The 120,181-nt window shown below is 36.5% G+C and overlaps 10 protein-coding genes across 10 annotated transcripts; 2 read left to right on the top strand and 8 right to left on the bottom strand.

Annotated features, from left to right (window-relative positions):
• The first annotated feature begins 1,594 nt into the window (after positions 1-1,594).
• Positions 1,595-41,424, top strand: gnai2b (guanine nucleotide binding protein (G protein), alpha inhibiting activity polypeptide 2b). Its single transcript, XM_026266013.1, has 9 exons — positions 1,595-2,302; positions 28,248-28,290; positions 32,816-32,957; positions 33,106-33,266; positions 37,231-37,359; positions 38,074-38,203; positions 39,145-39,298; positions 39,503-39,718; positions 40,692-41,424. Exons 1-8 carry the CDS (start codon positions 2,185-2,187, stop codon positions 39,691-39,693), a joined length of 1,068 nt encoding a protein of 355 aa, XP_026121798.1. The 5' UTR covers positions 1,595-2,184; the 3' UTR covers positions 39,694-39,718; positions 40,692-41,424.
• Positions 41,425-41,959: 535 nt separating this feature from the next.
• Positions 41,960-45,351, top strand: inka1b (inka box actin regulator 1b). The gene is made up of 3 exons (XM_026266003.1): positions 41,960-42,109; positions 42,202-42,257; positions 44,379-45,351. The coding sequence occupies exons 2-3, from the start codon at positions 42,255-42,257 to the stop codon at positions 45,249-45,251; spliced, it is 876 nt and encodes a 291-aa protein (XP_026121788.1). The 5' UTR covers positions 41,960-42,109; positions 42,202-42,254; the 3' UTR covers positions 45,252-45,351.
• Positions 45,352-46,711: 1,360 nt separating this feature from the next.
• Positions 46,712-81,062, bottom strand: uba7 (ubiquitin-like modifier activating enzyme 7). Its single transcript, XM_026266001.1, has 25 exons — positions 80,803-81,062; positions 80,365-80,411; positions 79,370-79,538; positions 79,032-79,166; positions 78,832-78,938; positions 78,652-78,742; positions 77,927-78,059; positions 77,709-77,806; positions 77,391-77,552; positions 76,934-77,098; positions 76,726-76,833; positions 76,522-76,602; positions 75,521-75,676; positions 75,137-75,302; positions 74,826-75,022; positions 74,358-74,422; positions 73,632-73,827; positions 71,612-71,686; positions 70,719-70,917; positions 70,525-70,616; positions 67,333-67,425; positions 66,818-67,009; positions 49,149-49,250; positions 48,430-48,521; positions 46,712-47,121 (listed from the first exon to the last, which is right to left on the bottom strand). The coding sequence occupies exons 2-25, from the start codon at positions 80,406-80,408 to the stop codon at positions 46,989-46,991; spliced, it is 3,051 nt and encodes a 1,016-aa protein (XP_026121786.1). The 5' UTR covers positions 80,409-80,411; positions 80,803-81,062; the 3' UTR covers positions 46,712-46,988.
• Positions 81,063-82,405: 1,343 nt separating this feature from the next.
• On the bottom strand, positions 82,406-83,329 carry LOC113103758 (odorant receptor 131-2-like). The gene has a single exon (XM_026266002.1). It carries the CDS (start codon positions 83,327-83,329, stop codon positions 82,406-82,408), a length of 924 nt encoding a protein of 307 aa, XP_026121787.1.
• A 6,716-nt stretch (positions 83,330-90,045) lies between these two features.
• Positions 90,046-90,969, bottom strand: LOC113088829 (odorant receptor 131-2-like). The gene has a single exon (XM_026255845.1). The coding sequence runs from the start codon at positions 90,967-90,969 to the stop codon at positions 90,046-90,048; it is 924 nt and encodes a 307-aa protein (XP_026111630.1).
• Positions 90,970-92,497: 1,528 nt separating this feature from the next.
• LOC113088813 (odorant receptor 131-2-like) lies at positions 92,498-93,442 on the bottom strand. Its single transcript, XM_026255844.1, has one exon. It carries the CDS (start codon positions 93,440-93,442, stop codon positions 92,498-92,500), a length of 945 nt encoding a protein of 314 aa, XP_026111629.1.
• Positions 93,443-98,612: 5,170 nt separating this feature from the next.
• On the bottom strand, positions 98,613-99,575 carry LOC113089021 (odorant receptor 131-2-like). The gene has a single exon (XM_026255922.1). The coding sequence runs from the start codon at positions 99,564-99,566 to the stop codon at positions 98,613-98,615; it is 954 nt and encodes a 317-aa protein (XP_026111707.1). The 5' UTR covers positions 99,567-99,575.
• Positions 99,576-104,660: 5,085 nt separating this feature from the next.
• LOC113089013 (odorant receptor 131-2-like) lies at positions 104,661-108,378 on the bottom strand. The gene is made up of 3 exons (XM_026255917.1): positions 108,291-108,378; positions 107,202-107,301; positions 104,661-105,600 (listed from the first exon to the last, which is right to left on the bottom strand). Exons 1-3 carry the CDS (start codon positions 108,376-108,378, stop codon positions 104,661-104,663), a joined length of 1,128 nt encoding a protein of 375 aa, XP_026111702.1.
• Positions 108,379-111,275: 2,897 nt separating this feature from the next.
• On the bottom strand, positions 111,276-112,220 carry LOC113088798 (odorant receptor 131-2-like). Its single transcript, XM_026255843.1, has one exon. The coding sequence runs from the start codon at positions 112,209-112,211 to the stop codon at positions 111,276-111,278; it is 936 nt and encodes a 311-aa protein (XP_026111628.1). The 5' UTR covers positions 112,212-112,220.
• Positions 112,221-115,631: 3,411 nt separating this feature from the next.
• Positions 115,632-116,773, bottom strand: or90a1 (odorant receptor, family 90, subfamily A, member 1). Its single transcript, XM_026255908.1, has one exon. It carries the CDS (start codon positions 116,580-116,582, stop codon positions 115,632-115,634), a length of 951 nt encoding a protein of 316 aa, XP_026111693.1. The 5' UTR covers positions 116,583-116,773.
• Between the last annotated feature and the right edge of the window lie 3,408 nt (positions 116,774-120,181).

Raw genomic sequence — 120,181 nt, 5'->3', positions numbered from 1 at the left:
TTATTTTTTAATATCATTTTAATCAAGCTATTGCCTTGCTGGGGATATTTTGCTTCAACCAAAGTAGCATTGGATTGAACATAAAATCAGGGGCACTGAATACTGATCATTTTATAATGTGATTCATATGGTATGTAATGCAAAAAAATATTATGACTGAAATTCTGTAGAGGATATTTGTCTAAATGCTGCCCAGTTTATATACCTTTTCTTCAAACAAGTCTTTCTAACATTTGTTATATTTTATCATACGGATCATTAGATTTTTTCCTTTTTTTTAATAAGGAATACACAGATCGGTTAGTTTTTCTAAGCATTATTTACACACACATCTAGGCCTTTTTAATTGATACAGTTGGGTTCATGTGATAGATTGTTTAGTGCATTCATATATGTTGTATATAAATGTGAACCACTTTCATTTGTGATGCATATTTAGCTTGTATAGTGTAAATAGCAGAACCACTTTGACAATAAAAAGCTGTTTTTAAACCTGTATGTGAGTTTTGCATTTGCTGTGCTGCCTATCTTATGACTTTTGAGTCAATAAATTTACTTGACTAGTTAAGGCTTCTAAGATTGTAAAATACTGTGATTAGGTTTTCTAACACTTGAGGGCGATGCTTGTAGATCCAAGTGGTAAATGTCAGATATAATAAGATATTCTAAACTGTCATTTAAGTGAATTTTACATTTTTTACTGTTTTTATTTATCTACATATGTGTGCTAAATGCTGACTATTTGAATAGGTTTCTGCGGTTTCTTTAAAGCTTAAAGACAAGTTCAAGTCCAAACGTGCTGTAGGTCTAAATTTTGACGTGCAATTCGCGAACCAGTGGTTCTTTTGAATCGGTTCTTTTTGATTGTTTCAATCGAATTGATTCGCACAGCGCATGCTCGTCACTCAAAGGCTATCCATGTGGTCACATCTTAAAGACATTTATTTAACTCATTATATAACATTATTGGATTACAAAACATTACATATTAGATTACATGCCACGTCCTTACATCCTTAGAGATGTAGTGACTGCTTTTTTCTTGCAAGTTTTTTTCTCTTTTCTTTATTTCTTTCTTAAAACACTGAAAAATAAACATGGATTAAAGATAAAAAAGATTAATATATATTTACAATTTCAATGAAATAAAACTTGTAGCATGTACATGTAGCACAAGCGTGCTAAATATAGTATGCAGATAGCTTTATTTGTAATTACTTGTTTATGAAAAGTATATATTTTTTAAATAACCCATGGAGGAAAAAGTATTAGGCTACTAGATAGATTTATTTATGTTTCTGTAAACCAACAGAAACATTATTAAAAGCTTTATTAAAATATTTTTGTGCCTTTTGTGAATGTTTCTTCGTATTATTTAAACTCTACATTGTGAATAACAATTATATTGTTATATTAGATCTCTATTAAACTTGAGTTACGCTTTCAAAGAACCAGTGAATCATTTTGAACTAGTTCATTGAGCCGTCTGAGCAAACCGATTCGCTAAAATGAATCGAACATCCCGTACGTACTGTAGTTGTTCAGAAACAGTAGAAAACTACTGCATTTCCCACAATTCACTCGCAGTGGGTGGGTGCCGATGCACGCTTTGGCTTTTTCACATTCTTACGCTCTGTTTATTCCTCTCAGAAGAAAGCAGCGAGAGCGGAGCGCCGAGCCGAACGTTCTGATTTCGAATTGTTAAATAAATTTGAATCGCCCTGCACCAGGATAGATATGCGTTTTAATTTGAAATAAAATAACTGAGAATTTTCTCACCAGTTGGATACAATTTCGCGTGCAGAAACAGACTGATCCGATTGAGCGCAAGCGAATTATTTTGATTTCAGGAACTGTGAGTGGTAGATGAAAGCGCCGACGTCGCGGCTGCTCTTTGATCTGAAAGGAGGTGAAAAAGGAAGGAAGAAAGATTGATTGATTGATTGATTTGGTGGAAACGAAACAACTTTTTTAATCGCGTCTACACATATTCGAGCCCTCCTGATTGATGGAGAATCACAGGCCGGGGATTCTCGGAATCAAAGCTTTCAAATTGTGACACTTTGCGCTTTTATAGCACATCTATCAATCAACGCGTCGCCTTTTTAATTAACAGTTCCTGCGTGGAACGGACCGAGGAGATTTGACTTATTCTTTGAAGTTTGACGCGCGCACGCTTCGATCATGGGCTGCACGGTGAGCGCAGAAGACAAGGCGGCCGCCGAGAGATCAAAGATGATCGACAAAAACCTCCGGGAGGATGGAGAGAAGGCTGCGAGGGAGGTGAAGCTGCTCCTTCTCGGTAAGTCACGGCACGTCGTGTGTCTGTGTGTGTGATTTTCAGCAGGTCTGTGTGTTCAGAAGGCTCCCGCGAAACATTTCGTTTTGCAGTGTTATTTGTCACACGCTTCATAAAAACAACACGCCAGCAGGCTACTTTGTTAATTTTTTGGAGGAGGTACATGTATTTAGTATGATCTGATCTGATGTGCGGTTCGGTTCGATTATTATGGACTAACGGGATGGATGCAAACACAGCAGCATCCGCCTGTCTTTCATTTGAGATTTCAGTTTAAATTCACAATATTACTTAGCTACAAAGAATCAAACAGGAAGAAAATACCATGTTTTTGGAAAAGTTGCATGAAAATAACATAGTATACGATGAAGCGGTTTTGCATACTATATAAATACTAAGGTGTTACCGTGTTTTCTAGACAAGGAATGATGGAGAGGAGACAGAATGTTTTTATATGATCCTTGAGAAGGGAAGTAGCCTAAATTCAGCCGTGGGGTTCTTCGAAGCATATTGGAGTACCATCCATGATAGAACCATGGAGTTCTGGACGTAAACTAAGTACCATGATGGCATAGTGATGATTTCAGACTGAATACTATACATTCATGTTACTCCAACCAAGTTAATTATGGTACTTTTTTAAAAGTACCATGATGTCATCATCTGATATGGTCATGTATGAGAAAAACAGCCCTTCAGTGCCTTAATGCTCTGTCAACACTATTGAATGTGACATTTAAATATAAATAATAGTTTGCATAGTGCATAAGTAATGGAGATGCTATAGTGTGTGATCTAGTTAAATTATCACCAATAATGTTGCTTTTATACAGTTTTTTTTCTTCATGTAGTTTTATTTAGCGTATTTAGGTCAATTTCAGATGTCTTCAAATGTAACTAACTGCAATAATACATTATGTAAGTCTACTATACTTCCATTAGCCATACTCACCTCTGTGTTGGGAAAAAAACATACTTACCAGTGATTAATTATGTGGTTTCCATGGATACTGCATTGTCCCTCATGCTGATGTGTTTAGGCCTGGTCATAAATAATCTCTGCTCTCTCGTTCTATTGCGATCCAGTTAACAGGGAATGTCTCAGAACTTTGGCTAACATTCTGGCAAGGTTATGAATAAACATTCTTCCAGTAACATTAATAGAATGTTAATTTAAAGTTATGTGGTATTTAATAGCGTTCTTAAACATTAGCACAAAAACATTATTAATAGATAGTTTTTTTTTTCATTTTTCGTTTTTTTTTTGTCAAAGATGGTTAAGAGAACATTCAAATGTAACATCCCTATAATGTTTGCAAAATAATAAAGTCAAACATTCCCTTTAATATTGTCTTTAACATTCACATAACCAAGAAAATTTTTAGTAATGGAACCTTAGTAAAACATTCTTAGAACATATTTTGTTATTTGGGTATTTTTTTTAACAAAAACTTGGAATTTTATGGAGCAAAGAGGCATTCAGGAATGTGCATGCATGCTGTTTGATTTTTAGCAAGACAACCAGGTTAGAAATAAACAAAAGTCTGCAGGTAGTGCTGTTCTGGAGAAACCCTGCTGTGAGAATCAGATGAGTACGGCACTAAACTAAAGACTTCACCATTCAATCATTCTTCATTAATGCTGAGTGCTCCCGGTGTAACCAATCCATTTTTATTTTGTCAGGTCCATTGGTGGTAAATGAAAGCATGTGAAATGCTCAATTTGGAAAAATATTACGGAGAAGGGGAGGAAACTGCACAGTTCCTGTAGTTACCGTATGCATATACACACCTGTTTAATGGATCTTAAGTCACTAATTATTTTAATGCCCAAATCAGCAAGCGCAGGAGATATGCACAATATTTATTTTGGGAGAATACTGTGCAAAATTATGGAAGTGTAAATAATTGATAATACATATTTTAACATAATTTACAGAAATTGTTTACTCTTTATTGACCAGGCTATTTTTAGACTTTTTTTTTAGTATACACCAAGGGTTATCACATTTTCCAAGTATTGTCTGATTCTTTAGCCTAGCAGATATATTAGTATGTCTGTAGTATTTTCAAATGTCAAAACACTGTTATGCACAGCGTGCCTGTTGACTATATGATATAATAAAAGTAGTTGCCTTAGTAAACTGTGAGCATGTCAAAACCACAAAAGAGAGAGAGGATATGATGAGCTGCCTGGTTTAATCCTAGTGCACACAATTTGTCACAAATCAGGCGTTTTGCTTGAGTTTGGTAGTATCAGACTTGGTCATAAACCAGATTATGAGACCGTCAATCTCTTAAAATTAGTGGAGTTGCTAAAACTATGGCCTAATTCTGGATGGAGCCGCCTCACACTTTAGTGCAGCTTCATACAGTCGTAAGCTAGAGCGGTTGTGTCCTCTATGTCATATCCTGTTAGTGGCACAGCATGTGTGCTCTGATGCTGACAGCATGGGGACAGGTATGACAGCGGTGCTCTCCACAATACGCTTTACCCAATGGAGAGAGCAAGCAAGAGTGAGAAAACAGGGGAAATGTGCCAGGGGAATAAGGGAGACAGGCCTCAGATGTAATCAAGAAATTGGATGAACTTAGCTTGACACTGATTCCCTCTAGGCACATACCATGTTCAACTTTAAAAATATTTACATGTAAATAATAGCATTCCAGAAAGCACATATACTACATTATTCACATCGCAGGTTTATAGTGTTAAATCAGAAATGAGACAAGCATCACCAAGCACTCAAGTCCTGACTGGTTCGGTGTAAATACGGGTTTCCACACACCACAGTGTTTACAGAGCTCCCACTAATGACTCCGAAAATGATAGATGACCACAGCATTAATCTCATGCCGTGTAAACACTGTGCAATTACTCCATATTCTGCCTTGTTCAGCATTTTCACAGTATTGCTAAATGTTCATAAATGATGAGTTTGAAGTATCCTGATTGTGAAAGTAATGCTGGCTGGATGCCGTGGTTACTTTCCATTGTTTACTGGTTCAAATCATGCACCTGACAGCGAGTTATTTTAAATTTCCCTTATTTATGCCTACTAGAAGATTGTCAAAGGAATAGTTCACCCAAGAAGAAAATCTGCTGAAAATATGGACCCTCAGGCCTTCAAAGATGTAAAGAAGAATTTGTTTCTTTATCAGGGGAAATTGAGAAATTTAGCATTCCATCACTTGCTCACCAGTGGATCCTTTGCAGTGAATGGGTGCCGTCGGAATGAGAGTCCAAACAGCTGATAGAAACATCACAATAATCCACAAGTAATCAACACCACTTCAGTCCATCAGTTAGTGTCTTGAGAAGTGAAAATCTGCTGATCCGTCATTAACATCTTTAACTTCAAACCATTGCTTCTGGCTGATACATGAGTCCTCTGTCTTTTAATATTGTTTTCACAAGTAAAAAATATGAATCAGGAGATAAATATGCACAGATGAAGTGTCATGCATTATGAACTCCTATATTTGCCAGAAGTGATTGTTTTAATGTTAAAACGTCTTCATGATTGATTTGTTTCCTAAACACTTTTCACTTCACAAGATGTTAATTAATGGACTGGAGTGATGAGGATTACTTGCTACATTTCACCTAATCAGTTCTGATGAAAAAAAAAAAAAACTAACTCCTCTACATCTTTGATGGCCTGAGGGTGAGTAGATCTTCAGCATGTTGTCTTTTTTGGTTGAACCATGCCTTTAAATGGTCACATTTCATATTAGTATCAATGCAACTGCAGCACAAGCAGTGTAAACATGGAGCAAAGCAATTATCTAAATTGTATGGTGATTCACTTCTGACACTTCTGATTTTAGCCTTTATTACTTCAATGTCAATTTAATAAAATTCATATAATGAGACCACGTGCACTCAAAATGAGATGCCAGCCTCAAAAGAAACTGATTATAAACTGAGCATATATTTAAGTAAAAAACATTTTCTCACTGCTATGCAAGGGCTACATCAAATATTCTCATAGCATTTCCAGAATTAAGCATTTTGTAGGCAATTTGTTGTCTACAAACTGAGACTAACACTTACAAAATGTTGTCTAGGTAGAAATCTTGCTGAGATTCATGACAGAAACCTAGCATTCAGACGGTTTTAATGATCATTTGTTTGTAACAGCCTCTTTCACTCTGGAGTTACTCAGTATGCGTCATGTTTGAAATCTCTCGTGTCAGAATTACTGGCCTTGCCACCTCCTCATGTCTCTGATGAGCAACTCACCAGTATGACACACGTCTGCTGGTCATGGATACTCTAGGCTCTTATTAGTTGGGTTTAAGTTAAGAAGTTGGCAGGGCGTTTGGATGCCAAGAATATCCTTGAGTCAACTTTTGTTTTTACCCTCAAGAATATGCCCACAACATGGATTGGCATGTGTTGAATCCCCAAACAACTGAGGAGTCAAGGTCATGCCAAAGAGCAGGAAGTATTTCGTGGTCTTGTTTGTTTGTTAAACCAAGCTTTCACTCAACACGACATCTTAGGTGAACTGGGTTGGTGAATCTCAAGGAAATTCCAGAAGACAAAAGCTTTGGGGACAAGAATAATGAGTGGTTCCTTTAAGCTCAGTTTTTGAAAGGAGAATGACCGGCGGCGGCAGTCACATCACATAACTAATGGAATTGTGCCACAGAATGGGGGCAAGTGACTATCAGGAGGGTTTGTGCTGGAAGCTACAGTTATAGACACTCATTTTGAGAGGTTATTTTGGTTTCTTTTACCCGAGACCTTTTTTTTTGAATCTGCAAGTGCATATCCCTTGTAAATCCCAGAGGGAAAGAAATTTGCAATGATTCAGCTGCACATCATTTAACAGCAGACTAGGGCTTGGTGGTAGAACTAGAATTATATCTCTATATCTTTCTCCAAATTATCTCTTAATGCCTGTTAGGTTGAAATAATGGGACCTCCCATTGGGGAAGTAATTAAAATTAAGAAATGTATTTATTCATTTTTACACTACGATTGTTTTATTTTTTTAATTAGTACTTTTATTCAGCAAACCAAGATTCTTGACTTGATTTTTAGTTGTTTGACCCTAGGTATGCATTCACCTTGAGAACTTCATCTTTGTCTCCCAATTCAATGACTTCAGTTTTCTCCTTGTTCAACTGAAAAAAATGTTCTGGCACATCCAACTGTTAATTTCATCAATGCATTGGCAGAGGGAGTCAATGAGGCTGTGGTGTGTGGTCATTTGGAGATTATGTAAATCTATGAGTGTCATCTGCATAGCTGTGAATTTGGTTCTCTTTCTCATTATTTGACTTGAGCATACATTTTATTTCAAAACATAAAAAATTCAACCCCGAACCATTGTCTTTTCCAATTCTTATATTTCTCAATTACAGTTTTTAATTTCAGTTCAAGTCATTTAAGTTTCGGTATGTTGGTTTTTCTTTTTTTTTTTTTTTTCCAAACTGACCCTATTATGGGTAATGAAAGGTTCATATTTTGGATTTGGGAGTGCCCAACAACATGTTGACACGCATGCCAGGTCAAAAACACTTTAATCGTCTTCTAATTTTCATTCATTTTTACCTTACATGCTCAACCTCTCTCAAACCATTCGCTCAATGATTCATTTTTCCAAACCCCTCCTTTACGTTACAATCTGCGCTGATTGGTCCATTTAATTTCTGCATGTCTAATGCCTGAATACAGGGGAAACTGAATTTTTGCCACTCCAAAAGTGGCACCTAGTGGCAAAGAATGAATTTACATTTTCCTTCAGATCAATGTGAAAAGACCAACAAGGGGGCGGGCAATATGCTAATGTTTCATGTTGATGTCAACATGAAAAGGCTTGGGATTTGTTTTAAAAAATGACTTGTTTCAATGATTCAGAATCGACTCTTTCTTTTGAGACAATGACTTCATACACGTTGCGCTTTCAGATTAAAAACTTTGCAGGATGTTTTCATTCATTAGAGCTGTGTTACACACTACATGAAAGGTAATTGTCAAAAATTCATAATGGGTGCAATTTAATTTGACCAAATAGCTATTGTTGTTGATTCAATTAAAATGTAAAGTATAGTTGCTGTGTTCTGATATGTAGTTGTTTTATTGTAAAGGGTCTCGTAATTGCACACAAAAAGCCTCACAGAACACCGACAGGTGAGGACTTTGGGATAAAATCTGGTGTATCAGTTGTTAAAAACCTAGAAGGCAAGTGGCTTCTGTGATTTATCAGTTGCACTGTTTACATGTTGAATGTTGAGTCATTGTGATGTGTCTGTGTAACTTTGGCTCATGGTGTGGAGAGAGAAGAGGTCAGAGCAGGATACTTCCTGTCGGGGGGGAGCTCCAGTCCCAGACAGTGGTAAAACGCAGAACCTTCTACTTTTACCTTCACATAGAGTGCAAAAACAACTTGCCAAGGTGACACCTCTCACAGAACAGGTGACAGCTTCCCGCACAGTCACTGTCACACACTTACATTTTCAAAATACACACCCCCACATAAACACACACACACACACTTCAGAACCAGACTGCATCCTCCGAAAACCTCCACTGGCGTCTAGGTTTCCTATTTCAGCTTGTCTCAAAGGTCTTACATCAACCTTGCCCAATTTGAAAGTGTCTTTCACAGAATGATGTCAGATCTTCAGGTCTCAGTGTGCAATATGCCAAAAGTTGGTGTTCTTTTGAAGCTTGAAGAAATCTAGTGTTTTGTGGTTATGCTGTGCTGTTTATTTGCCCCATGTTTTTTGAAAAAGTAGTTTCTACGACTTGTGTGCTAGATTTCAAGTCTTTGGGAGCCATATGATAGCTTTGTGTGAGATTTTATTCACTGAATATGTCGTGAGTGGTCACAAGACCAACTAGAACCAGTTACAATTGGCATGAATGACGTCAAACCCGTTACATGAACAGAGACGAAAAAAATTGAAGGAAAAACTGATGAATTGTGCAATGTAGGTAGATTTTGTTTTCATGTTGTCTTTGAGGTCTGCTGAGATCCTCCACACTAGATGTTTTCTCTGTTTAGTTGTTTACAGCCACAATAGCTGTTCCTGTATTGTCGCGTGTATAATTTGGGATGTTGTGCATTTATTGATCTCAGCCTGTTGGGGCTAAAATGCTTTCAGCCATTTACCAGCGACCTACTGCGCTGTTTCTGTCATTATAGACAGTAATGCATCAGCTGGTCTGCCAGTTTACCTCACACTCATTCTCAGTCCATTTTCATTCCCCCAAAGCTCAGAAAATAGACTGAACCTCCTGTGGCCTGTTAAAATCTGTGTGCCTTCAAAAGAAGACAAAACGGTGAAAGCAACATTTATATATTGTAAATATACACTACCATTCAAGTTTGAGTGATTTGAAAGAAGTCTCTTATGCTCCTCAAGGCTGCATGTCTACAGTAAAAACAGTAATATTATAAAAGTATTTCACTTATAGATAATTGTTTTCTAGTGTAATATGTTAAAATGTTATTTATTCCTGTGATGCAAAGCTGAATTTTCAGCATCATTAGTCCCTAGATCCTTCAGAAATCATTCTAATATGCTGATTTGCTGCACAAGAAGTATTTCTTCTTATTTTCAATGCTGAGAACAGTTGTGCTGCTTCATATATTTCCAGGATTTTTTGATTCGAAAGTTAAAAAGATAGAGCAGCATTTATTTGAAATTGAAATCTTTTGTTATTTGATTATTTCTTACACGCTTCATCTCTAAATGTATTAACTGACCACTGAAAAAGAGTCAGCCATGAAACCTGTCTTGTCTAAAACACACTGGGTTAGTACTCCTGTATTAAAGTCTCATGCAACGTTCTGTCTGTAGCTTTGTTTTTTGTTTTTATACATATTTATTCTCTGTTGTGCAGTATCTGCTTTTTTTTTTAGATTTACTTCCACATTGGTCTATGAAAGGTTTCGTATGGTTATGATGGTGGTTTTCCAGTCACGTGCTTGCGCTTCTAAAATCCCCACCACTACCTGGTCAGTCCTTCGTTTAAATATTGTTCTTAGTTTTGTTTCATAGCTGTTGTTATAACAAGTCTCACAGTGCTCATTTGTCCAGTATATCTAGACCATGATTGGTTTACAGTTGGAGCTTTGGGGGATCCATTGTTGTTTTCTTGTATAAATTCTTCAGTTGATAAATTTTCTGCATGAGCCAAAATTATTAAATTCCTTAATAATCACGCTTTTGTTCTTGTGTACTTCCTGGGTCCAGTTTTGAGTGTTGGTGTATCTCCATTTGTTGACTTCTCTTCTTGCCAGATGGAATGTCGAGGGATGCTTGGGAACTGTGAATCCCGTCGGACACAATGGTGTCGGCCCTCCGGTGGAGTCTTTGAACGCAGCTCTGTAGGAGTGCTCTTTGTGAAGCTCTTCTCTTTCTGAAGCACTGCTTACAGATGTAAATTGGGCTTAGGCTCTGATTAGTCCACTTGACGGGTGGCAGTGGAGATCACAGACACCGGCGACGCTGTGGACGACGACACTTTAGACACCAGTGCTCGAAATTGGTATAATTTATTACGGTAGTGAATGCTGTCATTATGGACACCCTTCACAACATCTCGAGAGCCTTCTTTTCTCGGAGAGGACATTATTGAAGTGCAATAAGTATAATTATGTGAATAACAGTGGATTAAATTTAAAACTAAAACTAACTTTAAAATTAAATTACTTGAGTATAATCTGGAGGCACATATATGCATATATACAGTATTTTAAAACACAATGTATTCCTTTGACACACACCTGATTTTTGAGTCACTGATCCTTCAGAAATCATTCTAATATACTGATTTGGTGGTGTTATTGTTGGTGTTCAATCATTAAAGATAGTATTATGATCACTGTTGGATTTGAAATGGTATTTGCTGCTTAATGTTTTGTGAAAAAATTTGTCAAAAAGACCAAAAGCTCTAGTTTCTGACGGTTTCCGTTTTTTTTTTTCGGACAGAATACCTACCATCTAATCCCATGTTTAATCAACACTCGCATTTATTGCACTTACTAGCAATATTACAGTTGCATGTATTCTGTAGTGTGTAAACAGATGTCTGGTCAAACTGCAATCTAAAACTCCCACCACGTGGCTACTGGTATGTGTTTATGATTTATGATAAGACTTTGATTGCATTGCACATTCTGAGTACATCTGGGTTCATCCCAGTCAGTTTCCCCGGGACATTCTGTGCTGTACATTTCCCAGGCTCATCACGCAATTGGCGTCTTTTGTTTCATGTCAAGTTCTAATTTCATTCTTTATCTCGAAAAACAAGCCACTTACAATGACATCAGGTGATGAGGAGAGAAAAAAGCTAATTATTAACAAGGAAGGAGGCATTAGGGTAATAGAGGCTCATATTTGAAATGGTATTGATTTTTAGACCAGCATATCAAACTTTAAGTTTCTTTGTCTTGGAACAGTAAGAAAAGCCATAATATAATAACCAACTAGCAGTTCATGATTTGATGTAATGTAACCTCATGTCTTGGAAAGCACAAGTTATGTTGCCTTTATTAGCGTATTGGAGTGATTTGCCAGTAGCTAGCAAGTTGAAGAAAGGATTATGTTGTTTTCCGCTTGGCGCGAGTGGAAAAGTTCACGCCAGAATGTGTGTGATTGTGCTGCTCCATTCAACCAGCTGAGCCTTGTGCTGGACTGAACTCCATAGATGAAATTACTGCTTGCAAATGCTTGCAAACGCGTATCTGCAGCTCTTCTGGGTTGTCTAAAGAAGATTTAGTAATTCAATTAAACAGAGCTGTGTGCAACCATTTATATAAGGCTGAGATTTGGACGTCCTTCTATTTCCATCAGTTATCAGGACAAATCAGCAAATCTGCTTGGATTCGTTTGCTCTGGTCAGTCCTGGTTGACCCAGTTGATCCAAGACTGGTTTCATTCGACTGGTTTCACTTCTCAAATCTTATTGCTTTGTATTTAACTCGCTGTAAATGGCTGATTTTAACTTTTGAAAGCACTGTTTAGAAATATCAGATCAGATAAAATGACTATCAATAACCAAAGACTAGCCTTGTTTTAATAAAATTACATGCAAAATTATTTATTTCGAATGTAGCATGTAATTTGTACAATCAAAACCATGAAATATCAAATGCATGTTGTGCATATATACACTGTGGAAGTTGTGAAGATTATAGGAGTGCATTTTGCAAGATAATACCATTGCAGACTTTTCACTTCTCAATATTGTGTATAATTCATTGTTTCAAAATGTATACAAATTTTCTAAGTAAATTTTTTTTTTACACCAATTTTAAATTTTCAGTATATGCACCATTAAAGAATTCTATATAATTCTTTATTATTAACCATAATGTCTGTATAATAACAATGCTGATTCGGTCATGCTCAACGGATCAGTAGAACTGCAGTGCTTCTCAGTCTCTAAAAACTGCTTGTCTGAAGAACAGCCGCTGCTTGTTTTGTGACGTCAGAATTTAATCTATGCAAGTGTCTTATTTTAAGAGATGTTAGACACTCGGATTCTACATATACTACATTTGTAAATATATTAAACCTATAAAATATTTCCTCCATAGAGCAGCCTGTTTTAAATAACAAAATACGTTGTCAGTATTCTAAACCCTTGAATAGTGGCCTTTACAGAATAAACAGTTTGGTATTGGTAGCACAATTATGACCAAAATCATTGCAGTTCATCTTAGATTTACTTATTTTTATGTTTTACGCATTACTTTTATGCTCCCTTAATCCTCAGTAAATGTTACAGAAATTATGCACAAGCATGCATGTCTGTGATTGGTCAAATTGCTTAACCACTGCAGATCCACATGTAAATAGAAAATCTGAACTGTAGTAGACCTAAATAGAACTGCAGTTGACATTTTTCACTGCTATTTAATTGTGGCAGCTGTAAATGTCTTTTTGTCATGTTTCTGTATGTTGGACAGAAGTCAGAAGAATTGTAGTGTGTTTTTCCTCAACATGAGTTCAGCCAAGGCCATACATCAGTGTACATCTTCAAATCCAGCCATAAACATACTACACAATGTCACCACACAGTTCCTCATGTTCTGTCCTTGTACGAGGGTTTATGTGTTTGTGCATCAGAATAGATGTGTTCAAATGTTATGGATGAGCATTGGTGTTTCCAAAGGGCTTGAGCAATAATTGTGTTTTGTATGATTGTAAAGATTTTTAAAGACAGATACTGATATTTAGATAATAGAATTGCTGATAATGAGAATATTTAATTAAAGGATGAGAAAAGTGTAATCAATTAATAGTTAATACACACCGTATTTATTTTACATTTATTAAAATCAGGAACGTCAATTAAGTATTTTAATAGATTTTTAGAAATAGGCTACTTTCATTAAGCGAGGATACATGACATTGATCAATAGTGAAAGTAAAGACATTTAAATTGTTAAAAACATTCTATTTCATATAAATTAAGTAATGAAAAGTGTTTTAAATATTAATAATAATTAAGAAACCTTTCTTGAGCAGCAAATCAGCATATTAGAATGATTTCTGAAGGATCATGTGCAGAGGTGGGTAGAGTACCCAAAAACTTTACTAAAGTAAAAGTAATTCTAGAAATATTTACTCAAGTAAAAGTACTAGTCTTGAATAGTTACTTGACTAAGAGTAAAAGAATAAACTGAATATTCGCGTTTGGAATAAACTGAGGCATTTATAATAACATCTATTGCATAAAGATAAAGTAACATGAGGGGCGTCGCCCACAGTAACGAAGTAAAAGTACAGATTTTCCCCCCAAAATTTACTCAAGTAAGAGTATAAAGTACCCATCTTTAAATATACTCCGAAAAGTATTAGTTACCCCAATAAATTACTCAAGTAAATGTAACGAAGTAAATGTAACTCGTTACTACCCACCTCTGATCATTTGACACTGAAGACTGGAGTAATGATGCTGTATATTTATATAATTACATATACATTATACAATGACGTCTGTCTGTCTCCATGCAGTTCAGTTGTACATGGTATGTTTCTGTTCTCTTTCAAGGAATCTTGCTATTTCATGTTATAGCACGTCTCTCTACAGGTATTCACACATTCTTCTGCCCAGACCACCATTCTTTCACACCTTGAATTTTCACCTTGGTTTTTATTATTTTATATATATTTTTTCAATACCACTGTGCTGTACTGAAATCCCCATGGCTGCAGACATGCTGCTTTTTTTTGGTCAGAGGAGATGATGTAAGGTGGTTTAATGGAAGAATAACAAAATGAAAAGCAGCTGAATCCGGTGTTTATGGAGGCAGCTGTTCAGCACATGTGGCAAGTAGCTGCTTCATAAAGACAGAAACGCTCTTTAATCTGAGAGAGAGAGAGAGAGAGATGGGCAGACGACCGAGGGTGAGTGTCTATGGGTTCCCTGCCTAAGGGAAAATTCAGAGCCATACTGTGTTTCCTCCTTCCACTTCCACCTCCCGATCCGTTCTACGTGGCATTCCATGCTGCCGGAGTAGAACTGCCTTCCCAGTTTTCCACTAGGGCTGGGAATGGTAAGGAATTACTGATTTCTTAGTTATAGTTCACCAAAAACATGACAGTTCTGTGATTTACTCACGCTCATATAGTTCCAAACCTGTTTGAGAATGTTGGTAACCGAAGTATAACCATTGACTTCCATATAATTTAAGTAAATGATGTCAAAATTAATTGTTTTTGGGTTAACTATCCCTTTAAAGAGAAAAGTAATGATTATTTTTCACTGTATGCAATAGTTAATCTGTCATCATTTAGTCATTCTAAATCTGTATGACTTTTTTTCTTCTTCACATATTTTCTTCACAATATTTCTCACAATATTATGGTAGTTCTATATCTTTGAATTTTGTCTTATCATCATTTTTTCTGGCATTCAGTCATTTTATCACATCACATTCAACTCATAATACTGACATAATGTCTGTGCAGGAAACACTATTCTCAGTTCCCTGATGCCTCACTGTGAAATCGAATCAGGCTTTGTCTCGAGTTATGGCTCTAATGGGCTTGATGAGAACTTGAAAGGAGTGTATTAGTTTTACACTTTTATTTTTAGTCTTCCTGCAATCCTCTGTCAGTTTGTGCAAAGATTTAAAGACACTCCTCCCTTCAACCTCGAGCTCTTGTGCATCTGTTTTGTGGTACCCCACGGACCCAGAACAGCCGGAAGCAGTGCTCTCGCGATACTGAGATCATCCATCTGGCCCTTAATGAATGGGACTTGTCTTGATATGATTAAGGAAATAGCTGAATTTGTTTAGCCAGTGCTTGTCACTGTGATCCGTTTAGTTTAATTCAGTATGATGATCATGCTGAAATTGGAGGCATCATATATTGCTGAATGCTACATTTTTCATTGCATGTTTAGATGCACATGCATTGCCAAGTGATGGAAACACAACTTCTTTTTCTGCTCAACTGCAGAGCAACAACAAATGCTTGTGGTGGAAATATTTCATGTGGTGAATTAGGAGACAGATAGAAAATAGCAGAAACAGTAGAAGGAAAAGGAGAAAAGAAAGACACCAGCACTAGTCTGCAGTGCAGTGCAATGTGAAATATTTTTCTTCTTAGTGCTGCAGTTTAAACTGCAATACTGTGGTTTAAACTGATCATACTTCAGAAGTGGAGGCAGTGAGTCATTATTTACATTCGCTGATTGAACAGGGAGTGATCGACGGTTCCGTTTTCATAATGAAATGTGTAGATCACACACACACACACATGCTTATACCTTGCAGGGGAACCTTGTCACCAGCTTCCTGTTGGCAAAAACAGGAAGATCAGTGTGGTTTCATAAAGAACATGCAGATTATATTAGACCACGCTCTTTCCATTGTGGTTTATAACAGCATTGTAGCATGTTCGGTTCTATAGTGGATTTAAAACCTCAAACATGTTATCATGTGTTTTGCATTTCTAATATTACTCTCTGCTTTTTTACCCCTCTTTCAAGTCACTTTAGATCAGTGTTGCTCTTTTTGCTATCTGTAAACTTTGGATTCACAGTGTACTATTTTTATATGTGGTAAAACGTCCTACTTTCTGCTTTAATACTTGTTTTTTCATTTTGTAGTGAATGGGTGCCATCAGAATGAGAGCCCAAACAGCTGCTTAAAACATAACAATAATCCACAAAACTACAGCCCATAAACTAACATCCTAAGTGAAAAGGTGCGTGTTTGTAGTCAACAAATCCATCTTTAAGACGTTTAAACTTTAAACTGCCACTTCTGGCCAACATACGAGTCCATAATAACGCTTCCTCAATTCTGACGGCACCCATTGACTGTATTGGATCCACTGGTGAACAAAAAAGAGAGACTTCTTTGATGGCCTGAATTTTCAGCAAATTTATATTTTGGGCAAACAATATGTATTTTATTACTGGCCAAAATTTTTTGTTCATTTCAAGTATCAGCTGTTTTTATCTTTTAGTTGATATGATTTCATAAATTTAGATTTCAATTCTAATCTCATTCGAATGGCTTGTTTACACGAATGCATTCATAATAATCAGTTATATTGATTAAATAGTGGTATTTAGAAAATATTGATTTGAAAAGCGATGGTGTTTTAGCAAATCTGTTCTAAATATGGAATGGCATTCAAAGCTCTTTTTTTTATCTTTGATGTGATGTGAAACAGGAGAAGTGTTGAAAAAGGGGTTGATTTATTTGTTGGAAATTGGTTTGCTGATGTGATGTCAGCAGAAAAGGAGCATTGTTTCAGAATTGAAGCAACTTATTACATTTTGATAAAAGATTATAAAGGCAAACATTTCATTGTGCACAATTTGACTAGGCGTGTGCATTGAGAAAGTCACAGTGAACAAGTGAACGGTGTCATTCATGGTGACATTCAATGTTCATTCAAACACATTCACAATTCAGATTTTATATAACATTGGTGTGTGTCACAGATTTGATGGCTGGGGTGGATTTTGGGGGTAAGCCGTGCTCAGAGGAACATGCTAGATCAGAGATGCTGTGTTTTTAGCCTGATCCCTCGGGGAGATGTGATAGTGTGCTGCTGTTTTTAGCCCGTCTGCAAGAGCAGACAAGAAAAGGACATTTTCAGAAACACCACATCAATAGTCATTCCAAGCGTGGTATGCACATGCAGCCACATCTCCCATAGATGCTTTGAAATGGCTCTTTGACCATATACAGAACTAAAACATCAGTCTTTTGACTGAAATGATTTATTGCTTGCTTTTGTTACTGTAGTCAATCATTTAAAAAGATATGCAAATCAAAGAATTTAGTTGTGTATGAAGCATGCTTAAGAGGTTTTTAAATTAATACCAGAGGCTTGTTTTTTGCATTTTTAATGTTGCCATCTACCTTTTAAGTCATGGCAGATAAATGTAAATATATATCTATTAATACCAGTAGAATGCAACATAAACAGTGCATTTTGTCATACTTTTGATTTGACACATTAACTATGCTTTAACATATTAGTAGTTATGAAGTAAGCTAGTTGTAGTAGAGTATTTATATAACACTGCTTAATAAAGTTGACCAGAAATGGCATTTGTATATTATTTTACTTCACATTACAACTGTAAAAAAGGGGCTGGAATGCAGTTTCCAATTCAGGGAAAATATGGCAAAATGTATTTGTATTGTAATGTTTCTTTTACTTGGTTATTTAAAAATCGAATATTTAAATGTGGAGGCTGACATGTTAGTGTTTTGCATTTCCAGTGGTATTGTCTGCTCTTTGTGATCTAAATGTACATTTTTATTTATGTCGATAAAAGACTACAGAAACAGATACTTGCCATACTAAATACGAAACATTTTCAAACAGTTAATATTTACTTTCCACATTACTTCTGCTTTAACCTATCAATAGAAAACCAATTGTTTTATGTCCAACATTAAAGTCAACTGGAAATGGCATTTGTGTCCTATTTTATATTCATGCATAACATTGAATGTATATCCCATTATGCATGTCAAATGGAATGCAGTACACTCTCCGGTTGAATTGATTTGTTTTCCAGTTCATGCAGTCAACCGGAAACAAAATGTGCATCATATTACGATTGTCAAAAAGGATGCGGATTCGGTTTCTGGCTGAATGAAAAGTATGGAAAAATGTACAGTTTTAAATGGTCTTTAATTGGCATAAATACTCATTTCTACACAATTATGCGAAGCAAAGTTTTTAAATGTATATTTTTAACTTACTGTAGCATGTTTTCTGGTTCTTAAGGTCATCCAGAAATGACATGTACATCACATTTCAATTGTAAAATAGGGTGCAAAAACATTTGTACATTTTTAATATTATATACTTAAGAAGTCATTATTAGCTATTTTTTCCTTTTGTAATATTAACAATAACCAGCGTTTAATTGTTGATTTTTGTTAAGATTTTCACAAATCTATATAAAAAAAAGCAGTGTTTATGCCACTATTTGAGATGGTTAACATTAAACTGTAACTGGTTTGTTCTAGTCAACTTCTGGGAAGTTTGTTGAAGAATTTCGACCAACATTTGTCTTTGGAATATCGTGTGCTGATGATGAATTGGTCACAATACAGGCTGTAAATGAATGACTGTAATTGCAATGGTTCTGTTGAAGTTATAGTTCTCATTACATGTGCGAGCTGATCTTCTGTGAACAATCATTTCCATTAGGATTAAGCTTTGCCCTTGGTTATCCTGTTTATTAACTCCAATCTGTCTCTTGTTTAGTTGTATAATTACATTAAGATTTTTTTTTGTTGCAACCTTAGCATGTTCTTTATCGGCTCAATTCGTTTGTCTAAACAAACAGGAGCTTGATCTGTTGAGCCTGACAGCTGAATAAATGAAGGAAATCAAGTGTGATTTACACCGCATGGCTATCTAAATGCATCTCTGCACGATTCAAACTCGAACGAGCCGTTTGTGGATTGTGGAAGTGGGAGTTGCACCACTGCAGTGCAGCATGCAGAACTGGCTTTCTGACCCACTTTTTCCCTGTCTTTCATTTGTTCCACTTCAGGATTCATTCCACACGCTGTACCCGGTGGCACAATTCGAGAGACTGTTTGAACAATAATAGACTGTCGGCCCTTTTACGCAGATAGAAAAGAGGATGTGTAGAAATGAGGGGTTTTGTGTTGGAAAATGGATGCTGGATGTGATCGCTGACAGTCAGGTTTCATCGGTGTGCTTGAGGCTTGAACATGGATGGGTTTAGCCACTGAGCAGAGCAGTAGCAGGAAGTATTACAAACTGACTTGAATATTTGATTAGTGCTGTCCTGAATCTGATTTGCTTGGGATTATTGCTTGAATGGGATGGGATTTTCAATAGCTGATGGCTTATATACTAGCAATAGAAATAATACAATTTAATGTCAAATAAATGTAAGCATTTATATAACAAAACAATTCATGCATACTGTAAGCAGATAATATCAGGGCATGATAATTCAAACAGTTACTTTTTTGTCTTTACAAGGTTATATTAAGCTTATTTAGTTAATAATTTTACTGTATATGATGTCTAGACCTAGTCCAGCATGACCACAGAAAGTAGTTACTGTGGATATGAGACATTTTTCTGAAATAAAAATATTAGTCTGAAAAAACTTCTAACAAAAATGTCAATATTGCATTGCTGAAATAAGTTATAAATAAACAATAAATAAGCAATAAATTAACCAAAATATGAAGTAAATGAACCGCATCGTTGATAATATTTACATGAATAAAAATAATAAAAAAACAAATTACTTGAATTTAAATTATAAAGCTTATTCAAATATATATTTTTTTATCAAATTAATTAGCAATAAAATATATAATAATACTAATACATGTAATAATACCAAAATAAGACTGCTATGGTTAAACACACCTGCTCAGTTATTAACTTCAATACAATTCTAGATTAACTAAATAATAAATAAAACCAGACAGTCAAAAATATATGATAAATGATGACAAAATTGCTTAAAATTATTATTTTTTTAAATGATACAAGTGATTTAAAAGATAATTAAAAATATAATTATTTTTATAATAATATTAATAATAAAAACTATAATAGTTTATACTGCGCCGGATAATCGCTTCTACTAAATGCCTACTTAATGTCTGGTTTGTTGTCTGGCCATGGTCAGGTTAGTGTTTCATTCATAACTTGGTGTTTAGGCTTGTAATGAACGAATAAATCCAATAAAAGGTGTCAGCGATTTCAAACATTCAGCTGAGCATTTCTGATTGGCTCTAGAAGTGAGGGCTGATCCCCATGGCATGACTTTAATGTTTGGTCTGGTTTCAGGCTGGATTTAAATGCCTGTGCGGACCTTTACTGCCAGCTCTGGTTTGCCATTTCTACTCACTTCCTCCACGGCAGCGACAGGAGCATGAGACAGTTGGGAGCTGTCTGTCTGAATCAGGCACACAAAGAGGAAGCTGTCATTGTGTTAGGATGAATAGTAGAACTGGAGACGCAAAGCTTCTTAGTCATCAGCGTTCTAGAAGATCTATGTGTTTTTATAATGGGAAAGAGAAGTGGAGCATCTGACCTTTATGTTGCTGGTGGTGTTATAAATGCCTCACAGCGCTGGAGGAAACACACATGCATCTACTCTGTGGTGCTAAGAATCACTACGGCTTCTCTAAACAGCATTTTAATTGCTTAACATGTATCTTAAGTTATGCATGTTCTTCAGTGTTCTACTGGTGAAATCTTCTTTCTGCATTTCTGTGGAACAATGCTTGTTGAGCAGGTTTGAAGGATGATTCTTGGAAATGTGTAATGGATGCCAGTTGTCTTGGACATTTGGGATGAATCTTGAGAATCCGTGTATTTTGTTGCAGTAATCGGTTTCACTCGGTCTAGAGACCTGATTCTCATTGCATGAGGATAGAAAGCACATGAGTTGTGTCCACTCTACAAACTGCCCTCAGGATCTTTCCTGATCTGCAGAGCCTTTTGAACTTTTAGGATATGAATATGTTTATGTCGGATCTTAAGGAAGTGTTTCTATAAAAAGGTGCACAAAGACTCTTGTGCTGACTATGCTACATCTATTTGATAAAAATACAGATTTTTTTATTTTTATTTTTATTTTTTATTCTTTGATGAATAGAAAGTTCAAAGAACAGAATCTATTTCAAATAAATATTTTGTAACCGTTTTTACTGTCACTTTACAGTAATTGAACACATCCTTGCTGAACCAAAGTGTTAAATTCTTTACGAAAATCTTACTGACAAACATTTGACCGTTAATTTGAAATAATTTCTGTAGAAGACGCGACATGGGAGTACAACGGCCCAACGTGGAAAATGTAACAATGTAACTTACAGTAACAAACTAATACCATCCTACCTGTATATTATTTTATATGATTTTACTAAGACATATCTTATTTGGCTGTGAAAATGTATTGCTCAGCAGTAATGATGACCCTCCTGTGGTCAGTACAATCATTGAGTGTATGATTCTGCATTCAAATATGACTGAGCATTGATCATTAGATATATATGACAATGTATTTAATTACTGAGGCATGTAATTCACAGGCGAGGGAAGTGTCCCTTAAAGTGTAAATAGAATATAGAATTTTTCTTGAAACAGCTATGTGTGTGTGTGTGTGTGTGTGTGTGTGTGTGTGTGCACTAGTTGGTTGCTGCATGCAAAAGCTATAATTTAATAATCAGGAAACGACCAATCTGCATTAGGCCAATGTAATGGGATGGTAAAGAAGATGAAGAGGGAGAGCGAAGCCTCAGGAGACAGGTGAAGCTCCTGACAGACTTTTCGTTACAGTACAAAAAGTGATCAAAGGAGCGAAATAGAAGTGTGTGAAGAGAGCGCTGAGGCCCGGGAGAGCGAGGGGAGGTGCTGAGAGCCCCCACGGGCTTAATGCTGGACTAACAGAATTAGGAGAGAAGGAAAAATAAAGTCTCATTGAGAGCTAGAAAACAAGAGCAGCAGTTGTAATTAAGCTTTCTCTCAGGTGTGATTTAAGTTATCTGATTAGGATTCCCAGCTCTCCTCAAGCCCTGCAGACATCATTACTGTCCCGCTCCACAGGGACATCTGAACTTCCTCCTTCAGAAACAACAGCTCACCTACAAACAGAGGAGAGGGAAGCCATTCTTCATATGTGTGCATTAAAAATCAGCTTTGTATTCTGATGGATGATGAAGCAGATTTAGTTTTTAGCCTGTTGGGGAAATGTAAATGAATACGGTGTAAAAATAAATGTACTTGAAATGTTTATCTCATTTACAATACAATAGCTTTATATTATTACATATATATAAATCAATTGAAATAATTTTAGCGTTTAATAATAATCACATAAGTGATTATTTGGCATTAAATAAATAATTTAATGATAATAATCATATGAATACCATTGAAATGTTTCAGAATTTAATACTTTTATTCAATAAGGTTGCATTAAATTGATCAGAAGTGGCAGTAAAGATATTTTTAATGCTACAGAATGCTTGAGTATGTATATATCAGAGTAACATTTCTGATAATGTCACATTGTCAAGATGCTGAAAATTCAGCTTTGATCACAGGAATACATTACATTTTAACATATATTCTCACAGAAAACTCTTTTTTGAAATTGCAATAATATATTACAATATTATTATTTTTTTCTGTATTTTTGATCAAATAAATACAGGCTTAGTGAGCAGAAGAGGCTTTTCTCAAATTATCTGTAATATTAATGTTTGAAAGAAATAAGCAGTTCATCTAATTATTTTAAATGATTAGTTTTATCATTACTTATTATCAGCAGAATGTTTTTTTTCATCTACCTTTGAAGACCTGGTCACTGTTGATGGATTTGCTCCAGTTCAGCTCAAGCAAAGTTCAAACCTACGACGTAGCAAAGGGATTAATCTTGCAGAAATTACGTGGGCCAGCAGAGATCAAACGAGGCCATCAGTCCTGACCTGAGCTAGAACCGTACCATAACTATTAAGTCTGCCTGAAAGCTGATGTTACTTATGAAGCCAACATGAAAGGCAGTTACTCTAGTCAATGCATCCTATAGGAGTTAGTGTTTCCTCCGGGGCTGGAGAGAAAAGCCAGAGAGAGGTAAGTTTTTATGGATTGCACCATAAAAGATGACACATTTTCTCTTTATTTACTTTTGACAGGTGGAGTGAACAGAGACGTCCATGGTTGATTTTTTTTGTTGATATATGATTCATGCTTATGAAGCAAAAGAAATCAATAGTTTAGATTGTTGTGCATCAGATTATTTGATAATTATGATATTAGTTGTTTTGGATTACTATTATTATATTTAAAACACCCCTATTATAGGTAATGAAAGGCTCATATTTTGGTTTTGGGAGTCCCCAACAACAGATTGACATGCATGCGAGGTTAAAAACACTTTCATTGTCTTATAATATGCATTTATGCTCAGCAACTCCCAAACGATTCGCTCAACGATTCATTCTAATCGAACCCCTTCTTTATGTGACGCTACACTGCAGTGATTGGTCCGATTGGCCTCAGTTTCATTTCATCATGTCTGTAACGACTGATAAAGCGGCGTTTGTGAGCGAAGTGCTGCTTTGTGTACAGAGTTACTGGAGAAACCGCTATTTTTACTGCTCCAAAAGCGGCACCTAGTGGCAAAGAATTAATTTGCTTTTTATATTCAGACCAACATGAAAAGACCAGCAAGTGGGTGGAGAATATGCCAGTGTTTCATGTTGAAGTCAACATGAAACGGCGCTGGATTCGTTTTAAAAACGACTCGTTTCAATGATTCAGAGTCGACTCTTTCGTCTGAGAGAAGATAATGTTATACATGGTGCACTTTCAGATTTAAAACTTTGCAGGATGTTTTCATTCATTAGAGCTGTGTTACGCACTGCATGAAAGGTAATAAAAAAAAAAATCCATAATAGGGGCACTATAAAATTTAGTATTTAGGGATAAAGGCCTTATTCAGACTGCTTAATCTAGAAAAACAAAACCTACTTTAAGTGAGCTTGAATGAAAATTTAATGTGCATATGTAATACAAGGTTCAAAAGCTGGCCAGAAGTTATTGCAAATATTTTAGGTGTGGCAATAGTAAAAAGGGGTTTTTCCTTTTTAATAAGGTCAAGTGCTGCAGTATCTTGTCTGGCTCTCTGCCGATCTACAGTAATTAATCAAAGATGTCTAAATATAGTTTATTAAAAAGAAACCGCTCCAGTTTTTCATCATGGGTGGATTGTGGAATTGTTTACTGTTATGATGCACATTGCCGACTTATTTTATGCAGCATGTTGTTGTTATTTTCATTGGTGATGATTGTTACCTGCCTCTACAGACTATCAGTCATGATAGTTCAAACTCTACCATTACTTCCCCGTCTGAAATGTGCTCAGTTAATTATAGAGTTCAAACGTTAGTCAGTAGTGAATTAGTCTCACTGGAATTACCAGTTATAATGTAGCTAAATCAGATAAACATGACACATTTGCCACACACTAGTGGAAGGAAGATGCATTTTCTGAGTCAAGTAGCTGATGCAGAAATTACTTTATTTAGAAATTACTTTGATCCCCCACCCTGGATGATGTTTTAGCCCCATTTAGTCAAACTGGGTATAGCGACTGTGAACATTACCACCCATCTATCCAAGACATTTTTCCACATCCAAAATGTCTTTTAAATATTGAATATTTAATATTCTGTTCATACTGTGATCTGATTATTCATGTCATTGTGTAAAATGTGCTCAAAGTCTGTTTATTTCCGCACAGATACTAAAGCAGCCCTACTGGAGAACCATTTATATCAAACAATTGTGTACTTATTTATTCACTTATTTATTTTAGTTTATGCTGTAGTATAATGTACGTTTATATATACATGTATTTATATAATAATTATTATTTATTTCTATTAAAAGCCATTGTATACCATTTAATTTGGGTCATGTACAGTTCTTTTTGCTTTGTCCTCTGTGCATTCATGTTCCTCTTTATCTGCTGTCCTTTATTTCTTTCTTACATCTTTCTCTGACTTTAATTTCCTCAAGTCATTTTTCCATTACAGAATAAATCACTGGCACATCAGCGCTCACTTGCCCTCTCTTTCATCGGCAGGATCATTCATTGTGTGCACTTTCTTGTGTTAGGACATCTCAGTGTTGGCACCCAGTATGTCTCTTACGGTTTGAGGTTTTGTTCTTGGGTCAGACTTATAATAAAGCTATAAAAGAGTTCTAGTGTTGGACCACAAATTTGATGTCAATGACAATGAAAGGATTGTTGAACGAAGTCTTTTTTTTTTTGCAGAATAGATAAATATGGTCAAATGCTGTAAATGGACACGTAACTGAAACAAATCGCTGAAAGCATTATGAAAGTAGAGTAAGTGTCTAGTAAGCATTATGATTTTGTCTTATACTGTGCATGTTTTTTAAACCGACTTCTCCTGTGAGTTTGGTTTCTCTCTGAACGAGGACACCCTGTTCTCCTCCGCTTACTAATTACCACGAGGCCAGAGAGGGTCTCATTCAGAGGCACTGATGTTTGCCCAAATGATAGCAAACACAGGCGGCCTTTCCTCTCTGCCAGACGAACACACACAGAGGCTTTTGTTAGACGGGAGGGCCTTAGAATCACTCATCTCTTTGCTTCTCACTTTATTTCTTTCATTCTTTCATTATTATAAAGTGTTATCATGTTTTTATTTGTTTAATATCATTAATGTGCCTGATGTACGGAGAATTCTGCATAATAATCCCTGAGCAAAATGAATACTGATGCTTGCAAACACTACTAATTATTAACCAGCTGTTGTAGATGACCTGTTTAGGATGTTTCTGCAGTACTTGTTTAATTAGATTTTTTTTTTTAAGTCGCCACCAGATCTTATCCTCAACTTCATCTGCTTTGCATCTGTTAAATGAACAAGCTCCTGAAGTACTAGTTGCGTTTATGAGTCTGGTGTGTATTAAAACCCTCCCTTTGTCTCCAATTACTTTGTTTTACTCTCCGGGGGTTTGTGAATAAACAGTTCAGCTGTTATTCTTCAAGTCTCATAAGCATCAATTATTGGCTCTTTTTCTCATTTGTCCATTAGTAAGGATTGTGGTTGTATGATGGAGCTGGTGTAATGGTGTGTCCCTTGACGCTGTGGAAGTGTGTCTCTTGGAAGTCTGGTCCCTCAGGTCTCTGCAGCTTTTTTTTTTTCTTCGTACAAAGTACAATGACCAATAATGTAGTACAGTCATAATACTGTAGGAGGTCAAAGGTAACAATACAAGTAAATTATTAATCAAGATGAAGACCGGAAAGCCAACCATTCATACAAGCTCACACTTGTACAATTTTTTATTTTTTTTTATTTGTGTGGTGTGGGTGTACATATTTATTTCCTCCTTTTTAAATGTTTTAATATTGATTGTAATTAATCACTTCCTCGAATACAATGGTGGTTTTTTTTTATATATCATTTTTGCATTTTATGTTTTTTTTATTTTTATTTTACTTTATAATTCCACTAAAGTGGTATTTGATTACCAGTTGTATTTTAGTTTTGTTATGTCCAATTTAGTGGAATTTGGTTATAAGTTGATAAATATTTTTTATTTTGTATTTGATTTTTTTTCCTCACTTATGTACACAACGTACGTGCTTCTATTCAAGTGGTATTTAGTTATCACATTTGTCTAATTTTTTTAAATTTTATTTTCCAATGAAGTGGTATTTGGTTATCACAGTTTTGATTTGATTTGATTTTAAGGCGGTATTTGATTATCAGTTGTTAAATGTTTTACCATAAATTTACCATTTTATAATATTTTCAAGTGGTATTTGGTTATCAGTTGTCAAACATTTTATTTTACTTCACTGTACTTTACACACTTCTTAAAAAAGTTTTATTTGGTTGTAAAGCATCTTATTTTATTTTATCTGTTGTTCAAGAAATTGCACACCTCCAATAAAGTTACATTTGGTTGACAGTTTATTTTATTTATTTCTTTCTTTTTTGTGGTTTGAATATAAGCCAAATCTCTTCAGATGCTTGTTAAAAAGATGAAAGTATGAGTTAGTAATTGGTTTGTGGTCCTGTCTCATGGCGAGGTAGCTGTTTTAATGAGTCAGCAGATGGCCGAGGAGACGCACATTTCACACGCTGCTGAAGGGGCTGTTGACGGCACTCCTGCGCAGATGCTGCGTTTCCATTTCCATCTCTTCTACATTAAAACATGTTTAAAGAAAAGGAAATGGAGACAATTTTTTTGCTTTCTGTCAAGACTGCACCCTGGTTCAAATATCAATACCATGGTATTTTGATATAAACCAAATGCTGAAACATCATCTTGTAGCATCATGAGAAGGTACAATTATTCTGCAGCTAGTGTTTTTTGAGATCTCCATCTGATGGAAAACATCTCGTTCTCCTCTACACTTTTGATATAGTTGTTGGTCTCCATGAGCGTGCACTCACAGTAATTGAATGACCTCTCCACATCTTCAGCTCAGAGCTGGGCTGGAAGAGGTTTCTGTTCTCTCAGCACTTTCACAGCCATGCTTTTACCACTTTGACAGAGAGAACATTACATTTATGCAGGAATAATCCGAACTGTTCCCAGTCCATTTCCGTATAGATGGGTGAACTTGTGAGCAGCCCCTCAGAACATCAGTGGAGAATTATGTCGTGAATGTACTATGAGGCGTATAAGGGTTATGAAAGTATCATGTACTGAAGTGGCTGAGAAGATGCTGTAACCTCTGTTTAAAACAAAATGCTGCTATGCAGTGATAGGAGCTGCACAGTGGTATGGACTATTCTAATAACGTTGATATTTTTGCAATTAAAAAAAGAAATAAAAATAATATATATAGAGAGGTAGATAAATCCAGTATTTAAATTGTATTTGACTGATTGCTCTGTGTTTTCATTGACACTCCCTTCTTCTCTTTTCAGGTGCGGGTGAATCAGGGAAGAGCACCATTGTGAAACAGATGAAGTAAGTAGAAAAAGGTTGATTTCTTTCTTTCTCTTTTTTTTTTTTTGGCTAAAATTTCTAAATATTTTTTCTAAAATAAAAAAGCATGTCCAGTGAATTAAATTCATTAAACTTTTACAATTTAATACTTTGTTATAATTTATTTAGAAAAATGTAGGGCCCTATTTTTATTATTTTGTATGTAATCAAAGGAAAATAAAATTACTTTTATTTTTATGGCACAAAAATAATTACAATGACTATTTATACTTTGAGAAGTGCATTCTACTGTATAGTAGAAATATATTTCCAAAAGTAAAAAAAAAAAAAAAAAAAAAATTATGAACATTTGTCTTTCCCCCAAATTCCATTTACATTTATTCTAGGTTCCATTTTAATGGTTTAACTAGATTTTACAAAATAAAAGCATCCCTAATCAGTTGAATTCATAGAACGTTTGCAATCAAATAATTGATTTAATACAAATGCAATTAAATATTTTTATTATAAAAAAGTGGTAATCAAATTGTAACAATTTAAATTATTTGTTTTAAATGTAAAACAATAAAAATGTAAGAACTTTATTTTTTGCTGCTCTTTTTATTGTTATTATTATTATTAGTACTTTGAGAATTAGATTCTACTGTACAATAATAATATATTTCTGTCACAAAGTTAAACCAGACTTCTATTTTAGTGTGTTGTTTGTATGTGTCAAATGAAATGGTAAGATGAGAGTAACATCTCGAGTATTCACCACACACTTCTTGAGCATCATATTCATGCTTCCTTTTCATTTTACATTCAAACAAGCCTGTGATTTCAGGAAGACACATCCAGGCTTTGTACTCCTCCTCTGAAACTGCTGCTTTAACTTAGAGAAATCACACACATTGACTGTAAATTAGCTCCTTGCAGCTGCCAAGATACGAATGCGCACACACTATTTAGATTCAGTAATAAAGCCATGCTTCATCTGTCACGTATTTATTTGCAGCCACAGCTCTTTGCACAAATGACATCATGTGTGAGACGCAACACTAAAGCAGAGTTAACAGAAAGCAGCTCTAGCTCCTGTTATGAATATCATTTCCACACGAGTGCCCCTCCTTACAGACCCTGTGATGCAGAGCTGCTTCCTTTACTTCAGACGCCCTCATCCTGTTCATGATTAATAGACACCATCCATCTCCTCACGATGCTAAAATATATCTCTCTTTGTGCTGCTCTGCTCTGCTCGCTCGTGTCTAGATGTGAACCCTCATTCTGCAAAACGTCTTACAAGATTAAGCATGTGTGGATGCACACTTTATAAACAAAACATTTTGCATGCTTTAACATATATTTCAGTCTATTTTCAATATTTAATATAACTATTTAATACTATTTTCAGTATTTTTCATGCTTTTTTGATTTAATTTTGATACGGTTTAGTAAATGAGATTATAGTATGAGGATGTAGCTCACGTGAGAAATCAGTCCTCAGTGTCCATACAGTAACAACACCTTTACATTTCATTAGATTATTAAGGATAATAAAACAGTTTACCTGGTTTAGAAACGGTTACCTTATAATTATTAGTTTATTCCTTGTTTGTTTGCTACCATGCAAAAATTCAATGTTGGTAAGATAAAAAAAAAAAAAATGTTTTTGAAAATCTCATGCTGACCATGGCTGCATTTATTTGATGAAAAATACAGTGAAAACACTAACATTGGGAAATATTATTGCACATTAAAATAACTATTTATAAATTTTATCTATTTTAAAATGTAATTTACTCCTGTGATGCAAAGCTGAATTTTCAGCATCATTACTCTGGTCTTAAATGTCACATGATCCTTCGGAAATCATTATAATATGCTTGTTGTAGGGCTGGGTGGTATATCGAGTTTGTACGATATTTAGATATTTTCTGTATAAGCAATTCGATATGAGGCAATACCCTTTATATGGATAAACAGTAGTTTGATACAAGCGCATCTGAAAATATAGCGAGGACACAGACTGAGCTGCTGCGGAGAAAGTGCTTAATTCAGTTTGTTCTCAACATGTGACAAGCTTCATATTAAGGCCTTTAATAACTTGTAAGACATAGTTAATAATTTTGTTTTGCAGTAGTTTAAGTGACTCGATCCGTCATGTGCTCAGACATAAAGGCTCAATAATTATAATCACTCAAGTAAGTCTATTTGTATGATAGCACTGACTGTAAAGAGACTGCAGTGGAATAATCAAAATAGCCTAACACAACTCTGTGCATTTGTTCTCATTTATTTTCATTCATTTATTTAGTTTAGTGACTGTAACTTTTGCTTTAAGAAGTCTAATTTGTAATGTTACAATTTTAGAATTAAATGTGACTTTAACCCTTTAACTTTATTTGTGTTTGTAGCCTTTAATATGTATGGTTTTGTTGGACAACATTGGGCGGTAAGTGAAATAAATAGATATTAAATACAGATTTTTTAAAATACAAATACAAAAATTAAATCTTTTATAACATGAATTTCTTTATCACTTTTGATCAATTTAATTCATACTTGCAGAATAAGTGTTTTAATCTTACTGACCCCAAACTTTTAAATGTTTCTGTTGCATGCCTTTGTAAAACTTTGAATATTTATTTAGAAATTAATTGACTTTGTAAATGGAGAAAAATAATAAAAAAGGATATATATAAAATGGTGTGCATAATATGCAGAGCAATCAGGTCACTGTTTTCTAAGATAAATGAAAATTGTTGGATGAAGTGTGTGAATTTAATCTTGGCTATAATATATATATATATATATATATATATATATATATATATATATATATATATATATATATATATATATATATATATATATATATATAGAACAATGTTCTATATATTCATTGTAAGTAGAAGTCAGATGCACAAAGAGATATAGCAAAAGCCTTAAATAGTTTTACCATTTCCATTTGAGTGGAGGCGCTGGGATCTCAATCCATTTTTCATGAGGACAGCAGAGTTTCACACTCAGGTCAATAAGCAGAAACAGTCTTACAATGACAATAGCTCCTTTTTCACCGAGGCCAAAATAGAAGCTCTGCAGCACTTTACGTGCAACCCCATCATTTCACCAACAAAGAGAAGATGTCAAAAAACGATTGAGAAATAAGACACAGGAACTAGCGCGATCACAAAATGAACATGATAAAAGCAGCCGTTTGTTTGCAATCTTTGTTAAATATTTAAATCCAAAAGCAGCAATGTTTTACTATAATAAGTGATACATTGATCATTATGATCAATTTATCAGGATTGATAATTAGTCACAGAAATAAAGCGTTCTGAACACAGCCTGCTTATTCACTCGAGTCTGTTTATTTGTAGTCACAGTAGCCTATATACATCACATTTAGAAAGAATGATCATTTCTATATTTTTATGAAAGCTCCCGGACAAAAACATTATTATATTTTTATGACATAGGCTACGCGGAGCTAAACTCTCCAGGACGAGACTTATGACAGGTAAAATATGGTACTAAATAAATACACGATTGTGATGGGGAATAAGAAGCTGATGTCTGATTTCTTCAAGTGGTCACATTTAAATGTTTACTATGGTAATGTTATGCCTAGCGTGCATAGTCTTTTGCATATCTTCTAAATATTTCTGCCTTGTATGGTGATTATAATCCACATCAGATCAGTGGAAACACGGCTAAAGAGGGTTAGCAGCAGCAAAACAGTCCTGAAGGTGTCATGTATCACATCTCTTCAGTTCACTGTTTACCAGGTGTACGAAGATTTTTCTTAATTTGATCAAACCTTTTAAGATCCATTAGTCTGCGCTTCCAAAAAAACTTTTTTATTTTTTATTTATATTTCTAATGTTTTCCTTATAGACATAATCTTTTTTCTTTCTTTTTTTTTGTAATGATTTGATAAAGATGTAATCTAAAATATGTCAATAAGGCCCAGCTAGCCTGTTTTATATTTGCTGACTCGGTTATAGGAAGAGAAGACGGTGATATCTGCTGACGTTAGTGAATATGGAGTATTAAATGAAGCACATTACTGGAAACAGCCAGTTGTGAAACTGTACGTTTTAAATCGGAGAGGCACAAATACACATTTTTGGCTGCTAATTAGTTTTATGGCTGATATGGTTGATATAATGGCCAATATCAGTTTTCAAAATAAATATACTGACTACAGTTTTAGTTGTAGCAACAACTGTATAGCCTGTTATGGTTTCATATTTTTTACTTTCAGTATTTGCCTTATAAAATTAATGTGATAGACATTAAACAATACATTTTTACAGTTTTTTTATGCATTTTGATGCAAATTATTTAATGCAGATTTTAATATGATTTTCTTTTAGTGTTTTATGTTTAGATGTTTTAATTACCATTCCCAGATATTATAATAAGATTGTTTAAATAAAAAAAAAAAAAAATTTAATTACATTTGATTTTATTTTGTTTTATTGTAAGATAGTATAATAATCTCTGTTGATCTTTTATGTCAATATAATTAATTTATTCCATTTCACCCTCTGTTCAGAATCATCCATGAAGACGGCTACTCAGAAGACGAGTGTAAGCAGTACAGAGCCGTGGTTTACAGCAACACCATCCAGTCCATAATGGCCATCATTAAAGCCATGAGCAATCTCAAGATCGACTATGAAGAGACCGCCCGAGTGGTAAGACCTCCTGTAATGTCTGGGACGAGTATGTAGGTCACGCTGGGTTCCTGTAAATAATTCAGAGAGTCCCACACACTCTTGCAACTTCACTTTTCTCACTTTTCTGTTTTATTCCTTGCTCAGCACATTGTGTGTGTGTGTGCAGGACGATGCGCGGCAGCTGTTTGCTCTGTCTGCAGCAGCGGAGGAGCAGGGCATCTTAACTGATGATCTGGCCAATGTGATCCGCAGACTGTGGGCCGACAGCGGGGTTCAGGGATGTTTCACCCGATCCAGAGAATATCAGCTCAACGACTCTGCTGCCTAGTGAGTGTCTATACACACACACACACACAATACTGCTCCTGCTGCACATCTAACTGTACATTTACACACTCATAATCATGGTCCATATGGAATTTAGTCAGATTCAACTACAGCACATATATTTTGAGCATAGTCTTAGTTATTCCCATCACTGCAGTATTTCATTGGTAGGTATTTCACTGGTGCTGTGCAAGCCCTGATTCTAAAATACATATAGCTCCACTCCTAAAATCTCATCGGGTAAGTCTCGTTCACTGTCTGACTGAATTGAATTCCTTGTAAATGCATGAATTGCTGCACTGATTAGATGAATTGTTTTTTAATGCTAATTATTTTTATGGTTATTTTTATTCTTTTAATTATTTAGGGAACAATGTGTGCATTTCACAGCTCATAAATACCCTGGCAGTCCAGCAATGTAAGAAAACCATGTTTTTGTGAACTATATTCTCACAGCAGAGATGGACTTGATGTTTAAGCAATACAGTTGTTTGCAGACAAAGTGAAAGCACGTTTTTTGTTACATGACCTTATAAACTACTGTTCAAAATGACATTTTAGTTTTTTGAGAGACCTATCTTCCTCTTACCAAAGCTGCATTTATGTGATCACAAATAAAGTAAAAATAATTAAGTTAAATATTACAGTTTAAAATAGCTGTTTTCTATTTGAATATATTTTATAGGTAATTTATACCTGTGATTTTTTTTTTTTTTTTTTTTTTTGTGTGTGTGTGTAGATAGATAAATAGATAGATCGATAGATATATAGATCTAGATAGATTATTATATATATATATATATATATATATAATAATCTATCTAGATCTATATATCTATCGATCTATCTATTTATCTATCTACACACACACACAAAAAAAAAAAAAAAAAAAAAATCACAGGTATAAATTACCTATAAAATATATTAGATGTGCAATATATATAAGCTTACCCCACTTAGTCTACTTTTGCACAGCAGTTTAAATGTTGGCTTAATCATAAAACACAATTGTTGATGTCTTTTATCATATTGCGGTTGGTTTATGAGAGCAGGAAGCCACTGGAGGCCGTGTGTTAGTCATTTAACAGCAGTTCAGTCATCTCTCTTCTCTCCTTCACCTCTGTCGGATCACTGCAGCTCACGTCTCACATGGCCTGCTGTTTAATGAGAGTTCATCCGTGTACTTCAGAGCTGCATAAACACAAACACTTGAACACAATTGTGCAAGGAGTGGTAGCACAAAACTATATTACAAATCTCTGCTTAGACACAGTGTGACTTTAATGGTGTTTCAGCACCAGCGCATAAAGACTGATGCATGATGGGAGGCAGGTCCAAGCAGGGAACTCAATGCCAAGTCCATCTGTTGTTGTTAGCAGAGATGTCTCATGTCTTTAATGAGGTCACGACCTGAACACACTCAGACCTTCACCGACCACACACACACACACACACACACACACACACACACACACACACACACACTGTAAAATCATTCTGTTGAAAGTTTGGACATGTTTGACTGATTTTGCATATACATTTGTTTATATGTAAAGTAAAGTAATCTTATATAAAAATCTTATATAATATACTAGGGGAAGTCGTGGCCTAATGGTTAGAGAGTCGGACTTCCAATCGAAAGGTTGTGAGTTCGAGTCCCGGGCCAGCAGGAATTGTGGGTGGGGGGAGTGCATGTACAGTTCTCTCTATACCACGACTTAGGTGCCCTTGAACAAGGCATCGAAACCCCAACTGCTCCCCGGGCGCCGCAGCATAAATGGCTGCCCACTGCTCCGGGTGTGTGCTCACAGTGTGTGTGTGTGTGTTCACTGCTCTGTGTGTGTGTGTGCACTTCGGATGGGTTAAATGCAGAGCACAAATTCTGAGTATGGGTCACTATACTTGGCTGAATGTCACGTCACTTTCACTTTCACTTTCACTTTCACTAATCTTATTATAATCTTATTTAAATTCCAGGTCAAGATAATGTTAATAATACTTTTAAACATGAAGTATTTATTTATAATTTATTTTATTATTTACTTTGTAATAAATATGTGCGCGTGTGTGTGTGTGTGTGTGTGTATATAAGCTCTGTATGTCTGTTGAAAGAGAAGGAGCTCGTCACATGTCCACGTCTCGTCTCAGACTCCTCCTGCAGTAGTTAAAGCAGATGGAGTCTGTCACCATCCTCAGGCCGTGCAGCTGAAAGCCCCATCAGATCATCTTCATCCTGAAGCCTTCTGTAGTGCCGCCCATTAAAACCAGCGCTAGGGGGAAGACTAGCGTTCGAGGAAATAAACTCTCAAAGCACGTAATGTGAATTAACAGGCAAACTAAAGCAAGATCGAGGGTCATTTCAGTTCCTCTCACAATAGATGAGCTCTGTTTTTCATTTATGTTTCTAATTCTAAATGACTCTGAGCTAAACAGTTTTATTCAGAGTAATGCGATTTGTTGAGTATTTGTGTGATCAGAAAAGCATGATGTTTTAATAAGCATTTAATGGTGAATGCATGACCTCAGGAAATAATCATTGTGTTTAATTTAATAGAATTCTTCTTTGTTTTTATGTTGTCATTATGATGTAAATCAGTTTGAACTAAAGAGCTTGCACAATAAAAAAAATACACACACACGTACACACACACACACACACTTTACATGGCACAGGGAACAGAGGTAAAGGAGCTGATTGGCTGTGAACATGAGCACATTTCTCCATGTCCTTTCTCATGCTTTACACACTGTTTCCATAACAGAGGGAAATAATTCAATCGCCACATGCTTATGTGAATATATTGAATTTATTAAAAACATATTTGGGTCATATTTTTTTAACTGACAGATAAAATAGAAAGATTTTGGAGAATTTGTATACAATGTATTTTGTCATAAACTGGCTGAATACTTTGCATTTGAAAATATATATATATATTTTTTTAGCTTTTAAATTTTTTTAACAACAGTGACAATTATTTAAATTATTTTTATAATTGTTTTTATTTTGTTCTAGGTGTAAGATATAATATAATGAGCACAGTGCAATGTCAAAACTGAATGCACTATATTTTATATATAATCATTTTCTATTCTTAACTGTTTTAAACTTATTTTAAACCTCTTAAATCTATTATTAAAACATTGCTTGTTTTATTGCTGTGATTATTATTTTTTATTATTTGTTTATTTTATGTAAAACACTTTTAAACACCATTATGTATGAAATGTGCTATATAAACTTGCCTTGCCTAATGTAATATGTATATATAATTTTTGTGTGTGAGAAATATGGCTTGGAAATGCTCTTGACAGGCTTTGTAATATTCATGCATGAAGGAGAAAAGGGTTGCATTTGAACGGTTTAAATGCTCAGAAGATGTTCACAGTATGAAGCTGTCGATCACGTTGTGAAAGTATGATCTAATTCTTCAGTCTGACTCATGATGTATGAAAGGTCAGTGTGAGTCGGGGTTGCCATAGTAACGCTCTCAGCGCTCAGGCCTGTAGTCTGTCCAACAGCGACGGCTCACTGAGCTAACACGACTGTTTATGGCTTCCAGTCAATGTCTAATTCACACACGAGCAGCTGTTGTGTTGCTGAAACCTCTGAAGATTGGACTCAACTCAAAGTTCACTCTGATCACTGTACTGTACACAGCAGGCAGATTTACTGTATGCATCAAATATGCAAATGACCGGCTACATTAGCTCTAGTGTGCATTATGCAAGCAGGGTATATATATATATAACCCATATATATATATATATATATATATACACAAACACTCTGGTTGCAGTACATAATTGAAAAGTGACGCAGAAATGAATGCAGATGTAATGCTGCTCTCAGCAGGTCACTTAAGACTGACTGCATACTGTATATTAATAATTAATTAACTTCTTCATTTGAGCTGTGATTGGACCTAATTGCATATATATGTGTGTGTGTGTTTGTGTGTAGTTATCTGAATGATCTGGACAGGATAGCACGAGCAGACTACATCCCCTCCCAGCAGGACGTCTTGAGGACCCGAGTGAAGACCACTGGCATCGTGGAGACACATTTCACTTTTAAAGATCTGCACTTCAAGTGAGAAACGTTTCACACTGTGTGTCTGTTTCCTAAACATGTGTCATTACACTACACTACTTTCAGCACATGCAAGCACAAAAAGATTTATGTATTCAAATACTGAATTAAATATTTTTTGATTTTTTCGATTTTACAAATATTTAATTATAGAAATAAGTAATTATAAATGATTATAAAATGTAATAATTTAACCATTTTAATTTCATTTTAATAACCACAAGCATGCAAGCCACATGAAAGTAAATGTCATATTTTTTTCTACAGTATTTATATGGTTTGCATGTTTGCAGCTTTATGATCAAATAATAAACATAACTATTAAAATAATGTCTCCATTTTTTATAATACAAGCAAAATCCTTAAGATTAAATGTATTCAGTGTCTTTCATTGCTTCACCAGTTCAATATATCTTGTAATTCTGAACATTTGCAGTTCCCCGTGATCTGCTTTCATTATGCTACTGTATGGAGCATTATTAATATTACACTGCAAAAAAAAAAAAAAATCTGTTACAAAATTTGAGTTCTGGATGTGTTCGAAGCTATATGGAAAGTGAAAAGGAAACAGCTAGAAAGTGGATTCTCATTATCTTGAGTTCGTCTGTTCATGAAATGTTAATGGGCATGTTCACCTTCTGCTGCTTCATTTCAGCGCCTTCAACATTAAATATTCTCCCTTTTTATGGCCTCCTTATTCCCTCCTCTCTTCAGGATGTTTGATGTGGGAGGTCAGAGGTCAGAGAGGAAGAAATGGATCCATTGCTTTGAGGGAGTAACAGCCATCATCTTCTGTGTGGCTCTGAGCGCTTATGACCTGGTGCTGGCAGAAGACGAGGAGATGGTGAGTTTGAAAACCATCGGCTTGAACGCTTTAGTTTTATGTGTGATCTAAAAAAAAAAAGGAAAACATTGTGGGTTATTCAAACAGTAACCCCGAGTTATGTATGTTTAGTTTTGCAAACCTTTTCCAAGAGTTGTTCATTTCAGTTCCAAACTGTTTTTCTTTTCCGATATATAATTTAAAATGATCATAACATTTAACAATACATTTAAATATATAAAAATGAAATAAATGATCATACAGTGAGTGGACGAAGTATTGCATTGTTGTAAGGGTGAGAATTTTTTTTTTTTTTAATGATGAGCAATACTTTAAAATACATATAACATTATGTGATCTGGAAATATTTAATAATTTTAAGGTTGAGCAGTAAGATAATACTGATATATATATATATATATATATAAAATATAAAAATATAAGATTTTGGAAGCATTTCATTATTTTATGTTGAGGAACACATTTACATAAATAAAAGTGATATTAAATCATCATAAAATTGGTGAAGTAATTCATTATTTTAAGGTCGAGCGATACATTAAACATTATTAATTGTTGACAGCTACACCAGTTTAGAAGTTCTCTTCTTTATTCATTTTACATTTTATGCAATCAATATTGACATCGATATAGTGATAGTATCGAGTGAATTAGCAGAATAGTAATGAAATAAGTACTAATTTAAGAATGTTTTTCTTAAAACAAGTAAATAATAACTATTTGAGTATGTGGATATTTAAAAATCTAATACTGTGTTCTTTCTGGAAAAGAAATGCTCAGTTTTAATTAAGACTGGTGTGCATGACTAAAACCTCTGAAGAAGCTCGTGTACACTAGACTGCAGTCTCTCCACAGAGCAAACGCGAGCTGACAGCGCCCTCTGCTGGCGAGTTACTGTGCAGCAGCTTCAGTTTCTCAATCATCACACTTCTGTTTTTCAGAACCGCATGCATGAAAGCATGAAGCTCTTCGACTCCATCTGTAACAACAAGTGGTTCACCGAGACCTCCATCATCCTCTTCCTCAACAAGAAGGATCTGTTTGAGGAGAAGATCACACGCAGCCCTCTCACCATCTGCTTCCCGGAGTACTCAGGTCTTTGACTTCACCACTGCTTAGTCAAAATCATTTTGTGAGAAGATCAATATTATCCCACAGTTGAACCCAAAACAATCATTCGAGTTCTTTTGTCATGTGTAGTGCAGCGAAGAGAATTATAATAACTGTAAGGTCATTATGAGCAACTAAAACTGCATGTTCAAATCTGCTAACAGTATTTCCTGTGTGGTTTTTATACAGGAGCCAATAAATACGATGAGGCTGCCAGTTACATCCAGACCAAGTTTGAGGACCTCAACAAGAAAAAAGACACAAAGGAAATCTACACCCACTTTACCTGTGCGACTGACACTAAGAACGTGCAGTTTGTGTTCGACGCCGTCACCGACGTCATCATCAAAAACAACCTGAAGGACTGCGGCCTCTTTTAATGAAGGAGCCCAAGAGAATGATGAGGTTAAGAAACGCATGTGTTCACATGCACGAGCAAAGCTGATCGAAAATAGTAGTTTTAACATTTGAGGAACACTTGCACTGAGTTCAGGGTTGCTAAGATTTTCCAAGACTGCATTAATTTTAAACAACAGAAATATTTGACAATTCTATTACGATTTAAGAGAACTGTTTTTTTTATTGTAATGTAAGTGAAATTTATTGCTGTGATACAAAGCTGTATTTCCAGCATCATCACTCCAGTCTTCAGTGTCACATGATCATCATTCTAATATAATGATTTGTTGCTCAGATTTTTTTATTATTATTATTAATGTTGAAAACAGTTCACATATTTGTGGAAAGTAATTCAATTAGTTTCTCACAAGAACAGCATTTAATTTATATACAATTACATTATTTTTCAAGCTATAAGTTGCACCTGAATATAAGTTGCATCAGTCCAAAAATATGTCATGAGGAAAAAAACATAGTCGCACTGGACTATAAGTCACATTTATTTAGAACCATACCAAGAGAAAACATTACCATTTACAGCCACGAGAGGGCGCTCTATGCTGCTCAGTGACAGACTACATGAGCACTCAGCAGCATTAGAGCGCCCTCTCGCGGCTTTAGACGGTAATGTTTTCTCTTGGTTCATTTTTCTCGGTTCATGTCAAATTAATTTAGATAAATAAGTCGCACCTGACTATAAGTCGCAGGACCAGCCAAATTATGAAAAAAAGTGTGCATAGTCCGGAAAATACGGTACATAAATGTCATTTTGTTCATCCATGCTTGATCAGTGCTAAAATTTGCAGCCTTTTTAAACTGATAATTAGATGCAAAATTGCTTGCTTTAAGCTATTTTAAAGATGGCACAAGCATACTTCACAAACAAATAATTTAACGTATAGTAAGTTGGTTTGGTTTGAAATTATATAACGTGACGAACTGTTAATAATCTTCTTGATGTGTTTTGATTATTCCTCAGGTTTGATGGAGCTGGTTCTGCACGACTGCTAGACTGCCTTCAACTACCTATAAGAATCGTAACTTTTTTTTATGTGACAACCTGAAAAAGACTCGTGAATTCCAGCACACCATCCTTCTTTCCTGAACCTGAGTTTAAATCGGTTCTCAATGTGTAAATATTTGATTTTGCAGTTCTTTTCTGCCAGAAAACAGGTGGAGAGTCAGGGTTATATTCTGATATTTGTCTTTGTTGAGGGGTGGGTGAGGACTTGAAACTCAATAGCAAAATGCATCTTTTGTAAAGTTAATGTGAGCACAGGAAGAAGCCGAGACATCTCTTTTTTTTACACCTCTCTTCATCCCAGGCTCCAGCTGTATGTGTTGCATGACAGATCATATGAAATTAATCGCTCGCTCCGAATCACAGCGTGACATTCCCTCACGTGTCTCACTCTCTCTACTAGCTTGACTTTGACAACATCCAGAATCGACTAACATGTAAAGTATTTATATCCGCCCTCACATTTCTCCTTCCTGTTGCTGTTCCATCCCTTCTTTTGCGCGATGTCTGTGCCTTGTTTTCACTGTCTGTAGATCATAGGGCTGTTTTTATTCATGCTATTAAATGAGAAGTGTAAAGTGTCGAGCACATTTTAAGAGAATTAATAAGATAACTTAGACCACAGTCTTTGGGTTATATCTAAATACCAGAAAATATTTCGTTGGAAATAAAAGTTGATATGTAAGATAGACTTGTGCTCCTTGTCTTTCTTTATTTTATTTTATGTGTCTTGATGCAGTGGATTATTTTTTTTTTTGCTGATGCTAGTAATCCTGTTTATGTATATCATTTCATGGCCACATGATGGCGCTAGATAAACATTTTGTATAAATGTCAAAATCAGTGATAGCCCCGCTGACGAAACTATTTCCTTAGATCCTTTACATTACATACAAAACAATGAAATTAAGCAATAAAAAATACAAACCCGAGCCTCAAACTAAATTTTAGAAAAGAAAGTTTTTCGTGTAAAATAATATAACGTACATATTATTAAAGTAAATCAATAAAATGAGCTGCAATTACATTGCCAATATTTCTTATTTCAACTTATTTTAATTTATATTTTGTTATAAATAAACATTAGTATTATCAAATCAATGCACTGAATCAATTAGTTATCTCAGGTGTGAAACGCTCGCTCACTATCACTTCCCGCTCTCTGATTGGCTGGCAGGCGGACGCGTGTCTCTGATTGGTTGAGATTGTCCTGACAGGGAACTGACGGCGCAGTCAAAGTCGCTCAGCGCTCTCATTCAGTCCAAACGCGCACTGACTGAACACAAGCAGAAGACGCGTCTGCATCAGGAGCTTTTGTATTGTTCTGGAAAGCTTTATAACGCTTGGATATTTTTTTGTGTGTGTGTGTACAGTTGGTAAGTGCTTCAAAATATTTCAGATTGCATATACGCATATACTTATGCATTATTTAAATACAATATTTATGCCACATTTGTCTTTTTTTCAGGGGAAACGGGAAACTGTTTCGAGGTGGACCCACTCAGCAAACGAAAAATAAACATGGTAAGTGTTTTTACTTTGCTTGCTTGTTCATCTCGAGACGATATTATTGTCAAAAAAGATAATATTTCTAACAAGGGATGTATGTGTCTTTAGTCGAATTCGTGCAATTGAACAAAAAACGTAGTCATACTTAATAAACGGTAGTGTATATACAATTATTTCGTATACTAGTTATTCGAGTTTTTTTTTTTTAATAACTGTATACTTGAGCTGGCAAAATGTCATCAGCATTTTGTTTTGAGTCACGTACCAGTAACAGAATCAAATAGTCAATTCACTTCTGTCTCTGAGAGGACGAATTTGCAGCAACCATAAGCTGGTGTTCTTTGTGCAATTCCACTTAAATGTCATTTTAGAGTCTTAAAAGCTGCATATGGCATCTTGAATTAATTTGTTTATATGCTGCATTAATATTTCTATAGTTTTAACTCCAGTATTAATGTTCATGCGCTGGTGCATTTTGTGCTTCCCAAAGGTATTATAAACTATCTTGAACTGTAATTGTGAAATTAAATGTAGGTTTTCAGCAGTGATGGAGGTTAACCACCACCCAGCTTTATACATTTTTCATGGCCTCTGACGACCGCTGGCTTTTCAAACACACACACACACACACACTTGCAGCTTCGAACCAAATGGCTAAGTTCTCACAGCTGTGATAACACCTATAGCTCTGCCTCAAACCTGTCTATACACATCATTTTTTTTCCCTGCTTTTCAAAAGCATTCCCAAATGTCTGAATGCTTTTATGGCCACAGCAGTGCTGGAAGTGAAAGTAAAGTAAATCACCTGAGAGTAGGGGTATGTTATCGCTGGAAAACAGGGACTTTCTGGTTAAGAGGTGTTGAGTTTAGAAAGATCGAATCTACTTCGATATTGCCAAGCTTGGTCAAGAGGAATTTTGTTGTTTTTGTTAGAATTAAGGAGGGTTCAAGACATTCTGGAGAGTCGTTGTTTTAATAATAATAAAACACTGGAAATTATATGTGCTGAAATAACTAAAGCAAAAACTGAAATGCAAATCAAAAAATGTCAAACACGAATTTTATTAAAATGAATTTTGTATTTTTTTTATTATTATAGCAATGACACCGCTATTTTGTTGAATATCTACTTTAGAATTGGGAATTTAGAATATATATATATATATATATATAATATATTTTTTTTTTTTCTTCTCCCCTTGTATTAAACCCTCTCAAATAGACTAATGTACACAAATAGTCTGATTCCCCGCTTCACTGGTAACTATAGCCCAAACCGTGCAGCATTGTCCCAAAAAATGACATCATATCCTTTTTGACCACAACAATCTGTGCATTAATCACGAACCGTTAGAAAGAAAGGCCACACTTCTCCCACCTCAAGAAGCAGTGCAGGAAGGGACTCCTCTTGCTTCCCGTTCCCACAATCGCTGCGGATGTATCTGCATGCATCATGCTCCGACTCTTCTCCCCCTGAGACTCTGCCAAATGGATTGTGTGTTTGTTTCTCTCCCACTCATGTTGTTGATTAATGCTGCTGGATTCATCTGTGGAAAACTCTGGACTGCTTTCATCTGAGGGGAAAATTGGTCAACTTTATGGTCTGTTTGATCGGCCTGGTCCATGGATCGTTTTCCAAGGCGACTATAGTTCCTGGACTCATCAGTCTAGCAATGAATTCAGTTTTTAATTGGAACATTTTTGGGGAACAAGCTCATCTTGTCCTTATGAAAAGGTACTGTGACGGTACCATAGTGGAGTACAGGGTTATTATTGGATATATGTATTTTATTTACTTATTATGTGGAATAAACCTCTAAATGAATCAAAAAAAAAAACTAAAACATAAACTGAAAACAAAACAAAAAAAAATAAAAAAAATATTGACAAAACACAACAAAAGTCCTTAAACTAAAATATATTTAAAGTATTAAGTCAAAGTGTTATGTCAAAACACATGAAGAAAATTGGGGGGGATATGTAATTTTATATATTAACAAACACTAAATAAATAAAATGGTACACTGATGGTAATGCCATCAAAAATGCATCTGCATCTAGAGCGATGACATAGCCTGATATTTGTGTAGTCAAAACACTAACCCCCAGGTTTTTTTTTTTTTCTTCTCTCTCCAGCTGTGTGTTCGCAGTTCAGGTGACTGTTTCCGAGACCACATGCGCTGCATGATGAGATCTCTGCAGGATCTGAAGCAGACACGAGAACCTGTCGACCAATCAAAGTGCTCGTACGCGAATCGAGCCTGTCAGAAAAGGGCACAACAGCGGGAGCAGCTCAGTCGCCTGCGGATCTCTGACGTCAGCGACGCCAGCACCTACGATTCGGCCTGCTGCCTGGCCAGTCCACTGGAGGAAGAGGAGGATGAGGAGGCCGGTGTTGGCCGTCTACCTCAAGGCTCCCCGAGCAGCATGAAAAGCCTGGACTTTGATTCGGGATACTCTGAAGCATCGTGGCAGGACGAAGGTGTGGTGTTGAGGCGTACGAGGAACGTGCGTGTTTCATCGTCTGCATGCGTCCGCACCAACCGAATCCGACCCAAATCCACATCAGACGCATGCCTGGAACGTTGGACGTCGTTTGAGGCCAGTGACCCAACGGACTGGACCACTTCTTTATTAACCAGAGGCCGTAACCGGCAACCGTTGGTTCTCGGGGACAACAGCTTTGCAGATCTGATTAAGAACTGGATGGATCTTCCAGAATGCCCAGACTCTGCAGAACTCAAGCCGAACGGCAGCCGCAAAATAGCCAAGGACTTTCTGGTCAACATGCGGCGGAAATTAGCGGGCATGTCAAAGGGAGTCGAGGAGAGAAAGGCTTGCACTAAACGCATGTCTTGTCCCGTGGGATTTCAAGCCCCCAAACCGTTCTTTCACCAGTCTCACACAAGTTTGCACCAACTGGGAACAGACTTTTATCAGTTCAGCGCTGTCATGAAGACGGGGAGTCGACAGCCTATCATATGCAACGACATCATTGGATACATCTGATGTGTGTTTGAAAACCGACTGGACTTTTTACTTCTGAGAATGTCTAATATTGTTCTATCTATTAATAAATATTGTAATAAATGCTTTTTATATAAAAAAATCTCTTCTGCTGCATTTATCAAGTATCATGTTCAAAAACATTGCCTGAGGATTTCATTTGAAAATGACATAAGCATTAAAATATCAAAGCTGCGCCTTAAATATAAAGCAAACACCATGGATTGTTGCTTTTTCTAAATCATCTGCAATTGAAATGAGGGGAAAAAAAATCTAATTTTTCATTACCTTTATTAAAGAAACGGAACAAACAAGTCTTACAGTTCATAATCTCCCATGTATATTTTTAATGCTAACCAATGTTCAGTTTGACCAACTCCATTCAACTACAATCAAATTATTTTAACTCTCTTAAGAGTTGTGCAATAGTTCATTGTTTCAACGTACCACCAAACCGCTCATATACTGTGCAAATATTATACTTCATTTCTAAAAGTCCGTAATGAAGGGACTCCAATATGCAATACACTCTTCAAAGACTTCACTACAGAATGATATGAGATTTTGACAGTCCATACTTTAATATTAAGAGTTTTACTTTAGAATTTGAAGCCTTGTAACCAGAATACAATAGAATGAAAAAGAGCCAGCTGTTAAGTCTTTTTGTGAATGAGATCCACTGCTGTAATGTGATTAGGACTGAACACACAAATGTGTCTAAAGGTGATTCAATTAATTAAGTGAAGCAGATGCAGCTCATTTGGGTCTCTGGCTCTGCTCTGGAAGTGGAATCATTCATGCTTGTATTGAGGTGAGAGGTGGGTGGTGCAGAACAAAGGGATGAGGGCGGGAATGAACAAACCACAGGGGTCATATTGATACAGGACCCATCACCATGTTTAAAAGATTTAACGAAGAGATTTCACTCACAGTAAAATAATGAGATCCTACACAAAACATTTTTACAGTTCAAGTTTTACACTGCAAAATATTCTGATCTTAATCAGTAGTTGTCTTTTTATTTCTAGTTGGCAAGATATGTTTACTTGAGACTTTTTCAGTGTTGGTAACACTTTCCCATAAGGTTTCATTTGTAAACGTTACTTCGTTAACATAACTAAAATTAACAATACGTCTATAGCATTTATTAATTTCAATATTTACTAATCCATTTTTTAAATCAAAAGTATGTTATAACATTAATGCATTGTACACCAAACTGCAGCTGTATTTTCATTAACGAACTAAAAAGACTGATAAATGTAAGTTTCCCCTTTACTTAAAATAAAACAAATATATATATATATATATATATATATATATATATATATATATTTTTTTTTTTTAGTTTTAAATAAAATCACGATTACTGGAGTATGTCTTATATTAAAATACACAATTACTTGCTCTTTCTTTGTAATTATATGTGAAATTTACTAGAACTGACTGATTTGATTTTTTTCTACCAGTGTAGTTAATACATTAATGTTAACAAAAGAGACCTTTTTGTAATGTTACGTATAGAAGATAGTTTTTTTTTTTTCTTTTTTTTTTTGTAGACTGTTTTTTATTTGTTTTAAGAACCAACTTTATTAAATCTCCCATGTTTATTATTTTTTGCAGTGTGCAAATTGACATGATTTTATGACTGTTCTGCATATAAATATAGAATCAAAGTTAATAGAGACCAGTTAATAGTTGACATCTTATTACGGTGATAATTCGTTCAGGCCTCCAGCATCACTTCAGCAGGTATCTGATGGGCGGGACGGTCTGGCAGTCCTCATCCTCTTCAAACGAGGGAACGATCTCCAACATCTGCTGGTGATCTGGAATCTCACGCTTAGTTGCAGTGCGCACCAAATCAGTTATGCTGCATAAACAAGAAGTTCATCAATGAGTAAAAATACCACTTCTCTTTTTAGACTAAATCAACGAAGAACCAAAGCTTTAGAATTATTGAATTATCTTCAGTTTACTTTCTTTTTTTCTTTTTTTTTTTTTTACATAAGATATTGTTACATAAGAATAGTTGCTGTGAATTAATGCAGAGAGTGTTTATTTATGTAAGGGTGTGGTATGGACTCGTACCATAGAAGAACATAATTACAGAAGGACAGGAAGGTGACTGTTATGATGTTGAGTAACAACAGCAATGTTGAGAATGAAGTACTTGCTTACAGCACAGTAACTATAGTGCATACTATTTTTGAAATGCAAACTACAAAAATAAACAAAATAAAAATACTTTTGAAATGCATGCAAATGCACCTTTACATTCAATGTTTAATTTAGCAAGTGCAGTGCAATTATTAAGGAAATAAAGTTATTTAGCATTTTATTTAATTGTGTGTGCAAACGTGTCTTTCAGCAATCAAATAATGAGTTAAAAGATGAGGTGTTAAAATATTCGTTTATATTCTGCTTCATTTGACCAAATTATTATGGTCAAATGATGAATTATGAATTATATAATGATTTATAACTAAATTAAATAATGATTTAGTAAACAATGTAATGTGCTCTGGCTGTATACTGCACATTTTGTCAAATGTAGGACAGTATAAGATGATGTATATTTAGAGCAGAATATTTACATACTTTGCACAATATACACTGCCGGCCAAAAGTTGTCTGCATTTATTTGATCGAAATACAATAAAATATTTAAATATTATTACAAGTATAACTTTTTTGTTATGCCAAACTCTGGAGCATTTTCACATGCTTCTGCATCATGCAAAATGTTTTACAGAAATGTATATGAAGAAATGGCAGGAAGGAGCAGCACTTGACACGGGGTAATACATTTCTTTTTTTCTCTCTGTTAATTTGTCCTCTGAGACCAATTTTAGTTTCAGCAGGAAGAACCCGTGAATAACCTTGAGATCTCTCAGCAGACTGATGTTAGATGCACATATGCATGCAGTGGGCAGTGGGGGGTTAATCAAGGCATGTGGCTTCAAATGACCGTTATGCTGGAAAGCCTTAGACAAATCCCCATTATCCCAAAATAAACACTAGGGGACAAATGTCTCGAAATCTCTCAGTCTAGACCAATCTAATGTCATATTGCTCTAGAATTCAGGTTAATATTATGCAGGTTAAAATTAAATATAACATACACACAATGCAGTGTGGAATATTTCCCTGAAAAACAGCTGTATGTGGGCATACACACCTTAGCTTCAGGCGACCAGTATGATCAGAGAGATCACTGTACAGTACAGCAGTACCATAATACAAGCCAGTGATGCTCAAGTTATGGTTTTCCTGAAATGAGAAAGAATGATTCATTCAATAGACATTGTCTATGTGTCAAACATGTGTCACTTATCGTATCATGTGTTTTCATCTAGACTGATTTTTAAGACTGCTCTTCAAAAGTTTGAGATTGGTAAGATTGTTTTTATTTTATTGAAGAAATCAAATTCAGCAAGGATGCAATAAAAAAAGAACACAATCTTGAAAAGAATGCATCATGGTTTCCACAAAAGTACAAAAAAATGTTTTATTTGAGCAGCAGATCAGCAGATCAGAATGATTTCTGAAGATCATGTGACACTGAATTCAGCTGCGCATCACAGGAATAAATTACATATGAAAATATATTCAAATAGAAAACATCTATATTAGATTGTAATAATATTTCACAATATTACTGTTTAAACTGTATTTGTAACCAAATAAATGCAGCCTTGCTGAGCATAAAAGACTTCTTTCAAAAACATGAAAAAATCGTACCGACCCCAAACTTTTAAATGCTGGAGCATGTGCCACAAAATCAGTTCTACTTCCAAAGAAAAGACAAAGAAGATTTGTAAAGCTGGTGTGAGACTGAGTGTGAATGGTGTCTGATGTCTTTTAAGTGTCTGATGTTGACAGCGTGTGTGCCTTAACCTTAATGTGTTTCAGCAGTTCCTCCAAGGTCATTTCCTTTTGACCCTCACGCCGGCCCTGCACCAGGAAGTCGTCCCAGATAGAGTACCGCTGCCCTGCAACCTGCCGACAGACATGACACACCGGCTATAAAACACATGCTTAAACATTAACACTCATCTGCACTCTCATTTGAGAGTATACGCCGGTTCTCCCATGCATACACCTCTAGTTCACTAATCTGACCGAGTCTGCATGAACCATATGGATGTGCCGTTAACAGCTGATATGGATTTTGTTAACCCTGCTGACACATTTCCAGCTCTTGGACGTCAAACACAATTCAGGTCAGAGGTCATATAACACCAGAGACGGGATAAACAGAAAGCGATGAATGTGGAAGAAAAAAAACTATATTTATTATAATATTTTGTCTGACTTGATTACAAATTTGACATTACAATATAAGGTTTGCAAGAAGGTTTGGTCTTCCCTCACTGAAAGATCTTGACCAAAAAAAAAAAAAAAAAAAATTCTCACATGAACTGACTTGCTTCATAAGACACTTCACTAATACTGTTCCTGAGGCACACTGCAGTTCCTATATTACTGTAAATTTCATGTCCATTTGCACAAGCATCAGAATTGATGTAGAAACAATTTTCACATAGAAATTGCTAGTAAATTTCACAAATAATTACAAAGAAACAGCAAGTCACAGATTGAGCTGAACATGTCATTTTGAAGAAACACTGAAATAATATTTGCTAGTTTTATAGTGGTAAAAATGAATACAGAACATACTACAAACATCTCATATGCAACCATTTGTCCACAGCTTATAAATTATGAATGATAAATTCAGACAAAGTTTTCCTGAGGTGCAATGCATGAAAATGTAAAAAGATTTTATGACATCTACAGAAAGAGAAGGTTCAGTCCTGCCCAATAGATCCATGTCTTGACTTGATCTTGCTGACAACATTTCAAACATACTACGTGTAGAAGTATGCATAAAACCTCAGCTAAAAATACACTGCTTCCATGTGATCAAGTACTGAACTAAATACAGATCCCAAAGCCAGGCCTCAAATTCCACCAGGAGCAAAGAATCTTTGATAACATTTATTCTCTGTTCTCTTACTGTATGAGCAAGCGACTCATCTGCATTTCATTTTATTTTGTCCTAAAATGAAAATGAATTTAGAATGTATTACGTCTCCAGTGAGCCATAAAATTGTCCTCTGGGTTAGTTCATTGTACCACCATCCTAATACACAACACTTGTCTGCTGTAGACATGCAAATCTGTTATTTCACCTCTGCTGGATATAAGCATTGGATATAATGGTATAATTCAAGTCTTCAGAAATGTTGCCACGGCAGATATAACGGTCCAAAAAAGTTACAGGAGTCAAGTTCCCTGCTCAGTCCTGTAAATAGCAAGGCTAGCATATGTTTTCAACCACAGTAATTTGAAAACCAATCAATTTGTCATGCTGTGCCGACACCGACCACATTGCTGTGCATTTACCAGATATATCTACTCCACCCAATCTGCGCCCATAACTTCACTTTTAGAAGTTAGACCTTCACTCACACTGTTTGTGTGTTGATATTTGTGATATTCCTGTATGGCATCTGTCATCTTTGAGTACTTCTATGGTTAATATTAAGGTTGAAATGAATAAAGACACCCTACACAAAACATAAGATAAAAGCAATGCAATCATTTCAAGAATGGATGAAACCTGAATGCATGCTAAGGCTTCTTAGCTATGAAAGCAGGGGTCAATCTAATCACAAATGAAAGGGTATATTGACAGGGTTAACCTCTCAGTAGGAGGGTTAAAAATAAGCATAGTAATGGGGAAACCTGTTAGTCTTAGGGAAAGATGCAAATCCTGTTTGAAGACGTCTAAGCCAGTAGAAATCCTGATCCTCAGATCCAAGTGTTTCTGCCATAAATATTTGTAATTTCAGAACGTGATTGTATCTGTGTAACACATCTTAATGCTTGACTTATCTCCACTACCATTCAAAAGTCTGAGGTCAAAACACCACTGATAAACACATCATGGGCATCAGAGATTGGGACTTGGCTGGGATATATATATATTTTTTCTAAATTAATGTAAAAAAAATATTATGCCTAGACTACGGTGTAAATGCTTTTGTCTGCAAAATGCTATATCAATTTGCATTAACAATCAGTGGAAAAATGTGTTTGAGGTCAGTAAGATTAAAACAAACAATATTTTATACTTTTATTCAGCAGTGATACATTGATAGTGGAAGTAAAGACGTTAATAAAGTTAAATTCTATTTTAAATAAATGCTTTTTAGCTCACTGTTCATCAAAGTATTCTTAAAAAATGTGATGGTTTCCACAAAAATATAAAGCAGCACAACTATATCCAGTTTCTTGAGCAGCAAATCAGATTTGTGAAGGATCATGTGATGCTGAAGACTAGAGTAATGATGCTGAAAATTCAGCTTTTCATCACAAGTAAATTAAATTTCAGCATATATTCAAATCTATATTATATTTCACAATATTACTGTTTGTACTGTATTTTTGATTGAATAAATGCAGAAGAGACTTCTTTCAAAAATCAAACTGACTTCAAAATAGTGTACACTTTGTGACAAACAAATGTTAAATCTTCAAGTAGTAGTCATTCAGCACATGCTTTTATCATAAACAACAGAATATTTCTTGTGTTCAATCAAGGGGCATTGTTTGAATGTCTCTGTCACTTGTTTTAAATACATTAAAACAGAATGAAGGCTCCAAAATGTCAAGCTCTAAAATCACAAATAAGTGTTTACATGGAGAGAAGAAAATAGTTGGATCTTGGTTCTTCATACCATCACCAATTGTTTGCTAACTGAGGGTTTTAAGGCATCGCTCTATGTAAAAGGACTTTAAAACAATATCATTAATACATTCCAACGGTTCCCCAGTTTTTATTTTTGAAATGCAGTATATCTTTCACAGAGCGCTGTTCTGTAGCTATAGTCCATGGAGGATGAAACTATGAAATTCTGGGCCAAACGTGAGGTCATCACTCTCAGAATGGAGCTCTGCCAACATTCTCATCTGTTCTTCATAAACTCTATCACAGGCTGCATTGTAAACTGGGCTTTTTTCCCACTCAACATGTGTCTCTGTAGTGCTCCTGCCATAGAGAAGAATTTGAAAGAACACACAACTGTTCAACAACATGTTTTGAGGATTGGATTATGAATGCATTTACCAACTAGAAAATATGAGTGACTCCAGCACGTGTGAAATGTTAAAGGCAGTACATACAAAAGAGCTTATATCTAGCGGTGGACAAACGGCTAAGAGTTGAGCAGAAGCTTGATAGCAATTGTTGAGTGACTGCTTGATGTGGCCTGCAACACAATGGTCGATTCTCAGAGGCAGGAAACTTGACGCAAAGGGTGCACATGATAAGTCACCCCTTCCTGCATGTGGAATAAAAATGGAATGGCTCACGTCCTCTAAGGTTCGGGGTAGAAAGAATCATCGCCAAAACTATAACAATGGACTCATTCTCATAACCTATACAGCTGAAATTGTTATTAAGAGTCTTTTTCAATCCCTAGAAACTCAAGAGTTTTTCAATGCCGAAAGAAGTGTATAGAGTAGCCTTTTGAATCAATTATGTGGTATCAAATATTTAGGATAAACCTGCCTTTAAACAGCACTTTAAAACATGCCGTAAAAATGAACTGACTGGCCGCCTTTCAAATCAGTCAGACAGGTCCTTACTTTCTAAGTGGACAGTTCTTGGCCAGAATAAGATGAAAAATTGAACTTCATCATGATAGTCTGGCTGTGCAAAACTTGCATCTGTTCATTTTTGAGTAGATAAGCATATAATCATCTTTCCAAGTGTGGTAATGGTAATCCGTGGGATGTTTGGGAAATTACAATTTGTCTCATGATGTTCTTTGAAAGTTCAAACTTCAGTGTGTTGAATCACCCACAAAAGTCCAGTGTGTAAGCTGAAAGGCATAACTAAGGAAACACATGGCCTCGAACAAACAGAAGAACTTGAACAATCCATTTCCTCTGGAGCGGTTTAACTCTGTTGCTACAGTATAAAAACGATCAGCTGATTTGTTCATGCCACTTCTTTAACGTCATGCAAAAGGGGATTCTAGCCATGAAATGAGTCCTTTGACGTAACTGGTGTCTCCAAAAGTCAATATGTGGCCTGAGGGGCAAAATATGGCAGCCAGCTGATCCACAATACTCAGCCAAAACACAGCTGAAGAACACATTAGGCCAATAAAGATTAAGATCTGGCTGGAATTGTTTCATTGTATTTGTTTTCTAAGTTTAAGGTGAAAAAATATTTTGCATGGTTTTCTACGCTGTATGAATGCTTTTGTCTGCTAATAGCTACACTGACTTGCATTAATGATAAAAGGAGAAAATGTGTGCATGCAAAATTTCAGGGGAATTTATATAGTATACACACACACACACATATATAAAAAAAATATATGTGTATATATACACACACACATATATAAATCACTATTTTTCAGAAGAAATTTAAACTTTTATTCAGCAAGCATGCATTAAATCAGTCTAAACGGTCAGTAAAGAGATTGAAGTGTTGAAAAAGATGCCGATTTCAAATAAACACTGTCTTTTAAATTTCTATTCATCAAAAGAATCCTAAAAATGTATCACGGTTTCCTCAAAAATATTAAGCACCAAGCCTGTAGAAAGCCTCATAAGCCTTCAGAATGATTTCTGAAGGATCATGTGAAACTGAAGACTGGAGTAATGATGCTGAAAATTCTGCTTTACCATCACTGAAAAAATAGAAAACTGATATATTAAAATGCAATAATATATCACAATATTACTGTTTTTAGTGCATATATAGTGCATCCAAACTTTTGTCCATTATTGCATGCTGTGATGCACTCAAATATATATTAAACATCAATGCAGAAAGGGGTTTAAAATTCTAAGTAAATCAGTGCTTTTTGTTTAAACATGAAGTTAGTTACCATTTGCTAGACTGTTTTTTGTTGGTTTAATTCTCTTTTATCAACAAAGACAAGATTGATCGCTTTCCTGAAGGAGTTTTAGAAAAAGTGAGACAGCTGAAAGTGTGTCTGTCGTTAGGAAATGATTATTGATCTGTCTTACAGGAGTCCCCTGGGGAGAAAAACTGAGGGACAGATGGCCGTCACCAAAACTCTTCTGAAGACCTTTCTTGATGTTTGACCACAAGACAAACAAGATGTCAGAGTGATGCATTTTAACACAAACAATGGATTCAAAAACTATTTGGCCACTTGAATAACACTTAAAAAATAAAGAAAGTAAAGTTAGCTGGAAAAAGTCAGAATGTCATGTAATACAATGACATTTAAAATACTTTTTGTGCCACTGTATTCAGCAAAATCAGATACCACAGCCTTCCAGGCTGAATATCTCCCTTTAATCTCCTTCAACTCATGCATAACCCCTTCTGGACCAGAGCGGGGTAACAAAGGATGGAGAGGGGTGACAGCATGGCAGGCAGTCTCCAGAGGGTTTGACACTTACACTCCAACTATAGCCCTTCCCACAAAAGGCCCATTGACGTGTTAAAGAGTAAACAGAAGTCTGCCTCATTGTCCTGCCAATGAGGCGCTCCCCACCTGACTGACGGCTCGTGCCAGAAGGAGTCAGTCAATAGAGCTGGTTTCCTACAAATGATGCATTTTGTTTGAGTGTCCCTTTGACTGACACACACACACACACACACACACACACACACACACACACACAGCAGCGGTAAATAAAGCCCATGTAGGCCTGTGCTGAAAGGGTATAATTCTCCTTGGTGTAATCACTGGTCCCATAAATTCAGAAGGCTAATCACTATTGTCACATAAGTACAAGACAACACGCTTTGAGTTCAGTGTGTTTTTACAGTTTTTCCTTGTTCGACTCGCCAGTGCAATGAATACTTCTCAATAGCCTGCTGATTGTGATCAATAAATGAACATCAATATCATTGATTGGCTTCTCTTAGCCAGTTCAGGGGTCAGGGGTGTCTTTGTGTTATGTAATGTAATAGTATTGTACTAGACTGGTAACACATGGGCACAACAAGGGCATCTGGAATCACAGATGTGTGAATAAATAGTGTTTCCTTTAAAAAAAAATAATAATAATTTTGAAAAGTTTGAAAAGTTGTTAATATCAGTATATTTTTATATTTCACAAAAATGTAATGCTGATATTCTTGAAAGTGCCATGCAATACATTTAAAAATATATATTTTTAAAAATGATAAATAAAATATTTTTTGCTGCTTTATTGTAAGTGAAATTTACTAGGACTTTTTTTTTTTTTTTTACAGTGCACACTGTAAAATTTTTCAAAGGTTATTTGGAGTTTAATTTAATGACATTACTTTGTAAATGTTTGTGAAATGTACTAGTAATTTCCAAATGAAAGTTATTTTCAGTGTACTATTTAAATTACCATGATACATTTGACTATAATCACTTTGTTTTTATTAAAAAAAAAAACAAAAAAAAAAACATACTTGATTCTGATTGGTCAGTTGCAGAATTCTGAGCTCAAATATTTTTGTATAACAACTACTAAACAGTACAACCACATTAGTTCTAACATATAAAGTCTAAAACCGTGACAAAAGTGCAGATGAAAAATGTAAGTGCATAATGGCAACAACAGGGAAAAACTCATAATGCATACCTACACAATTGGTTTAAATGGCACAGAGGCCAAAATTATACAAAATGGTGCTAATGTTTGCCCTCAACTGACACGGCTGAGTGAAAGCAGAGGATGGTGAGGAGAGTAGGCAAACAGACAGGAAATGTCTGGTGAGGCCTGGAGGTGTCTGGACTCATGCAGACAACTCAGGGGTCAGCAGTGATGTTTTTATGCCTAAGGCTAATAGAATGACGTTCGTATATCATGATAACACAATAAAAATCCAGCTGCCATGCATTTTTGTTTTGGGGAGACTTCTGCAATGTTTGCAGAGCAGATGCTAACATTAACAAAAAGTACCATGGTATTACAATGAGCGGAATAGAAAGGTCAATGAAATACAACCCTCATTGAAACATTTGCTTGTTTACATGGATTCCTGACCTATTTATCAGTGTAACTGACACACGTTTTGAGTTATATTTCACAGTTGAGTTATATTTCCCTCTTTCACAAGTTACAGTTCTGCTTTCCATGCTGTTGATGTTTTGTTTATGAAGAGACTCGTACATATGCGTACATAGACAGTAAATGACACTTCCCATGTTCCGAAATTAAAATGATGTGGTCTTTCCAGCTGTACATATGCATGGGTAGAGAACTAGGGCTGAATAACGGAGGAAGCAACACATGGTTTATTCCATCTGTGAGAGAGAGCAGCTGCCATGAATACATATCTATATGAGCTGGCAGTCAGTTTGAGTGTCATTAAAACACATGACGCTCTCAACAACATGTGAAACATGCTTTCTGGAAAGATGATTTTCATAGAAAAAAGATTTAGTAATATATAAATCTTGGTTATGACTAAGCAGACTGTGTAGTTTCCCCTCATAAGACATTAAAACCACATTATACTGATAACATGATTATTCATCAATTACTATGGAGAAAAAGTATTTGACTTCAAGTCAATTAAGTGTACCATATATTTCTTGGGATCTCCAAAGTATTTCATTTGGACAAGGTTTAAGCACCAGATTCATGATCAATAAAAATGTATCATCCAGAGCATTCCAGAGAATTTTCCAGTTATCAGATGGAATTAGTGAATTTGCACGGCAAGGAAACACTCTTCATTTCCTCAACTGATTACTTTGCAAGATAATGTCTTCTAATTTGTGTCCAGGGCATTCATCTAGATGTGACTGTGCGAAAATTTGTTCCAAGACACCACTGCATGTGTGCTTACGGGTCGTTTATATGCATTAATATGTTTCAGATGCATTTCCAGTGATCATTAATGGTCAATTATTACGCATAACATGAGAAGGCAGTCATTCGCTTTAGTGAAAAAAGTCGCTTTGGAAAAATGGAGTCACAAATGGAGTACTAAGGCTCTGATAAGGTCAGATTTACCCTCTTGGGTACCCTCTTTTTGCACGCTGTGCAGGCATGCTGCAGCAACAGAGCACTCGGTAGCTTGACATATTTGCTCTGTAGGAATGAAAGTAAAATCCTGATTGCTACAGAATCTTTCATTATAAAGCATGCCAAACCAATCAAAGATGGTTTGTAATTTGCACAAAGTCTTCAAAGAAAAAAGCCAACCAAACCAACTGCTCAGTCTTTTAATCATTATGCAAGTATAGGCAGATTCACATTTCATATAGCGAGCAGCACTTTTGAAACACCAAATATTTCATTGCAGTCTGAGCACATGACGTGAAAGAGACTTTATCTAGTGAGAAGTGTGATACTGAACTCAGTTCTGGTGTTTTCACAGACTAGCCCTGCCAATTAAGCATACTGTGGCTTTTCACGGTCTAGCTTGGATTTTTGGGGGACATGTTTGCATGGAAAGCATCTTAATTGAATAAGTGTTTTCATGTGTCTGTTTTAATGGCTAAATTCCTCTATGTTTAGCGCATTGCATTGCTGCGTTGATGAGCATCATATACACAAACAAATACCATCAGACTAAACAACTTGTTTACTTTCTTCTCATAAGGCATTATCACCAAATTCTACTGATAATACCAAATCTATGCCGCCCTGCAACAAAACAGTCTGGATTTTGAAACTCTGATTAAATCTGTTGATTTAACAGACAAATAAAGATATAATTTGGGGATGTTGCACATTCCCTACTTTATTAACACAAATTCCTGGCCTTATTGTGCTTTTTTTTATCAATGTATGTCTTTCTAAAGAAATACTTCTCTTAAAGTCAACAAAGTGTACTATATATTGCGTGGAATCTGTAAAACATGCGACTGGACGAGGATTATGCATCAATTTCATTGAATAGATTAATCTATTTCTCTAGTACTCTCTAAGTGTTTTCCATCAGCTACACACATGGTTTCTTAGTCTAAGACTAAGGCTGATCCAAACCAGAACTTTCCCATCTAATTTAAAGACCGATTCCTGCTGCACATGGAGGGAGAATTATGGGAAAGCTCGTCTTTCCTGCACTCAACACTGTGGGTAATGAAAATAACGTGGCCTGTGGTCTGATTGATCCCGACTACCATTGGAAAATCATAGCTGGGAAAAAAAAGTTCAGAGTCAAGACTATTGGGATCACTAGTGATGAGCATATTTCGTCAAAGTCTGGTGCACTTTGCAGTTTATTCTTGTCAAGAGACCATCTGCAAGACATTTGACTGCTTAATCTAAATGAAATAGCTGATACCACAATAATAGCCTAAAATAATAACTGCTATGCATCTATCCCACTATCCTTCCATTTCTAGGCAGCAGGGATCCTTCATGTGATTTAACCCTCTTGGTGTGGTCTTGTGATGGCAAGCCATAACACAATGCATGACTCTACTATATCTGCCGCATGAAGTACAGCTTAATGATTCCACCATGCAGACATATGGAAAGTATGCAATATGCTGTTACTTCCAAAGCAATTTACTTTAAACGGCCACACACAATTTTTGGCAAATATTCTGGTGCATGTCTATGAAAAATGACCATTTTGTTTGAATGAAAACCAGGGGGATTCCTGTGCTCTACCATATGATTTTAATAAAAAAAGTTTTGAAGATCAGAGAAGAAGAAAGATTCAAGGGTAAAGCAGTTAAAGATTAAAGCTAGAAAACGGATAGCGATACATTTAACAACTTTAATTATGACTCTTTCAAGTAGGAGAGTGCTAGAGGTGTAAATTTAACAATTCATCAACAGATGAACTGTTGAACAACAGATGAATGTGTTTTCAGGCCTGACTAATCATTGCATACTTGCACTTCCAAAATGCAGCACTGAGATGTTCATAGTTACTGAAATCAAACCTCATTTGCTCACAATGGTGCATTTAATTAATCAAAAATACAGTAAAATCATTAAAATTGTAAAATATTATTCCAAGTTAAAATAACTGTTTTCTATTTAATGTATCTATTTTTATGTGACGCAAAGTTGACTTTTCAGCAGCATTACTCCAGTCTTCAGTGTAACATGATCCGATCGTAATAGGACTAGAAGCACAATCAGAATAAAAAAAGTCACATGTAAACACCTCAATCGGACTGAATTGGCCAGATACGACTAAAATTTCGATAGAACTGTAAGAGGTGGTTTATTCCTTTTGTAATCAGAGCAAGAGGACATGTAAACAATTGATCGGATTGAAAACTGAAACTGAAATAGTGTAATGATGTATGACGCGCGGTAACGAGCTGTTCTTCCTGGTGAATAATGTGTCATAAATAAGTGTCCTGTCATTATAAAACTCCCCTTTCACTCAGCGTATGTGAAGTGGAACAGGACTACGTCCCACCAGTCCTTGTTTAAGACTCTCATCAACAGATGACTAGTTTTGGGGGCGGAAAGGGGAACTTTTACTCCTTTTTCTTTTTTTTTTTTTTAAAGTAACATTAAGCAGCACAACAGTTCATGCACTGGTTGTCTCCTAATTAGGACTCGAAGTAGATAAATATCACATGTGCTTTTTAAAAAAGTGTGCGACAGCAGCGGGAAACTTTTATATTCATGCGGTGTGCGCATGTCAAAAAAGTCAATCCAATGAGAAGCTTGTGACATATAAACGCGCATATCAACCCAATCACTTTATTCAGCGTTCATGTAAACACTACATTCGGATTTGTCAATCAGAATGAATTAATTGCGATGGAAGCAAAAAGTTTCCATGTAAACACACCTAATGTTGAAAACAGTTGTGCTGTTTCATATTGTTGTGAACATTGACATTTTTGATTAATAGAAAGTTTAAAAGAACAGCTTTTATTTGAAATAGACAAATGAAAATTCTCATTTCAAAAATAACTGAAGTATACATTATTTGAAGCTTTAACAAGTCTATTTCATGCTCAGTTCTTATCTTTAAATTGTGCATGACCTCAAATTTTGCAATACATAAAACATGTGCATCATCCTCCTTAACACTTCATCAAGATGTCATCATGTAAAGTGGTTAGGATGCTGTGTTTGTGCATCGCTAACAAGGAAAAGCTTTAACTGAGACCAAATGCTCACTGACGAAGGTATACACAGCTAAGCTCGATTGTCAGTGCTGACTATGCAAGTGAGTGCACACTACAGTAAACACAGAAGGAATGAATGAACATTTAAAGACTCAATGTTTTAAAACTCCATCATAAAGGGAAAGCTTGAGAACAAAGAAGTGAGAAGAAGCTTTGGGATTGAGCAGATGGGCTTTGAAACCTCCATTTCTCCCCCACAGCCTCCTTCTTTCTTACTTGGTCTCTCTCTAAGAAGCTGTGAATGATTAAAAGAATAAAAAAGCAGCCGCAATGGAGCTCAAGAAAATCTGGATCTAATAACGGAGCTTCCTGCAATGGCAGGAAATAGCTGTCATTTCTGCAGGGTCCACTTTCTGCCTCTTCACTCTTTTCCTCTGTCGTTCTCTCCCTTTCCAACCAGTCATAATTATTAAATGGCCAAAAAAGGTGGCACACATGTCATATCCAAATAAATGCTCTCACCTCATAGCTTACGGTATGATATCAACTCCATTTAGTCTTCAAGACCAGCAGACACAACTAATCCATTATGTAAGCTCAAGAGGAAAAAGTCCACTAAAATATTAAGCTGGACCAGTGTTTTCAACATGAATAATAGTATTAAATATTTCTTGATGAGCAAATCAGCAAATTAGAATGATTTCTGAAGCACCATGTGACCCTGAAGACTGGAGTAATGATACTGAAAATTCAGTTTTGCATCACAGGAATACATTCTATTTTAAAATAAACTCAAATATAAATTAGTTATTTTAATTGTAATTTGTTAAACTGTTTGTTTCTTCTTCTTCTTAAACATAAAAAAAAATCTTTGGGATCCCAAACTTCTGAAATGTAGTGATAAGGAACTGAATCCCTATAAGTCATGAACCTCATAAGATGACTTAACCAGACAGAAATGTATCAACTGTGGCTATAAAGAGAGAGAAAGGCTTGACTTATAATTATTGAAAGCGTTACTAGCACTGCCAGATGTTTGCTTCACCGCTGAGGACCCTGACATTAACGCCTACAGGTGAAAAGCCAAGCAGCCAGAAATAGTTTTATTAACAGAAGCACGTTTAAACATGAAGCTCTATTTTCTTTAAATTATAAGTACAGATTAACCCTGTAATGACTGACAACTTTTCAGACATCCAGTCCCTGTTTAACCATGTGATCAATCCACCTTTTGAGGTGGTCATATATATCGTAAACAGTCATGCATATGCATGCAATCAAAGACACCATCAAATGATGATACAAAACATCATGTTTAAACAGATCTGAAGAGACATTCATACAAAACCTACAAATTTTTGTTGCCTTGAAGTTCCAGTAAGCAAGCAAAAAGTGACTGTGACACGGACAAAAAGTGCTCAGGTAGTGGAGGGAAAGATCTTCAGAGGAGCCAGACTCACACAAGAGATTAATGGAGACTCAAGCACACCAGCGTCCTATGATGATGACCAGCATCTAAAAGAAAACACATGCTGGTCTTTTCTGCAGGGTTACAACTGACAGACTCTCATAAAAGGCCTTGAGAGGCTGCTAATAAGGACCTGAAGCTGCCGCAGCAATAATCCCAGCAGACAGAGCACTAGGATCTCACTTCAGATAAAGGCACATTTTCCCACTGTAACACTGCACGTATAGTAGAATGCTGCATGCTGGGAAACAAAAACACCATGGTAAAAACTGATGCTAGATCATAGTCAGTGCCCTAAATGGATGGTTATCCAAAATAAATATGGGCTTCTTTATGTTATTAAATGGATACAGCAATTTAAATGTAAATATTTTTTTTTCATAAAAGTTAATATAGTCCCAAAACAAGGTCTCTAACACATTAAACAAGGTCATACTCATGACACAAGGACTGATAAACAAGTTCACTAAAACTCGTCTTGAGAGCGTAAAAATAGTGGATAGTTTTTAAAAAGGATGTCCTTGGTAGAAAACAGGAAGCGACAAGCATATCCGTCTTTCCTCAGACTAGATTTCTGATGACAGTTTAACAAGTGTATCTTATTTATTTATAGAAGAAACCTCAGTCTGTGACCTGCCAAATTTCCATAATTCTGCTTTGTTTTATTCTTGTGTGACCAAAGATAATTTTAGCAAGCAACTGACTGTTATGCATTACCAACCAGTCAAAACTGTGTCTCTTTTCTCTGTAAGTCGCTTTGGATAAAAGCGTCTGCTAAATGAATAAATGTAAATGTTCCAATTGGATGCTGAGTGGTTGGAAAGGAGACTAATAGATATTTCCACAGCTCAATTTAATACACTGACAGCAGACAAAGCTCCATATGGTGACTATCGTATCACCACCACAGTCTAAACAAAGGTTTAAAAAAAAGGAAAGATTAACACTCACGTACTCTTCAAAAAACAGGTGACTTCCTGTATTATCCGGGCCAAATGGACCCGTATTGGATTTAATGTAATTCCGCAAAAATTATGATATGAAAAAAAAAGTACAACCAATTAACTTTTAAAATCACTACTTTTTACTCATTACAAAGAATGAATATCTGAATCTATGATTTACACAAATGTTTTTACTTCTATTTTGGACCGTCCCTCCCCCACACCAGTGGGATGTTTGTGATTACACATTGTTTAATGATAATATCTTGGTCTAACCCTAATCTTGATAAACTATATATAATTTCAAAGATTTAGACTCCGGTTTTCCTACTTGGTCACTGTTTTTCAAATGACTGAATAAATAGCGATAGATTCTCTATTTGTGATATGGTGGCAAACACACTTTTTTCTATACTTATGTTTTTATGTATTTTAGAGATTGTATTCAAATTGAATAAATCTAGTTGCTGCCCAAACTATTTCTAAAGAATGTCTACTCCATACTTTGAAAATGATGGAAATATATGGTTCAGAACATTTAAACAATAAATGGAAATCAAGAGTCCCTGTATATCAACTAGTGGAAAAGGTTTGGTACTGCACCCACAAAATCTTACTTAAAAGTTAATATCTTGAGATATCAACCTCAAAATTGGCACAAAACTTGTTCAGATGATTGGCTTTGATATTCTTGAAGATTTGGAGGTAAATGTTTTGTAAGAATATCTAAAATAAAGATTTATATTTTACATTTTCAGAAATTTAACTTCTATCATTTGGTTCAAAAATTTACTTTTATAAAAAAAAAAAATCTTCAAACAAAAACTGCTATAATAATCAGTGATTTTTCATTTTAAAAAAGATACCAAATTTAAGCGCTCAAAATTTTTCAAGATTTGTAACAATTTCAGCTGGAAGAGTAATTTTTATGTCTATGCTCAAAAGGTGGGACTTACAGTTAAAAGGCTAAACAGTTTTATATATATATAAGTAGTTTGTTGTTATTTTGTGTCTGTACAGTTGCTTTTGAATGGCTGCCTATCCTGGTCAAATTGACCCATGATCATCACAAATGTATAAAAATTTCACATCAGCTTGTTGAAACAAACTGTGTATGCATGTTCATTACCATAAATGAGAAAAAGTCACAAATTTTTGAATAATAAAACATGGGTTAAATAGCATTTCAGATAGACTAAAAAAATAAAAGATAACAAATTTTTACTATATGTAGCTGTCAAACATTTTTTCTGCATTGAAATAAGTGGGGGAACGCACCTTATAGCTTCATAGTATAGTAAAGAAACTAAAATAACAAAATCTAACCAATAAATGTTATTATTTTGGATCTTTAGAGTTGCCTTAGCTTAGTTAAAAGAGGCGGGTGAAATGACCCAGGAACAGCACGAACGTGACCATTTTTTGTTTTCATGTCAAAACACGTCAGCATGTTGAAACCCTAAATTAGAAAAAAAAGTCACAAAACTTCAAGAAAAAAAGAAAAGAAAACTAAGTTAACTGATATTTCCGAAAACTCAAAAATCATACTGAGTGTCAAATTGACCCGGAATAGTACGTAAGGGTTAACTAAATGACTCAATGATTTGTTTTCCACCATGTGACTGTATTCAAACAGTATCACAAAATAAAGCGTGATCAAGCTCAACCTTAACTGGTCCCATGTGTGGAAACCTTTCCGCACATCCTGCATTTGGAAAAAACTAGTGAACACTGAGCCAGTCATATGAAAAAGGTATGCAAACAATACAAAAGGAATGGGAAAAGTAAAATGAGAGATAAGGGGGGGGGGGGGGGGGGGGCTGAAAGTTTAAACATCTAGAAACAAAACCTTTCTACACAGTAATCCCGAAATGTTTTAAAACACTTAAGCCAAACTTAAACATTAAGAAAGACAGCACAGTCTAAGCAAAATATGGATACTGTTCAAAAGACTGGGGTGATGTTTGAGAGAAAATAATACTTTCCTTCAGCAAGAATGCTCAAATATGCCAGTAAAGACAGTCCAAGTCTGTTTTTTTCATTTGAACTTTCTATATAATGGTTTCTACAAAGATTCGAAGCAGCACAACTGTTTTTGACAGCTCTTTAGTCAAACAGAAAACAGTTATTTAAAACTGCTCAAACATTTGACAATATTACTGTCTTTTCTGTGCTTTTAACACAAAGAATGCATCCTTGGTGAGTATAGGAGACTTCTTTCAAAAACTTGTTTGGACAGCAGTGAATCACATGAATATATTTGATAGTATTTCAATGATAAATCAATTGATATACTGGTCAAAATGCATACAAAAATATTGTGACACTTTGTTGAAGCTAGTGGAACATGCTGAGAATTTATGTGTTTTGAACCACACCTGTGGTTCCTCTGCGAGGACACCTGTGTGAACTTGAGGAGAACGGACTTCACACATCCACTAAAAATCAGCAAAATGATCAAAAAGCCATTGAGAAGACATAATGACGTTAGAAAAAACTTGTCCAGGTATACAATTTTATTACATTATTACATTTGCGTGGCTTTGGTGTCTAAATATTTCTTGGGGACAATTAATGTTCTTGTAACCCAAACTGTGTGTGTGTGTGTGTGTGTGTGTATGTGTTGAGTGTTTTGAGAAAGGAGCAGTCTGGACACTCCAGAAAATGGTCATATCACACAAGTAACATGAGCTTGTGTGTTTCAAAGCCCAGCTCAACGTCTGTCCCCTTGGGTGAGAATTACCCTCAACTCTGACCCTGCACATGTTTGTAGAAACAACCCCCCCCCCATGTGTGGACAGCCATGTCTGGGGTTAGCATTACATCATCTGTTAGGTCTATCTGCACAAAATCTTGGACCATTCAGTTGTATTGCTATAAACCCAAACAACACCAGCTTAAATTTAAACTCCAGATTTTGCATGCACTTCTTTTGAGGGTTTGCTTCTTTATACACACACAAACACACACAAACGTGTCTGTCTGAATACTCAGTTGTATAAATCTGAACGCATTTCCTTTGAGAGTGGAAGTCCCCTAAACTGAGCAAATTCACCATGTTGGCAGGTGAAGGTCTGCGGGGGTGAGTGTACAGTTACTAAGTGGTTTAAGCCCCTGAGGTTGAACATCATTTCACCAAATCCCATAGTGATCCAGACCCAGACTGAAGACTGATGCTGTAGCCTTTCACCCCAGCCATCACTCCCTACTCATCACCCCTGGCACTCAACCATGGTTAAAATCACCTTTCCTTCACTTCACAAGAGCAATAATGATAAAAATGCGTACAAATGATTTTACTCTAATAAAAAACATATCAGTCTTCCATAAGTGTATAAAACAAATGGTTTAAATATAGACCAATATTTTTTATGAAGTTGTAAATGAAACAAAGATTACTCGAGAAGATTTCACAAGAACATCTTTCTACTTTTCGACTTAATTTTGTTTAATTCAGTGCAAATGAACTGTAATTAATTGAGAAATTGACTATACATTTCTTGCATTTTAACACTAAATTTTCAGAGTACATATGAAAAGATGTTATAATAAAACAGATAAATCTGATAATATAATCAAATTAATTGAGATCTTAATATTAAATACATAGTTTTATTGTATAGTTTTTATATTATATAATTTAAGAAATATTAACAATCAATTAGTAATTTTTTATTAGCTATATAAATATTTGTATCCTTACTTTTGTTGTTGTTGCTAAAATAAATAGATATAGCCAAAATAATAAACAAATAAACATAAGTATGCTGTTTTATAAATGCAATTTAGCTACTTAAAAGCATGCATTACTGTAATTTTACTATAGTTAATAGATATTGGCCAATCCACACTGACTAACAGTCCTCTTTAATCATGCTAAAATTACTGTATTGGCGCCACAGATGAGTACTTTAATAATACATTATGTTAGAAAAAGGCCAATGCAGAACTACAGTCAATAAATACATACAACCATTATGATATGCTGTAGAGCTCCTTATGCTTAATTCACATAGAACAAAAGCTAATCAATTAGACAGAAAAAGGCCTACACACTCATTCAGACAACAGCATTTTAGATCGTGATAAGTGAGTAGCTGTATCACTTACTGTGAATGTCGGGGGCACACAAGGCTGTGAAAGGACAAAGTATTGGGTGGCCAGGTTTATATATGCGTTACGGTAGGATGTGAGTTTCTGGTGACCCTGGACAAGCTTATAGAGCTCCAAACACATCAGCCCGGCGATCGCAGCTGTTGTTGTGGCGATTGCTGGAATGATGCGGCCAGCAATTAACTTGCTCTGCAGATGACAAAAGGGATATTATTTACATAAATGTGCACATCAGTACACGCTGTACACTGTTTGTGAATTACAAATGCATGCTCTTGGGTGCAAACTGGTCATGCAAACCATTACTGGAAAGTAGTACAAGCAAAAAATTGCATCTGGAATGGAACTCTATGGTCTAGTACTGTATAATCAAAAGGTCTTTCCTCAGGGTGTACTGTATATGTACAGGAACTGAGGACACAAACCCCCGGTGGGGAATGTTGATCACTTTAGAACTTATCTCACAAACAAAAGCACAACAGAGTTGTTTAAAAAAGACAATAGTCATTCACTTTGTGGCGGTCGGCGGTTGGTATATCATAGTTCTCTGCCCTCAGGTTGGATGTTGCGACTATGTAGTCCATGTGGAAATTACTGTCATCATCCTGGAACACAACAATAAAAAAAAAGAGCATTTGGTAAAAACAACTGCATTATTACAAGCACTGACAAATAAGGAGGGGTTTGCACAGAACAGTCTTCCATTCAATCCTGGTTGTTTATGAATACATGTATCAGACTCACATTACTGGCCACTGTACTTTTTATTATACACTTATGCATTTTTCTATGCATAATTCTGTGATTACATCATCTGCCATTTTGCTTCATGTAAATTGTAAGTACATTGCACTTAAGATTTATTATACATTAATTTAATATTTAGTAGTATTTTAGGATGTTTAGATATGTTTAGTGGAAAACAAGACACAGATACAGATTTAAAATATATTTTTGTGCATTAATAGAACAGTCGGAAACAGGCAGCATCTTTTATTGTCGTCCTTTACTTCTTTTCAGCTATGGAAAACACCTTTTGATTGTCCATCAGCAGATCTTCACCTAACAACCATCTGTTTGTTCATTACCACAGGGCAAATACAACTGAAAAAAAAAAACTGTTGTGTCTAAGGTTCAATGCTGATCGATATATTTAGTCTTGTACAAAAAAACAAAAACAAGAATTTAAAAACAGGAACAAAATGTAGTCACATGTATGTTTGCGTATTTTGGTACAACAGGTACTAGACAAAGATGTCAAAGCGCATCATATTTAAACTTTGACAGCTTCCTATTTTATTTGAACATAATTTTCCAGTGATACTGCACATGATGTCACCCCAAACTTCAACTGCTCCAGATTCAACTAGTTTGCAAATCATAACATTATAAACTCATTATAAACTATTTTCAAAGATATGACCATTAAATACCATTTAGGCCATTAAGCATAATCGCAACTTAAGAAGTTTGGTGTTATATTAGATCTTGCAGGGGTGCTGGGATACCCTGGTTTTGAGGTTTTGGCGCTCTTCTTATGCCCCAGGCACAGCAGCACTACAAACACTGTCAAGTACTGGGTGTGTTGGGGGCAACTGCGGGGGTGTTTGAGCGTAGTATATAATTTGGCAACCTGATGCCACCAGAATCCCCCAAACACACATTCCACTGGAAACACAAAACATCTGATCTGGCAAAGAATGCGTCATCGCTTAAACACACACTTGCACATGCATACGGATATTTCATACAAACAGTGGGGCCCAAAAGTCTCAGAAATATCCACTACAAAAATATACTTATAATTTTTCTAGTTTAATAGAATTCTTGCATTAAAAATTATATTATCATTTTATATTATCACTTGTGTTATTAGTGTGATGTGACTATATTAATATACTAACATATCATATTTATGTCTGAACTGTTTCTCTTTTCCTTATGATGGATGCACTTAATTGTGTTCTCCAGTATCATTTGAGATGTTCCTACAAGCATTCTTCATCATAACTAACTATACTTTTTTATTGTTCTTTTTTATTATTCTGTTTTCAAATGGTCAGAATCTTAAATCATTGTTTATTTTCAGGTTTAAATAAAAGAAAATCCCAGATTTTCCATGTGGTTCCTCACTTGTGGACCCTGCAGTATATTTATATACAGAAACATTTGCCTAACTGTTGCCATATGAACCTTCCTAGAAAGATACCAGAATGCTTTCATCTTCAGGGAGAACAAGACTAAAGACAAAGAAATGATTGAAATGATAGTCCAGGTCAGACTTAAAGACTAAAGAGATTGTAAAAATAAAAGACAAACATGCAGAGAAACACACAGCCTGAGACTAATCCTCTTCCTAACAGAAAACACAACTGAGATGTTGTTCAGAGACTGCTGCCCATTCAGTCTCCATGTGTGTGTGTGTGTGTGGAAGCCCATGTGTCACGCAGTCACGACAAACGACAAAGCAATCACTGACTAAACCAGCATGCATCCAAAGTTTTCCATAAGACTTGTCTGTGCATTGGATGCTTTCTTTCTGTGAAGCATTTCACAGCAGTGAGGTTCTGTGAAGAACATCTGTCTCAACAGAAAAAGGATGACTGTTTTCTCTGGTCTGTAATGGATGGAGCTGGTTAAGGGTCGAGGAAAACTCCAGTCAGGTTGGCTGTTTTAGGGCCAATTTTGTGGTTGAATGAGACCTCCTACCTGAGAGTGGACGCCAACATGTCTGAAAGGCTCATTGCACATACCAAATGTGTGTATTTACTGGGGATGCCAAAGTTAACACTAACTTTTCAGACCAATTTTATGTTTACAGCTGCCAAAGGAATGATCGACACAAAAATGAAAATCATACCCATTTCATCCTCAAGTCCTTCCAAACCTATATTGTTTTCTTTAGTAAGTGTAAAGTCAAAAAAGAGGTTTTGCCGGGTGCTTCTTTCCTAAAAAATGCAATTTAATGTTTGGCAAAATATCAAAAACACATTTATTTTCCTCTGTAGTGAATGAATGTCGTCAGAATGAGAGTTCAAACAGATGATAAAACATCACATGTGCTCACAACACACAGCAATCCATCAATTAACATCTTGTGAAGCAAAAAGCTGCATGTTTGCAAAAAACAAATGCAGCAAGATGTTTCCAACTTCTATCCATAATATATTTCTTCCTCCAGTAAAAATGTTGTCGCATTTGTATCAGGAGGGAAATATGAACAAATCAATCCTAAAGTCCTAAAGAGTTTTCACGCAAAAAACAATGCAAATCAGTTCTAAACAAATACAATTGTGGATTTTGATGTCAGAGAACAACAGGAGATGGACTTTTGCATTGGAGGAATCACTATTATGGATAATGCATTGATTTTTACTTCACAAGATGTTAATTGATGGACTGGAGTGGTGTGGATTACCCGTGGAGTATTGTGATGCGTTTATCAGTTGTTTGGACTGACGGCACCCATTCACTGCAGAGGATCCATTGGTAAGTGATAAAATGCAACAAATCTGTTCTGATAATGAAACAAACTCATCTATACTGTATCTTGGATAACCTGGGGGCGAGTACATTTTGGGTAATTTTTTTGATCAACTATTTCTTTAATACAAATAACTAAATAGTTTCATCAAGGCATCACAAAAAAATATGTATAGCAAAAACACTGTAAAAAAAAGATTGGCTTGACAAAGACATGGTACCTTCTCAAACTCCTGTGGATGCATCCGGAAGCTTTGGTCCTTCAGATGGAGTTTGGACAGCTTCTCCTTTAACATCTCCAGCTTGACTTTGTCTAAGAGATGCAGTGAGGGATATTAGCAGAGATATTTGATGTTTAACATTCTTTCCAGACTTAATTTTATTATGTATATTTATATTAAGCATCAAATTTCACCTTCTTCTTTTCTCTCCTCGTTTTCCTCTTTCATCTCCTGGTCGGTCACTGCTATCTTTACACTAGATTTAGGGGTGAACTCAGGCACTTTTACTCTTTGCAGAATGGTCTGAATATCGCTACGATTTGTTGAGCCTGTAATCCCATAGATCTGCCCGTATAAATTGGCCGCTGCCACAATGAAGTCCATATGGGTGGTCTATAAAACAACAAAACAGTGATAATTTCAAATCATAATACTTCTATTGTAGCTGGCAGAACAAAGGCAAAACTGTGAGTTTGTGTTTGATTTTGAGCTGAAATGTGGAAAACAAACACACATGCAGAGAAACAGAACTTTAGTGGTTAACAGGAAATGATGAAAGGAAAGTGTGTAACGCATTCAAAAAACAACACTTCCCAAAATGAGCTAACATTTGAAACCACAGAATTCAAACAGACTCGGAGTTAAAAGGAATTCCTTTAGGAGAACACAAATCTTAGTAAATGCTGATAACATGTGTAGAGAATCAAGACAAAGGAAACAATGGGCCATAAAACAGAATAATGGTTATAGAATGGAATCATTTGCATATCAAGAGACGTCTGATTAAAATATTTAGGTGTTTTCTTGATTTTACTTTCTAGTCTGAAAGGGTTGCTTTGAAAAGCATGACTTGTTTGCTAATGTGGCACTGTGTGTTTCCCAGTGTGAGTGTGTCTGTGGGAGAAGTCGGGGGTTTAAGATGTTTTCACCTTGCTTTGTTTATCACAGGTGATCACTGATATCAGATACTATCTTACTCACAACAGGAGAGAACATGTGAGTCATCTAAACTTAGACAATACTGTCTGCAGGGGATGACTGGAGATCACAAGGGCTGTGTGGGGGGGATTTACTGAGTAAAACTTACGTTGTTGGTGTCAAAGGTCAAAGGATGTGGACATCTCTTTGCGCCCATCCAGAACGGAAGTCCAGAGCTTGTTACCTAGAGAGGACCAGAGTGAAAAGGAGAGGAGAAAAAGGGGTTAAACATATTCTTTACTTTTAATGTTTGTAATATAATATTTATTTCTGTTTATTTTATATGTAAATTATACATATTACATGTGTATGTAGGATCAGTTACTGTTTTTACGATGAATACTTTTTCAATATATATTATTTTAGATGTTACTTATTATTAGATGTTTGTTCTTTTTAAAATGTTTTAATATACAAATTAATTGTTAAAGATTCTATATAGTTTTCCTGTTATATTTATTGCATGTGTACATAGTCTCAATTCCATTTTAAATATATATATACTTTTTATATTATTGTTTTGTAAAAAAAAATTAAATATATATTATTTAATAAATATATTATTTCATTTACTTTTCATTATTATTATAGGGTTGTCTATGTTTAAAATGAAAACTATTTTTGTCTATCGTTATAATTGTTGTTTATTGTAAAATATAAATATTTTGTCAAAGACGCTATATATTTGGATCCAGTAAGCAAGACTGAGAGACGTCTACATGTGCTGTGGGCCAAATCGATGCCCTGTTTTCACTTGTCACATGCTGATGTGAAGTGGACGTGATTGGTCACCATAAAGCCCATGTCTCCAAACCTTTTGCTCAGACAGACAGAATGAGTTTATCATGTGTGTGTTTGTGTGGGGGGTTCAATATAATTAGTCTTTTAACAAAAAACAGAAGGGGCTGTTCAAAAAAGCGAAAACAGACCAAAAGATCAGTAACACAAAGGTTATTCCACTGGTTTAACAGAAAGAACTGTGTGTGTATTCATCTTTACTGCCATCTTTCTGCACTCCAGGAAAGGCTTCCAAGTAATAATGAGAAACTGTTATGTCAACCTCAACCAAACCTCAGGGGAACTGCATGATTTTTTTTTTTTAGTACATCCATGCAAAATGGATCGTGCACAAACCCTCAAACTGAACTGTGGTCTACATTCCCATTTCAAATCTGCAACTTCTGGTTTTGCAATGGTTTTATCTGGACATGCAAGATAAAGGACAACAGAGTTTCAAAACTCTCTTCTTGTCCTATCACCCCTCCTCTGGATGCATGTTTATCTCAGTGTGCAGGCACTGATGCTATGGATTAGACATTTCTCCACATCCATACTTTGCATAATCGTACAGACTCCCAGTAAAAAAAGATCAATTGTACTTTTACTCTGTCAGTAAGACTAAATTAGAATCTCATATTTAGAAATAAAATACTGGAACATGCTGCCAATCTCATGATGAAGACGTTTGTTAATGTAAATAATTTAATTTAAACTTTATCATGCCATGTAAACCTGTACTGACCTCTCACTGTTGTTCAGGGCCCACTGTTGTAATAGACAACAGTGCCACCTGCTGGTGCAAAGTGAAACTAACTCAATCAACCCCAAAAACAATGCCTTCATAGACAAATTATTAAAATACTAGTAGGCAATTAATTAATCATTTAGCATTTTACTGTAAAGATTTTAGGTGAATCTCATGAAAACTGTCAAAACATATATGGGTCTAATTTCAAACATTGGAATAAAATAAAATAAAATAAAAATCTATAAAATAATAATAAAAAATGAAATAAAAATGGCTTAAAGACCATTAGGAATGACAGGAATGTTTTGCACCTTTTTGTCATAAAAATCTATAATTAAAAAAATACAAATCTAACGTATACATACATATATGTTTTCCCTTAAGACTTTCTGGTATTAATAATTTTAGAGAATAAACTAACTCCGATATTGTAAAAAAACTGTGTCATAATGGTAAAACTACAATGGTTCTTAAAATAGGTTTTATAAAAATGTAGATTTTAAGATGTGATCTAGACGTGCTTTCATGAAATTGACCTTATTAGTGACATCCCCCCTAGATTTCATACTGTGACTGGTGTGTACACTGGTCTCTGTGTTACCTGGTCACGGGGAAAGCAGTGTAGCAGTTGTTTAATGTGGTTGTTGTAGAGCGTTTCCCACTGTCTGCGAGCCCAGCTGACACAGTCAGCCCAGTTCTGAGGCCATTCCTCGCCCAGACTCCTATAGACACCCTCCAGTATTTCCACAGCCTCCACATCCCCACGCGCAACTGTGCCATCAACAAATGTTGGGTCACTGCAGAGATGGAGAAAAAAGTTCGAGCAATATATCAGTACAGGAGTATTATTTAAATTATTTACATCAATTGTTAAGGTTAAATTTGATATGGCACCAAAATGATCATTAACCAAAACGTAAACAATTAAAAACACTTCCAGTTGGGTGGGGTGCTTCCTTGCCTTCACTCACAGGCTGCAATTTGCCAACAGCCAAGAGGAAGTAGTTGAGATTGAGGTAGTTATGCTGCTGCCTTGCCTTCACAGTATCTGCCTACAGCACACAGCACCTCAACTTCCTGCACACTCGCCTCTCTATAAACATCCTTCACTTCAGATGGAAAAGAGATCTGACACTTGCTGCAGGAAGACCAGGAGGAAGCCAGGGGTTGAACTAATTATGAATAGCTGAGCCTGTATACTTGAAGGAGTATAATCTTGAAACAGAATCTGGATATCTGCATCTGCTTCTAACAAACAGCAGAGCCCCTTCACCCTATATTCCCTCTCTCCTAGACTATTAACTAGTTAAATTGTATTCATCTATACCTGAGAAAGTTGTTAACATTCTCTGCCGTTTGTTTGAAAAGTCCCTCAAACTGGTCTCTGGCCCACTGAAAATGACAAACAATTGATTTGTGAATCACATACAGTACAGTCATAGCTTCAAGTATGGTAGAAATACAACTGCTGCATTAAAATTGTCACTGTCACTGTGCTGTCACTGTTTTTTATGTCTGTCTCAAATAATAATAGTGTTTAATTACTATTATATTGCATTTAAAGTCGGAGACAACAATACTGCAGTACGCACTTGGATTGTATTGTCTTTTGGTGTGGATGCAAATATTTCCAGTTATCTTTATACTTATTGTTGGTGTAAATAAATATTTAATCAACATTTCTAATAACACAGGTTTATTTTCAATTGGAATGGCTTCTTGAATGGCTGCAATATTGCCAGACTGATACGTTTACAATCAAGTAATCTTTTGACATTTACAAATGCCTTCTGACCTGAAGCGTGTGCTCTATACGGTGAGGGAAGTTCTTGAGTGTGCAGATGGGAATGGCTTTCTGTCCTCCAGATGTGGAGGGTCCGTATGATTCAGTCAGATGTGGTACCACCACCAAAGTGTGGCCTTTACTACCCAGGGTTCCTCCCTCCAGCATAGGCTTTTTGTTTCGCACACAGCATTGATCAAGATAGACACCTAATGTATAGGAGAAATAAAATGTCACACACATATTTACAAGTTTGCATAGTCTTTTTGGGTCAGCTAAAACACTGTTGGTGCATCTTAAAACCGTGTAAAGGTTAAACTCACGTGCATCCACATTATCCAGCGCCGCTGCCACACCATCAAGCTTGCTGTAAAATGAATGTGTGTAGACCTCCTCCGTCTCAGGACACACACGGTTCTGGTGAGCGGTGATGTTCATGTAGGGGTTCATTTCTTTAACAGACTCTGCTGCCACCTCAGACTTCAGTCTCTGAGAAACACAGAACAAGTACATGTAAATGCAGTACATTTTACCACAGTTGAGGGTTAAATTAGGCACAACATGAAGTGAACGTGGCTCATCCAGTCAGATTTCAGGTTCTGTTCTAGACTACAGTCACTGATATCTTTGTGTAATCACTTCATTTTGCAAATTGAAAAAAGTCTTGTAGCTGTTCTGTGCTGTTGTTTTGTGTCAACTCATCTTACCCCAATGTCCTTAGAGTGGAAAAGAAACTGTCGATTCAGATTTGATCGCTCAATAGAGTCCATGTCAGTCACCGTGATCTTCCCGGTCTCTCCCGCACCCAGACCAATCAGAGCGAAGTTCTTCAGCAGCTCACAACCAATTGCTCCAGCTCCGACCTGATCGTAGACAAAGACATTTTCATGAGAATTTAAGAAATATAAAATTATTAATCTATGAGACTGAGAGGTGGTTCAGGATTTTAAATTTTACATTTATTGTTGTTATGAAAGAAGATGTTTGTGATGTTTTTGAAAGAAGTCTCTTCTGCTCACCAAGGCTGCAATTATTTGATGAAAATTATAGTAAAAACAGCAAAATATTTGTACAATTTAAAATAACGTAATAGACTTTAAAATACATTTTCAGCATCATTACTCCAGTCTTCAGTGTCACATGATCCTTCAGAAATCATTCTAATATACTGATCTGCTGCTCAAGAAACATTTCTTATTATTACCAATTTATATATATATATATATATATATATATATATATATATATATATATATATATATATATATATATATATATATATATATATATATATATATATATATATATATATATATATATATATATATATATATATATATACACACACACTTTATTGTATCTTAGATAAATACAAATATTTTGTTAAAACAAATTTAAGACCCCAAACATTTTAACTGTGTATTATCAAAATAAGTCTTCTTTAATAGAAGAAAACTTACATGAGCAAACTGTTTTAAAATTAAGAAATACACAATAACAACATTCCAAAGTAACAAACCAAAAAATCCTGCCTCCCAAAAAAATCTGAAATATTTGAAATATACAATGACACATCATTAGTGCTCAACAGGACAGGTCTGTTCACTGTTCTTCATGACAGATCAACGGTAAGATCCAACAGAGATTACTGAAACATAAATCAGGGTAATGTCCTCACCTGCTGGTGAAACAGAAGAAATACACTCACCAGAAAATAGTTCTGTTTCTTCAGTTTGTCTTGAAAAGCAGATCCAAACACAGCAATCTGCCCATCATATCGACTGTCTCTCTACAGCATAGAAGATAAAGATCACATCATGTGAAATATGTAAAGTGCTCAGTTGATTATTTGCATTAGAAACAAGACTTTCCTATTTTCTAAACACTGAGAATGAACTGGCTTGTAGCTTACAGGAGCACAGGCATCTTCAGAAAGGACTCCGTCGTTCTCCTGAGGAAGGCATTCCAGGGCATCAAAGTACAGCCACTGTCTGAGAGGAGTGAATTTACCACTGCATGCCTGAAGGATTACATACAAAATATAGTCATTAAAAAATGATACCATGGTCTCAAACTCAACTAAGTGCTGCCAGAATTAAATGTTAAATGATTAAGCTCACCTTCACCACCTCCTGAGCGGCCAGACCGCCGATGAAGGCACTGACAGGCGCCAGATCACCGCTGGCAACAAAAGATAACTGCCTTACAGCATCTTCATCAAGATCACCAAACGTTGCATCTGTGCAAAGCTCTTTTGTGATAGTAACCAGCACTTCAGCATCAGCCTTTAGAAAGCAGAAAAACACAGAGATGAACTACTTCACATGGGTGTAAAATATGCTGAAGAATCTGACAATGAAAATTCAACGTATTTATTATGGTGCAACAAATTCTAATTCTACTCTTAAGTGCTTCTTTCTCATTCAAAATACAATTCCTGACCTATTTTCAGTAGTAAAAATACATTTTCTGTCTGTTTTTGTTTGACAATTCTGTAAACAGTTTTTCCAGTTTTGAATACATTTATAGACTTACTTTAAAAATACTTATTTAGCATAAAAGTTTTGTTGGACTGACCTGGGATCTAGGATGGGGTGCCCGGCTGTACTTCTGAGTGAATCTATGCAAGGCCTGGAAGCCCAGATGCAGAGACAGGTGTCTTTGTATCTTGCCATAGTCTGTCATCTCCACAAGCCCAGGGTCTCTAATCAATTCATTTAGAGCCTCATTCAGAGGTTTCTGCGAGAATTAAAACATCAACTCAAATGGCGTGCCTTGCTTTAATGCCATACATAGACACACTTCCAGGTTTCAAAAAATGCTAGCATTTTAAAATAATTAATTATTCCATATTATGCAGTCAAGAATCCTCACTATGTCATGGCCGATACTTACAAAGCTGAGGATTTCAGGCTGTTTCACTTCAGTTGCCACTCCACCCTTCACATACTCAGAAAAGTTTGAAGTGTCACAAATACTGAAGGAGTAGCTGTCTGAAAGCATTAAAATATATTGTTATTGACTGATTTGCATTGCTATTGACATCTGCTTGACATTGTCTATCAATGATCAGCTCTAAATGTTTTCCATATATTTGATCATATGAAACCTACCTCTCACTTTGATCTCAATGGGGCCGTAACTATTGAGTTCAGTCATGCCTTGAATCTCAGAGAAATTCACAAACATGCCATCGGTGAACTCGTGGCTTTCCTCATCTGTGCATGTCACGATGCCTGGATTGCCCTGTGACGGCAAAAAACACGTTTTCAGCTCAAATTCATTTTAGGATGGTAAGAATAGTATTAGAAATTAAGAAATGTTGACTCAGAAGGGGTGGTAGCAAGGTTGAAACAAGCATTGTTTGCAATTCCATTTGGCAACTCTAGAAAATTACATAGGAACTAAAAATAAATTATGTCATGTTACAAATCTATAAGACTATGTTCATGTTAGATGAAGTTCACAGATAAAGATATTTCTAATGAAATCTGAAAGACTTCTTTCCTTCCATTGAATGTCCATCCGCTTCATGAAGTTCATTAAGAAATTATAAACATAATAAACATCAATCCGTTTAATTCAAGCCTCCTGTAAAGGCACAGTCCCTTTTTGCTCAACAGACTTAATTTAGGTTTTTATTCACATTTAAATGTTAAATATGGTAAACAGAATCTCAAGAATGCTTGCCTGATTCCTTTTTTTTATTATTATGGATTCTTATGGATTAGTTTAGCTGGATTCGATATTAAATGAAGGAACAGAAATCTCTCAGATTTCATGAAAAAACATGTGAAACATAAATGAAAGTGAAAATGTGATTTTTGTTCTGTGTCACCTTGCTGATGTGAGCAATCATAGCCGATACTGGAGTCTCTCCGTTTGTGTCTATGACCTCAAATGATTTGCCAAAGTCACAAAACAGCTGCCTGTGAACCAAACACACAAAATCAGAATCGAATCCAGTGCTATTTTAACCAGCTTCACATACTTTGCTGATTTGTCAAATGCAGCCTACCCACAAAGCCCTCTGGTGTCAGCCACAATAAACTTTATATTGTTTGAATGACAAAACGCTCCCATGCGTAGCTGCTCTTCTAAAGGTGAATTTGTGAGCACCACCACCTATTGGGATAAACACGTTAAATATGACTAAGCATAAAAATCGGTTAAAAAATCTTTATTGCACATGCATATGAGTCCAACATTATAACTCACCTGGAACTTACTGAGGAAGTCTTCATCGAGTTTGTTAGTCCAGGAAGACACTCGAACGTAGACATTCAGACTAGAGAGCTGCTTCTCAGAGCATAAAGCCCTGTTCTGACCCAGATCAGCCTCCTTTAAGTAAAACTACAGAGAGAATTTCAAGTAAAAGTTCACATAAATGACTATCATTTGTGAAAGACACACCAAAACAACTGAATAAATCATTTCACTGTTCAAAACAGCAGCTCGGACCATCTTCACAACATCATCGTTAGTGGTTAATAAATGATGACAGAATATTTCTTTTGGTGGAGTATTGTTTTAATAGCAGTAATAGGACTGATTACCTGAGAGGACAGATCTCTCCACTCCACCACACCCTCATCCTGAATGGTGACCGATCGAACTCCAGCCAGGATCACATTCTTGGCAATCTCCACACCAAGACCTCGCATTCCAGCAATGAGGACATCAGCCTTTCCCATGCGACGCATTGCATCATGGTCAATCACGTACCTGTTGTGAGATGAAAAATTGAACCATGCTTAAAATAAATGCATTTCAGTACTTTTGAACTGTCAATGCTGCCATTTTCAACTGATATATTTTGAGTGAGAGAATAAATAGAACATTTGATCTAAATTAAATCAAGCATTCATTAAATATAACAAATATGCTGTCAATGCTACCATGATGTATTCTTTGCACTTTGCATATTTAAATAATATATGGAAAATTTGCATATAATGTATTAGTAATCTAGTAAACAAAATAGCATGCAAATTATTTTAACTATGCAAAAACAAAAAAAACTTGTACTTTTGCTTGGGTTTTTCTCTGAAAAATACCAGGAAGTAAAGGTGGGGCATAACTATTCATACAGTAATGCTGTCTTGGAAAATACATGATAGGAATTCCTTTAACCAAGTAACCTGAGCTCAGAAAGACAATTTAACATTAAAATTATAGCTGAAACAACAAACTATTTTTCATTTATTTTGAATTTTTTTTAACAAAGGAAACAGAAAAAAATTGAAATATATTTTAATATCTAAATTAAAGTGTAATAAATGCAACACAGATTTTATTCTACTGAAAATGTAATTCAAGTGATTGCATTCAGTTACAACAGCGGTTAATTAAAGTTAATGAAGTAAAAATTATTACTAGAAGTGAAAGTATGAATACTCATATGCTTTACAACCCTGTGCAGCAGTATTACTGGCAATTACATTTCTAAAGATACATTTCCGAGAAATAGAAAGCACAAATAAGTAGACATTTAAGGGAAACCCAAGATGCAGATAAGAAAAGCAGAAAATAATATTTTAAATACACTTACAGTTGTCGAGAATATAATCCCTCGTCAATATCAGCTTGAGCCATTTTCTGTAAGAATGACAAATCATTGTCAGTGCTGTCCTTTACAAAGAAGTACAGCAATAGTATCAGATGTTAATAGCAAGGTCATTCCTGATTTCCTAATTCAAGTATGGTAGGCTATTTTCACGTTACATTTAATACTGTACTATTAATATGTTGCATGTTTACAAGGTACTTTTTTGCAGTGGTGGCTCTTTTTTAAAAAGAAGTTACCAGTTCAACACCTTGGTAAACATAATCAATGAAAGGCATTGAGAGTTTTCAAGGATATTGTACATTAGCGAACAACAAGCGACCAGTGATGAATTTATAAATATGGACACCGTATAATTAACTGTTATTAGCTAATATTGACAAAAATTGTCAAAGAGAAGGCAATATTTTGAGTAACATTTACCTTTCAGTGCAGTTTGGCGTTTGGTTCGTTCCTGTGTCAGAACAGAAAGTGATGTGATTCAGAGGAAAGGGTTTCACTTTCGTTTCGATTATTGTGTAACTTTCGGTCCTCTCTCTCACATACGGCCATATCGAGTGAAAGGCAATTATTATTATTATTATTATTACTATTATTTTGCTGTATCTTTAACAACTTCCTGTCGGACGCTGAGATTCTTCAGGTAAGGCCAACACTGTTGGTGAGTTATGCACGAGCAGATCACCGCAGAAAACCACAAGGTGGCGCTGCGAATCCAAGCCGGAAATAACAGCATTAGCTTCAGTGACTGGGCACCAAACGACCCGGAATTTGTCTCAAATTGGTCAGATAAGATCACTCAATATTTGTTAAAGATTAAAGATTCAAATGTTGTTAAAGTTCCAGTCTGTCGTTTATCAGGTCTAAAAATATGTCCAAATCGCTGCTAATGAATATGTTCTAATCATTTTCCATCACGTGACACCTGTTACTTTTTTCAGCGCTTACCTGAATTAACCATTTACAATAGTTTGTGATTTCAAAAATACATACACAAAAAAATATTTTTAAGTTAAATTAATAAAGTTACACTGTTGTATATTTTGCTGATCTAAAATATATATATGATAAAATGTATATTTCTTTTTTTTATCATTTATTTAGAAATTCTCAATTTTAAATAATAATAAAAAATAACCATAAAAATAAATAAATCAATGAACTGATTAAGTGACAAAATAATGCACGTAGCCTAAACCTTGGAATTAAAAATAACTGTAAGCAAAACCACTAAGAGTAAGAATTTACAGTGTGATTTGTTTTATTAAAAATAATAATCATAATACAGTACTATCACCAACTATATAAAGCAGTTTTCCTAAATATTTAATTTTAAAATTGTAGTTTGGCTACGAAGGCATGTTAATGTATAAATCAACAGATATTAAAGATACATTTTTGGTTTCTTCCCATAGTTAATGTGATCAACAATCTTTGAACGTGAACTTGAGGTAAACTGATTTTATTCATCTGACTAAAGCAGACAAACACAGCTGAACACACCTCAAGACTCAATGGGTTAATTACTCATATATGTTTAACCTAATTTATATGTCGTATTAATATATATATATATATATATATATATATATATAGAGAGAGAGAGAGAGAGAGAGAGAGAGAGAGAGAGAGAGAGAGAGAGAGAGAGATTGTGTATGGAAATGTTGGCAGAATTTAACTAATGAAAATATAACATTTTAACTCAACACTCAAATGAACAAACAAATGCAGTATGCCAACAGTACAGTCAATTTTTGAGACATTATTATTGCGCCGCATGGTGGCATAATACAGTCATACAGTACTGACATTAACAAGCAGTAGTCTCAAAATCCTTATCTTAAAACTACTGTTTGGTTATGATCGATTTTATTTGGTATTTATATTTATTTAGGAAAAAAATGCTTAAGGGAAACTGATTTCTGAATAATTCAAGAATAATTTGATGTTTTCAAATAAAAAGTGTCTTTATTAACAAGAATACAAATAAATACATTATTTATACGTACATTTGTTCAGCTGAAAATCATAATTTTGATGGCATAATCTTTACAATAATAACTTTACAAGTAAAGTATTCCTTCATTTGTTTCAGAAACTTCTGGTCTCGGACCCCATATATCAAAGGACTCAGTAATCTTGGCATAATACTTGTGATTAGATAATTTAAGAAAGTGATCTTTGTTCTGTCAACAGGAAAAAAAGGTGTGAGAATTAAATCCAAAACAGGGGCGATGTAGGAAAGCATGCAAAGAAGTAACTGGACCCCATGCAATAGTATTGTTCTCCGAGCCTTATTTGCTGAACCCTTTGAAACAGCCTTTTTGGCAGTGAAAAGGACTTTGCAGTAAGTATAGATGAGAATTATCCACACCAGTGACATATAAATGACTTGTGAAACAGTGGTGCGATCCTTGTGGGCTTTGGAACGGAATAAACTGAATGGATAGCAAAGTACAAGAGAGCTGAAAAAAGATATGGGCTGGATTAAGAGTAGAATAATGATATCTGCCAGAGAAGGTATAACTCCTATTAGCCACAGCAAACATATAAAAATGTAAGTCCTTTGTGGTGTGCAAATCTGAGCATGATGCAGTGGTTTACAGATAGCAATGAACCGCTCTATTGCCATACCAGCCAGATTCAATGGAGTGATCATAAAGGTGGTTGTACCGATCACCAACAATGTGCAACACAATGAAGCATTCACAAGTGGTGAAATGTAGGTCAACACATATAAAGTCACTGATAGGCATATCATGAGCATGTCATTGATTACCAGGTGAATGTATAAAATGTATCTGGAGTCTCTTGAAAACATTGGATTGGAGAAGAAAGTCACCACTAGCATTCCATTAATGAAATTAATGATAAGACCGAGAGAAACAATCACAAGGTTTTTAGCAAGAGCTTCTTCATAACTATCCACAAACCAGACCGTCGAGTTCATTTTCCAGTTCTTTACCAGCAAGGATCTGGAACGGGAAGAGGAGAGAGTGGTTAAAAAAAAAATCACCTACTACAGTCTTATCATAGTCTATTTTTTTTTTTGAGAAGTCTCATAGATTTACCTTGAGCAGAAGAACTGGTTCTGGATGGTGGGCAGTCTGAAGCTCACATGAGTTTTAATCAGCTACTGTATGTTATTTATGGTTTGTGGAAAGGGCAGAGATCATGAATATTAAACACGATGGTCATAGCCAAAGGGACATTTTAAGTTAAGTCTATTCAAATATTTGCAATGCAAATACTGCACTCTCTGCATTGCCACAAGAGGCCTTAAAGCATTATTAAAGGACTAGTTCACTTCCAGAATAAAAATGTCCTGAGTATTTATTCTCCCCCATGTCATCCAAGATATCTTCATTTCTTGAATCACAAAGAAATTAAGGTTTCTAACAAAAATATTCCACGATTTTCAAACTTCAATGGCGGCAAACGGGTTGAAGGTCCAAATTGCAGTTTCAATGCAGCTTCAAAGGTCTCCACATGATCCCAGGTGAGGAATAAGGGTCTTATCTGGCGAAACGGTCTGTAATTTTATCATTTATCAAGGAATGAGAGAAGACCCTTATTTCTCAGCTGGGATCATGTAGATCCCTTTAAAGCAATACTGAACTACACCAGCTACACCAGGAACTGACTAACACTAAACCTGCTGGAAAAAAAAAACAGCATAAACCAGCATGAATTCCATACTGGTCCAGGCTTATTTATGCTGGTTTATAGTTGTAGGTTGTAGTTGCGCTTGTTGTTGTTCCTCTTATCTTCAGTGATTCTGCTTGGTAACTTAGTAAGTGTCATCACTAATGGTCAATCCTGTTAAGTGAATTTACTTTATTTCAGTGCAACACTGCTTTGGTGTTACCTTTACCCTATTACTCTATGGAGTAAAAAAATAATAATAATAATTTGCTGTGCCATTTAACATGTAACCCTGGATCATATGTTTTCTTCTTCTTCTTTTTTAAAAATTATTTGTTAAAATATTTGTGTCCAGCCAGAAAAGAGTCCCACGGTGAAGGATTCATGGAGACGAAACGTAAACAGGTATTGATTATAACACAGTCAGATGGGTTTGATGGTGGATGACACAGGGACATCGATGGCAGCACGCATCAGTGAGTTGGTGAGTTGAGAGCGTTGGTGAGAGATGATGATGAATCCACAGAACGACGAACAGGAATGAAGACACAAGGATGAATGCTTGAGCAGAGGAGACACAGACATGAAGCACAGAGGTCCTCAAACAACGATCTGACAAACAAGAGACGAAAGACAGGGTGTTAAGTAGGCCATTGGAATAGGCTGCAGCTGATCATCATGATCAGCGGCAACGTCCACATGAAACAATCAACATGATGTAACCTGAGACGAGCAGGAAACAGTGCATTCATGAACCGTGACAGTACCCCTCCTCCTAAGGACGTCTCCTGGCGTCCCCAGACTCTCTTACCTGTCGATTGTAATCATCGATAAGAGAGTGATCCAGGATGTCTCTAGCAGGCACCCAACTTTTCTCCTCCGGACCGTAACCTTCCCAGTCCACCAAGTATTGAAAACCACGTCCCCTCCGTCTTGAGTCCAGAATGCGATTGAACGAAATAAGTAGGTTCCCCATCTACGAGTTAATCCACACTTTTTGACCCATGACGTATATGGGAGGCTTAGACCGGTGGCGGTTGGCTTAAGCCTTGGTGCGGCCCCCACTTGGAGTAGAGTCTCACGGGCTCTAGTCCAAGTGCGGTGACACCTCTAGACAAAGGCTTGAATGGAGGGGACCGCGACTTCGGTTTCCAGACTGGGAAAATTGGTCGCTGGTATCCTTAACTACACTCAAACAGAGATAGCCCCGTAGCTGATACAGTTAATGTATTGTGGGTGTACTCCACCAAAGACAATTGTTGGCTCAAGGAGGAAGGATTCTTGGAGACCAGACATCGCAACGCCCTTTCCAAATCTTGGTTGGCTCTCTCGGTTTGACCATTGCTCTGGGGATGAAACCCTGAGGACAGACTTACAGTCGCTCCCAGCAACCTACGAAATTCTCTACAAAATTTGGATACAAACTTGGGTCCCCTGTCGGAAACCAAGTCTGTCGGGAGGCCATGTAAGCGAAAGACGTGATCTACGATGGTCAATTACTCCAAGATGATATAGAATGAAGTTGCCAGTCCACTTTGGGGTTGTGGCAGTGGAGCTAGGGGTGTCCAAGAACTATGGGTGCAAGGGGAGAGTCGAGGATGTAGAAGAAGGTGATCTCAGTGTGGTTGCCTGATGTGATGAGGGTGATGTCTTCAGTGGTGAGTGAGATTGACAGGAAGTTTTTGACCATTGAGGGCGTGAACAGTGATTCAGTGAGTGAGGGGTTTGAGAGAAACCAGAAGTTTGTGTGCAAGTGCATGGTCCATGAAATTACATTCAGCCCTGGAGTCCAGAAGGGCTTGACAGTCGTGGGATCATTCTGACCATCTCAGTCTTACCGGAAGGAGCGTAGATGATGATGATGATGAGGTCTTCTCAGAGGAGATCCCACCCAATAGTAGCCTCATACTTACTACTGGGCTTGGCCTTTTACCGGACAGATGTAGGCGTGATGACAAGTCATAATAATAAAATTAACAGTAGACAACAGGAGCAAATGCAACATAAACACAGAAACAAGAGCAAATGATACCAAACCAGGAACTGACTGAAGCAGGAGGCTTAAATAAACAGAAACTATGGAAACTAACAAGTGGAGTAAAAATAAGAACAATTTCCTGGCTCCTGTCATACCTTCATTTGACTGGAAGTAGAGAGGGGTCACTATGGACATTACGGTCATCAGGGCTTAACAGGGGGCACTCTCTTGATCTGCAGCTATGTAGCCCTATACACAGCATTACATTTTTCAACAGTTTTAGCTATAGTAGCTCTTCTGTGCGATCAGCCAAAACATGCTTTGGCCAAATCACTGCATACTGGGGCCAGTTGCATAAACATAGCCACTACAGTATGTCATAAGAACTAGTTTGACCAACCAGAAGTTGGCCAAGGGGTAACCAGTCTTGAGTTTAAATTCAAATTAGACCAGTCTACCTTTTTGTAATCCACTTTAAAAAGTTGTGACCAGTTTTGATGAAAAAAAATTAGATGACTAGCTTTTTGAGACTAATCTAAGCAGTTTGTGCAACTGGCCCCTGGGAACACCCTACAACACTTGGACACGTTTTCACTCAGTCTTATAGTCATCACTATTTGGCCCTTGTCAAAGTCACTTTCGTACTTCTAACAAGAAATTCAAGAAATACAAAGTTCTGTCATGAAACTCTGGATGCATGCCAACAGGTTCTAAGCAAGCGGCAACCTCCCTATCTCTCTCGTTAAGCCAAGGAGAGAAATTACTAAAACTGCAATTCATCGACTGGGAGTCAATCCTATAGACTTCCCATGTTAAAATGCGCAACTTTACAGCAGAAAAAAACGTTTACAGCCTGGTTCAAAAAATGAATTTGGTCTATATAATAATAATAATAATTCCTTAAATTTATATAGCGCTTTTCTAGGCATTCAAAGTGCTTTACATTGTCAGGGGGTCCATCTCCTAATCCACCAGTGTGCAGCATCCACATGGATGATGCGACGGCAGCCATATTGCGCCAGAATGGCCACCACACACCAGCTTACTGGTGGAGAGGAGACAGAGTGAAAAAAGACATCCTGGGATTTTTCTGACCACAGAGAGTCAGGACCTCGGTTTAACGTCTCATCCGAAGGACGGCTATAGCTAATTTTTCCTTTAATGACAACTGTAAGGTGGGTAAATTTTTTTTACAGCTCATTTGTTTAAATACAGCAATATTAAGCCTAAAAGTTCTGCATACTTAAGGACACGGACACTTGAGTGACAGGTGGATTACCGCTCATGACACTGCTGTCAACTTAGGTGGGCATGGTTTCAGCAACCAGCTCCTGCCTTTTTGCCCATTTTTGATGATCCTGGAGTGACGCTCGTTGACGTGCTGCCAAGATGGTGACGGCCCATTCCACCCACTTTGAGCTTCAAAAACATTGTTCAGAAAACCACGGGTGACGTCACGGACACTACATCCATGTTTTTATACAGTCTATGGTTCTAACACAATCTGAAATAAACACAACATTATTCACATGGTGCAGCTGATTGGTTTCTTTTTGCATCAGCAGCCAATGAGCTTGGTGCTCACCATTCCAATACTTGTCTAGTGCTTGCTGTAGCAGTTGCAGTACACTTTTAGAAACCCTCCACCTTCCCCAGCTCCACCTGTATAGATCTGTAGTGTCATGATTTAATAGATGTTATACAGAGGTGGGTAGTAACGAGTTACATTTGCTTCGTTACATTTACTTGAGTATATTTTTTGGGTAACTAACTAATACTTTTGCAGTATATTTAAAGATGGTTTCTTTTACTCTTACTTTAGTAAATCTTTTGTACATTTTAACTTCGTTACTGTGGGTGACTCTCCTCTTGTTACTTTATCTTAATGCAATACAAGTTATAAATGTTTCAGTTTATCTCAAACGTCATCTACTTTTCTCTGGGCAATGAGCGATGCCCATTCGCGAATGATTCAATTTCTTGAGTCAATTCTGTTCAAAAGCTTGATCAAACCAGTTGACAAACCAGTGAATTAGTTTGTGAATCAGTTTGAATGATTCGTTCAGTTCCCTGCCACGCGCACTGAGCCGTCTGAAGCGGTTCTCACTCAGAGTTGTAACAGAAAGTTTAAGAACATCAAGAGCGTTGAAGACGTGGCATTGGATCTACAGTAAATTGAAAGCAAATCTACAAAAGATATTGTTTGCTAGCATTGAAGATCTTTATTAGATGAACACATGTGCTGTCTACGGCTACTTTCTATTACAGTACAAGATACTACTATGACATTAGTTTGTTGAATATAATGTATCATTTTTACATTAAATAAGCTGTCACAGAGTATGAAATTAATACCCTCCAAAACTGTGCTAGCTCTGTTCCAGGAGGAAGCCTTTGCCTAGACACAATTAATATTGATATTTCCACAATGTTTACACTTGCAGAAATATAAACTTGTTTATATTTTGCAGAACAGATGGAAGAAGATTCCGATCACCGTGATTTTGCCAAGTAAGACATTTTCCTGGATCAACATCTTTTGATGATCCTGGATCAACATTATTGTCCAAAAAAAACCAATCCCTACCCTTAAACCTAACCCTACCCAAATGATCAACAAGGGTGTAGAAGCACCTAACCCTAATTTTAAGCCTAATACAGATATTTCCTGTAAAGTTATATATCAATTCTGATTGGTTGATTGGAAAGTTGTTCCAGGATCAAAAGGATGTTGATCCAGGAACATGTTGTACTTGGTGAAATCACGCTCACCGAAGATCCGTCAATGTGGATTTGGTTCGTTATGTTCAGATGTTCGGTAACTTTGCGTTCATGTGAGGAGTTTTCACTCTTCTCAGTGACAGAGGTTATTCATACATACATAATACATAATATATTTAAAAATATAATTCAATCCAGATTTCAGAGTCATAAATCATTCTAATATATTGATTAATTACCAGCCCTGGAAACAGTTTTGCTGATTAATATTTTTTGGGAACCTGAGACAAAGCTAAAAAAAGAACATCACTGATAGTAAATCAACATATTGGAATGATTTCTGAATCATTATGTGACACTAAAGGCTGATATATATATATATATATATATATATATATATATATATATATATATATATATATATATATATATATATATATATATACGCACACACATACATACATACATTAGATAAATTCTGTCTTTATATCTAAATAAAAATAGACTATAGACATACAGTATATGATCCAAAGTAACTAGAAACTAACTACTTAGTAGTTTTTTTTTTATCCGATACTTTTTTACTCTTACTCGAGTAAGTATAAGTATTCAGACTAATACATTTAATTTTACTTGAGTAAATATTTCTACAAGTACTTTTAATTTTATGTGAGTACTGTACAGCTTTAGGGTACTCTACCCACCTCTGATGTTATATATATGCAGTGTTTTTTCATCTATGCTAGATAGTGTATCAAATCTATTCTGCCAAGATCAAATCCAATAACATTGCCATGTATATTACCATGCTAAACTCTATTTAATTATTAAAAACTATTTTTCTTAAAACTATAGTTTGCTTATAAAACTATTTTAATTGAAAATTTTAATATAAAACGCCTACTGTTCATGATAAAGACACAAATATGTTTGCTGTTGTGAATCCATAATAGGCCCATATCATTTTTATAATTTATATAATTAACAACACCTGCATGAACTAGCGGGTAAATGATTTCATACAGTACGTCCACCAAAAATCATCAAACACCTGCTGATTAAAAGACACTGATAATGGATCAGTGAAGTTCACGTTTCACGTTTGAAGTGTGAAACAGATACGTGTCAGATACAAATGCGATTAATGTATAACTAAGAACATTTAATCAATGTTCTACAAAGTGTTTTGGGCCACAGTTTCTGTTCTCGCTGATGATTTCAAATAAAACAAATCTCATAATCAATTTAAAATATAAATGCAAAAAAAAAAATTTTAATACAAAAATCTAATTTCTAATATTTCTAAATAAATGTAGTAAAAATTATAATTTTGATGGCACAATCTTTACAATAATAATTTTACAAGCAAAATATTCCTTCATTTGTTTCAGAAACCTCTGGTCTCGGACCCCATAAATCAAAGGACTCAGTAATCTTGGCATAATATTTGTGATTAGATAATTAAAGAAAGTGATCTTTGTTCTGTGAACAGGAAAAAAAGGAGAGACAAACATATCCATAACAGGGGTGATATAGGAAAGCATGCAAAGAAGTAACTGGACACCATGCAACAATATCGTACTCCGAGCCTTATTTGCTGAACCTTTTGAGGTTGCCTTTCCGGCAGTGAACATGACTCTGCAATAAGTATAAATGAGAATTATCCACACCAGTGACATACAGAGGACTTGAGAAGCAGTGATGCGATCCTTGTGGTGTTTTGTCGGGAACAAACTAAATGTGTAGCAAAGCACAGTAGACCTGAAGAGAGATATGGGCTGGACAATGAGTAGAATAATGATATCTGCCAGAGAGGGCATGGCTCCTACAAACCAAATCAAACATATAAAGATGTGGGTTCGTTGAGGTGTGCAAATCTGAACGTGATGCAGTGGTTTACAGATAGCAATAAAACGCTCTACCGCCATACCAGCCAGATTCAATGGAGTGATCATAAAGGTGGTTGTACCAAGAAAAACCAATGTGTAACACAATGATGCATTTACAAGTTGGGAAGCATAGGTCAACACATATATAGTCACTGATAGGCATATCATGAGCATGTCATTGATTACCAGGTGAATGTATAAAATGTATCTGGAGTCTCTTGAAAACATTGGATTGGAGAAGAAAGTCACCACTAGCATTCCATTAATGAAATTAATGACAAGACCGAGAGAAACAATCACAATGTTTTTGGCAAGAGCTTCTTCATAACTATCCACAAACCAGACGGTCGAGTTCATTTTCCAGTTCTTTATGACCGAGGGTCTGGAAGAGAATGAGGAGAAAGGGGTTAAAATTCAAGCCTATTCATTTTGAGATGTCTTGTAGATAGACTTACCTTGAGCAGAAGAACCAGCTCTGGATTGTGTATTTCAGTCTGAAGCTCATGTATTATTTATGGTTTGTGGAAAGGGCAGAGATTATGAATATTAAACATGGTGGTCATTGCCCAGGGGTCACTTGATTAGCCTATTCAAACAGTTACTGTTAATTTCATAACAGTGCAGTATTTGCAAGGGAAAAAACAAGCATCGAACTGAATACAAATATTCTGTGCAATTTCTTGAAAAGCAATGCCAAAATCACAGGTTTTTCTGCGAAAACTCACATTCAGCATTATGTTTAGCATTGCTGTGCTGCTGGGTACCATGCATAATACTACTAAGCTGACCTAAGTTTAGGATCAAAACTACAATAATAATAATCAAAGGTTCAGAACTCAAAATAATGCAGATGGGTATCAAGGGGCAGTGTTAGTATTATAATAGGTGTAACTATTTACCTATTGGATGTTTATTATTAAGTGAATTATATAATATTAATATTTCAATATTGTGATACTGTGCTCATCTTCAGCCTACTATAATGTTAAAATTGCATCGATAAAACCTTTGAAATGATGATGTAATTTGTACTAGGACTTCTCATGGTGACCACACGGGGGCAGTATATCTTGTTTAGATTAAACAGAGTTATATGTTGTGTAATGGTTTACATTTGAAGCAGACTGAATTGAACACTTTGCACTGAAAAGAAGGTTAGTAAAAATACTTAAATATTAAAAAATAAAATAAAATTAGAACACTTAAAAAACATATGAACCAAAAACTAAGACTAGAGATATATTTAATAAATCAAATTAATTAGATCACCTAGGGAAATTTAAATACAACAAATGAAATACAATGCTATCTGGCATTAAACAATACAGTTTGTGGTGACAAATGCAGAAGGGAGATTGCCCTTTGCAATTTTTTAAAAAGAGTGTTGCCTATATTTAATTTCTCTTTTTTTTTCTTTTGTTGATAATTGCATTTGCTCTTCAAGCATGATTTTAATTTTACTTTGTATAACATATCTTTGCACTGTTTAAACTGCACATAGCTTAGCTGAAACATTTTGGTAAAACAAATGTAGAGGAATTTTGAGATTGTTGGGGCAGTGTACAGTTAATTATGGTCTGTCTGTATGCTGCAGGTTTGAATTTAAACACTTACACTTCCTTATTTTCAAGATGTGCCATTTTAACACATGGAGCCATTATGTTATATTAAATCAAGGAAAACATTTAATGCTAAATTTTTCACAATAAAAAATGACAACTAAAAAACACTTAATTTATGGCATGACAATGTTGCAGTACATTTGATTTAATTGAACATCAGTGTTGCAAAACATTAATCTGGTACATGAAGAATTGCATGCTTTATGTAACATAGCCACTAGTGACATGTTTTTATGAAACATCTAATGTGTTGACCTTTTTTCTCATTGACTGGTTGATTCAACTTTTACAATGAATATTCTGCATGTAAAAAGCCTCTTCATGTGTTTGTAAAAAAGTTTATCACGAACACCATAAATCAGGGGAGTAAGCAGTCGTGGTATTATATTTGTTAAAAGATAATTTAAAAAGGTTAGTCTTGCCCGATCAGCTGGTATAAGTGGGACAAACGTCTTGTCTATGATAGCAGTAATGTAGGACATCATACAGAGCAGAAGCTGTGCTCCATGTAACAGGATTGTGCTTTGAGCCTTTTTTGCTGAGGATTTATCAGTGGAGGCCCTTCTGGCTGCAACCAGCACTTGACAATATGTGAATACAAGAATTAACCACACAACAGATGAGTAAAGGCCATTCATAAATCTGATGTGTATTTCATGATATTGTGTGGAATACAGAATTGATGCACTACAAGAGGCAGTTGTTGTAAAAACAGATAAAGGACGAACAATTGAAAGGATAATCAAGTCAGTCAATCCAGGTATGACTCCTACACCCCAAATCAGAGAGATGAGTATGTATGTCCTGCGCACTGTGCAGATCTGATGGTGATGCAGTGGTTTGCAGATGGCAATGTAACGCTCAACAGCCATACCAGCCAAAGTCAGAGGAGTGTTCTTATGAGCAGTTGCAGTTACTATTAGAAGTGTAGCACAGAATGGGAGAGGTACATTTTGCCACGCATAAGCCATCACACTTAGACTTACACTGAAAAAAACCATGAGCATATCATTGATAACCAAGTGAATATATAATATGTACCGTGGGTCATTGTAGAAAACGGAACTCCTGAAAAATGTCAATACAAACATTCCATTTATGGACATAATTATGATCCCAAGAAGAACAATGGTAAAATTCTTTGCAAAAGCATCTGCATATTTTTCTTGTACGCTGTAAAGAAACATTGTAGAGTTCATCGTCCTCATGGGCCGGTGTAAAATTTACTTCTTATTATAAGTGATAATACTTTTCTTGGGAAAAAAGAGTTTCGTTGTTGTTTTCTTCCTTCTAGTGATCTTGATGACTGTCAAAAGCACATGAAGCTCGAATATGATCTTCTTTGTCCAGAATATTTTTCACGTTTTTCATCTCATAGAAAATAATAGGGAGAAATGTTTAGCAAGTTAACAGTTATAAGCTATAATGAATATACTGTAAAAAATGTAAACAAAAAAATAAAATAAGACATTGTTGAAAGAGTGAACTTACCTCTTCAGTTTGCTTAGTAAATAGTTTTGACTCCAGAAGGAAACAGACCAGTTTATATACTAATTTGAGATGTAAATGAGGGGAGTAAAAAGACCACAATAAAGGGAGGGAGGGAAGAAAGGAGAGAGAGCGAGTTTAATTACAGAATATTGCTCTCCTGGTGTAAATACATACATGCCAACACACATACAGACAGACGGGTGGATGGACCGACGGACGGACGGATAGACAGATGGACAGACAAACAGACAGACAGATGGACAGACAGACAGACAGACAGACAGATGGACAGACAGACAGACAGACAGACAGACAGACAGATGGACGGACAGACAGACACACAGACAGATATAGGAATCTCACTGGAAACATGCCTGAGGAAGCATTTCTGCAAAATTATATTACATTGCTTCTTGCACATTTTGCAACACCTTCAGCATCAGTGAGTGGCACTAAAAGCACCGTCAGTTTTATATGAAATATATGAACATGTATCTGGCAATATTTTCTAATGCTGGTAGCAGCCAATTTGGCAACTAAATGTTTATGTTACCAGCCATTTGTAACTTTTACTAGCCAAAAAAAAAAACTTTTAGAAAGGACTGCTAAGATTTCAGTACATTGCTTATGAAATCTGATTCTGAACAAGTAAATAAACACATTAAAGCATGAAGTGATCAGCTGTTTCCTCCAGCCTTTGTTGAAGTCACATTATGTACAAATACATACATCTGTGACATCTGATTTGGGTTTGAGTTTTGTTTTAATTATTGTTATTTTTTTTTTTTACTGTTTCCAGTTCAGCTTCGTGTATTTGTCTTACTGTTACAAATGTTTTTTGAATTGCCTTCAGGTGTCACACCTGTGTCTAGGTTGTGGTGGAAAAATTCATTTAACATTGCTTCTGTATACCTATATAAGCATGTGTTTTCTTTTCTTTACTGTGTGGGTTCAGAAGGGTGACACCTGGGGGGGGGGGGTGGGGGGGGGACAGATGTCTGAGAATGACCTGAGGGGGTCATTGGGCCATATAGTGGGGGGACGATGTCTGAGGATGACCTGACTATATTTTTATATTTATTGTTATATATGCTTATTTCCCCTTTCAGTTTTTGTATCGCTTTACCTAGTTAATGATTTGTATAATTATGTTAGTATTTGCTATCCTACCATATATTTTGTAAACAAACATCTGACAATTGTGCCAATAAAATTTTTATTTTATTATTTATGCCCATGTTTGATGATAAATGAGCATGTTGTGTTTATATTTACGAATGAAACTATGTGAATGATTAATTTCTCAATAAATACTTTATAATTATGGTCCATTAATTAGCTGAAATAAAATTAAATATGTTAAATTTAAACTGCGTTCCAACAAAAATTCCAGTCAGCATATTTAAAGCTTTATTGGCATGTCGAGCATTTACAGTAGGCATATTACATATTACACCTAATATTATAATGAGCAACATTAATGAAGAGTGGAGCTGTTCTCGCTGTTAAGCGCTCTGCTCTCGCCGGGCATGCTCCAAGGAGTTTGTCCGTAAATCCTGTCTTGCGGTCGCACTGCTGCTAAAGCACAGAGGTGACCATGATCTTGGGAATCGCACATGATCTGGCGAACGGGTTGGAGACGGCTCGTCCTATCTCCACCTGTGTTCCCTAGATCTACAGCTTGTTCTCTAGGCTTGGAAGCCCGCGCTGTGGTTTCTTCCCCCTCTGAGGCAGAGCTCGCTGCTGCATGCTTTTCTAGCTGCTAAGCACTCTCGCCGGGCACGCTCCGAGGAGTGTGTCCATGCATGCAATCTCACGGTTTGGGTCGCGCTGCCACTGAGGCACGGCGATGACAGAAATCGCGGGAATCACACATGATCTGGCGAACGGGTTGGAGATGGCTCGTCCTATCTCCACCCATGTTCCCTAGATCTAGAGCTCATCTCGAGGCTTGGAAGCCCGCACTGCGGTTTCTTCCCCCTCTGAGGCAGAGTTTGCTGCAGCATTCATCTTTCTCTGAAGAGATTGATGTTATTTGTATGACTAAGTGAAAAAAAAGACATATACGCTACAGATGTCTTTTTATTTTCACTTGTCTGGTTGTTGACTACATTTAATTCTGAGGAATAAAATGAAATATTTATCTGACTATGTGAAATTAGATGTACAGGGGCTCATGGGATGTGATTTCTCATGTAAGAACACGTTTACCTCTCTTCCTCTGAGGAGGTTAAGGCGGTCAGGGGCTGCTGGGCAGAACAGTCCCAACCCTACCATGAATCCCTCGTGCCGGGGGTGTCACTTTTTGTACTACGCACACGCTAGAGTCAGAGTTGTGCTCCCAGGCCAAAGGTTACTAGTGGAAAGCGGTTCTGTGGACCATCGTTTTCGCTGGATAGGCTTCATCATAATGTCCTGACATCTAAGGCCTAGGACTTTTTGAGGGCCAGCTCCCTCTGGGGAAGAGCATTGTACACCGCATTACACGGTGGCCGTCTCTCCTCAGTGCCCTCAGGAGATCGATCTGCCAACCCTGCCGGAGTTCCAGGGCACAGTGGTCTCCGGCGAGTGCTTCTCTCAGTTACCGCCCGGAAATGTAGCAGTGCTAAGAGGCTCGCTACCTCTACGGAGGTCTCTAGAGCAGCTAGCACTATTGTCCCCTGCCGGTCTGCTGCTTCAGGTCACCAGAGGCCAGTCTTGCGATGCTGGTTCCCTTAGGAGGTTACATGGTGGTGTGGGAGCCCTTGTCAAGTGTGCTTCATGGGGTCCGGCCCCGAGCAGGTCTGAGGGCCCTCATATTTTAGGAGAATTCAGCTATGAGAGTCCTGTGGCTCAGGACCTCGGAGGGTATACACAGCATTACACGGTGCATGTCTCTCCTCAGTGCCCTCAGGAGATCAATTTGCCAACCCTGCTGGTGTTCCAGGGTGCGTTGGACTCCGGCAAATGCTTCTCTCAGTTACCGCCCGGAAAAGTATCGGTGCTAAAAGGCTCGCGACCTCCTGGGAGGTTTCCAGAGCAGCTAGTTCAGCCATCTCCTGCTGGTGCGCCACTTCAGGGCACTGAGCTAACTGCTCTGATGACACCAGAGATCAGTCCTGAGAGACTGATTCCCTTGGTAGACTTTTTGGCAGCGTGGAAACTACTGCCAAATGTGTATCAAAGGGTCCTGCACACTGTAGTGAGAGGCCACAGAATCCAGTTCGGTTCTCCTCTGCCTCAATTCACGGGGACTCTCCCACTCTGGTGGGCCCCAGGCAGGCTCTGGTAATGGAACAGAAGTAGACTCTCTCTGAGGATGGAGGCCATCGAGGTGGTCCCTCCTCGGGCTGCAGAGTTCGGTTCCTACAGCAGGTAATTCACTGTTCCGAGGAAGGATGAGGTGTTGTGTCCTTTTTTAGATCTGCGTTTTTTGAATGCACTTGGGGCAGCTGTGGCCTAATGGTTAGAGAGTTGGACCTGTAACCTGAAGTTTGCAGGTTCGAGTCTCTGTGCTGGCAGGAGTTGTAGGTAGTTGGGGGAGTTAATGAACAGCACTCTCCTCCACCCTCAATAACCTACAACATAGCAGTGGTCTGTAACATAAACCACCAATGAGCCTGTGCTCGTGCCATTTATACAAACTAGTGTGGTACCAGGGCAAACTCCTCTCACTGAGAGCAGTCCATATTCCTGGGCAGCTTAATATTGGAGCAGACATCCCGTCGAGGCACGGGCAGAGGCCAGGGAAATGGCGGCTTCACACCATGGCTGAGGCTTCATTTGTACATTTTTCCCAAGATCGCTCTGCTCCTGGGAGATCTGGAGAGAGTGCACCAGGACAGAGTCTGGCTGCTGTTGCTGTTGCTCTTGCAAGCGGAGGGTATGCCCCTGCATGGAGCTTGGAGGCTGTAGGTGTGGTCTCTGAAGATGCACAACTCACAGCTTCCGGTCTCTCAACCGAAGTTGTTGAGACCGTTCTCCAATCCAGAGCTCTGACGTCACCCACCTATGAGGTCTCGCCCATCCATTGGACTGATTACACATGTGATTCATAGACGTCATGATGAAGGCGTTCCCCAAAGCGTTATCCGATGCAGCGTCTCGTTCCCTCGAGGAGACGTTATCTGTTATGTAATTGTTTACATCTGAAGCAGACTGAATCCAACACTGCACTGAATCAGAAAAAAGGAGTGGTAAAAATACTTAAATATTAATAATTTAAATAAAATTAGAATACCGAAAACCATACCATTATCAGGAGTAGATATATATTTAATAAATCAAATTAATTGGATCACCTAGGGAAACTTAAATGCAACAAATGAAATACAAAGCTATCTGGCCCTAAACCATACTGTTTGTGGTGAGTACCCTTGGCAATGTTTTTAAAAAGCTCTACCCTTTATTTGTCACCAGTATTTCATTTCTCTTTTTTTTCTTTCTTTCTTTTTGATAATTTTATTTGCTCTTCAAGCATTATTTTAATTTTACTTTGTATAACATATCTTTGCACTGTTTACACTGTACACAGCTTAGCTGAAACATTTTGGTAAAACAAATGTAGAGGAGTTTTGAGTTGTTGCAGCAGTGTACAGTTAATTATGGTCTGACTGTATGCTGCAGGTTTGAATTTAAACACTTACACTTCCTTATTTTTCAAGACCTGCACATGGATCCATTATGTTATACTAAATCATAGAAAACTTTTAATGTTAAATTTTTCACAATAATAATTGACAACTAAAAAACACTTAATTTATGGCATGATCATGTTGCAGTACATTTGATTTAATTGAACCTTTACATCAGTGTTGCAAACATATAAAACATTTATCTGGTACATGAAGAATTCTGCATGCTTTTTTTATTTTACATAGCCACTAATGACATGTTTTTATGAAACACCTAATGTGTTGACCTTTTTTTCTCATTGATTGTTTCAACTTTTACAAGGAATATTCTGCATGTAAAAAGCCCCTTCATTTGTTTGTAAAAAAGTTTATCACGAACACCATAAATCAGGGGAGTAAGCAGTCGTGGAATTATATTTGTTAAAAGATAATTTAAAAAGGTTAGTCTTGCCCGATCAGCTGGTATAAGTGGGACAAACGTCTTGTCTATGATAGCAGTAATGTAGGACATCATACAGAGCAAAAGCTGTGCTCCATGTAACAGGATTGTGCTTTGAGCCTTTTTTGCTGAGGATTTATCAGTGGAGGCCCTTCTGGCTGCAACCAGCACTTGACAATATGTGAATACAAGAATTAACCACACAACAGATGAGTAAAGGCCATTCATAAATCTGGTGTGTATTTCATGATATTGTGTGGAATACAGAATTGGTGCACTACAAGAAGCAGTTGTTGTAAAAACAGATAAAGGACGAACAATTGAAAGGAGAATCAAATCAGTCAATCCAGGTATGACTCCTACACCCCAAATCAGAGAGATGAGTATGTATGTCCTGCGCACTGTGCAGATCTGATGGTGATGCAGTGGTTTGCAGATGGCAATGTAACGCTCAACAGCCATACCAGCCAAAGTCAGAGGAGTGTTCTTATGAGCAGTTGCAGCTACTATTAGCAGGGTGACACAGAACGGTATTGGCACATTTTGCCATGCAAAACTCATCACAAAAAGAGTTACAGATAAACAAACCATGAGCATATCATTGATAACCAAGTGTATATATAGTATGTATCTTGGATCACTGTAGAAAATTGAACTCCTAAAGAATATGTACACAAATATTCCATTGATGGAGACAATTATGACCGCAAGAGAAACGATGGTAAAATTTTTTGCAAAAGCATCTGCATATCTTTCTTGAAGATTATAGAGTTGCACAGAAGAGTTCATTGTTCTGGTGCACTGAAGTGAAATTGTTTGCGTTTTCTTTGAAATAATGTCTTTTGAATGTAGTTGTTGTCTGTAGTTGGTTTCCTTCCAAAATGTGGATGGCTGATCAGCTTGATCAAGGTGAAAAACAAATCTTCTTTATCCAATTTTTTTCTCCCATTTATTTAATCTGATATTGAAGTTAAAAGGAGAAACATTTAGAATGTTAATAAGCATATGCTACGACAAATATAAAAACAAAATTAAAGACATTGTTGAAAGAGTGAACTTACCTTTTCAATTTGATTAGTAAATGTTTTGGTACAACTGAGTATTTTATATGCTCATTTGAGATGTAAAGGAGGGGGCAGAAAAAAAGAGCATGAGGGACGGAGGGAGGGAAAGAGAGAGTACAGGCTCTCTGAAATTGACCTAATTTACATTAGTTTTGTTTTAAAGGGGTCATATCTAAACATTTCTAAAAAGAACATTATGTTGTGTATTTGGTGTAATGCAATGTGTTTATGCGTTATATGCGTTAGAGGTTAAAAAAAAATATATATATTTTTCCACATACTGTATACATTATTGTTGCTCCTCTATGCCCCGCCTTTTTGAAACGTGTTTTTTTTTTTTTTTTTACAAAGCTCATCATTCTGAAAAGTGAGGCGTATGCTGACTGGTCGGCTATCCAGTGTTTTGTGATTAGCTGAATACCTCAAGCATGTGACAGAAATGTTACGCCCCTTAACAAACTGTGATGCTGTGTGCAACATCGTGACAATACAACATTACTAAAACAAATTAAAAACGAGGCATCCAGTGGGGATGTAATTACAGGTTATATCTACCTGGTATCTACCCCTTTTGGAAGGCTAAACAAAATAGTTTAACTTTCACAATGAAACACACAGTGTCTCAACAACATGACTCTGGCAGCAACAACAATACTACAGAATAAAAGTTCTGCAAATCTTCCCACACAGTGACATAGACATGTGGTGGCATGTTTAAACAAGGTGTTTTAGGACGGTGTGGACAAGTCTTAACTTTTATAAAGAATATATCTTTGGATTTGAGACTTTAGTCTTTGCAACTTTACAGATCTTCTTTATGCACAAAGAGCTAATTTAATGGACAAAGAGTGGTGCAGCAGGATTTTGAACAGCCTCCAGAGTTGTAGATGGACAACACTGACAGATGCTGAGTAGTGTAAGCAGACATGGTGCTTCTTGTTCATTGTGCAACACTAGTTCACCAGCATTAATTTCGTTGACAAATAATTCTTATCATCATTTTTTGTCAACTACATTTTTTTTTCACTGAAAAAAGGAGACTATAACAACTCTTTTTGAATGACAAAATCAGCTGCGTGGTTCGGATGTTAGATGCATAGGCTACAAATGAACCGGCGGAATATAAGCTCACATACACTTGCTGCATTCAGGGGCCCAGGGCCAAGCCAACAGAGCAGGAATCCAGGGTGGAGCAAGGTGGAACTGGAGCCATGGGGTCGAGACAGAAACCCACCAGGGCAGTGCAGAAGACCACCACAACCATGCGATTGAGACAGAAGCCCAACAGAGCGGCGCAGAAGACCACCACAGCCAGGTGGTCGAGACCGAAGCCCACTAGGGCGGGCGCAGAAGACCACCGTAGTGTGGTCGAGACTGAAGCCCACCAGAGCGGCGCAGAAGACCACCACAGCCATGCGGTCGAGACCGGAGCCCACCAGAGCGGCGCAGAAGACCACCACAGTGGGATCGATGACACAGGAGAGCAAGTCTGGTTAAGCAAGTCTGAAAAAGAGAACATGAACAGGTTAAAGGTGGCCTCCGTGGCCACGACTGGATAAGTCGAGCACTCAGAGAGTTTGGCTGAGACGAGGAGAGGCTCCGGTAGTTTCGCAGAGATGAGAAGAGGCTCTGGTAGTTCAGCGGAGACGTGGAGAGGCTCTGGTAGTTCAGCGGAGACATGGAGAGGCTCTGGTAGTTAAGCGGAGATGTGGAGAAGCTCTGGTAGTTCAGCGAAGACGTGGAGAGGCTCTGGTAGTTCAGCGGAGACGTGGAGAGGCTCTGGTAGTTCAGCGAAGACGTGGAGAGGCTCTGGTAGTTCAGCGGAGACGTGGAGAGGCTCTGGTAGTTCAGCGAAGACGTGGAGAGGCTCTGGTAGTTCAGCGAAGACGTGGAGAGGCTCTGGTAGTTAAGCGGAGATGTGGAGAAGCTCTGGTAGTTCAGCGAAGACGTGGAGAGGCTCTGGTAGTTCAGCGGAGACGTGGAGAGGCTCTGGTAGTTTAGCGGAGACGTGGAGAGACTATGGTTGTTCAGCAGAGACATGGAGAGACTCTGGTAGATCCGTGGTGTTTTGACTGGATTCAGGAAGATCAATGGTGACTTGACTCTGCTCATGAAGATCATTGGTGACCTGACTCTGCTCATGAAGATCAACGGTGACTTGCCTTTGCCCATGAAGATAGTCTGTGACTTGCCTTTGCCCATGAAGAACACTGGTGAATAGACTTTGCCCATGAAGAACACTGGTGACTTGACTTTGCCCATGAAGAACACTGGTGACTTGACTTTGCCCATGAAGAATACTGGTGACTTTGAATCTGATTCGACTCTGGAGGGTCAACGGGAACCTGACTTGACTCTGAAGGGTTAACAGTGGCTGTCATCTTGTGCAGAGGCACTGGACCGGCTGCCATATTGTGCAGTGGTGCTGGGCTGGCGGTCTTCCTGTCTGTAGACCCCGGTCTAGAGTCGGCCATCCCACCTGGAGAGACAGGTGTGGCTGGGGTATCCCACTGAGACTGATGTTGCTGCATCATTGTATCCCATTCCTACGGCCAGGGTCCAGAATACTCGTGCCAAACCACCCACCTCATTCCCCTCTTGACGGAGGGTGGTTAATTTGAGGAATCTCGCCCTTCGCTCCTCCATACTGGCTGGGGAATGGATACGAAGTCCCACACCACTGGATATAGACATGATGGAGTCCTTCTGTAATGACTGGAACACAGGAGACGAGAGATCCAAGAGCAGTATGAGTTTTATTGGGTAATTCAAAATCAGAATCAAAACAAGCAGGGGCCATAATCAAACATCAGTCCAAAAACAAACAAACAGGAAACAGGAAACAAGCACACAAGGAACGCAAGGAAACTGGGTGACGGAGAATAAAGACTCCTTAACACAAACAGAAACAGACCGGTTTAAATTAGCAGGATAATGCCTATGAAAGTGAAGGGACCTGAGTGCAATTAACAGGCGTGCAATTACTGTGATGAAGGGACAAGGCCTTGTGGGAATTGTAGTGCCTGAGATGAGGTGCCTATGGGGAAGTGAGACCACTAGTGGACATCCGGGAAAACACAGACCAGACATCGTGACACTATCACCTGCATTTATTGGGTTGGCAGGTGTTCATTTTAAACCCTTGCTGGTTGAAATGTCTGGTGAGTGGAGTTAAAAAGGTTATTGTTAACATTAACATTAGCAGACACACACATTTTCTAAAACTATGCCATTTTATCTTGCTTTTAAAGTCTTATTTATTATAGTTAATGATTCACGCAACTTACGATACATGTCGCAATCGCAGTTTACCAAGTGTTACCAAATACGTTTACTTCGTCAGAAAATCCATTGTTGTTAGTCAGCTGTTAGTGAGATAAAATTGTCAATGTATTTGTTTACAAATCTCACTGTGATCAAAGTTTTTAATTATCAAATCTGCCCCCATAATCACAGTTTGTGTGAAAAAAATAATAAATGTTGTCTGTGTTTTAATGTCACCACTGGTCATTTCAAAAATTAGATTTAGCAAAAAAATACATAGAGGCAAAATTTCCCAGGGTTGCATTTATTAGTATTTGTGTTCCCTGACAATTAGTGTCACATAGGCTCATTGGAAATATGTGTCTCTACATTTCTGCAAAACTCCTAAAACTTACTTATACATCCATCCAGTTTGAATCCATACCGGCCAAAGTCAGAGGAGTGTTCTTATGAGCAGTTGCAGCTACTAATAGCAGGGTGGCACAGAACAGGAACAGTACATTTGGCCATGCAAAACTAATCACAAAAAGATTTATAGATAAACATTCATTGATCATCGGTAACCAAATATATAATATATATATTGGATCATTGTAGAAAATTGAACTCCTAAAGAATATGTATACAAACACTCCATTGATGGAGACAAGTATGACCGCAAGAGAAATTAAGGTTAACTTGTTTTGCAAAATAATCTGGATATCTTTCTTGTAGAGTATAGAGTTGCACAGAATAGTTCATTGTGCTTGTGCACTGATGTGAAATTCTTTGTTTTGTTTTTTGGGAAGAATGACTTTTGAATGTAGTTGTTGTCTATAGTTGCTTTACTTCCAAATATCTTGATGGCTGATCAGCTTTATCAAGCTGAAATACATGTGATTTTTATCCTTAAGATTTTTCCTTTTATTTAATCTGATATTGAAGTTAAAAGGAGAAACATTTAGCATGTTAATAAGCATATGCTATGAGGAATATAAAAACAAAATGAAAAATGTTTTTATTCAAGGCATAAATCAGTAGTTTATATGCTCATCTGAATTTTGTCCATTTGTGAAAGGCCTGCATGCTGTCTTTTTATTTACTGTATATGCATTCACTTGACATACACTTTTATGCAAAGTAAATTACAGTGCATTCAAGATTTACATTTGTTATTATCTGTGATGACATTTCTAGCACCATACTCTAGCAGTCAAGCTTTAGGAATTATGCCATAACCTCAAGTTTGCATATTTGCATTAAGTGTTTCAAATCATTTATCATCGAAGAGCAATACACTTGCATTAAGAATTTGCTAAATTTAATATATATATATATATATATATATATATATATATATATATATATATATATATATATATATATATATGCTATATTATATTATGCCATACATTCTTTTTAAAAAACAAATTATACTTTATGATTTCACAATAAATATGTAAGCATTACCAAAGATGTCTAACTTACTAAAGTTAGATTGGTTTTTAGCAGAGAGTAAAAAAATTAATAAAATAAATAAAAATACATTATCAGCAAGATTAGAAGCCTTTTTTTCTCACTGTTTGGTTGAATTGACCTTTACAATAAGTAATTTACATGCAAAAAGTCTTTTCATTTGATTATAAAAAAGTTTATCTCGAACACCATAAATCAGCGGGGTAAGCAGTCGTGGTAATAAGTTTGTTATAAAGTAATTAGGAATGGTCACTTTTTTCAAATCATCTAGTGAAAGTTGAGCAAAAATCTTGTCTATGATACCAGTAATGTAGGACAACATACAGAGCAGAAGCTGTGCTCCATGTAACAGGATTGTGCTTTGGGCCTTTTTTGCTGAGGATTTATCAGCGGAGGCCCTTCTGGCCGCAATCAGCACTTGGCAATATGTGAATACAAGGATTACCCACACAACAGATAAGTACAGACTATTCTTTACTTTGCTCAGTTCTTCACTGTAGGGTGTGTTATACACACTTGTTGAACTACAAAAGGTGTTTGTATTAAAGACAGATAAAGTACGAAAAATTACTATGATAATCAAGTCAATCAATCCAGGTAAAACACTGACACACCAAATCAGAGAGATGAGGATGTATGTCCTGCGCACTGTGCAGATCTGATGGTGATGCAATGGTTTGCAGATGGCAATGTAACGCTCAACAGCCATACCAGCCAAAGTCAGAGGAGTGTTGTTATAAGTAGTTGCAGCTACTATTAGCAGGGTGACACAGAATGGGAAAGGAACCCTCGGCCATGCATAACTCATTACAGAAAGAGTTACACTGAAAAAAACCATGAGCGAATCATTAATAACCAAGTGAATATATAAAATATATCTTGGATCACTGTAGAAAACTGAACTCCTAATGAATGTAAACACAAGCACTCCATTGATGGAATTAATTATGATCCCAAAAAGAACAAAGATGAAACTTATGATAACACCTTCCATATATCTGTCTTGGGTGCTATTTTGAATCATTGTAGAGCTCAATGTCCTTTTGCAGTTGTAAAATATCAATGACAGTCCAAAGTCCAAAAAACATGAAGTTGATATCCCAAAGATTTTTTCATGTGTCACCTGGCAACACAAGTTATTATGACTTAAATCTAAATGTATAAAAATCACCTTATTAGGCAATTTCCTAGTCAGTTTAGCTCCAGAAGTAAATTGAGCAGTTTATATACACATTTGAAAAGAGAACGAGGGAGGGAAAGAGAGTGAGTGAGTGAGTGAGTGAGTGAGTGAGTGAGTGAGTGAGTGAGTGAGTGAGCGAGTGAGTAAGTTTTTTTTTTTTTTTTTTTTTTTGAACACATGCTACAGCTACTTAACCAAATACATATGTGGAAATTAACAATTGATTTGGAATTTGACATGGATACTATATGGTAACCATGATTTTGCCAGGTAAGACATATTCCTGGATCAATAGCTTTTGTTGATCATGGATCAACATTACTGTCCAAAAATATAGACTTAACCATTATATACTTTATAGACTTTCTGCTTTCCCCCCATTATTTTGTTACTCATTTTTATTTTGTAATGTCTCAACAGTACAAGTTAACAGTGGACACTATCTTTTCATATATTATATATATTATAATATCATATATTAAGTAAAAACCCAAATAAAAAATTATTACATCAGCTTTCTAAGTAAGACTCAGAGGCATAGCAATAGGGCTGGCAAGGCAGGCAATTAATTGCCAAGGGCCCCACACTTTGAGGGGGCCCCCGACAGCTGAAATGTCATTATTAATAACATGGAGCAATATATCTGCGTCCCCCCTAAGGGGTTCCCTCTTACATTAAAGCTGCAGTAGGTAACTTTTGTAAATATATATTTTTTACATATTTGTTAAACCTGTCAATATGTCCTGACAGTAGAATATGAGACAAATAATCTGTGAAAAAAATCAAGCTCCTCTGGCTCCTCCCAGTGGTCCTATTTCCATTTGCAGTTACGGTCCGCTCCCGGTAAGAAATCAACCAATCAGAGCTGCGGTCCGTAACTTTGTTTGTGTTCAAAATGTAGAAAAATGTATATAATTAGCGAGTACACCATGAATCCATTTTCCAAACCGTGTTTTCAGCCTGTCCTGAATCACCTATAATAAGTGTTTATATTCTGACTATTTTAGATTGTTTCGGGGGGACCGCGGTGGAGTAACCCAGTACCTTTGTGATTCTTCATAGACATAAACAGAGAGAAGTAGTTCCAGCTACGATGTTCTTCCGCAAGACGCAAGCAGTTCTGTTTATTAACCGCTAGAGCGTCAAAAGTTCCCTACCGCAGCTTTAAACTGGACGTTTTCAAAGTGAAAAAAGGCAAGAGGAGGAAAAGAAAAAACATGACATCGGTACATGATGGAATTAAGATTGACTTAAGAATTATAATATGACAAACACATGTTTTCGTTGTTAATTATTTGATTGACAAGATGAATTACAGGTTGTCAAGTCAAACTGTAAAGTATATAAATAAATAGAGAAAGCATAAATCAAAAAATAATAAATAAATAAATAAAAATAACTGCAATAAGTTCTCAGCCAATTGAGGGCCAGATAATCGGAATCAATGAGAAAAGTCAGTACTGTGATGAGACAAGACGTTCACAAGCTCCACGAAACTGACAAGCCGGACATGTGAAGAGTGCACAGATGGTCAAAACATCATCAAATCCTGGAGGGGCAGCTGGTGAGAAAAACTCAATTAAATCAGGCAAACTGATTTAATTAGACTGAAGTGACAACATAAGGTGTCCTTGCATATGGCATGGCAAAGTACGCAGTACTCGTTCCGTATCTAAGGGTACCAAGGTTACATTAGTAAACAAGTATGTTCCCTTTCAATACTATACTCATACTGCGTTGTAAGCTGTTTAGGCTAAGATGCTACAAGGAGCCTGAGAACGTGTAAGGGACTTAAGCTAACACTAAGGACCCAGACACAGTTGAGGTCCTAGGCAGGACAACAAGCAAAAACGACCATGACAGTGGGCTTATGCTGACAGTACCTGCATTTGTAACGCAGGAATATCCAGGTTGTAGAACCTGACAAATGTGGATGGCATGGCCCACTAGACCATGCCCATGAGGAGGCCATGCTCCTTGTTGAGTGTGCTCTAACTCCTATTGGGCATTAGAGCCCAGAGGATGAGTAGGCGAGAGCTATCGCATCCACTATCCATCTGGATAGCCTAGGCTTTGAGACAGAAAGACCTTTGGTGCAGCCTCCGAAGCACACAAAGAGCTGTTCTCACTGTCGAAATGAGGCAGAACGGTCAATGTAGGCTCTTAAGTCCCTGACAGGGCAGAGAAAGTTTCACTCCTGATCATCCTGAGAAGGCGGAAGTGTGGAGAGAACAACAATCTGGTCTCCGTACGGAGTGGAGAGAACCGTTTGGGATATACCCGTGCTTTAGTTTCAGGATGACCTTGTAGTCGCCAGGCCCGAATTCATGACAAGAAGGGCACTCTCAGTGCACCTTAAAGTCTCCTACTTGCTTAACCGATGCTAGTGCACTAGCAGAGCAATTTAGTTGGCAGTCTGAAGCAGTTCAAAGGGTGGCTCTTTGAGGCCCCTAAGAACCATGGATAGGTCTCATATGGGCATTGTGAAGGGGGGAGGAGGGTTAAGCCATCTGGACCCCTTTAGAAAATGAACAACCAAGTTGTTCTTACCACCAGCCTGCCCGGCTAGAGGAGCATGATAGGCTGTGATAGCCGTAACATAGACTTTAAGGGTAGAGGTAGTACGTCCCCCATCCATTAAGTCTTGGAGGAAGGACAATATCTGAGATATGTCACAAGTGAATGTATTAGCCCTGGACTGTGCACCAGGTGGTGAAAACCGACCATTTAAGGCTATAGGGGCACCTTGTAGATGGAGCTCTATCCTGTAATATGGTATTCATGATGCTCTTTGGGAGGTCTATTGACTCCTGTCGAGAGGCCATATATAGAGAGCCCACAGCTCGTTTGCTTGAGAGAGGGGATCCGCCATGGCTCCGCTAGGCACCTTCACAGAGGGGCTACCAGGAGGACTTTGTGGGCATCCTGCCTGATTCGTCTGATGACCTGGGGGATCAGAGTGATTGGGGGAAAGTATAAAGGAGGAGCCTGGGCCAGAGCATCCTTGACAATATGTCCGCCCCTGTGTTCATAATGCCCTGCACTCTAGGGCACTTTTCACTAGAGTAAATAGGAAATTCGAGGAGAGCCCGACATGAGGATTTATGAAGGACACCACTGTCATGTTGTCTGCCTGGACTTGGATGTGGTTCTCTGCCAGGAGTTATAAGAAAGTGTTAGAGAGCTTGACATACAACCAGCATTTCCAGGTGGTTGATATGGAGCTTGGTTTCTGCACTCGTCCAGATGCCAAAGGTTGGATTGCCTTCACACAGGGCTCCACAGCCCGTCTTGGAAGCATCTGTGAAGATGACTTTCTACCAGCCAACTATCCCCACCACTGCTCCCTACTTGTACCAGTTGGGGTTCATCCAAGGGGCCAGGGTTGCACTGCATGCCTGGCTCACCTTGATCACAGGGGAGATCACTTATATGGCTCTTTTTCAGTCTCTTTTCTATGGCCGGGGCCCGTAGTGCTTCGGAAGTGGGTTGCGCTTAGCAGAGTGCGTAGTTGCGGAGTCGACACTGGCTTGGGGCGACTCAAGGCAGATGAAGATGAGCTCTTGGGCAAAAAGTGTTGCATAGCCTGGGATGACTTTTCTGCAGCGGTGAAGTGCTCAGGGAACCCATCCACAGCTGGTCTGAAAAGACCAGCAGGGGAGACAGGCGAGTTGAGGAAAATGGTTTTATCCGCTTCCTTTATTTCTGCCAGATTCAGCCAGAGGTGGCATTCCAATACCACCAAGCTAGCCATCGAACGCCCGATAGCCTGGGCGGTGGCCTTAGTAGCGCGCAGGGCAAGGTCCGTATCGCTGCACAACTCTTTAAATGTGGCCAGGCTGTGCCCCACTTCACCTTAGACTTACATCCATTGGCAGAAGGTGGGCACATGTGTGCAGCCACAGCTTCGTCCACTGGAGGGATCTTCTCATAGCCCTTCTGCCCTGCGCCGTCAACTGCAGTGAGGGCATGCAGATGTTCTGAGGCAGGCGGAGTATGGGGAGCACCACGGCTTTGTGAGCTCCTCATGGACCTCAGGGAAGAAGGGTGCAGCCCTCTGGGGAGTGAACAGCCAGCATCTTTTGCAATGACCTTTTCTATCTTGCCCAAATTGTGCAAGGTATCAACGGTCGTCTTTTGGACAACTGTCAATTCAGCAGTCTTCCCCATGATCGTGTAGCCTACAGAACTAGACTGAGAGACCATTTAAAGGCTTTGCAGGTGTTTTGAGTTAATTTGCTGATTAGAGTGTGGCACCAGGTGTCTTAAATATCGAACCTTTCCACAATATTCAAATTTTCTGAGATACTGAATATGGGATTTTCCTTAGTTGTCAGTTATAAACATCAAAATTAAAAGAAATAAACATTTGAAATATATAAGTCTGTGTGTAATGAATCAATATAATATAAAAGTTTAACTTTTTGAATGGAATCAGTGAAATCAACTTTTGATGATATTCTAATTATATGACCAGCACCTGTAAATATAATTACATTTACTTAGTTGACATTATTTATTTAGCTGTTCTACATTAAATTAGTAAAGCTGATAAAAACATACCTCAGGTCAACAATGCACCAAGAGAGGCTGTCACACTGGCACTAATTTCAGCTAAATGCTACATACGAAGGTCTTTGCATATGGAGTACTGACTGCTGCAGCTAAGGCTCATGAGCAACATTTTGAAGGTGACAATCCGTAACTGTAAATATAAAGATTGTACTGTGTATCTTCAAGATTATATTGTACAGTATTGTATCTTCTGCCATAAATATGAAGTTTGATAATTTGTTAAAGAATAAGCGCTTTGTTTGTTTTGTATGTTGTATAAATATATATCTGGGTAACAAAATAATCTTTTAGAAGGGCCTAAATTTTAATTTAGCCTTGAGCCCCCACTTCATCTTAGTTCACCTGAAACAATGTACACTATATTAAAGGCTGCAAAACACAAGTCCTAGGGTAAGTAAGAAGCATTAATGTAAAGGGATAACATATTATTTTCCTATTATCAACTGTTTTTCAAACTTTGACAAGTTAATATTTTGACTATTACACTTTGTGTGTGTGTGTGTGTGTGTGTGTGTGTGTGCGTGTGTAAAATGGCCACAATCTTGGCAACACCTATTATTGTATACAAATTGTGCATTAAATCATACTATTAAGGTACTGCTAATACATATGTATACATTGTGGATACAAAAACACAGTATATATTAAATTATTAATATTTTTAGACATTTTTATTATGGTATTAAATGTTACAAAAGACAGAAAAACTTCAGCCTGAAACATAAAACTGAGTTGCAAATGTAAACTCTGCAGAGCTCACACAATAAACTATCTCTATAATATCTTTTGATTTCCAAACCATGGAAGCCCTTTCCCACCTAATCTTGTTATATAGTAAGTAAGGAAATAATGAAAGTATCTGCAAGGAATTAATGAAAGGAAAGCACTAATAAAAAATAATTTCTGTATTCAGTTTAAACAGTAATTACTAATAATGTTTATTTGATGATAAATTTTAGCTCACTGCTTGATTGAATCAACTTTTATATTTATTAATCTACATGAAAGAAGTCCTTTCAAATATTTAAAAAAATATTTATCTCGAACACCGTAAATAAGGGGGCTAAGTAGTCGTGGTAACAAGTTTGTAAGAAGATAATTTAAAAAGGTGATTTTTGACCGTAACGTAGGTACAAGTTGGCTATAAATTTTGTCTATAACAGGAGTGATATTGGACAACATGGACAGCAGAAGCTGTGCTCCGTGTAACAGGATTGTGCTTTGGGCCTTTTTTGCTGAGGATTTATCAGAGGAAGCCCTTCTGGCCGCAATCAGCACTTGATAATACGTGAATACAAGAATTACCCACACAACAGATGTATAAATCCCATGTGTAATTTTGCTCTGTTCTTCATGATAAGGTGTGCTATACACATTAGTTGTACTACAGAGACTACTTGTTGTAAAAACAGACAAAGGGCGAACAACTGAAAAGAGAATCAGGTCAGCGAGTCCAGGTAAAACTCCAACACCCCAAATCAGAGAGATGAGGATGTATGTCCTGCGCACTGTGCAGATCTGATGGTGATGCAGAGGTTTGCAGATGGAAATATATCGCTCAACGGCCATACCGGCCAAAGTCAGAGGAGTGTTCTTGTGTGTAGTTGAGGATATGATTAGAAGTGAAACACAGAACGGGAGAGGAACCTTTGGCCATGCATAAGCCATCACACTTAGACTTACACTGAAAAAAACTAAGAGCATATCATTGATAACCATGTGAATATACAATATATATCTTGGATCATTGTAGAAAAGAGAACTCTTAAAGAATGTGAAAACAAACATTCCGTTAACGCAGGTTACTATGATCCCAAGAAGAACAATGGTGAAATTCTTTGCAAAAGCTTCTGCATATCTCTCTGCTGCGGTGTAGTCAGACATTGTAGAATTCATTGCCCTTTTGCACCGGTATAAAGTTCTGTGACTCCTTGTATTTTTGTTGTTTTTGTTTTCCTTCTAAATGATGTCCACAACTTTCTGAAGTCCATCAAGCAGAACGATGAATATTTTCCATCTGTGTCAGCTGAGCTTAAAATAAAACAGATACACAGAGTATGTAAGAGTGAGAAGTTATTATCAACAAATGAATTAAAAAAATAAAGCATTACAAAAACCTTTGAGTGCTCACCTTCTCAACTTAGTAGTCGATTGATTGCCTGCAGATGTAAAAATGGACAGGTTTAAATACTTCATATGAGCAAGAGGAGACAACAAGGGAGAAAAAAGAGATTTGGGAGGGAGATAGAGATAGGGGAAGAGAGAGAGAGGGCCCTCCAAGTTTGATCATAGGCTGGTAATATTGAGATGGGCATAAAGCAGGAAAACAATGTACAATGCCATGGTGCCTCCTCTTCTTAAATTATTAAATAATATTTTAAATATACAAATGCAGGCGAAAGCATGAATATACTTCAAGTAAAAATGCACCTCTGTTTTGCTGTGCTGCTAACAAACCTCAGAGCTCAAGGGGGCGGCAGAGTCACCTTTAATTTTAATTGGCTAAATGTCTAAAAAGATCATTTCTCAAATGGTCATATAGTGATTCAGATAAACAAATGTATGCAGAAAAATAGTGCATACATCTTTCTTCTAGATGTGAAATCTATAAATTGCAAATCAATTATTGAAATTGTGAGCAACTGAATGGTTTCAGATCTTTGCCTCGTAAATGCCTCATAATCATTGTAATTAACACAAGAAAAGCTCAAGTCAACCTCCAAATCCTTTGCTTGAAAATGGCTGACGACAATAATGGCTTAGATTTCCAAATGCCACCAGTATTCCAGCTCTGCTACAAGGAAAAGTGCATACACCTGTTTTTATCCATCTTTTTTTTAAGCATGGAAGCAATCTGATACTTCTGATTCATATCCAATTTTTGGCATTGTTTTCATACTTGATGAAGGTAACAATCAAAAAGTAGTTGACTGTAGTGGTGCATAAGGTGGTGGGATCAATAGAGAGTGTTTAAAGTGATGCAAATACACACAGACACACACTCTCTCTCACACACACACACACACACAAACACACACATATATATATGACCCAGTAGACTGGTCCTAACTGGTAAGTTTGTGTATGTAACCTAGTCCTTTGGTCATAAAAGATAATGTCACAGACAGCCATCTATCATCCCAGGGACAACTCCCATGGAAATTGTAGAGTTGGTACTTAATGCTCGCCATGTTTCTGGCCTGCACTCACTTTAGCATGGTGGCGTGGGTGTACCATCCACATAACGACCCCTATAGGATGCAGTTCAAAGTTCCCTTGAAAGGGAATGTCTCAGATTACTTATGTAACCATGGTTCCCTGAGTAGGGAACGAGACACTGCATCCTCTAGCGTCCTACCATGTTTGAGACGCAAGCTTCATGAAGAAGTGGATGACATGTTCTCCCAGTTCCTATTTATAATATAGTCGCACCGGTAGTGATGTCATGGGTTGTCGCCGGCCAAGTTTTTTTGATGCATGTTTCAGACACGGGTAATGAAAATGAATTTCTCATAGTGACCCCTAGAGGACGCAGTGTGTCGTTCCCTGCTCAGGGAACCATGTTTAAATAAGTAACCTGAGATATTCTGCTCTCCCCACGATTGCTGTTTTCCAAGTTTTCAGCTCGGAAGAGGTGGGCCAGAGCACGGTTTAGTTGGGCTAAGGCAAGGTATGCATGTAGTGTGAGCGTTCACTGTTCCTGAGCGCAGAACTGGAAAAGTGCAGCACGATTGCGTGAAAATGTCTGGGTGGCAAAAGTGATAGATGATATGTTAAGCAATATATTGTGAATGGGCAATGTGTTACGGTGTCCCAAATGACTCAAAATAATAAATCACAAAGTTAACAAGTGGATGCTGCATAATGGTGGTGGATGTAAAGAGCTTTAAGTGTACAGCAGAACACAATATAGCACTATATTTAGTGCCTTATTCATTCATTCGTTCATTCATAATGAAGTTAGCATGCTCCAGCCCAGAATGTAAGAAGTGCGGGGGGGGGGGGGGGCAATAATTTTTTTTCACTTATTTATTGATTTCACTTATTTATTGAATGGTGATGTGCTTTGCAGTATTAATTTTAATGATTAATCAAAAAACAATTAAGGTAGAGTTGTGGCCCAATGGTTGGAGATCTGATGTTTTAACACGAAGATTGCGGGATCAAGTCTCAGATCCTGCAAGGATTGTAGGTGGGTGGTGTGAATAACCAGCGCTCTCTTCCACCCTCAATACCACGGCTGAAGAGAGACCATCGAGCAAGGCAATGAACCCCCAAGTTCCCCCAGCATTTTGGACCAGTTGAAGATGGGCCACAAGTCACTTCACTTACACTTTTAATCTTCTCATTTAAAACAATTTGCCATTATCTGTTCCACAGTTTACTCAAATATAAATATATGTTTAGGAGACTTTCACACACTCACTTATGAGCCGGCAAACACAGGTCTCACAAAATACAAGAAATGCATTGTTTTGATTAATTAATAAACAGTTTATCACTCTAAATATAACAGCTGTGACTTTGGAATGTGATTACACACACACACACACACACACAAATATAGTTTTTTAAATAATGTTTATTGTTTTAAAATAATTCTGCAAATTTAAAATATTGGATTATTGGATTTATTGATTTAAAGTAAGTAAAGTTTATATATATATATATATATATATATATATATATATATATATATATATATATATATATATATATATATATATTGTATTTAAAGCCATAAAACATTGCTTAATTACGCTGTAAAAAGCTTTATCCTAAAAACAGCTATTTCCATCTTATTAAAACCATAATATTTTGTTCGTATAAATTGGCGTTTATCTCGATACAGTGATTCAGTTAATAATATTTCTGACTTGAATAAAACCAGTTAATTTATATTTTTCCCTTTTTTAGTGTACTAACCAACTGATGATAGATAGATAGATAGATAGATAGATAGATAGATAGATAGATAGATAGATAGATAGATAGATAGATAGATAGATAGATAGATGATTATAGCACAACTCCATACTCTCAAATCAATGGTGGTCTGTACGTAACACTTTAAAAAGCTAGGATTTATTTAAACTCATTAGGTGTAAAAAAAATTCTGCACATCTGCAGTAAACAAAACGTGAATAATGATTCAAAACTAAACATTTGTAAACCAAAGGTGGGGTTGTCTAAACATTTTCAGAAGCACACTTTTTTACAGATCAGACACATTTTCAGAAGCACACTTTTACAGACCAGACTAGGTTTCCAAACACTTGGCACATTATAATATTAGGAATATTGTTTCAGATCCTTTTAATCTTCTTCAACTTTACTCTCTACTCTCGTGTCTATTCTATTGAGACCACACACAAAATACATCCTCAGATACTTGCGGAACTTTTTATCCCGCACTCCGTATATGATTGGACTCAAAAAGCGTGGCAAAATATAGACAATTAGATAGTTGGCGAAACGGATTTCCAGGATGCGTCCCGGGAAGATGATGTTCAATATGCCCTCCACACTGGGGGACACATAGGACAGCAGGCACATCAGCAACTGAACCCCATGTAGCATGATAGTGTTGGTCGCGCGATTGGCGGAAGTTCTCTCAGTGGAGAGCGCGCGGGCCGCAAACACGACCCGCAGATACGTGCACAGCAGCGTAAGGAACACCAGCGAGAAATAAATGCCGTCGAACGCCTGGCGTTTGTACAGCAGCACAGGGTCTTTGAACACATTCTGCCTGAGACAGAAAACATTAGTTTGGAAGAAACTCAGAGGCTCTGTGGCTAAAGTCACGAAAAGGTCAGTGATGTCAGGAAGCACGGATACTAACCAAATTGCCGCTATGAGAATGTACGCGCGGCGCACGGTGCAGATCTGTGCATGACGCAGAGGATAGCAGATCGCGATATAACGCTCGATCGCCATGCCGGCCAGGTTGACAGGCGTGCTGCGGGTGGTGAACACAGCCACCAGGATAAAGAAACAACACACTCCTACACTGATAGTGTACAAGATGTAGCTGACCACAAACAGAGCGATGGTTACAGTGAGCTGCACTGCGTCATTAATCACCATGTGTATGAAAAGTATATAGCGAGGGTCTTCATAAAAGATCTGGTGTCTGAAGAAGGTGGCCACTACGCTGCCATTGATGTAGCTGAGGAGGAGCCACACCAGGACTACAATGAAGTTCTTCATGAAGGCCATGGTAAACGTGTCTCTGATGAAGAATAATTGGCTTCCTGTTGAATTCATTATGCAGGCCTTAAAAGATAAAAAACATATGTAAGTGCACAATCACTTCTATCTTTTTTTTTTTTATCACTGCCTTTCACTTTTTTCCAAAGTGGCTTACATTGCAATGTAGATACACACTTTAATATCTATCTTCACAGTATGAAATACAGTTTGTGATATTATATTATATACAGTATATGGATTTGATTAAGCACATATCTTAAATACATTGTAAGCCACTTCGGATAAAAAACATCAATCAAATGTAAGGGGCAGTTTAAGAACCAACCACTGATAAACCTATAGTATAACATTAAAACCTTAATTATTAATTTATCAAGTTTATGGGATAGCAAGCATATTTAAAAAGCAAAAATATCCCTATAAACACAAATACACACATAATCCAATTTTACCATAATTGCTATTAATTAATTTGTATAAATCAGCTATAAAAATGAAGCAACAATTGCTCACGTTATGCTTATTATTATAAGATTTTATATTTTGGGCTTGTGATGCAGATACAATCATCATCTACTTGCTTTTCCAGAACATAGTGCTTTTGATTATAAAATAACAGTACAGTAATAAAAAAAAACAAACAAGGCAAAACAATAGATTCCTCCAGTGCAGTCATCGAAGGCTGTAACATTTTCCAGTTTAGCTGTCAGCACTTCAGAAATATCATTCATAGTTAGCACAGAATTAATGAACAGAAACAAAACAAAGGAATATAAAAAATTACCTTTTCTAGTTACTAGTAACTAGTCAGACTGCAGAACTCACCCCTGTCCAGCACTCGGCCCTGTTTGGCAAGCACATACTGTGAAGACGTGACCACTTTTTAAATGCTCCTACACTCTGATTGTAGCTGATGATGTCAGTTATGTCACTAGGGAAAATATGGAGAAAACAATTTTAAATAGGATGTATCAGAATGGCCATTTTTAAAGGGATAATTCACCCCCCCAAAAAATGAAAATTTGATGTTTATCTGCTTACCCTCAGAGCACCGTTGGTGACTTTTTTTTTCAGTAGAACCCAAACCAAAATTTTTAACTCAAACAGTTGCAGTCTATCACTCTTATAATGTAATTAGGTGGGAATAACAACTAGAACATACAATAAAAATAATATATATATATATATATATATATATATATATATATATATATATATATATATATATATACCGAGTGGTTTTTGATTGTTATTTTGACTTTGAAGGCCATAACCTGAATCATTATTTGCTGCAAGGACCAGCCTTTGGTCCATCCCTGTTAGGTGTATTCCTACGCTTTCGTGAATTCCCAGTGTCAATAAGCAGCAACATTAAATGGATGTTCTCTTCCCAGATGTCCGGCATCTTCTCCACTTTATATGGCGAGATTTGGATAGATATAGACCACCAGACACTAGACCACCAGACCTTCGGCACTGCATGTAGTCCTTGTTGTTCCATCCAAAGACATGATATGGACAACAACTAAGTGTATTTATGTTTGATTTGAAAGAAAACAGCACATCTGTGTGGTGGGGCAATTATTCCGATGACACTTTTCATACTTTTCTTGACCTCGACAGTGTATTTTACTTGGCAGTCTATGGGACAGTCACAAGCCTTCCGGTTTTCATCCAAAATATCTTAAATTGTTAACGCATTTGGAACGACATGGGGATTAGTGACTAATGACTAAATTGTCATTTTTGTGGTGGAGTATTCCTTTAAGCCTATGCACCTGAGAAGAGATGATGCCAACCCCTCCGAGCAGTGGTTCCCAACCATGTTCCTGGAGGCCCCCCAACACTGCATGTTTTCCATGACTCCTTAATCAAACACACCTGATTGAGATCATGAGCTCATTAGTAGAGACTCCAAGACCTGAAGTGGGTATGTCAGACAAAGGAGAGATGCAAAATGTGCAGTGTTGGGGGTCCTCCAGGAAACGCTATTATTATAATGTGATTTTTTTCCCCCCAGCAAAACAAGATCAGTTCTCATTGATGACTAAACAGCTGTGTGCCAGTCAATGCAGGAGTCACTCACTATGCATGCATATTTACAAACATTTTCTTAATATTTTGACATTGACAGCTATATATACACCTAATGCTAGAGGTTTTATAGCCAACAGGATGAACAAGTCTGGAAGATCCTGAATGGCACTCAGGACCCAGATTGGGCTTATAAGGATGTACGAAAACTGATGACATTTAGTCAAGGAAAATCGTATTTTAGTTTCTTTTTAGGAATGCAATTCTAAATCAGTATAGTATAAGTACCTAGTAGTATATACAAAACCAAAATTTTCTTTTAGCCAAACCCATTTCAAACAAGGTTATCTTATTATATTTACCTTATAGACTCAAGAATACATCCATTCCCGACACGTAAGACACTCTGATTTGAATTTACATTTATTTTACCAACCAAACATGTTAGAAGTAAAACACATCGGTCCCTTTCTCTGTGTCAGACTTAACTTTGTTTGTTGTCATCTTTTAAATAATGCTAGGAGTGGGGCTTGAGGAAGTGATGTCATCTGTGCCTGCGCAGTGCGACCTGATGTAGCCCCTGAAATGAGATACAGGAAACAGAAATCCTGCAAAATAATAATAATAATGCAACTTAACAAGACAAAATAATGTTATATAATTTTGTTTCATCTCGTTTTGGTTAACGAAATGAAGAGACATTTTAGCATAGTTTTTATTTTGTAAACTACATTCAGTCTCGTTTTTATTTGTCAACAATATTACATTATACTTTTAATTATAGTCATCATCACATGATGATTATAGTCATCGTCGCCAGCATTTATGTTGCGTTTTGTCTCGTTTTCGTCACATGATAAAGGTTCGTTGATGACGATATTTAGACGATAGCAACACTACTCTATAGCCAGGGTAGCGAGACTCAGTGATGTGCTGAGCATTGTGAATATAACACTTGATCAATAAAACATGGCAGAAAGAGATATTAGAAATAAAAATATGCTTCAATTGCATGTTTATTCCTATCAAATGTCATCATGGGTCAACTTTGGCCAACGGGCCCTGGTTTGGACATCTCTGCTTTAGAGGCATGACCAGGACAACGTTTTGACATGAAAATATGGTTATAGCATTTTCAAATGCTGTAATTGCTTTATCCACTGCCAGGCATAAAAAAGTAGCCATACGTTCTGCTAAAAGACAAGCTACATACATTAAAAGTAAGTGACATACAGTAAGTGACTTATTTTGAAGTAGATCAAATAAATAAACAGTAAAAAAAAAATAAAGTATAAATAAATATGATCCAAATTTCAAAAGGCCGGTAAATATTCTATATAATTTTCTACATTTTAAAGGGATAGTTCACCCAAAAATTCTAATATATATATATATATATATATATTTTTTTTTTAATTGGAACATCTTGACTTTAAATGTATTTTATAAGTTAAATAGAGTTAGCATTCAATAAAGCTGTAAACTTACATCACCTTCTCATCACATATCTGTCAAAAACAAACAATCAACTCCAGCCTTTCTGGAAAACCGTGCCCTTTTCCTCGGCATATGTTTATGTTCCTAAAAAGGCAATAATTCAAAAAAGGGAGATGTTTTGA

Source organism: Carassius auratus, chromosome 6 (assembly GCF_003368295.1).
Source record: "Carassius auratus strain Wakin chromosome 6, ASM336829v1, whole genome shotgun sequence".
In the NCBI taxonomy this organism is placed as follows: domain Eukaryota; kingdom Metazoa; phylum Chordata; class Actinopteri; order Cypriniformes; family Cyprinidae; genus Carassius; species Carassius auratus.
Note: the sequence above shows the minus strand (reverse complement) of the source record. Positions and strands in the feature narration are given on the sequence as shown.

Excerpts from the sequence above, each read along its gene's own strand:
- or90a1 (XM_026255908.1), bottom strand. The coding sequence starts at position 116,582 with ATGAATTCAACAGGAAGCCAATTATTCTTCATCAGAGACACGTTTACC.
- LOC113103758 (XM_026266002.1), bottom strand. The coding sequence starts at position 83,329 with ATGAACTCGACGGTCTGGTTTGTGGATAGTTATGAAGAAGCTCTTGCT.
- LOC113088829 (XM_026255845.1), bottom strand. The coding sequence starts at position 90,969 with ATGAACTCGACCGTCTGGTTTGTGGATAGTTATGAAGAAGCTCTTGCC.
- gnai2b (XM_026266013.1), top strand. The coding sequence starts at position 2,185 with ATGGGCTGCACGGTGAGCGCAGAAGACAAGGCGGCCGCCGAGAGATCA. Across the intron at positions 2,303-28,247 it reads GGTGAAGCTGCTCCTTCTCG|GTGCGGGTGAATCAGGGAAG; the intron begins GTAAGTCACGGC and ends TTCTCTTTTCAG. Across the intron at positions 33,267-37,230 it reads CTCAACGACTCTGCTGCCTA|TTATCTGAATGATCTGGACA; the intron begins GTGAGTGTCTAT and ends GTTTGTGTGTAG.
- LOC113088813 (XM_026255844.1), bottom strand. The coding sequence starts at position 93,442 with ATGAGGACGATGAACTCTACAATGTTTCTTTACAGCGTACAAGAAAAA.
- LOC113088798 (XM_026255843.1), bottom strand. The coding sequence starts at position 112,211 with ATGAATTCTACAATGTCTGACTACACCGCAGCAGAGAGATATGCAGAA.
- LOC113089013 (XM_026255917.1), bottom strand. The coding sequence starts at position 108,378 with ATGGATGGGGGACGTACTACCTCTACCCTTAAAGTCTATGTTACGGCT. Across the intron at positions 107,302-108,290 it reads TCTAGCCGGGCAGGCTGGTG|CTGCCCCTCCAGGATTTGAT; the intron begins GTAAGAACAACT and ends TTTTCTCACCAG. Across the intron at positions 105,601-107,201 it reads GAACGTCTTGTCTCATCACA|GACATTGAGCTCTACAATGA; the intron begins GTACTGACTTTT and ends CAACTGCAAAAG.
- uba7 (XM_026266001.1), bottom strand. The coding sequence starts at position 80,408 with ATGGCTCAAGCTGATATTGACGAGGGATTATATTCTCGACAACT. Across the intron at positions 76,603-76,725 it reads CTGAAGATGCCTGTGCTCCT|AGAGACAGTCGATATGATGG; the intron begins GTAAGCTACAAG and ends TCTATGCTGTAG. Across the intron at positions 47,122-48,429 it reads ACTGGTCGCCTGAAGCTAAG|CATAACTGATTTGGTGCGCA; the intron begins GTGTGTATGCCC and ends TTGTTTATGCAG.
- LOC113089021 (XM_026255922.1), bottom strand. The coding sequence starts at position 99,566 with ATGAACTCTTCTGTGCAACTCTATAATCTTCAAGAAAGATATGCAGAT.